This window comes from Lytechinus variegatus, chromosome 3 (genome assembly GCF_018143015.1).
Source record: "Lytechinus variegatus isolate NC3 chromosome 3, Lvar_3.0, whole genome shotgun sequence".
NCBI classification, from domain to species: Eukaryota; Metazoa; Echinodermata; class Echinoidea; order Temnopleuroida; family Toxopneustidae; genus Lytechinus; species Lytechinus variegatus.
Genome location: NC_054742.1, coordinates 1,435,624 through 1,554,641, shown reverse-complemented (window position 1 = coordinate 1,554,641; position 119,018 = coordinate 1,435,624). Strand labels below are relative to the sequence as shown.

At 35.6% G+C, this 119,018-nt stretch overlaps 3 protein-coding genes and 1 long non-coding RNA gene across 9 annotated transcripts; 2 read left to right on the top strand and 2 right to left on the bottom strand.

Annotated features, from left to right (window-relative positions):
* Nucleotides 1-4,652: 4,652 nt before the first annotated feature.
* On the bottom strand, nucleotides 4,653-43,515 carry LOC121409937 (tumor necrosis factor receptor superfamily member 1B-like). The gene is made up of 9 exons (XM_041601730.1): nucleotides 43,349-43,515; nucleotides 31,802-31,875; nucleotides 24,095-24,248; nucleotides 21,738-22,094; nucleotides 11,322-11,432; nucleotides 9,454-9,522; nucleotides 7,483-7,679; nucleotides 6,989-7,232; nucleotides 4,653-4,935 (listed from the first exon to the last, which is right to left on the bottom strand). Exons 2-9 carry the CDS (start codon nucleotides 31,859-31,861, stop codon nucleotides 4,928-4,930), a joined length of 1,200 nt encoding a protein of 399 aa, XP_041457664.1. The 5' UTR covers nucleotides 31,862-31,875; nucleotides 43,349-43,515; the 3' UTR covers nucleotides 4,653-4,927.
* Nucleotides 41,480-42,102, top strand: LOC121409938. Its single transcript, XR_005969249.1, has 2 exons — nucleotides 41,480-41,875; nucleotides 42,032-42,102. It is a non-coding gene; the product is annotated as an uncharacterized LOC121409938 (long non-coding RNA).
* Nucleotides 43,516-47,404: 3,889 nt separating the features above from the next.
* On the top strand, nucleotides 47,405-82,810 carry LOC121409936 (putative helicase MOV-10). Of its 6 annotated transcripts, none has more exons than XM_041601727.1 (21): nucleotides 47,405-47,661; nucleotides 51,950-52,159; nucleotides 52,760-53,087; nucleotides 54,277-54,405; nucleotides 54,954-55,066; nucleotides 58,549-58,649; nucleotides 59,197-59,342; nucleotides 60,367-60,468; nucleotides 60,961-61,120; nucleotides 61,638-61,783; nucleotides 62,543-62,731; nucleotides 63,076-63,238; nucleotides 63,663-63,833; nucleotides 64,802-64,905; nucleotides 65,958-66,163; nucleotides 66,514-66,752; nucleotides 67,308-67,490; nucleotides 67,941-68,120; nucleotides 68,372-68,460; nucleotides 79,688-79,809; nucleotides 80,206-82,810. In XM_041601727.1, the coding sequence occupies exons 2-21, from the start codon at nucleotides 51,985-51,987 to the stop codon at nucleotides 80,280-80,282; spliced, it is 3,123 nt and encodes a 1,040-aa protein (XP_041457661.1). In that variant the 5' UTR covers nucleotides 47,405-47,661; nucleotides 51,950-51,984; the 3' UTR covers nucleotides 80,283-82,810. The 6 variants fall into 6 exon arrangements, with proteins under 6 accessions (XP_041457661.1, XP_041457663.1, XP_041457660.1 ...); XM_041601729.1 differs by lacking the exon at nucleotides 47,405-47,661 and adding an exon at nucleotides 49,389-49,922 and having other exon boundaries at nucleotides 58,564-58,649; XM_041601726.1 differs by lacking the exon at nucleotides 47,405-47,661 and adding an exon at nucleotides 49,391-49,878.
* Nucleotides 82,811-84,538: 1,728 nt separating this feature from the next.
* On the bottom strand, nucleotides 84,539-113,350 carry LOC121409935 (condensin-2 complex subunit G2-like). The gene is made up of 25 exons (XM_041601722.1): nucleotides 113,221-113,350; nucleotides 111,680-111,823; nucleotides 107,514-107,634; nucleotides 107,046-107,115; nucleotides 106,602-106,689; nucleotides 105,773-105,907; nucleotides 105,340-105,434; nucleotides 100,988-101,150; nucleotides 100,641-100,733; nucleotides 99,925-100,050; nucleotides 98,971-99,150; nucleotides 98,379-98,531; nucleotides 97,744-97,966; nucleotides 97,123-97,331; nucleotides 96,325-96,402; nucleotides 95,690-95,760; nucleotides 94,861-95,059; nucleotides 93,895-94,074; nucleotides 93,376-93,495; nucleotides 92,279-92,455; nucleotides 90,044-90,143; nucleotides 89,254-89,429; nucleotides 88,059-88,288; nucleotides 87,525-87,749; nucleotides 84,539-86,417 (listed from the first exon to the last, which is right to left on the bottom strand). The coding sequence occupies exons 1-25, from the start codon at nucleotides 113,308-113,310 to the stop codon at nucleotides 86,351-86,353; spliced, it is 3,513 nt and encodes a 1,170-aa protein (XP_041457656.1). The 5' UTR covers nucleotides 113,311-113,350; the 3' UTR covers nucleotides 84,539-86,350.
* Between the last annotated feature and the right edge of the window lie 5,668 nt (nucleotides 113,351-119,018).

Below are 119,018 nucleotides of genomic sequence, written 5' to 3'. Positions count from 1 at the left end.
GTCATTTCAAAAACTTAACCTCAGGTTAAGATTTGATGTTGACGCCGCCGTCGCCATCAGAAAAGCGGCGCCCATAGTCTCACTCTGCTATGCAGGCGAGACAAAAATCAGCCATTTTCACAACATTCTTCAACCTGCTGTCCAAACGAACAAAGAGCTTCAATTTGCTTAGTGGTAATATTAAATGAAAATATTCTTTTTTTGTCAATGATAAAGTACTACTAGGGTGACATGCAAAAAACTGACAACCAACAAAAATATGCTGTTGATAGGTGAATTAGAGCTTAAAATGTTGCATGTCTTACAGGACATTTCTGCGCCCTGTACAACACACAACATTTTCACCTACAATTTGCCCATTATCAATTTTTTTGTGTTGGTTATTAGTCTTTTACATGACTACCCACTATAGCTTTATCATTGACAAAAAAGAATATTTTATTGCTCAAGCATTCGGCTAGGAAACTAAAAATTGTTGTCGAAATGTCCTGTAAAACACATGTGGAATTGCCCTAGTAATTATCTCTTTATCGTTATCATTCTGTCTCATCAGAGCATGAAAACGTCCATTAGGATTCTTTTCTAGTCACATTTTCCCATTCATATCTCCTCTGAGAATTGTCACAAAAACTCACAGTGGAAAGAAGTCTCTAATTCTCTTTTCCTTTTTTATATAAATGTGTGAAATATATGAATTTTAGTATAAGACACTCATTACAGTCTATAAGAGCAAGAATCTGAAATGCCTATTATACTAAAAAGTGAGTTGCATTATAAAGGTATACAAGCTTTTAGAAAGTATAACACTTCAAAAATGAGATAATAATCAGATTCAAAACGTCAGCTCAGATAACTAATATATATACATACACTAGACTATCATTTTAATATGTCATTTCAAATGCAATTTATATAAAACAAATACATAATTAAACAATTATGAGACATGCATATTTATGACAAATAAACTGGGTCTAAAAGAAACTTCTCAAACTTCACAAGCACACTACACAAATTCCACTCAGTAAAAATGAATAAAAGTTTGACACAGGATAGCTTCGATAATCTTTACTAAGCACATGTCAATAATTGAGGTGAAAGAAGCATAATGGACTTAATTCCATTGGCCTTTCTTTTGCCACTTTGAACTTTGGATTCCGGAACCAATTGATTTGAGGGGCTACAGCTTCTTTGTTATCAAACCAATCTCTTAATTATTGATGTGTGCTTAATAAAGATTACTGAAGCTAGCCTGTGTCAAAATTTTGTTCATTTTGACTGAGTGGAATTTGTGCAGTGTGCTTGTGAAGTTTGATAAGTTTCTTTTGAAACCCAGTTTACATATAAAATATAATTTTCAAAATTTTAATTTGATAAAAAAATTTATTAAGACAAATACTGCACTTTCCTACCTCAGAAATAAGCATCAAAATAATGATAAAATGAACATTTTGACTTCTGAATAGTGGTTTATAGTAAAAGTAAACCTAATGAAAAAATAAAATGATTTAAAAGAAAAAAATATCAGAACAGGGGTCAAACTTTAACAATAAGTTATGACTTTTGTTAATCCTGAATATCAAGTTAGCCAAGAAGGTCATGCTTTAGTGATGAAGGTCAAGGATAACTAGTACATTTGCTACAATACACATTTTTTCAAGAATTTTGCTCAAAATGATGTCTTTCTTTATGAAGAGACAGAGCAATATGCCGTCCACTTGTACTAATATATTTGATTACCTCACTAAGGGGATAAGGCAGTTCAGGAGAATAAACCACACAATCATGGTAATTACAGCAAACAGAGTTATTCACATTTCAATAATCCTTACATGATAAGCTCACTACTGCAAAATGATGACCTTGGTTGCCTGATTAATTTCAGTTTTATATTTCAGAGTAGGAGTCATCAACAAGTGCAACAGTGAAAAACACAAGCCTGGCAGCATCTTGTGTACACATTTCTAACATAATTTTTTCCAAAGTACTGAATAATTCATAACATAATGGTCATAGTTTTACTTCTGCTCTTAAAAAAAAATACATGCTTAAGACCTCAAGTTAAATGCTCTAATTACTGAAGGGATGAAATCTAGTTCATAAATTAACCAATCAGTCTGTAACACAGTAGACCGAGACGGTTTACTCTCTGTGGTTGATATTCCACATATTGGTCAGTGAAAGTAAAAGATCACATAATATTCCCACTTTCGTGAAAGCAAAGATTTGCTGCATGAAAAGTTGCTAAGTTTCAAGGTAAACACCCATTAAGTTTTAAATTCCACATGAAAGCAGACACTTCGTATTTTTCAACAGATGCTTTCTCTGCAGTCTTTTACTTCTCCATACAAACTTCATATCGGTATCCCGGGGTGCTCTGACCTGTCTGTGGATCATGACAATCTTACCCACAAAACCATGAAACTTTGCTTCCTCTAAACATACAATGAATCTTCAAGAGTTTTACATACAAAATTATTCTTGGAAGAAACTCTACTTATCATGCAAAATTATATATGTTCTAACCTATCATAAGCCAATATATGTTTCTCATTTTACCATAGATAATGCTGTATTCACTAAAAAGCTACATTTACATCCTCTCATTGGCAAGTTCTTTTTGTATTTATGGGGTAAACAATTCAAAATATTTATAAACGTTTCTTAAGGTGTTTTCAAGAAGAGGACTGATTGATGGGCTTTAATCTCAAAAGGCCATTTCTCAGAGTACCTGTAGGTATTTGCATACTCTTCTCCTACCTTCTCGAGAAATAACAATGTCGCTCAGAAATGCTTCAGGAGAGCGAACATACTATAGTTCCATAGCAATCTTAATCGCCATCAATGTTCATGTATCTCTGGGTTATTGCAGTGTGTCCCCAAAAACCAAATAAAAATATATCACTTTGGGGGAAAGGCTTATATATATATGGAAAGCCAATAAAGCCAACCTTTAAATGACATCAAAAAGTTGGGAATCTATTCAGGCTTGAGTGAACACTGCCCATTTAAACCAAGGGTATGAAAATTAGGCTGGGCAGGATATAGCCTTCGAATTTCTTTTTCTTTTTTTTTTAACTCCAAATTTGAGGATTTGTGATGAATTCATGATAAATTGTGTTCAATTTGTTGTTTGAGAAACTTTCATGAGTTTTAAAATTAAATGCGTGAGTGATCATGAATTCAATTTTTAGACTTAAGTAGGTGAAGTAGGTTGATGGAATAAAGGTCAACAGAACATTTAGTCACCCTTCTCTCCATCTCCACCCCCTTCCCCCACTTCTCTCCTCCTGAGAGACTAAGTTTGGCTAGGCTGGGCAACAGCATTCCAGCTGTTTTGAGAGGTTAGTCCTTTACTTGCAAAGCTAAGGGTATTATGCTAAATTAATGAGTGAGGTAAGTTTTGGTTTCTTAGGCAAATTTCATGAGTTACTAAATTGAAATTTAATGCATGAGTGAACAGAAATTGTATTTTTAGTGTAGCATTTTAAGTGTATATTGTGGACCTCAGCAGTGTGTTCATGAGAGTCAGAGTAATGTGATGGTACTTGTTACAAGCAAGAAGGCAAGATATGGTAAGACTTGATTAAAAGGGCATTCCTCTTCTTAGTGTCCTTTACAAATTACAAGACATATGCACCCCAACCCCCTCTCCTGCCCCCCCTCTCTGTCTCACTTCCTGGATGGTAGCCTATTCAAAACCTAACTGCCAAGTGACCGGTGGCTGATGGCCAGTTCATTGTTTTATTGAATGATTACCAAGAAATTGACTGATTATGATGATTTATGAAAAAAAATATATTAAAAAAAATGAATGTTTGATCACATTGCACATTGATTTATTGATAAATTGTTGATTAAATGATTGATAGATAAAAGATGATGCCCAAATTTTCAGAATTTATCATTAAATCAACATTCTACTCTGGACTTCATGCATACATTCATAGCAATCAGTCTCTCAACAGAAGGGGAGTGTAGGAGGTGGGGGGGGGGGCTAAATGTTCTGTTGACCCTTATTCCAATAACCTACTTCTCCCACTTAAAGTCCTATCTCATCCCTTATTCTCCTGACTCCCATGAACACATTGCCAAGATTCACATGATAAAGTTAAAATGCTTCCCAAAAAAGTGCAATTTGTGTTCAACTCATGCATTAAAGTTCAATTTGATAATTTATGAAATTTGCTTAAACAACCAAAACTGGTTATGATTGATCATTAATTTATCACAACGCCCTTAACTTTGCAAAATCTAAAGGATTTGCCTCTCAAAAACTGACAGAAATTGGAAGGCTAATTCCTGCCCAGCCTAATTTTCATACCCTATGTTTAAGTGGGTAGTGCTCACCAAGCATCAATAGTTTTCCAACTTTTTGGTGTCATTTGAAAGTTGACTTTATTGGCTTCCAGATATGTAGATGTTTACCCCCAAAGCGATATATTTTTATTTGGCAGTCATTTCACAAGTGCATATTTTTTGGGGCACACTGTATATTGAATAATTCTATATTATCAGTCTAATGGCCAAGGCACAATCCCAGAAATAAGCTCCTTGTTGGATAGAACCACTTATGATCCACTTTGATATGCGATTGTCCATTTCCTTGTATAATGCCCTTAGTCTGGCAGCCACAGCTATCTTTTCATATTCTGCATTAAGTTCCACTTGCTTCATCAGCTGCTTGAAGTATAATCCCCTCTCGATAGAGAAAAATATCTGCTGACTCCTACATGGGAGCAGAAGCACTTCTGAAAATCACAGATCCATACATGATCCTTGAGTCATTAACAGCCACACAACATAGGACTGCAATACTCCTCAAAAATATACAAGAAGTTTCTAAACTTCCAAATTGCAAATCCTTGTAAAGTCTGTGTGACATTCGTTTTCTCTCCATCAACGGATCTGTGAGATCTGCCGTTTCTCATGAGCCTGAAAGCAATAAAAACGAGATGTATCTTATTTCAGATTGTTTTAACCTAAATTTGCATTCACACTTTTCAGTTATTAAGTAACTGCCCAACCCACTGGCCCTGCACATTACCTTCTTCCGCTCAACTTGCTGAGCATCGAGCTACAAATTGGTACAAGTGCAGCATTAGGCTTTTTTGATAGACCGAATGATGACCAAATGTTAGCCTGCGTAATTACTACAATAACCAGACTGCAGAGCCCTATGCTAATGAGCAAATAAACAAGATTTATTCTAACCCTCTCGTGGCTGAATTCACCTCCCTGCAGAATCTTATGAATTGTGAGACTTTCTTTCTCAGAGAATTTAACCACTTCAAGTGAAATCAAATTTAGTTAAATCATTAGAAAGAGTAAATATTACTCTTTTGTAATGGTCATTTATTTTGAATGAAATAATTTAATAGGTGAATTTTAGGCCTGAAAAGATGTCTCAAAACTGAATTTTCTTCCTCTGTTTTCTACTGCAAATTGAGCAAAAATTTTTGGCCCGTATTCTGAAGTCAGGTTTAACTTAAACTCAGGTTTATAGTTGTGGTTTAAGTATGGGAAGCCAAAAGTATCAAAATTTTCATTAAGTTGTATGTTTCTTATGTTTACTGTGCTCTTTCCTGATTCATCGATGGTGAAAACAATCATCTATTTATACTTCCTACACAATTATGAATGATTTGAGAGCCGAATAAGCTGAAGTATGATATCTCTACTGTTTATTTATTTATTTATTTCGTTTTATTTATACAGGGTAGCCCCATCAATAGTCATGTACTGTTTTCCATAATCACTGTTAGTGATTATGTAACAATTGGCTGGCCATACTTAAATCACAACTTTAAACCTGAGTTTAAGTTAAACCCGACTTCAGAATACGGGCTATTATCTTTTAGCCAAAATAATATCTATATCATTGTAAAGCTCATTCTCTGTACTTTCTCACAATGTAACTCTTGATATGTTGCACCTTCAAGATGGGTCAGGATCAAGCAATTACCAAGAAGATACAAGACAAGAATTTTTAAACTTTCAAGTAGCATGATATCCTGAGTTTTGATTGGCTGGATAATGTATCACAACATGCAAAGATAATATGATGAGATTGCAACATGGCAAGTGTGACCTTGGATAGGCCCTTGAGTGGAAGTCTTTTGAATTTTGGTGGGTGTGTGGTCTCTTTGACCAATCAGAGTGCAGTATTCTTGCTTCTAAGCTGCAAAATGTAATTAATAGTTGGATCGTACCCATTTCCAATACCTTTTCTTATACAACTTATATCATATTAAAGCTTAGATCTTCAGTTTATCATGATTTAACAGGGTGTCGCTAAGGTGAGCACATAATACCCCGCCTGTAAGGCGGAAAATGTAGATATTGGTCAAGCAAGAAAAGTGGAAGGTGGCGACATCAAAACACCTTTGACATCAAAATCAATAGAATTTCTAGGATCTATGCTTGTATCATACCTATCAAATTGTATGAGCCTAGGTTAAGTTAAACTAAAGTTATCACATTAACAAGGACTTCAGATGGGTAAGATGAAAACATGTCACTGTGATCTTGAACTTTTGACCTCAAAATCAATAGGCTTCCTGGGATCCATGCTAGCATCATACACACCAAATTGAATGAGCCTAGATTAAGTAAAAAAATAAGCAGTCAGTCAGCAAGCCTCATTCTTAGCATAACATATGTCATGGGAAAATATGATTTACACCACATATGTCAAGGTCAGGAGATGATGTGAATTAATGTAAAATAAAGGGGAAAATCTTTAAAATTGTGTACAAATCAAATGGAGGGTTGTCCACAAAATCAGCCATTTTGAAGCATGTCTGCCAATTTGAGGATCCCCATAGAAAGTACAAGAAGACTTTTTAAACGTCCATAGCTTGCCTATTTCATAATCGATTTTGATGAAACTTGTTTTAAATCCTCTTGTTTTACTCCTTCTAATTAAATTACTTCTCTTCTTAGTTTTGGTTTCCTTTAAACTGCGAAAAGTATTTTACTAACATACCTTCCTCGCATATTGCAGCAATGTCATCTCTTCCCATTCCTCTAAGCACTTGAACCAAGTCTCCTTTTGTCTTCCCCCGGTTGACCCAAACCTCTAAGACTTCTGCTGCTGACACTTCACTTGAAAGTAGAGCGTTCGTCTCATCAGATAAGAATTGACCAGCAAGCATGTGAACATTTCGGTCAGCATGATCAGGTTGGTCTAGTGCTCTGATTAAATGCCTCAACTGGTCTGCTGTAAGCTCCTGTCAAGCCAAATCAATTAAAAAGTCAGCACTCAATCCATCATACAACTCCTAACATAACATAAAGACAACTTCTACATGTATCAAAATTCAAATTTTAAAGAAGAAAAATGTATTGAGCTGAATTACTGAGTGTTTCTACATTGACTTGTATCGATAAACTTTATCTATTGGGTCATGAGGGAGATGTATGCATCTTGTGATAAAATGACAAATTAATTGCACTGAATATTAAAACAATCAACTTTACCAGAGCATCTTCTACAGACTGCTGATGTTCTACTTCCTCGTCTGATCGGTGTCCATTGCAAGGAAGGGCAGCCCCATTAGGAATAACTTGCATATGGATAGATGTACTAGAACTAGCATGCATCGGAACATGTCCATTCATTCTGTTTATCCCATTAGTCCCATTTGTTGAGTATACTGTTGGAAGAGGTGCTTGATCTATATGTTGAATAAATACACAAATTAATTATTCAAAATGGAGAGTTGAGTCTAAGGGTAGTGATCAATCAGCATGAGAAATTCATTTTGTAACATTATTACTATTTTCAATACAATGTAACACAAATCATGAGTTTTCTCTAACTTTGATTTACACCTTGCCATTCCCAAAACCTTTCCTTTCAGCAGCTTCAGACCTATATAACGAAGCTAAGAACAAGATGACAAAATCATGGCACATGCATTCTTACTGACACATCATCCAATTCTTTCTGAAATGAGTTCATTTCAGAACTCTGAATCCCACTCAAGATACAAAATATACATCTACATGTTCAATACAACGGTCCCTATATTCCCCTCTTTTTAAGAAAGAATAACCTACAGTCATTATAAAGGACTACTAAACATGATGAAACCATAAGATATCTATGAATGATTATCCTATCCATCATAAAAACATGATAAGGAATTTTGATTGAGGCAGCATTTGAATCTTTCAATTAATTTGGCAAGAAAATGCAAATACACTTTAAAAGGGCAAGTTCATTCAAACAAAATAATGAATTAGAGTAAATCAAAGGAAAAAGAGCCATTAATCAAAACTAGATGTAAACTAAGAAAGTTATGACACTTAGGCTCAAATTCACAAAGGTGGATTTTAAAAGCACTGGTTAAACCCATGTTTTATGCAGATTTCCTGTATAAATTATGCTTATTTATCAACACTTTAAAAAATGTCCAATGCACGCTTTTGTCACAGTGCACCAAATTGATGCCTGTTGCAGTGGTACTACGCTATTTTATTCGAGTCCACTGTTTTTAATTAATGAGTCCACTCTCCAAACAGAGGACTCATCAATAAAATAGCGTACTGTACTTGACCATGTCAACATGAGGGTTGTGGTGTGCACCTGTAATCCAAGCTGTGGGGAAGTTACAAATTGATGCAGCGGTTTGAGGTTCGAGCCCTGGTCACGTCTTTCGGATGGTGACGTTGGAGGTCGGTCCAGACATAAATAATCATATCTGATTGATACACGTCTGACAAAAACTCAAATACACACACACCATGGCAGCAGACATCAATTTGGCACACAGTGACCAAAACACGCATCAGCATTGGAATTTTTCAATATATGCGGTAAATAAGCATAATTTATACAGGAAATCTGCATAACCATGGGTTAAACAGATGGTTTTAAAAACCACCTTTGTGAATTCAGGCTTTAAAGTTTCACTTATTTTTTTTAACAAACAATAAAATATCACAATACTGGTAAAATGTAAATGAGGGAGCCAAGAATGCCAAGCACTCATCCTTTCTTTTTTATTTATTTTCATTAAATAAAAAATAATTCAATTTCGCAGATTTGACAATTCGGAAGCATATTTACTGAATTGCAATAGGTTACAAAAATGGCAATGTCACATGTGCAATGAGGAATCAAACCTTGCTCCAAACTGTAGTGAGGAAAATATTAAGAAAATCCATATTTCATAAAATGAAATACAAAATAAATAGTGAGTGGGGTAACATCATCGGTTCCTTTATTTGAATACCAAATAGGGCGTACATATAAATGTTTGTGAAAAATTAGCAAAACTTTACAGTTTTATAACCATCTTATTTCACATCCCATTTTGAAAAAGAAATCACTGTTATGTTTGTTTGATTTTTCTCTTTTCATCTAAATCTCTTTTTTTCATCAGGTGGACAAGCCCCCTCAGAGTATTTATCATGAAACGCTTTGAAAATAAGAAGTATACTTACTAGTTTGGCGTATATGCCAGTTACAATTGAGTGAACATGCACCCTCTCTGTCCCGTCTCATACATACAACTGAAAACGAATGTGTAGAATAAAGTCAATTCAAAGATGTTTTTTAACAAATTTCTTTTGTATCATATACATGGATCAAACAAACGAAATTGGAAAATAAGTTGAGTGCTTCTGGCAGTTTCGCCTGCATTACGCGATTCAATATAGCAGCAGTCTGACTTTGAAAACTAATATAAAATAATCATTCACAAAAAACACCATTCATATAATGATACAATACTACATGTTCATTCATTGAACCTAATACTTGATTACTCTTATGTCCAAGTTACAAAAACCCCATACTTGACCAAAGTACATTGACCCTAAATGACCTTTGACTTTGGTCATGTGACCTGAAACTCTGGCATGATATTCAGTAATACTTCATTACTCTTATGACCAAGTTTCATGAACTAAATCTATAAGCCCCACTGCACAGCTACAGAGAAGCAGCACATCACCTCAGCTCTTACTTCTAACGGTTACCCGCACTCTTTCGTTAACCGTGTCAATAAGGAGAAAAGCGCTTCGTCCGAACAGCCTGCACAATTCAAGTCCGCTCTAATAATCCTGTTTTTTTATTGTATCTCGCATCTTCCCAACCGGTGCTTGGAGAAGCATGGCATCCGAGTTATATTCACGTCCGACAGCATCCACAGCAAGCTGGTCCATCCGAAAGACCACCCGATCTCTGACAGACGCAGTGGGGTTGTTTATCAGATCCCATGCAAGACCTGCCACAAAGTCTACATTGGTAAGACTAGTAGACCTGTTGGGGAACGCATGAAGGAACATCGCTGTGATGTTCGGCTTAGGTGCACTGATAGCTCTGCTGTTGCAGAACATGCTTGGGACTTTGATCATCCACCTACATGTAATTGGGATGAGGTCAGCTGCATTGCTAGTGATAAGCATTGGTATACGCGGCGCATTCTGGAAGGCGATTCAGATCCGTTTGCACCTGAGCAATATCAACAGGGGCAGCAGCATTGAGATCCCTGATGAATGGTTACCATAGAGATCCAACTCTATGATGGTTACCTACCATTCGCCGGTATACAGCATTTACACCAGCAAGAACGCTAATTGACTGTCAACATCAGCCAATCACAGAATGCCAAGCACCCGCACGAGCACTGATTGGCCAGCGGCTTCGGCCAATCACAGCACGGCTCACACCTGAGTGGAGCAAAACAATAGCGTGCAGCCAGGCACGCTGCCCCCTCACCGACGCTATATAAGCCGTGTGCAGCAGCATCTTTGCTCATTGAAGTCTAGCAACTTGCAGACGAAACGTTGCTTTCCAACTATGTTTTATACATCGTGAGACAACTGTTTATTTCTTCTACTCAATAGTACTTTTTAAGGTATGATGACATTTAAAGAACTTAACCTTAGGTTAAGATTTTGGTGTTGATCCCCCCACCTTGGTCATGTGACCTGAAACTCAAGCCCGGATGTTCAGTAATACTTGATTAACCTTATGCCTCAGTTTCATGAACTAGGTCTATATACTTATTAAGCTATGATGTAATTTGAGATTGCCAAAATCCCAAAAGTATGGTCTGGGAAGGGAGGAATCTTTGCCCCCCCCTCCTTCAAGAATGCCAATAAAGCCCAGTTTGATTAGAGTTATCCTAGTCCAAGAAGTGGATGGATAATATAGAGCCACTAATTTCAATTAAATATTATCAGGGTGTGCAATACCACTTCAACATTCAATATTTCTTTCAAATTTCAAATTATCAGGGACTATTTTAGTAAAAATGTGTCATTTTCAGTCCAAGCTAGCACTTTTTAATTATGAATTATCTTACCTACGATAATGATGACTCCGACGATACATATAGGTAATACAATGACAGCAATCATTCCTCCCGATAAGGAATTTACACCTGGTTGAGGCTTCGTTGACTCTCCAGTACCAACTGCATAGAAATAAAGAAAAATAAAGGCAATTTAAAAAATCAAACTTTCCTTCTTTTTTTTACATACAACAAATATCTTTCTTCATTTTTATTCCACATTACAAATGGCTCAATCCATGAAAACTCTAGAGCTTTATGCCATTTTCTATCCATTTCTTGGTCAGTCACTCTCAACAAATGTTTTTGTATGCACTTAGGTTAATGAGAAAAGCTGGTAATACAATCCCTATCTGTAGGGGAAGGCAGGGTAAGTTGTGACACTTTTTGCATGTTAGAATTGATATGATTAACTAGAGATGCTCGGCGGGTCGCGCAGCCGAGCACATGTATCCCCGAACCCACCGCATCATCCACCATTGCGATATATAGCTCACACAGAAATTTGACAAAAAATACAATTATCATGGCGACAATGACCCTAGCATGCAGGTCCCCCAAATCCATCTATCATCCAAGTGTGGTTGAAAAGTGACTTATGGTTGCAGAGAAAGAGAGTCTTGCATGTGAACTTCAACGTTGACCTGAAAATGACCTTTGACCTTACCATGTGACCTCCGACTGCAGCATAACTGGTACCCCAAATCCATCTACCATCTAAGTTTGGTTGAAAAGTGACTTACGGTTGTGGAGTTAGGTGTCATAAGAGTCTTGCATGTAAACTTTAATGCTGACCTGAAAATGACCTTTGACCTTACCATGTGACCTCTGACTGCAGCATAACATGCCGGTTCGACAAGTCCATCTATCATCCAAGTTTGGTTGAAAAGTGACTTACGGTTGTGGAGTTAGGTGTCATAAGAGAGTCTTGCATGTAAACTTTAATGCTGACCTGAAAATGACCTTTGACCTTACCATGTGACCTCTGACTGCAGCATAGCATGCAGGTTCCCCAAGTCCATCTATCATCCAAGTTTGGTTGAAAAGTGACTTACGGTTGCGGAGTTAGGTGTCATAAGAGAGTCTTGCATGTAAACTTTAATGTTGACCTGAAAATGACCTTTGACCTTACCATGTGACTTCCACCCACACCAAAATCAATAGGCTTCTTCGCTATACCATACTCAACCTTCATGCCAAATTTGAAGACGATCGGAGAAGAAATGTAGCTGATAGAGCGCTCACAAGGAAATCTCTGCGGCGGCGGACGCGGCGCGAAGAGGCCAAATCCATAGTATCCTCCAAACTCTGTTCGGGGATACAATAATCTTGTAGAAATACATGTAAATACCTTGCCTTAAAATTCAATTCTTCTGAAATATTTTTCACCTATTTATAATTTTCTACCCCCACACTGAAAGTCATTGTCACTTTTGAAAAAAGCGATTTTAAATGGCTCAACTTGCCCCACTTGTGGGGTAAGATGTGTGCCACCTTCTGGGGTAAGTTGAGCCACAAAAACTATGTACAAAATGTATGCAGGAAGACCAGCATGTCAATTTTCTTATTAAGGGGGTGGTCTAGGCTGAAAATATGTATATCTTAATACATAGAGTAGAATTCACTTAGCAATATGCCGAAAATTTCATCAAAATCGGATTACAAATAATAAAGTTATTGAAGTTTAAAGTTTAGCAATATTTTGTAAAAGCAGTCGTCATGAATATTCATTAGGTGGGCTGATGATGTCACATCTCCACTTTCTGTTTTCTTATGTTATTACATAAAATCATATTTTTTTCATTATTTCATACTTGTGTGAATAATATGTCTCCCTTATAATGAGATAAGTGGCAGCAATAAATATCTAATGCACTATTCAGTTATCAATCCATTTTTCTAGTTCTTGGAGGAAAATTTGAATAAACCTCATTTTATATAATAAAATACAAAAGAACAAGTGGAGATGTGTCATCATCAGTCCACCTAATGAATATTCATGACAACTGATTTCACAAAATATTGCTAAACTTTAAAATTCAATAACTTTGTTATTTGTTATCCGATTTTGATGAAATTTTTTGGCATTTTGCTCAGTGAATTCTACTCTATTTGTTAACCTATACATACTTTCAGCCTGGACCACCCCTTTAAAAGTCTTTTCACTAGCTAATTCTCTATAAATACTACCATCCTCTAATAATAATAATAATAATAATAATCCACTTTTATATAGCGCTTAATCCATCGGAACGACGTTTCTAAGCGCTTTACAGATATATTATTACCCCGGTCATCGGATTCAATCAGTCATTCCCGCACACAATGTGTGCACATCCTCCACTCCCTGGGGAGTATTCCAGTCTAAAAGGAAGAGAACAGTCATGTGAATTTGCTCATTTCTGCCTACATATCTATGGCTTTTTAAGGTTTGTTTATATACATCACCATAAGAATTAACATGGCTCAACTTGGCCCATGTTGGCTGGCACAACTTACACCAGTCCGAACTTAATGTGATAATTTCACATCCACACATTTCTTATGCATCCATCATGTAAAAGACTTTGACAAGAATGAAGATTCTTATCTAGGCTAACAATGTTGTTCTTATGTTTTTATTATATATGTAAAGATGTGTGTGTGTAAAAAGCACTTATCTATTTCACACCCTTTTTAACTTTTTTGCTAAAATTTGTATTTTTCCCTCTAAAAAAGTACTTTTTGTTTCAAAGTTGAAAACAATGTGGTGGGGTTAGGGGTTATGTAATGGGTCATCAATACATGACACCACCACAATGTCCAGCTCATTCATTATTGGCCTGGGGGTGGTGGCTCAACTTGCCCCTATGTTCAACTTACCCCACCTTCCCCTATTCCGTATCATGGATGCCCAAAATTAATAAGGCTACCTTTTTACACAATAAGCAATCATGCATAAAGGCAAATACATGTAAAATATTGATTTTTCTATTAAAATCAGTTGAATATTGTGTTTGGAAGATCTTTGGGCAAATCTTGAAAAGAGGATCACCCCACCCAAGCATGCAATTTGGGGGCAGTGTAGGCTGCCATAAGGGCAAAATTGCCTGTTGCATTAATGTATTTTCTACGCTGCCAAGATCTTAAGGGTAATAGAAATTATACAGTAATAATTATTTTGTGCTCTGTAAATTGGCACAGGATCCTGTCTAACTTATTTTCTGTATTGAAGAGGGCAAGATGTACTTTAACCCTAAAAAGACTCGGGGGGGGGGCTGATTCAGCCCCCCCCCTCGACATTTTTTGCGCTAAATCTGCCACGCGAAATTTTTTGACCGCGTCGCTCGCTGACATTTTACTTTCAAGTCTCGTGCAACTTTTGAGACCAAAATTGTGATCCCCGGGTAGGCGGTTCCAAAATTACGCAACATTTCGTAAGTGCATGCAGACCCCAAATTACTCAAAAACGTGAATTTGTGTACATATCAAATGCAAATAGTGTTCTTAGCCAAAATTCATAAATGTATCATTATTTTTCCTTTTACTGCTTAAAATCAATCAATTTGATCTTTTTTATGGTCAAAATAAATTCCCCAACAATTTCCATTGAAAAAACAATAAAAAACAAAAAGTAAAAAAACAAAGAAATACATAGGAAATTTAGAAAACAATAGAATACATAAGAAAATAAATGTGATTTTGAAATATTTTTAATTTCAATTTGATCAGATGCCTATCTAGAGTATGTGAAACAAAAATTAGCATCAGGGGCATTATTTTATTAATTAGAGCAAACTTATGATTTTATGCATAAATTAGCATAATTAATGAGACATGAGATTTTTTGCAGAATTTGATGTTATAGTTTTGTAGATAATGCCATGGGTAACGCGTGTGCCAATTTTTGTCGCGATCGCCGGCCGAGATCATAAGGGGGGGCTGAATCAGCCCCCCCCCCCCAGTCTTCTTAGGCGTCGAAATAGCCCAGTCTATTTAGGGTTAATACTGCCTTTTACAGGGAAAATGTGGCTGTGAATAATACAGAAAACGAAATTGGCAAACAGGAATCAATGTTTCCTTTACAGCCAGTTATACTGACAAACTTAAAAGGATCAAACAATATTAAAAATAATTTTGTAGTTGTGTATCGTTGTATAATGCCTCATTGTTAAAGTTTTAATGGTGCACCTGATACAAGCAGCATATGTCATGATTTACCGGCTACTTCGAAAATTTGGCTAAGTCTGATTTTTCACTTTTATGTGATTGGTGACATCACAAGGAACAACTTTCAACTTGGTGACAAATTTCTAATGGTCATCTTGACCATGTGAGGGGTCAAAATGTGGTCAATAGGGGTCAATTTTTGAAATTGCCCCTATTGTGTCGAGTCATACATCAAATTGTTTGCCTTGTTATACTAAACAATAAAGTGTACACAACCATATACTCTTGACCTTCCGTTAAAAAGTTATGACCGGAAAGGTCAAAAGGTCAACGAACTTTCGGCAATGGCAAATTACACTGAAATTGTTAAGAAAGCTCCTTTCCGTGTTCTTATGCATGTGTGTACTTTTTTTATTTTCGAGTTTGATAAGTCCATCGTCAGAGGTTCTTATCCAGAAGATAGAAAGGGTCAAGACAAGGTCAGGGAAAGGTCAAAAGGTCTACAAACTTTCATTACAAGTCAAAATACACTAAAAGTGGTTAGAATTTTAGAAGTCTTATTTTTCGTGGGTGCCATTGTTTTGAAAAGTCTCTATCTAAGAAGACATTATATATAAAGGGGTCAAGTGTGCTTGTTTAGGAAAAAAACAGATAAACAGAGATAGACGTTGAATACATTCAGTGTGGTATCATGGTATTGCATTAATACTTTGAAACGACTTGACACCATTATGCCCTTAAAATCTTATCATCATCATGGTGTGATAAGTGCAACCAGCTCTTTCCGATTTTTTTTAAATTTATTTATTTAGGAATTCAATTCAAGTTCAATCATTTTCAATTTACTAGTCTTATATGTAAAGAAGTATTTTCTTCATTTGCTTTGTACAGAATATTTTAATTTACTTAAATTATTGTAATGTATTGGGGTATAAATGCTATGTTAACACAAAAAAAACCAAATCGATTGATGAGTGCTCCCAGCTCTTAAGAAAGATGCCTAACATTTCATTTTCATTAACTTGCGAATAAGATAATGAGGTTAGGATTGAGGATGATAAGTTGGGTTCCAATTGCTCCTCAATTAGTTCTAATGTGTGACGGTTATATTATTTCCGGCAAAGAGGTAACATCGATCGTGCAGGCATGCTCATTGTAGTCATGGGTGTCCATTATGCAGATGTGATATCCTGACCATTACTCGATCTCTGAAGCCAAGAAGGGCTACACATTTCTGGTGCATGTGCTGTTCTGAGCTTATAGTCAGGGGCCTTAGCAAAATTTTGGGGACAGGATTTACAAAAGTGCCATTTTTTGCATGTGGGTCCCTGGTATCAAAAGCATTAATTCTAGTTAGGGTGCCCTGAAATCGGTGAAGGGCACCCTATTTTAAAATGCTAATTTATGCAAATTTTATGCAAAAAACTCATAATTCACCATATCTCACTAAAAATAATTTTCAAATGCCCAGTTTGTGTGTATTTGGGTTTTCTTTTGCTAAGCATTTAACTGCAGGTCGATTTTTATAAAATTGGTGAGTATGAATCAATTAAGGTTAATTTATGCAAATTATATGCAAATCACATGTAAAAACACATGTATTACCATATATCGACATATAGAATTGTCAAAATCACATTTTTTTCCACATGTGTCACTGGTACCAAAAGCATTAATTCTTGATAGGATGCCTCGATATCAATGACTGGAATCCTTTTTCATAGGGCTAATTTATGCAAAATTATGCAACATCACACTATTCACCGTGAATTAATGTATATGTATAGTACAGACCTAAACTTTTCTATAGAAGCCTATTTCTTTTCTTTTCTTTTTTTTTCAGCTCCTGAATATGAATCAATTTTCAATGTTAATGCAAATTTATGCAAAATTTATGCAAATATGTGTAAAACTCATCAACTATCCTATTTTGAGGTTTTAAACCGAGGGACAAGCACAACACTATGCATATGAGACACTGTTACACAATTCATTCATTATGGTGACTTTCCATGCGACCAGACGAGAGCATCATGTTTAAAATGCAAATTTATGCAAATTATAAATCCTGTGCATATACCCCTTTCACAATTAAAAAAACCCGAAATCATATGGAAAAGATAAACAGTATTTCATCTTTCTTTTCAAAGCAATTCAAGAGGTCAGATTTCTTTCCCAAGTAGAGTTTTCCCCTGTCAGAAAGAGGAGGGTATATGGATGGTTCTCATGGCAGAAAAAACTGTGCATGTCTGCCCCTCTTAGGAGGGGACAACCAAAAAAAAATTGACAAGCAAAAAAAAAAAAAAAAAAAAGGTCATCAACAACAAATTTAGGGGGGGGGACCGTCCCCCCTCCTCAAATTTAGGGGGGGACACGTCCCCCCTCCCCGCTTCCGCCGCCTATGCCTCTTGACTATTTTTTTTAGAACAAAGACACATAAGTTTTGAGCAAAGAGACCTGATCCTCCTTCTTTTTCTGTCGTCCCTTGATTGAAGGTGACTTGAATAATTTCAGTGATTTTTCTTTATTGGCTTATAAATGAATTGATCTCTATCTCTAAAACTAAGGTAACACCAAGACCAAATTCTCCCAATCAATTTTAGGCCGAATCAGAGTCGAATCTGTCTGGAATGGGTCCCGAATCAGAGCTATCGACTTCCCAAAATAATTGTCCAGATGCCTTCACAAAATTAATTCAACCGAATTCCATCCAAATACATCCCAAATGTGGCTCGAAAAAATGTGTCTTGGCCTCATTCTGGAGTATTTTGGAGGATATTCGGCTGGTTTTAAAATTTTCAAGACAAGCAGAATCTCTCCATGAATGTTTCCGTTGGGGAGGGAGAACAGAATAGTCCCGGATCCTTCCGAAGCGATTCCAGGAGCTCCCCGAATCCGAGATGAATAATCCAGGCCATTTTGGGCAGAATAATATTGATCCGACTTTGTTCAGGAGAATTTGGTTTTGGTGTAACCCTTTGCTTAAAGCTAGGGTTAGAACGGAACCGAATCAGCTGCGATTCCATCCATATACACGTATTCTGGTGGTTTCAGGAATATTCTGTTTTGCCTTCGTAAATGCAAGAAAATTCGGGAACATTCGCTGAAAAAGTTCAGCTCATTTTGAAATGTTCAAAACCAGCCGAATACCCTCCAGACTATTCCCGAATGTGACCACAACAAATTCCATTCGGGCCACATTCGGGATGTATTCCGATGGAATTCGGTTGGACTTTTGGAGGCATTTGGGGGGTATTTTGGGAAGACTCGATTCGTATCAGTCGTAGAGTAATTAAAGCCGACTCTTGCCCCCCCCATATCATACGAATCATTACTCGAATACAAAGAAAAATACAGACGAATGAGATGAATTGGCCAGAAATTAGAAAAATGGCATCCAAAAAGCTGCCGAATCGGTAAATTATAGCCCATTTCGAAAGAATCTGGCACATTTTTCGGAAAATTCTGTGGCGTACTTTGCAAATTCGGGCATAATCGTTCGATTCGGGTCGTTATTCAGGTCGTCATTTGGCGAAAATCAGAGGATTCGGGCTAAATTCGGCTCGATTCTGGCCGCTCTGGCTCGATTATTGCCACTGTTCTGGTTGGCATACGGCTTTATGCTTTATGTTATATATATTAGTCAATGGAATACAGCTTCATACATAAATTACTGTTAATTTACATAATATAACACACTTTTGCATGGAAACGGGATTTTCAATAGCATACAATTGAAGATTTGAACTGAGTGATAGAGGTACTTCAACAGTTTGGCCCCTTTTCCACTGTTAAACCCACTGGAATGGGACTAATTTACACATATAAAATAATTGCTAATTTACATAAATTAGCATATTTCGCATGAAGACGTGATTTTCAATAGCACGTTTGATAGGGAAATTAAATCTATGGATCTGATAGAGATTTTCTTTAAGTTTGGTTTCTTTTTATTCCTTTTTACTAATTTTTACTATTCATGCATAAATCAACTGCTAATTTCCATAAATTAACATATTTTTGCATAAAAACACGATTTCATTTTCATGTTTGATAAGGAAATTTAAAGCTATTGACCTAAAAGAGACTTTCTTTGGTTTGGTATCTCTTTATTTACTTTTATTAATCAATTCCTATTGGCATGGCTTCATGCATAACTTACTTCAAATTTACATAAATTAGCATATTTTTGCATAAAGTTGCAATTTTCAGCACCAGGATCTGTGGGAAAAATTAAAGCTCTTGACCTGATAGAGACTTTCCTAAAGTTTGGTATCTTTAAAAAAAAAAAAAAAAATTGATTCCTAATGGCATAAGGCTTCATGCATAAAATACTGCTGATTTGCATAAATTAGCATATTTTTGCATGAAGATGCAATTTTCAACACCATGTTCTGTGGGAAAAAATGAAGCTATTGACCTAATAGTGACATAGGGAAAGTTTGGTGCTTTTGTAAACTCTGTCCCCAAAACTTCAAATTTATGGCCTAAGGCCCCTGACTATTATCATTGGGGGCCCTTTTGCATTTTGCAACGTGAAATTTAAGGATTTCGTGCATACTTTTGGTCAATTATATTAATTTTTCAGTAAAAACTAAAGTCTTCACAATTTCTGGGGCAGCTGTGAGAACTGGTATTAAGTTTAGTCTCATGTTGTATGCTCTGGGAAAAAAAACACACTTGATAAAATCCGGGGAAAAAATAGAACAAGCCGTAATAATGGCAGCACATAATCAGAAATGTGTAGTCCTTCTTGGCTCCAGAGATCGAGTACTGGTCAGAATATATCACATTTGCATTATAGACACACATGACTGATTACAATGTGCATGCCTGTACGAAGTTGCCTCTTAATTGTCAGAAATATAAGGAGCAATTGGAGCCCTATACCTATCATCATCCTCAATCCTAACCTCATTATCTTATTCGCAAGTTAATCAAAATAAGATATTAGGCATCTTTTTTAGGAGCTGGAAGCACTGATCAATAGATTAGTTTATTCTTTTAACATAGTATTACATATTTATACCCCAATACATTACAATACTATATTGATTAAAATATTGTGTACAAAGCAAATGGATGAAATGTTTCTATCCACATCAAAGACTAGTAAATGGAAAATGAATTTAACTTGAACTGAATTCCTAAATCAAGAAACTTTGAAAGAGCTGGTTGCACTTATAACATCATGAAGATGATACGATTTTAAGGGCATTAGGGTTTGTCAAGTCGTTTCAAAGTATTCCTGCAATACTACTGAATGTATGCAACGTCTATCTCTATTTTGTTCTCAAGTGAGCACATTTGACCCCTTTTTTATCTAATGGATGTCTTCTTAGATAGAGAGTCTTTTCAAAATAAAGAACCAATTACTTCTTAGATTCTAACCGCTCTTAATGAAAGTTTGTTGACCTTTCCCTGACCTTGTCTTGACCATTCATATCTTCTGGATAAGGACCTCTGACGATGGACTTATCAAATCGAAAATAAAAAAAAGTACACACATGCATAAAAATACGAAAAAGGAGCTTTCTTATTAATTTCAGTGTAATTTGCCATTTACCGAAAGTTTGTTGACCTTTCGACCTTTCCGGTCATAACTTTTTAACGGGAGGTCAAGAGTATATATCTATGTACACTTTTTTGTTCAGTATAAAGAAACAAACAATTTGATGTATGACTCGACACGATCAGGGCAATTTCAAAAATTGACCCCTATTGACCACATTTTGACCCCTCACATGGTCAAGATGACCATTAGAAATTTGTCACCAAGTTGTAAGTTGTTCCTTGTGATGTCACCAATCACATAAAAGTGAAAAATCAGACTTAACCAATTTGTCGAAGTAGATGACATATGCTGCCTGACTAGTACATGTAGAGGTTTGAATATTATCCATTGCATTTCAAACCTGTTTTCTTAATTTTGATATCATTTTGCGGTCATGTACATGTATTTCATTTGTTCATTTAATTCTGAATTATATGCTTTTTCATAACATGTATCCATTTTTGTTGTCATAATACCAGATTTCTTTTTTCTATTTGGGCTCTGGTAGAATTTTGTCTCTCAGAACTTTCTCTTCTTTGTCATCTGGGTGGAGAGAAAATGCAGAATGATGTCTAGCCAAAGAACAATGGTGCCTCTCAAGACTGAATCACAAACGATCCCTTTATAGGCCAGTGTAATCTTAAAGACAACAATTACACATCCCGTCTAATGATATTGAGCTATATCACACACAAAAATACATCTGACTGGAGCTGAAAACTTACTTGTCTTTGGGCTGGGGTTGACGGTTGGTGAAGTCCTGTTGACTATTGGGGAAACTGGAGAGACAGAAGATGGTGAGGGGACAGGAGCAGGTGAGGTAACAGGAGGACTTCTCCTAGGTCCACACTCTCGGTTTTCAGTAGGAGTGCATGGACTTGTCTCTTCTTCATCCTCTCCACAATCTGTGCACTTATAGCAGGAATCAAGACCATCATTGTAGTAATACTCCCCCTCTTTACAGATACATACTGTATTAGATTCCGTTGTGCATGGTTTAAACTCTACTTCCTTGTCAATACGGCACTCTAGACATCTCAAGCATTTGCTTTCTTGATCATTTGTATCAGAGTAATTGACTCCTGCAAATAAGAAGGTTTACAAAATAAAATATTACTTTGGTGGCTATCAAACATGATTGAAGACAAAATGTGATAAAGCCACAAATCAGGTATAACACACGTTGTACCGGTAATCAATTCATGATACATGTACCTAAACCTTCTTTCCTCAATATATACATGGGTCTATGGGTCACACATTTCTTTTTCATGTGCTTTGTTCAGTATTTTATGCCAAACAATGTTGAATGTTGATATTGCAATATACATATAAGTGACCAGAAAAATTTACATGAACAACATTTTTTTGTGTGTATGAGAAGGATAGAAAATGTTGCTTCAAAGATTTTGAATAAAAAAGTATACTGAAAATAACAGGAATGCCTCTGGCAGCATCGCCTGCATTATGCAATTCAGTTTAACGGCAGTGCTTACTTTCAAAAGAAGATTAAGTCGATTAAGATGAATAAGTCACCCCCCAAAAAAAATAAAAATAAAAAATAAAACACCATTCTTAATACTAAGTTTGTTCACCTCAAAGTGGTGTGCATAAAAACCTGAGCATCAGTAAAACAAAAACAAAAAACCAAACACTGCTTGCTCTTTAAATTACTTCAGAAGTGACAAATAGTGGTGTTTTTGACAGGGAAATTTGAGGCAAGGGGTAAGGGAAGAATAATACTTTGGACAGTCTGCATGACTAAGAGGCCTGTTACATCTGAAAGTTTCCTACCCGAGACCCGATCGAGTCCACTTGCAACCTTGACTGGATTATCGGTGGATTAGCTTCGCGAACGGACCGAGTCCGAAATGTGGTCTGTTTACATCACAGCGTTGATTCCCTCCCTATCGCTACGGTTTCGAGCGGTATCCGATTGCTGACACCAAAGGGCGCTCTCAATCTAGGCTCTGAATAATTTGCGCGCGCTAATTGAAGTTGTTTACATTTCGTTATTCTGGAAGAATGCTGATGATCCCAGCAGTCGTTGAAGATATGATCGACTTGAAAAGGATACGTTTAAAATGCTTCCTTCTTTCCACTCAAATAAAAAACTTTATCAATCACAATTCACATGTCACATGCCACAAAACATTCGAAGAACGACGGGACTGGGGAGGAGACAGCGCGCGCTATGACGTAATTTAACAGCTGGCGAACGGACCGATATAAGTTTGAAAGCTTGTGTGCGTTTACATCTACAAATCGGTGGACCGGGGCCGGCCCGATACCTACCCGAGACTACCTCTGGATGTGGTCTAGGGTAGGTTCGCTAAAAGGTGGCCCGAGGTAGGTTTGGGATGTTTACATCTGATTTCTTTCCGACCCGAGATAGGCCCCCGGCCGGCCCGAGGAAGGGAATCTCTCAGATGTAACAGGGGTCTTACAAAACACTGGAGAGTGAGAGAGTAGGGGACAGTGCTCATAGAGAAAGGTACATGTACATGTAGAGCTTTGAGGAACTGTACGATTGTGATGTCAAATTTAGAGAGAGAGAGGGGGGGGGGGTTACATCTACATTATCATCATTATTATGTAGAATAGTTGATTCAGTATGTGTAATACCAGTCCACAACCAATACCACAATACCTTGGTGCTGTTTTTGGCTATTAAAGCCATAAAAAAAATCATACATGTACAAGTTTCAACAGCAAGAACATAAAACCATTTTGATTAATTTTCATGTACAAACTCTATTCTGTGAACCATAGCAGGGTATTAAAAACCTTTATTTTCTAGCTTCAATTTTATTCATTTATTCATGTAAAATTAATTAAAATCATGGCAATGAGGGGAAAATCATAAGTGTATCACAGAGAGTAATGGGTTGCTTACTATGAGCTTTAGCTCATGAGATCTTACAATAAAAAATGTATTTTATACCTATTCGCCAAATACTGGCTTGAACAGAATTATCGTTGCTAATTTTTCCCATTATCATCTTTATTTTCTATATAATCAATTGATGCACAAGACATTGGTTTGATCTAATTCCTGTAAGCTTTAAAAGAAATAACTTACCAGATACGCATGGCTCACACTTGGTGTTCCTCGGTGGAGAACTGCTACATAGCAAGGGCTCCCGATTTTCCACTACTACTCCAAAACCAAATGGACAGCTTTGACACTGAATTTCCCGTGTCCCATTCACAAAACAGGTAGGAGGGTTGCAAGTCTATGGCAGAAGAGCATATACATGTACATGTTAAAACAGTAGATGAATACTAGATGTACAAGTAGATAAAATCTAAGATGAAATAAGCAACACAACCAGACTCTTGAGAGTGTACATGTATTGGCAGATCAAAAGGATATTTTACACACTTAACTTACCGCTTATTTGCCTTATATCATTTTCAAAGATTTAAAATTATAATCAGATCCTCACTCCCAAAAATCATGAAATAAGATATAGTCTCATTTACCAAATTGATCTAAAAGTTATTGTGACAATGATTCACAACCTCTGTTAGCCTTGAGTCATGGATTCTGGAACACCAGAATTCATACGGTGCAATCGGATTCCTGTAATGTATTCCCATTCCGGTGATCTGACGTGACAGTAGTACAAATTCATGCTAATAGTTTGATAATGAAATTATTTGAGCTTTCTCACAAAATTTACATTCAAATATAAAACTTGTAATTATGGAATTAGCAGGTTGTGATTATAATTCTTTTTAAATCTAGATTCTTCAGTATCATCTTCAGTGAATGGTGGTCGCAATATATTTGATATTTTTTTGCAGCAATGGACAGGCACAAGCAATCTCCATAATGATCCATCTCTGTACCGAGCGAGTCAAATGGCAACCTTCTGTGCAAAGACATCGTACAGAATAGTGATTTTGGAAAGGAAGGAGAGGAGGTGTAACATGCTAATAATCTGTACTTCCGAATTTATCGATTTTGGTTTGGAAATTAAGTACTGGTATGTTTTTTTATAGAATTTTAATTGTTGGGAACATAAAAAGCCTTGATTTTGTGTTTTACATGTACTTGCTAAAATTCCTGACCACCATGACCTACATGTACATGTATCTGAATGCCATTTTCTGACAGGTAAAAGAGCATTGGGTCTGGAAAGGAAATTTTCTATATTAACATTTTTACATGTACTTTAAAAGCCCCAATTCTAATTAGAACTGTTTTCATATAACACCGCATAATACATTGGAACGTCTCTAAGCACTTTATAGACTATGAGATTACCCCAAAATATTCAGCACCACTGGGTTTGAGTACACAACTGACCTTTGACTTTATGATCCTTAAGGATTAAAACAGATCATCGTCATTGTCACAATATTTTTGAATTTGGCCCAAAACCAAAATTGTTAAGTTGCCCTCATCCAACTGACAATAAAATGCCCCCAAGACAGGGTTGCTATTTTGTTAAAGATCTAAATACATGTATAGGCCTATCCAATGTTTATGTGAAATGTCAGATCTGTGTGGAGAATTCACTCAATATACATTAGTTTACATGTTATCATTTTTAAACATCTTTAATGCACATTAAAGCTTACAATATACAATTGTGAGATAAATTTCAACATCTTTATTAACACAGTAAATTCATGTTTTAAAACAATTGTAAATATAAGAACATTAAAAGCCTGTATTAACGAAGGTAAATGGTCAGTAATCTGTATAATACTGGAGTATCCAAAAAAGGTGTAGTGGTCATTTTTAATGTTTATTCAGATATTAGAATGTAAATTTGGCATTTATCCATTTTCAGCTGTTAGAATTCAAATTTAGTATCTCTCCCCACTATCAATAATTAAAAAAATAATTAAATATTTAAAATAGCAATTTTAGCAGTTTACATGTACTTGCAAAGATATACGAAAGGTACACACATAGATTATGCCAATATCCTAAAAAAAAAATCATTGCACATGTACATGTAATTGTCATTATAGCACAATAGAACCAACCACTTCCTAGTACTAGAACTAAAACAATGTACATATCAACAGACCAGTAATTTCACTCTTCTTCTGAAAAAGAAAACAATAAATCATCACTAACCATACAAAAAAATTAAATTTATGCATTTTACATTATGGGGCAGCTGCTTGATTTGAAGTCATAAATCCAAAGCTTAATTCTAATTAAACTTTATGGTAATCTTCAATGGATTTTCCTCAAATCTTCTACAATAATTTCCTTTTCTTTCTGTCATTTTAACAACAAACTTTTCTTCAGGGTGAACTTCCCCTGTTAATGTAATTTCACATCTTGCAGTCTCATGCCCGGTCTCATGTGTACTGCTACTGTATGGATGTGTACTACTTGTAAATACATGTACATTGGCATACATGTATGTACAAAGTACACATGTACTTTGTGTACTCAAAAATCCAAATGTAACACCAGAGAATTTTGAGATTTCCTGCCTGGTAACACCATCGGGGGGGGGGGGGGGGCACTTACATTGACGAGTGGATACCATGCACGACCAAAGAAACACGTAAAAAGGGGGGTCAAAAATACAAATATAATGAAAAAAGGATATCTATTTCGGGTCAAATTTGCGGGGATGCTAAAACAAAATAAATGTTTTATAAAGGATACTTTTGCCCCAACACTACGTGTTTAGAGTCAGATTTGCGTGAGGTGTGGAAGGTGGGGTCGTACTAAACCAAATTATGTGTAAAGTAAAGGTAAATCCGACTACCGAAGGACCCGTGATATAATATTCCTGTACTTGTTTAGGGGTTCATTTCAGGGAATATTTGCCAAGAGTATCTTAAGGGGTTTCATACGCCAATACTTGTTAAGGGGTGCATTTTTAGAATATGGAAAATACGTGTTTAGGCTGCTTTTCGAGACCCCATGGTCGCGCATGGTGTCCACTCGTCAATGGAAGTGCCCCCCCCCCCCCCCCCCGGAACACCATGCAAATCATATCATGATGTGCAGAATTGCATGTTATTATTAAAATGTTCTAGAGATCTTATACACACCACTTGTCTATCGACAATAAAATTTCAAAAATATGAACATTACATGTTATGTACAATATAACTTTGGTCAATTCATGTATCAATAAAACAATATGCTACCATCAATCTTTGATTCTTCATTATTTAATAAAGATAAATCTATCTTATTTTATATTCTATGCAATCTAATTTCTACTCTTTGCAGTTTGCACCCTGGCAATGTACAAATTCTGTTCTAGAGAAAGGATATAAATGTATGTACATGTACATGTACCTCTATATTCATAGTCACATACATGTAGGCTAATATCATGATCAAATCATAGAGCTATGATCAAATCACTACAATAATGAGTACAAATTATGTCATAAAGTGTTGACGATATGGTTTCAAATGACCTTTCTCTTTTCCAAACTTCCTCTTTGCTCTCATTCACAATGTGTGGGGGGGGGGTGAAATGCATTATCAAAGCATTATGATAACTGAAGTACACTGTATTATGCCGAAATTCACATTAATATAAGAATAGAGACATAACATGTAAAGGTATACATGTAGGCCTAAAGTGTTTGAGGCAATTAATTAGAGTTGGGAAAGCATGACATACATGTAATGTTTGTTCCGAGATCAACAATGTTCTTTTACTTAAATTGTGATATCAAATGCATTGAGATCCTGAATTCATTGTGTAAATTGTTAAAAAATATCCTTTCTTTTGAAAAAAATTGAAAATTATTTCACCTGGTGTATTCAATAATAGAAATCATTTGATAAAAAAGTACTTAAGAAATATATTTCCAGTGACTCATTTTGAATAATCAACAAGTGGAATGCCTCTGGAGGTATACCTTGCAATTCAATTCAGCAGCAGTGTGACTTTGAAAACTACAATGTACATTACAAATAGGCCTACAAGATGAATATTTCTTTTAGAAAGCAAACCAAAAAAAAACATTGATTTTTTTTATAATAAAATCCTAGGTTTATTGACCTAATTTCATTTAATTTATGATATCCAATAATAATGTCATACTGTATAAGTTTCATTTAATGTAGGCCAACAGTACTTACATGTAATTATAATGAACAAATTCAAAATATCAATTATTTTCCAAGTTATATCTGAAATGACCTTTGACCTTGACCCAGTGTCCTTACACTATACTCAACTCATATCTGATATACATGTACCTGATAACCATAATAAGGCATCAATGTTAGACATAATACTGGGTAATAATTCAAACATCTTGAAAAGTAAAAATCCTACAAATATTTTTAGTGACACCCCCCATGACTTTTGCCTAGCAACCAGATACTTTTTCTATGAAAGTTAGTTTTATGGAATAGGGATGTATAATTTCAAAGATATCTTGGAAACTCAAAAATCTTAACCTTGGTTAAGTTTTTTATACATTGACTGCACAACATGGTCACAGTTTATTGATGCTAACATTTGGCCTTGATCATGTGACCTGAATCTCAAGCAAAGTGATCAGTGATAATTGATTTCCCTTTTGTTCAAGTTTTAAGAAATAAGCCCTACATGTATAATTTCTATTAAAGTAATGACATTTCAAAATCTTAGTGTTAGTCAAGATCTAAATACTGTACTGACAACGCAAACGCGTTCACTGCCATTTTATGAAAGCAGCATCTACATGTACATGTATCATGTAGTCAATATGCTATACTATGCAAGCAGACAAAAATTGAAATTTATGGAATTCATAACATTGAGAGGTACATGTAGTTGTTCACATTTGATTTCACAAAATAACATCTTAAAATAGCCTTAAAAACGGACATATAACTAAAGCTTTTCGACATGCACTATTAAATCGGAGTAAAATCGCATGAATGACTAAAAAGTTAGAGCAAAACAATGATAGAACCGTAACCAGACAATGGACGCTAAATGGTGAGCCATGATTGGCTGTCAAGGTTAAAAAATTAGGCTTAATAGTACCAGCTGTAAATTGAAGTGAAGCAACTAAAATAGCGCAAGGGTTCTTACAAACTCCTTCTGGCGGCACAGAATCGGGTCTGTTAGCTAGATATACGCTGCCTCCAGCATGCACAAATGAGTGAAACTTCTTGCTCGGCTGAGCACCTTAAACCAAGATGAACATTTAACAGCATTGTTCAGCGCATGCTTGGTTGCTAAGCAAGTGGTTAGCAATAGCCAAAGTACATGCACTACCACCATCCGTCATAGTACAAGCGCATGGAGGTTGTGAACGCGCACTAATTCAACCATTTCAGATAGAGGCAGGCACATGTTGGCTAATGCAATCTGCTAAAATAACATCTCTCTGTTAAATTGATTTTTGCCAAACCTTCATAAAACATCCATGTTTCTCTTTATTAAACTCAAGTTGACATAAGGGTCAAATAAAATTCAACTGTTGACAATCTGAGGGATGAAAACATCAACGTCAGATGTGGTAACAATTTGGAAAGGATTTCAAGCATAACCCAATAAAATAACACCCAAGAGGACGAGAGGTATATATGTTAATGTACAACATAATTCTGGTATAAAAATGTGCCATTGCTGAGAATAGGGATGCCAGCTGGAATTGATCAAAGGGCATAAAAATCACCTAGAAAATAATATTTTGTACACAAAAATGCTAAAACTATGGCCTGAAAATAAATTGCCAGGGCCTGAATTCAGGCTTTGCCTGAAAACTAGCATCCCTATGATGACATTTCAGCCAGGGGACCATTTTATCAACATTCTTGTCCAACAAGTTGTCAGATCTGACATCTTTCCTTGATTCTGATTTAATAGCTGAGTAGCAGTAATACTATGGCAACTGTCGGATAAAAGCTGTGCGCACCAGAATCGGTAGACTAGCTTAGCCGAGGTAATAAAGGAGCGCCTTGAGCACCTACATGTAGCAAGGTGGATACATGTGCTATACATACAAATCCATTATTATTATCATTATTATAAAATGTCTGACATGTCCTATGAAATTCTCCCCAGATGTCTGGTCTTTCTCCAAGCAATGAATGTACATTCTCCCAGTCACACGTGTCCTTATATGTGTTGGCGATCCTCAGTGTGGTCATTTTTTAACGCTAAGATTTCATGATTTCACGGAGTTAGATATGAACATGCAAATAATCCATCTCTTAATCTACCATGATATGGTGAAAATTAACATCGATTATTACAGACTTTATAATGAAATCATCGTTTGCTGCCACTATTTTCCTTAAGCATTAAGCTAGAACCTACATTACATGTAGGATAGAGTATGAATTGCTGTTGTTCATATTCACTTTTTATGGTATTGGGTCTGCACTAACTACAGTATTAGGTCACAATCTTTATACTGGTAAACATACTGTACAAGGCAATATCATGTATTGTTCTGATATTTTTTTCTTCAGAAACTACTCTCATCTTTCAATCACATGGTCGTGGGTTCAAATCCCAGCCATGGCATATAAAAAATGTTCAAAGCCAGAACTGATGGACTTTGGACAGCAGGGCCAAAGATGACACACAGTCTGAAACACATTTTGCGCTACCGGTAGTTCTGCCTAAAACTCCATGAAAGTCAACAATAGACCCATAGATACTCATTGATAAATTTTATGTACCCAGACACAAAAATACCCAAATCAATAGCCCAATATTTCATTTCTATACTGTCAAAGAAATAATACCCCCTAGAAATATCCCAAGGAACCTGATAAAATTAAAAATTATCCAACAAACACAACTACATGTACCTACAACATGTAACCCATTGGATAATAAACCAAGAATGTTAATCCTGAGCAAAAAGCCTCTAAGGCAAATTAGCCACAAAAATGATTTTCTGAGGACAAGTTTTCCCTCCTCCAACTCCAATTTCATCCCATGTGAATTCTGTTTCCAGCCAAAATTCATAACAAATGTATCATTATTTTCATTTAAACATAATAAAATCAACTGATTTCATGATGTATAAAAACAAATACATTCACTAATGTATCTTAAAAAAAAAAACAGAAAAACAAATACATGTTAATATATATTCATACCAATTCATTTGACATGCAATTAATCAATAAAAGTCCAACAAAGAGCCTCTGAAAAACAAACAAAAACAATGTGTGTTGTCACAACATCTGAAGTTAACCCACATTCTAACTTCATGATATAAGATTCACTTTTTAACTGCATTATGCAAGCCCCCCCCCCCCCAAAAAAAAATAGCATGGTGGCATTAAGGTTAAGATTAAATTTCATAACATATTTAAAATGATAAAAATAATGACATGACATTAAAGAGGGGTTTTACACACTCGGATTTTGCGTCATTTGAATGCTTAATTGCAATGCCGAATTGTAATGACACAAGAATTATCTTCCATTCGCACGGATCAGGAGGATTCAGGACTCCTTCGGCTTTACGTTTCGCATCGATAAAAGGAACTTCGTGTTTTTGGTACCCCGTCAATCACTCGTGCATCGCTAAAATTTGCCAACACAGCTGAAAATAGCTGGTTTTTCAGCGGAAGTGGTCAAGAAGGTAACCGTAAGCTCTGCCCCCAGAATTACGTTTTGGAGGTCAAAGCACTCACACAGCTGTTTCGCTCCGTCATTCTGGGATATCATCACTGGAAAACACCTCGATACCATCATTTGAATTGTGCATTTCAAAGTACGCTATTTTGCATTCACACACTAAAACTGCGTCATTCGAATGACACAAAATGTGAGCGTGTGAATCCCCTTATAGATACTTCTAAATACTATCATTGACTAACCTGTCCAAGAGCAGACAAAGAGAAACATGCCAACAGTAGAAAAGCAAGCATCATGATCATCCTAAAATATGTATCTGTGGAAAGAAAATGAAATGCAAATACTCTTCATATTAATGTTTACAACTGGAAACCATGAGGTTGGAATATTGTTCCATGAACTTTCTTTAGTGCAAGCTGCACAAATCCGATCTCTTGTTACTTAAAATGCACATGCCAACAGGATGTTGTTAATTTCAATTAATTCAAAAGGTTTTAAATCATATTTTCATTGTGCCACATTCAGTTTCCATTCAGCAGACTTCAGCATCTCCCCTTCCCCCCTTAAAATTAGGTTCAGTTTGGGTACAATGGCAAAGCTATTAAAAATGTGTCCTGAATCAACATTCTATACTCATTCGATTATATAATAGGTAAAATTTTAAAAGATATTATTAGAAACTATTACTAAAGGTGATTGATACCCCACAGTATGCCATTACCATGGCAACTGTTTCTAACATATGAAAAAAATATGTCTTGCTTATTTTTACCTCAAGACCAATGTGCAAGCTACATGTAAATATCATGAAAATTTGTAAAAAAAAAAAATGAAAAAAAAAAAACTTTTTAGATTTAGTCATAGGTGGGACATGGACCCCCTAACAAAAAGTGTCATCTAATTAATTGTGCAAATTAGGTCTTGTCCAAGGATGGAATGTCCCATACGTAACATTTTGAGGATGTTTTTTAAAGTTATTTCTCATAATACAATACTTGTATTGTTGCATCTCTGGGAAGTTCTAATTTATAAAGTATGAAAATGTTATACCCCAAAAAGTTTTCAAAAATAGAGTTCACCTTTTAATTAAAAGTTAATTAAAAAGTTGTTACGTATGGGACATTTACACACAATGTCAATGGGGAGATTTGTTTTCTGTTTGTGGTAACTCCGGTAGGAACTCGGCAGGACAGCATCTTTTGCTGGTAAACGCCAAACTGGTACACCAATTACCTTGGAAACATTTTACGTCTAGGTTAATCAGCCATAGTGGCTGACATAATAGACGACAGATATCACTCTTGGGCCTTTTTGTGTACAAAGTGAATGGAGAAAAACAAATTTCAAGAGTGCTCTAAAAAGTGATTATTTACCTTTTCTTTAGTTTTTAAAGACTGATTTGTTATGAATACTGATTAATGAAAGCAATTGAAGCAAAAAAATTGTGAAAATACAAAAATATGAAAAATAAAAAACAATAGAAATACATAAGAAATTCATGAAACCATGAAAAACAAGGGAAAAAAATGTTGAAATGGCTAATTTCCTCTTCAGTCATATCAAATATGTCTCAATAGAACATTTTAAAAGACTGAAACTCTTTTGTTATTTCCATATCTTATATTATTTCAATTTTTTTAATTCTGGGGAAAATTGTGTATGTTCTCTATGGGGACAAAATGTCCCATACGTAACTGTCCCATACGTAACATGTCATTAATTTGTTTAATTAGAGTCTGTAATTAGAGGGATTTCGCTTATGACATGAAACTTGACTTACATATACTAGAGTATTGTGACTTTTATCACAGTAAGTTACAAGTTGTCAAATGAAATACTTTCAGAGAATTCTCAACTTGAAAAAAATGTTTCAAAACTTGTCTTTTTTCTGCGTCCCATACGCAACGGCCCATCTTTTCCCTCTAAAAGGTCAAGGTCAAATGTCACCATTTTTTGCATGATTATTCTTCTCCTAGATGTCTACCATCATAAGGGTATTCAATCTAATCAAAATCATTTAACACTATTTTTCAGGTCATTAAAGCCTCTGAAATGTCCCATACGTAACACGCGGAATTCTTGGACTTGCCCATCTTTAAATCCATGAAATGGCCTTCTTTTTTCCATAATTCCTTGAAATTACTTTGATTTAGTTGAAAACTATCAGAAAATGAAGAATATTCATCTCTTTCCAGACTCTGATTTTAATTTAAACTCGGTAAATATTGCAGTCCCATGTAGCCCCATATGTAGATTTTCATGGCAACACCATGGAAGTCTACATGTGGGACTACAACATTTACCAAGGTAAGTTCAAATCAGAGTCGGGAAAGAGGTGAATACTCTTCCTTTTTCTGATAGTTTTCAACTAAATCAAAGTAATTTCAAGGAATTATGGAAAAAAGAAGGCCATTTCATGGATTTAAAGATGTAAAATGTGAAATTTTAGTAATTTTTTTTTTCATTTTTTTTTCTTTTTAGCAGGAGAGCGTACGATATCTTGTAAATGTATTGACGTGACCCAGGCCTAGTTTCACCAAAGATTAATTAATAGCTAACACAGCTATCGCATATATACAATGTTAAGAAAAATCTACAATTTATCATACATGTATTGTAATGAATTGATTTGAGCTCCTCACAGAGAGCGATTCTGAAGAGCTCATTTGAGCTCCTCAAAAAATTTATTGAGCTCCACGAAATTATAAACGTGAAGGACTGTGGAATTTAATTAATTATTAAGGTGTTATGGCAAACTTATTGTTTGAAAAAATGGAGGAAAGGTTGTGCATGAAAGATAAATATAAAAACTTATTGTGTGTGATTTTTAGCATCTTGCCTTCACTTTAGCAGTAGGGTTTTCTAAAGTGATCTGTGTGCATATGATAAGTAAATGATGCAAGAGTGAAGTACTACAAGCTATAGAAAGTTATTGTGTGTACAACACAGCACAGTGCCAGTCATGGAAAGTTCATTGACCTTTGACCTTATTCAAATTCGACTCATATTCGAACTTGATCTGTGCCTTTAGGAAAAGGACCTCTGGTATGAATTTGGTGATCCCACCTCGAAGATATAGAAAGTTATTATGTGTACAATATAGCACAGTGCCAGTCATGGAAAGTTCTTTGACCTTATTCAAATTCGACTCGTATTCGAACTTGACCTGCACGACTGCACCTTCAAGAGATGGACCTCTTGTATGAATTTGGCAATCCTACCTCGAAGATATAAAAAGTTATTATGTGTACAACACAGCACAGTGCCAGTCATGGAAAGTTCATTGACCTTTGACCTTAATCAAATTCAACTAACATTCGAACTTGACCTGCACCTTCAAAAGATGGACCTCTTGTATGAATTTGGCAATCCTACCTCGAAGATATAGAAAGTTATTGTGTGTATATAGCACACCACAGTGCCAGTCATGGAAAGTTCATTGACCTTTGACCTTATTCAACTTCGACTCATATATGAACTTGACCTGTGCCTTCAAGAGATGGTCCTCTGGTATGAATTTGGTGATACCACCTCGAAGATATAGAAAGTTATTATGTGTACAACATAGCACAGTGCCAGTCACGGAAAGTTGATTGACCTCTGACCTTATTCAAATTATACTCATATTCGAACTTGACCTGTGCCTTTAGGAGATGGACCTCTGGTATGAATTTGGTGATCCCACCTCGAAGCTATAGAAAGTTATTGGGTGTACAACACAATTGTTGAGGACAACGACGCCGGCAATAGTGATACCTGTGTCTTGCTCCGCTACGCAGGCAAGGCGAGACAAAAATCACATTTGAGGTGGAAATTTTGTTTTCTCCTAAAATATCATGAAAAAAACATCTTTCCACACAAATTAAAGCTTCAAAATCATGTATTATTATAATTAGAAGTATATTTTCAAAATCAAGTTTGTAATACTGAGTGTTCGAGACAAATCACCTGATTACTTCCTTTTCCTTTATATTTTTTTTTTTCAAAGAGGAAACAAGTTCCAGAAAGGAAGCAAAAATTCATTTCAAAAGGAAGAATAATTTGTAGTGATGTACTGTACTATTTGTAGAGCTGTCATTATTTCTGAAGGAAAGGAAAATACCATCAAAAGCTAAATGTTTCTATCTACATGTCACATTTTATATTGACTCAATGGTCATTACATTACAACTCACTGCGAGTTCTGGAAAAAGAATATTGCATTTATAGAGAACATTGGCTGCAGCACTGCTTTGATGATTGAAACATCACTGACACTGATTGTTCTTGTGTGCTCTTTTTTCTGACTTAATTTAATAATCACTTGGTTGTGGTGTTGAGACAAATGTACTTCTGTACACATGATGTTTCCTTTTTTTTATTCATAGCTCAAGTGTCTTCTTCTTATGACTCCTGCAACTATTGTAATTCAGGTACAGTGTATCATGTTTTGTTACACCCTACTTGTCCTAAAAACTAGTTTACTGGCAACTAGTTTGATAGAAACTAGATCTCATGTGTAGAAGCAGGCTCAAATAGGTCTTGGAAGCGATCTTAAGTGGTTTTCCAAACGAGATTCGAAAAACAGCTCGCAGTGTAGTTTTTAAGACTGCTTTACCTTGTTAAACTGATTTGAGCTTTCTTTTAGATAGAAATTATCGCACGGAAGTACAAGAGCGTATTGCGGACTGGCCTGGATGAGTGTACATAGTCGAAGTACATCAACATAATATTTTGAAATTCGAATCGAGCTCAGCCCAGAATATACAGGGTCAGAGACCAGACAAGAATTATCGAGAACAGCAAAGATTTCAGTTTGTACCTTGTAAGTTATTCTATAGGGGTCTAGTAATGTTTTAGACCAAAAGCTTTGGTCTCTGTTATTTTTATTGTTCCAATAGACTCTGTTGGCTCCACTCACCAAATACAGAGACTGAAGTTCTTGCTACAGGGGACTCAATGGCCATAGATGTTAATGTATTAAGTTAGGATAAGACAGTGAAGTGAAGTTGCACGACAGCCAAAGTAAGTCACCCTTCTCAGTTTATTTTTCCCCTTTTTGGTGCATTTCAGGCCAAAACGGAATAATAATCTTTTTTTGGTAAAGTTCTTTTTATTTATTTTCATGAAATAAAGACAAAAATCGATGAGCCCCGTTGGGGGAAATTTTCAGTGGAACTCCCTTAATGGTGGCAGCACGCTAGCGAGCCGTCTGTGTACGAGGGGAAATTTAAAAAAAGATTTAAAATGTTATAAACTCCTCGAAACAGACGGTTGCCAGCTGTCTACTATTTTTTAAACCGCATACATTTGTAATTCCGAAGCTTCGTTGTTCCGAAGGTTCGTTATTCCGAAGGTTTGTATTTCCGAAGGTTAGTAAGTCCGAAAACGAAATGAGGTTCGTTAGTCCGAAAACAAAGTGAGGTTCGTAATTCCGAAGGTTCGTTAATCCCGAAAACGAAATGAGGTTCGTAATTCCGAAGGTTCATTAGTCCGAAAACGTAATGATTAACAAACCTTCTTTTGTATTCGGACTAACGAACCTTCGGAACAAAAAACCTTATTTCATTTTCGGATTAACGAACCTTATTTCGTTTTTGGACTAACGAACCTCAGGAACATCGAACCTTATTTCGTTTTTGGATTATCGAACCTTCGGAATAACGACACAAATGTTCGGATTAACGAACCCTTTTACGTTTTCGGATTAACAAACATCGAGGTATAGAGAATTTACATGTTTCAGAATAAAGAACCTTCAGAATTACGAAGTGTAACCTTTTTAAACAGCAATTTTTACTTACTATAACTTTGCAAATTTTAGGATGAGAGGGATTTAAAGTGAGTTTTGAGAGTGAAAAATGTTTGTACCTAAACAAGGCGCTGCACAGGTCGAGTTTGAGTAAGGCTATGTGATAGTGAGCAAAAACATGGCCCAGCTATTGTAGGTACCGCCTTGTATGCCTAGCTAGGTCCTAGGCCTAGCCCAGTGGCCCAGAGGAGTCTTGGTACAAGAAATTCTCTATTAAGATGCTCTCTTGTTACATCTTCCCATCATCTGCACTGAAGAGTACCTACAGTCCTGGAACAAGACATGCTTGGCATTTCAGCAAGTGGGTATCATCCAGGCCAGGAGGGGACTCGACCAACATATAGGTATGTGCAGCGGGCAAGACAAAAAAACGGGGGGGCCTTGGAGCAGGCTTATTGTAAAAAGGAGGGTCCTTAGAAAAGGCTTCAGATCTACAAATGTTTGTGAAAACGTGGGTCCTTGGAAAGGGTCACCTGCATGTGAGTGCGTATGCACCCCTATGCTATGGTGTTTTATGGAACGTGCATGCAGCTAGCTCGGCGGCACGAGCGCTGGGAGCGCTAGCGCAGATCATGCGATGGTCTGACAGCACTCTGCGTCCGCTTTCACCAAAATTGCGGCTCATTGTACTGTAGCAGATCAATGCAGCCAGAACGACGTAACGGAAATATGCGAAGCTTTGGAGCCGATTACTTTCTTCTTTTTTCTCAAAAAGACAAAAATGCTGTGCCTTGGAACGGAAATTTGAGTGCAAAAATGGGGGTCCCCTCAATTCAGCGGCACATACCGGTACCCACTAAGCCCTATATGCATTATGGTACTGTCTGAGTGCCCTCTCTGGGGCACAATTTACATGCCGCCATGCACAGAAAAATCAAGCCATAGAAGTCCTGTGTTGTGGACACCAGAAGTGGGAAATGCAGCACGTGCGACCCACTAGTTAGAAATCCACTGCCAAATGCGGTTCATGCTGCGAGGTTAGTATACTAACCTCAGGTCATTCCATCTGGATTCACCAAGTGGTTGCACCCGACCGTCTCAGAATTTGTTGTAATTTGGTACACATAAAATTCCCCATGGCCCAAGCACAAATAAAAAAAAATTAGTCAAATCGGTCCGTCGGTTCTCGTGCTAGGACCCGCCCTTTTCTCCTTGTTTTGACAAAAATGGGCGCGACCTTCAACTTTCAATGGCCATTGCGTCGAAACGTGTTGACCAATTTTCATGAAACTGGTACCATTTAATAGGAAATTCAGAGAGGAATCCAAAACATGCATCAAATAATGTATTGAAGTAATTTATAAGGTAGTGACCTTTTCTTTGACCTTGAGTTTGACCCCCGGACAAATAATTTTTTAACTTGATATTCGTGTATGTTGATTATTTGTATGATATTGACAAAATATGTTAAAACCAATGATATTTTATTTCTTCACCTTTTAAATCTCTTCCCAAAAAAAACATGAAATTATATTCATGTTAGTAAAGTGTTCACCAGTTACATGATTTCTTCCAATCTCGGTATGCAAACACATTAAAAGAAATTAAGCTCATCAGTTCACAAATGAAACATTAAACATTTATGTTCATGAATATGATATACATTGCTGAACATCAAAATGCCTTAACAGATACCTATTCATGAGCATAAATGTTTAATGTTTTATTTGTGAACTGATGAGCTTAATTTCTTTTCATGTGTTGGCATACTGTGACTTAAGATTGGAAGAAATTATGTAACTGGTGAACACTTTACTAACATGAATATCAGTATGTGGGACTAGAATGAAATTTCATCGTATCAAGCGTCCGTATCGTGGGTGAAGAACAATAGAAAACAAGATGGTGGCGTAAACATAGGGCAAGTCTCTTCCTTCTTTTCATATTTCTGTCATTTTTTTAATGAATTCTTGTCTAAAAATAAAATCCATAGCATAGAAATGTCGGAAATGAAGTTGTATCCCATGTATGGTCAGTTCCCCCATGTCTGCGCGGTCTCCCAAGTCTGCGCACCTGCGCATCTGCGCGATTCTTGTAAAAAAAGATACGCAATGAGCACGAACTTTACACCTACTTAGACAGGTATTCATAAAAAATCCGACTCAAAATGGTGGAAAAATAATGAATTCTGAGCATTTCATGCGACAGCCTCAAATTGTAACCTTTGTCCTCAAAATCCCCGAAACGTGTGCAAAGTGAATGAGTGCGCAGACATGGGGTACCATTTTTTTTTTCAATCTGAAATTGACAGCCCGAGGTTTTTTCCAGAAAAATCATATAGGGCCTATTTCTTTCAAAATTTTATGAGATATTTGGCAAACTAACTCATTATGATGTAAGGAACATTATCAACTGAAAGATTTTGTGAAATAAAAAGAAATTCACTTTAAATCTAAACTCAAATCGTTAGGTGCGCAGACTTGGGGCCCACCATCATACATGATTTAGGGCTAGGCCTAGATTAGCCTGGGGCGTTTTGGGGACTGAAAGTCATATACTGTACGTATGGAGTCACTCCCCACTATTACGCCTGGTACTCCTACCTTTATTTCCCCACATACGGGTACAAAACCAGCAACTCGGGGGCGAAAGTTTCTGGTTTTGTACCCGTATGTGGGGAAATATAGGTAGGAGTACCAGGCGTTAGTGGGGAGTGACTCCATACGTACAGTACCGTAAGGGCACTAGTATTCAACCCGTTTGGAGAGTTTCCTCAAATATATAGAAACATAGAATTTACCTGAATTTCAGACCCATCTTATTTCTAAGAGCAAATGCTGGTTATTCTTTTTCCGTTATTTTTTTCTTCAACCAGTCGACTGTATGCGCGGGCGATCGAATTATACGGTGACGGTTTTTGGCACTAGTAGGCCTATTCAATCCGTTGGCACTAGTATTCAACCTAGCGATGAAAGATGGTCCTGTCTCTCAATCTGCCCTTGTCCCATCCGACTATGGACTAGACCATTTGAGATGAGACCAAACAGGGAATTAATCAAAGCCAGAGACTTACATAGATCTAGATCTAATTTAGCAATATAAACCCTTTTGAGATTTGCTATCTATCCTCACTAGGTTGAATACTACTAGTGCAATTCAGTGCAAAAGGCCATCGGCGCATAATTTAGCGATCGCAACGGGTTCGCGTTTAACACATTTCCTATTCTGCCAACACACAAAATGGGCAAAATTCCTTGAGCCAGTGTATCAACATTTCAAATCCTTTTTTCATAAAATGTTACGATCTTTTTCTATTATATCTAAACTTCTTATTTCTAGTCAATTTACTCACATTTGCATCGCCAAAATGTTGTTTTTAAGGCCGTTTTCGAGAGCACCACCTGTCCGTCGCCACACGATGGAAGTCGCCATTTTGGAAAATATGACTCCAGAACCGGGTTAATAATCTTGCAAGTTACTTTTACTTGTTGACGCCCTCTAGGGGCATCAAGTAACCATGTGTTATGTATCATTAAAATCGACAGACTTTCTTCTACAAGTTAGTGACGATTTCAGTTCAATGTCGGCAATGTTTTTCATTACAAAAAGGAGTTTTTTGGACACTTAAGGTAAATCATGTTTCTATTTTCTTACTTCAAAGCCGTATAAACAGAAAATTTCCCAGGGAACAGTCAAATATCAGATATAAATTAATTCTTTGAAGTGTATTTGTATCAGAAAATCTAATTTTGATATATAAGAATGTGTCACATAGCTACGCAAGAGGCGAATGCAAGCCCATGTTGTGCCGCCTAGAGTGTGATTTTGGTGCCATGGCTGACCGAAAGGAGTGAGCGTGGTGGCCGTGGGTGTGGTACTTGATGCATGTGTGTTATTGTTAAACCCATTGAAATTAGTTGTAGGTGATAAGTTGTGCATTTGATTTCTGCATGAATTATGTGTATTGATGATAAATTAATGATAATTTCAACTTAATATTTCAAGAAAAAAAAAACAGGCGGGAATTAAAGCATGTTTAATTCCAGTCTCATTTTTTTTCATGGTGTACAGGCACAGACCATGCATTGACTGCTGCCTGGTACTGGTATTAAAATGAATAGATACATGACTATATCTATATTCTGTTGTTTTGTGTCATCATATCAATAAGCTGTCTCATCAATTCACATGATGTACACAATAATGGGTCCCTGTTTTATTATGTTTACTAGGAGGGAGATTATTTTGTAAATGTGATTTTAAATGTAGTAGAAATTCAGATGTCAGAGACTTGCTTTTTAACTTTATATATTCCAATATATTTAATGTTAATATATTCTATAATTCTAAGCAGTGGAGTACATTTCTAGCTACTGTTGCAGCTCCAGCTGTCTGATCTCGCATTCTCGGATCTGCAAACAAGTTTGAGACATCATGGTAATTATACAGAATACAGTGTGAACATGGACAAACAGAAAGAAAAAAAAAATTTACTTGCAAAACTTAATTTTCTACTTTTGAATGATATAAATCTTACAGATACCGGGAAGTATAGTGGGACATTCATTTTTATTTTCTGATTAAAGTCTGTTGAGGAATGAGACCCCCAAGAGTTGATTAAATTTTTTTAACAACGCAAAGCGTCCCATGCACTTCTCTTGTCTTATTCTAATTTGTTATCTTTCTTCTTGTATACTATATTTTCACAAATAGAAGCTGTTTGAATAAGAAAATTATGAAGGTAACACAGCCATGCTCTACAAGATCACCTCTTGTGTTGCATTTTAGTCAAATTAACTTAGTAACCTACATGAAAAAAAAGTATGGAAGTTTCTTCGATCTACAAGTACCTGTAGATCTGCCACCCAATGGGTATGGTAGTGGATCGTATTACCGAACACTTTTCATGAATTTGATCATATCAAACACATTATTCCAATAAAATTCACAAAACTTTCACCATTAATACACAAATACCTACAAAATATAAACATGCAGAAATTTTGCCGAAATTGTTTTTCATTTTTACGACATCAGCTTCCAATCAGACCCCTCTTCGCAAGTGAAATATTTTGGTCACTTGAAAAGGTATCGTATTACCGAACGTGTGTTTTCTATGGGAAAAGTTGGGAAAACAACAAATTCACTGATGAGCTATTTTGACCATATTTTATTGTTTTGAAGATATAAAGACTTCGAAATTGTGTTTTTGATAATTTTTCATCATTTTTCTATTTAAGTTCCCTTTGGAAGTTGCAAAGGTTTGAGCGTATTGATTATTTTCTGACGCATATGATGCGCGCGTTCGGTAATACAAGGCCGGTCGGTAATACAATCACTCACTATACTTGTCTTGGGTGGCAGAAAAGTTCCGCGTATAGCGTCCCTTTAAGAGGCCATATCTTCAGATATGGTGCTCCAATTGTAATTTGGTCTTCACCATTGAATTTGTCTTGAAAAAAGTTTTCAAGTGATGTATAATTTTTCTGTATTTAAAAAAAAAAAAGTCATGTAATATAGCTACATAATTTGATCCTACGCGCATACAGTCGACAGATTGATAAAGAAAATACCAACAACAGATTACCCTGGAAATAACAAGGGTATGAAATTTAGATAGTTTCCGTATTTCTAAATATTTTTGGAAATATGTCAAAATCTTTGAATTATGCCGGGTTGAATACTAGTGCCCTTACGCCGGTACGGTATATGACTTTCAGTCCCCAAAACGCCCCAGGCTAGCCTAGATCTTTTAGAGAGAAAGTAGAAATCTCGGGGGCGAAAGTTTCAGGTTTTGGCTCCCTACACGCACATGTATAGAATAGAAGCCCTGGCTTCGTATGATAATGAGAGTAAGCTTACGTTAGCATGGTTAGTAAATGATTTTTACTCTCTAGAAGCCGCCTGGCTACACTGACAAGTGACAGACACTGCTCTGCATAAATTTCCCTCTTCGACTTCATCATCACATCATCATGATCATAATTTTGTGTTTGGTCTTTTGGATAGATCTAGGCCTTATACAAATTTAGTTCCACAAACTTTCCTAACCACGTACCTCGTCTTTTATGAATCCAGAGCAAAAGAACGAATCTCAACACAAACTTCTCGGCCTTCTGATTAGGAGTAATTTAGTCTCCAATTCGCAGATCATTTGGAAAAGTATTTACACCTAGGCTATAATATATATACCGGGCGGTAGTACAGTCCGCTGATCATCGCATCAATTCGTGACGTACCGATATGTAGATGGCGCTCTCACACTTTGAACCAAGGCCCTATATATAGGGCCTTGACTTTGAACAGTTTATATATCTGTGTTTCATCAACATTTCATCCGACAAGTTGTCCGATCTGACATCTTTCTCTGACGTTGATTGGCTGAGAGGTACTGTTACTATGGTAACTGTCGGATAAAATGGGACTATCTACAAAAAACACATCCATACGCACACCCACATCCACCCACACATGCACATTACTGAGTATAAACTTAAAGGCAAAAAAGTTCTAAAATACATATTGAAGGGAAATAATCATGCAACTTCAAAGAAACTATATGTTTTGGATACCCTTTTGAAAATAGTAAAACACTTTTCAATGTTCAAAAGTTTTGAACATGGAAAGAGCATGCTATTTTTATATCAACGGGTAAACTGTTCCACTCTTTAATGCCGGATTATGAGAGAAGGTGACATAAATTATGTTCTCACAAAAGGCTGACGAACAAGATCCCTTTGATGTGTATTTATAATTATGTAGAGGCCTATTTGTGAGTTCTGAAGAAATATTTTTTATTGTACATTCATGAGACATATATTGATTGTAGTTTGAACATGAACAATACACAAACGACACAGTGGTAGCATTTTCAGACGAAGAAATATTGGAGAATTTGGATGTATATGATTAGAATTTGTTAAAGACAGTGGCGTAACTACGGCGGGGGGGGCATGGGGGCACGTGCCCCCCCCCCCCAATCGGCTGGGCACAAAAAACGGGGAAAGGAGAAAAAGAGGGAAAAAGAAAGGGAAACGTAGTGGGGAAAGAAGAAATTATTGTTCATTTTAATGTTATGTTATATGTTATGTTCTCAGTAGTCGATTGCTGGTTTGATTTCTGCTCTTCATGAACTTAAATCAGTCCTTAAAATGTCAATTTTTCTGATCTGAAAAAGAAAAAAACTTTCAGCTCGCGCTTCGCGCTCGCATCATTTGGTTAGTGAAATACGCAGGGTCTTAGTGAATTCCACGGTATTTGATTCGTGAGATACGTATGATAATCATGATTACAATGACTTCAAAAACTGTGTTTAGATGTAATTCTACAAAATCAGCAAGCGCTTGGCACTCGCATTAGATGACTATGGTGAGATATATCTTACTCTTAATTGATTCCTAAAAAACATAGTCCTTGAAATATCCATGTTTGGGGACAATATATGCAAAAGTTTCAGCTCGCGCTCGCATCATTTCGTTAGTGAAATACGTACGCTCTTAGGGAATTCCTACAAACAAGCCTAAGAATGCTCCTCTTCAGGTCTGAATTTCCTAATTTTACAGCTCGCGCTTGCAGTATTTGATAAGTAATATGCGTATGATAATCATGATTACAAGTGCTTCATGACTGTGTTTAGGTGTAATTCTAACAAAATCAGCAAAGGATGGCACTAGCATTACATAACTACGGTGCGATATTCATATTCTTAATGGATTCTGTAATATAGTCCTTAAAATTTCCCTGTTTAGGGTAAATGTATACAAAAATTTTAGTTCGCGCTTTGCGCTCGCATTGTTTGTTTAGCGAGAAAGTTACGTATCATGATTACGAAAATTGCTTATAATGTCCCTTTTTAGCTCTGAATATCTAAAATTTTCACCACGCGCTTCGCGCTCGCATTATTTAATCAGTGAGATATACATATCCGTTTAATGGCACTGCATGTCCTTAAAATATCGCGATTATAAGGTCAGTATACCTGACAACTGAGCGCGCTTCGTGCGCTCCCTAACGTGACTAAAAAATTTTGCTGGTGCCCCCCCCCCATGACGTGACCCACGGTACGCCACTGGTTAAAGACATAGTCTTGATCGCCTGTGGAAGGTTGGAGTAAATCTGTGCACATGGGGACCATCCCGATCTGACCTTCCATCCGGCTTCTTCCGACTCACTCCCCGCTCCGACCAAAACAGTCTATAGGGCCCTGTAGGGTATGGGTTGTGAGAAAATAAATTTCTTTGGAATCTTGATTTTACTTCGGCTATAGGATCCCACGTCTATAGGCTATATAATGCAATTTCCAAATCTACAATTTTGTTCGGCAATTATAAAGCAGTAATTTGAAATGAAAGGCTAGAAATAATCATAGAAAATGATTTGCCCCATGGGCGGAAATTCCAGGGGGACAAGGGAGAATGCAAAATAGTAGGGGGGGGGGCATGCACAATATCAAATGTCCCCCTACTATTTTAGGTATGTTATATATGATATAGGTATGTTTTTTTATGAAAAGGGGTGAAAACCCCTTTGTTTTTGGTCAAATTGTTTTGTGTTAAAATGACCTTAAAATTTACCCTTTTTTTTGCTTTTCCAATCCTTGGTCTACCTACCTTTGGGGACAGATCTCCTCCCATGCTTTGCCTTAGTGATCCCTGGCCATTTTTTTTTTACGTTGGGGTAGATTCTAAATACAATTAGGAGTGAAATATAAAAGGAGAAGGAGATAAAATCAATTATAACATGACAATCGCTCGCGAGGAGCCGTGCGTAGATTTCAACAGCCATAGATAATCGCTCAAAAAGTGACAATCTTTTTGGAAATATATTTTGATCATTCTGTTCATTTTTTATCACCTGATTATTATGGTATTATTTTGCTAAGTTTTAATAAAAATTGATCAGATCTAGCAAAATAAATCAAGGAAAAGGCTTGTAACTGTGTCATTTTCTTTTCAGTTTGTATTTTTACTGTTACGGTCATAACTTTATTCATAGGCGGCGGAAGCGGGGGGGGGGGGGACGGGGGGACAGCCCCCTAAATTTGAGGTGGGGGGCGGTCCCCCTAAATATTTTTGTTGATAACTTTATTTTTTGCTTTTAAATTTTTTTACCTGTGTCCATTACAAAATTTCAAGTGGACCCCCCCTTAAATTTTTTGGCTTTCGCCGCCAATGAACAGAGGAGCTGGAGCTGTAATACATGCAGAATCAACTTATGACCAAGATGAGTTTAGGTTTGCAAACTCGGAGGGGCCAAGAGCCCAGTTAAGAGTGAACGTGTTCTTAGTACAGTACGTAGGTTTAAATAGATTAGCCTATTCCGGGGTCTATCCCCATGTACTTGCAAGCAGTCACGACAACTGACCGGTGATAGGCCTGTCTACAGGCATAGGGATAGATGCCTATATACAGGCCGGGACGGAACCAACGAGTTTGCCATTTTTTGACAGCTGATTTTCATACGTGAGAGGCAGTCCTAACAAATTAGACTGAAGCATTCAATATTGCAACTTCATGCTAATAAACAAGATAAGGTATCATATAAACCAAATTAAATAATGCGAGCGCGAAGCGCGCGATCTCAAATAAATTGATATTTCATGTATTAAAACCTGAAAATTTAACATATTCTATCAGTGCAATTTTTGTAATCACGATCAAGATGCGTTTTTTAAACAAAAATTATATTGGCCTGTAGAATTTATTCAAAGTAAGGCGACACAAAAATAGAGTGACTAACTTTAAAAAGGATTATTGCTTCTTCCATTTTCAAGTTGGGTTAATATTGCCCCATGCAGATATTGCTGTCACTTCCTATGAAGTAATGCCAATATGGAACAATGGCAATCTACCGAATATTGCGCAATGATCAAAATGGGAATTCCCGCATATCTCAAGTATATAGTCTTTGTTTCACACGCATGATCACATGCTAGTGTAGATGATAATCTTTACTTGTACAATAGATTCACATGCATAGGGGTACGGTTCTATAAAAAATATCTGCTCAATAACTATACGGTCTGAATAAATGCTACTAATATGAAATACAATCGATCACCGACTGAATTCCTCTAAAGAAACGTTTTGTTTTATGTGGACCCAAATCGTGTATCTACATCCACTGCTGCATATATTTAGGCATAGGCCTATAGGCTTACGGATTTTTTTTTTTATGTTCCAGAGGTTTTACAGCAACGATAGAGAGAAAACACAAGTTTGGAAGATTGGAAGATAACTTTTATATCTGTTTTTGTTATCAATAAATATATCAACCACATAGGCCTTCTCTCTTATTTGTATTCGGAAACTGAGAAATTTAATGCTGGATGCTTCTTGGCAGGACAAAATAGTCCATGTCTGTACTGAAAAGGTAGGCATGCACATTAATTCCTTTCTAAGTTAATGATCATTGAAATGTTTTAATTTACGCCGCAGAGATCACAGCACAGAAAGATCTTGTCGCATAATGATTAATCATTGGATGGTATACTTCTCTTTTATCTTATTATATTTTTATGATACCATGCAAAAATCACAATCTTAAATAATTATGGTCATTTTTACGTTTATGTACACAGTTTTGTAAAAAAAAAGTTCAGCCCCCGCTTCCGCGACCCCTGCTGAACGCTGTCTCTTGTACAGTACGATGTCTTCTTGTACTCTATTATTTGTCGACCATAATGACAGTGCATCTCTATATACTACTCTCAGGGTGTCATTCTATCCACTGTTTTTTGTTCTACTTTACAATGATTTATTTCATCAGATGTGTTTATCAGGTGCATTGCACCTGCCAGTCTTCTGCAAACCTCAATAGTACTTTGTGATCTATATACTAAGAGAGGAGGAAGAACAAGGCACGGGGAGCACGCAGGAATCACGCGCCCAAAAGTTTACCCACATTTTGGTCCGCATATTATACAGGCTATTTTTTTTTAAATGTCTGTGAGTAGATTTTCCCTGTCTTGTTATCCTCTTGCTAATCTAGTGTGAGCCCTGCTACCTTAGATTTGTTTGCGGCGAGATTCTGATATGAGGACCTAATAGATCATAGATTACGATCATGACCCGTAGGCCTAAACCTAAGTTCGTTACTTCAAGGCAGGGGCGGCAGAACATATTTTCGCCGGGGGGGGGGAGGGGGGCAAAAAAGAGCACTTATATACCAAAAAGGGCATTTTGATGCAAACTGATATGTTCACCATGAGATTGTCATCTGTGTGAAGAAGTTGTGTTTTGTAGTAACTAAGTTGAGCATAGAATTTTATTAAGTGATTTCTGATTGATAAGATAAATATTTAGATTGTAGAGAACGAGCGTTTTTGAAAAAAAAGATCAAATCTGAAGTTGCCTAAACTCGCTTTTTGGTCAATTAAAGACATAATTACTGTTGAAAGGGCATCCTTGCGAGATGTTGCGCTTTTGAAAAAAAAGATCAAATCTGAGGTTCCATAAACTCGCTTTTTGGTCAATTAAAGACATAATTACTGTTGAAAGGGTATCCTTGCGAGATGTTGCGAGCGCGAATCAGGAGCTCAAACTTTTGAAAATTGAATGTAATAAGACATAAAAATAAACATTCTGAGAAGTTTTTGTAATCATGAAAAAATGATGTGAATCCAACAAAAGAATTAACGCGAGCCGGAAGCGCGAGCTGAAATTTTAAATATACTGACCAGAAAAGAAACCGTTTGAAGACTGCATTTATAGTGACTCATGAATAGGAAACGGGCCGGATACGGGCCTCATATCTCATCAATCGAATAATGCGAGCGCGAAGCGCGAGCTGACAATCTGTGATATTCTAACCAGAAAACTGGACGGAGATTTTATTTTACCAGGAACAGAATGACTACTTTGATAAACAATCGGTGCGAGCGCTAAACACGAGCCAACAATGTGTAATATGGCAACCTGTGAACTGGACATTCTACGCATTTTTGTATGAACAGGGTGAGTATCCTATTAAATAATTATTGATGCGAGCGCGAAGTGCGATCCAAAATTTTGTTAGGCCTACTGATTTTTTTTCCTGTGTGTTGAGAGCTATAGCAAAAACGTTGCTTATTTTCAACCAACGCAGGTGAACCGTCACCTGCGGGTGGGGAGGGACGGTCCGAATTTCACAAAGTTCCCTGTGACAAGGAGCATTCTTGTTTAATCTGACAGTTACCAAATAAGAAGGTTTTCTCAGCCAATTAAAATCAAGGAAATTTGACAGATCTGATCATCTCGAGCGCACTTCATCCCGGACTTCATCATTATTTTCTTGGACAAAGTGTTGACGAAGTCTCGGATGCCTATAAAACGTCTGGCATAGTAGACTAACATCAAGGGGAATTCCCCGCCGCCTGGAACGTAACATCCCGAGTGCAAGTGCAGTGGCACGCAGCGCGTAAACACGTGATTTTGGCATATAGTGGTATTATTGTGGATAAGGAGAGGAGATAAGCGAGCTGCTATAGTTACGGTCGATTTGCTGGACGCTTGGACAGGTGTTGAAGTGGCTTCGAGCTTGAACTCAGTCTCAGAAGATCTAGTGTATCTTTCTTGACGTGACAGAGTCGGACATCTTATTTTTGCATTGGTTAGAACTTACTTAGATGTGCTGGTATTACAACGACACGAGTGGTAACTATACGACGAGCTCCTGAGCTCGAACTTCAAAGCCAGGCTCAAGTGATAGTTCGTATACACTCCACTCCACTTCAGACTTATTCTAGTACTACACTGCTATACACTGCAGTAGCGGGAGCGTACAAATCATCACCTTTTTGGCTTTAAGTTACACAGTTGGTTACATGATTTTTAAGAGACCAGGGGGGTGTTTCACAAAGATTTAAGTGTGACTTTATAGTTGTGTATGGTCCCGGGGGGCCACTTACATTGACGAGTGGATTCCATGCGCGACCCCCAAAAACACGTAAAAAGGATGTCTTTTTCACGATAGGGCACGTTTACGAACGTAACGTGATAAGGGTGTCAAAAACACAAAAATAATGAAAAAAGGGTATCTATTTCGCTAGGAAAATTACGCGTTTAGGCTGGAATTTGCGATGATGATATAACAAAATTAAAATGTTTTATAAAGGATGTCCTTTTTGCCTCAACACTTCGTGTTTAGAGTCCGATTTGCGCGAGGTGTAGAAGATGGGGTCGTACTAAACCAAATAGGTAAAGCCGACGACCGAAGGACCCGTACAAATAAAACATTCCTGTACTTGTTTAGGGGTTCATTTCAGGGAATATTTGCCAAGAGTATCGTGTTGTTTCCAACACTTGTTAGGGTAGGGTTTCACATGCACGCCAATACTTGTTAAGGGGTGCATTTTTCAGAATATGGAAATTATGTGTTTAGGGTGCTTTTCGAGACCCCATGGTCGTGCATGGCATCCACTCGTGAATCGGAAGTGGCCCCCCCCCCCCGGTGTATGGTATAGAAGCTAAATGGACATAGGCCCCTAGTATTTTGTTATCACATGAATGTTTTCTTTGTGTCTTTGTGAATTAGATCCAGTGTTTTCAAAGTCAGCACTGCTGGTGCTGATTTATCAAATCGCGTAATGCAGGCAAGGTTGCCAGAGGGTGTTCCTCTTGTTACGTTTTTGTACACGTTTTTAGAAAAAAGTGCATTGAGTTGTGTGATTGAAATTTATCTGAACAAAGTCAAATAATACTGAGATCTGTTGTATTACATTGTGTATCGCAGAATGAGGTGAAAGTTTCTCCTACTACACTCATATTTCATAACTTTTGGAAATTGCATCTTCTTGATCTTGCATAGTTGTGACATGTAAGCAGAAAAAATGAATATTTTGGGGATAGCTTTCCTTCTATCCGTGACAAATTAAACCTGTGTATTATGTCTGGTACTGCCAGTAATATTTTGATGATTGTTCTTTAGTAACTTAATTGGGGATCCCCCTCTCATGCTTGTTTTGCCTAGATAGGTATTTTGATCTAGCTGGGTGATGTACCATAATAGCAAGCATATTTCTTTATTTCACAGATTTTATAATGAAATAAAGCATTATTTGTGTCTTGTAATCAAGCCTATAACTATATCTGCTTGCATCCTGAAGTTCCCCCAAGTCTTCGCAGTTTCCCTTGTCTGCTCACATGCTCATCTGCGCGATTCTAGTAAAAGAAGATATGCAACGAACACAGACTTTACACATGCAATACAGACAGGTATTCATAAAAAAATCTGACTCAAAATAGTGGAATAATAATTAATCTAGTGCATTTCATGTGACAGCCTCAAAATGCAGCCTTTCTCATCAAAATCCCTGAATCAAGTGCAAAGTGAATGAGTGTGCAGACATGGGGTACCATTTTTTTTTCAATCTGAAAATTACTTCCCCGAGGTTTTTTTTCAAGAAAATCCTATATTTTCTTTCATTTTTCAATGAGAAATTTGGTACACTTACTCATAATAATTTAAGGTACATTATTAACTGAAAGATTTTGTGAAATGATAAGAAATTCATGTTAAATCTTAACTCAAATTGTTAGGTGCACAGACTTTGGGCCCACCATCATAATTGCTTCTTTACATGTGGCTTAATATTTAACAGGGCTCTGATGAGGGTAGAGAGAGTAATTTTTGATTTTGCACCAAATTGAGTCCAGTTAGGAGCCTACTATCCCTCTTCAAGTTTCCAGATAATATCCAATTGCTGATCAATCCAAGATGCCTAGCTCCAAGCCAAGGAGAAAATATCCAGCCAAAGATGTGCTTGACATTGGAGAGAAGTTCTTCCAATACCTCGGGAGTAGAGGTCATCAAGGGGTCACAGAGAAAGAAGCTTTACGTGACCTTTACTATGATGAATTTAAGCCTTCTCTCCAAGGACAAGGTGTTAAAGGTAACAATCAGGAGCCAAATCACATTTTTTATTTCTCTAGTTTGATCTGCTTCAGAGGATACATTTTATTTATGTATTTTGTCATGCTTTTATATCTCTTTATCGGTCCACTTTTTTAGGTCTAGACTTGTGATGTTTTTGGGCATAACCATTGAAATCAGATCAGTGTGTGTATTGCACTATGAGAAGTGATGTAATTTTTTCATTCTCATGCAGTAACGGATTGTTCTGTTTGCAGGAAAATATTTGATATTTTTTCAGGCGAGCTCTTTTCCAAACAAAAGACAAATATATGCCGTGAACCCTATGAAAATTTTGAGGGGCTCTTTCCTCGTTACCATCCATGTATTACTTGGCTGTTGGGTTGTCTGTTTTTACTTGATTGTGAATAATTATGCTTGCATGTTGGAAACCACCAAGTGTCTAATTTTCATCTTCTCAAAACTTCATTTTGTTAATGCTTTTGTCTTGTATCATAGTGCAATCAAGTGATCACCAGCTTTGAACATAGGCCTAGTTAAAAATTTTACATTATCATTTTCATTTGATTTATGTTTGTTCTGAATCAACATCCATCTGTTCATATTCTGATTCTTCCAGTATGTGGATTTTCAACGCTGATCAATTTCTTGAAACGCAACAAGAGGATACGAGTGAAAGATGGTCATGTGGTTTCTCAGAGGGCCTATGACTCTGTGACGATTGACCAGTACACGACCATTAGGAAATCTGAGGAGGTTCTAAATGAAGAAGGATCACCAGCAAGCGGGGTTGGAGATGGAGGGAGGCGGTCTGGCCAGCGCAAACGTTACCCTTGCCTTTGTGAGGTTTGCGGAGTGAAAGTCAACTCTGAGGTCACATACAGGGATCATATTCGAGGGAACCGCCACAGAGTTAATATGCTGAAAAAGGACTTAAATTCGAAAAGGTTTGTATTGTAATAATTCATTCCTGGGGTATTCAATGCTGGAAATAATGGTCTTTCATTCAGAAGACCTTATTTTTGTCAGCAGAAAGTTAATCTTTCTAAAGCTTAAAAATAACTATGTTGCCAAGAAATAACAAACAATAATGGTAAAATTTTATTTAATTTTATTATTGCTCCTCAGCAGTGTCCCATCTCAACTGAGTTGATAGTGCCATTATGACTACATGTATCTTGCCACACAGTTTAATAAAAATGTTACTTCAACCATAAACCATGACTAACTCTAGGCTACAGAAGTTTTTCCAAAATGTATTGATTTCAGTTATAAATCATCAAATTCTTAAAATTCTGAATGTTTTTAATTCCATTTTTTTTTAACTGAGGGTTACCCACTCAAAATTCTATATTAAGTTTTTGATAGTATAATTGTTACCAGTATTCATTTTCAATGTATAATTCCTTATCAGGTAAAATTGGTCTTCGACAAACATATTTTAAAAAATAGTTTCTTCTCTTGGTTGGAATGGCATTAAAATTCAGGATATTATTTTCCTTCATGCATATTTCTGATATTAGAAGAGTCTTTATTTTGAAAAATTAATAGAAACCTAAAACAGAGAGAGAGAGAGAGAGCCCTTGTAGCACCATTAATTCTACGTTTTATTCCTAATTTGATAGAATGTAACCTACACAGACAAGGATATATAGGCCTACAATTGAACAATTTATCAAGCAATGAAAACCCATGTAACACACTATCTTCAAGTTCAAGACAAGTCTGTGAACAACATCTACTGCTATATTATCAATATAGCAGTATGACAATATTTAGTTTCTTATATTATGATTATATTGGTTTACATCTGCATTTAGTCACCATTGTACTCACAGCATTCCTGTGAAATAGTTGAGAATTTTACCACTTTCATTCTATAGACTAATCCCTTTGATTTGAAGCTTATGGATGAAATACTTGATTTCTTCCCTTTTTGCAATATGATGCCTTTTAAGATCAGATACATTCTTTATTTTATTTTTTCATTTCAATGGAAAGAATGGTTCATGGTACTTTTGGCCTGTAATTCCAGAGATTTTCAAGCCTTTTGAACATGAAGTTATTGATTGATTGAAAGAATCAATGATGAATAAATCAGTCCCATTTCTTTTGGATCTATCATTTCTCTATCAGGGGTGGCCTTATTGAAACCAAGAATGGTGTATCCCTTGAAACAGACTATGATGATGACAATGGGAATGTAACAACTCAGATGCAAAGAGGAACAACTAAAGAGGTGCGCTTCATCATCAAGTCAGTCGGGTAAGCAATTCAATGGCAATCCAACCTTGGTTGATTTTCAAGGAGAAAAATCTGAAACAGAATTAAGAAATTTCGAATTAAATTGATAAGAAATAAGGGAGTTATACCTTTTGAACCATGAGATCACTGTATGTTTTGAAACGTGAGAGATCACTAAAGAGACCATGTAAACTGCAAATTGGCAATTTGGAACAGGGAGAGTGAATTGGGGAAAGTTATAGAGACAACTCTTTTATTTGTTTTATAAGGAATACGTGGGGTAGGGTCTTCTGACCAAGCACCTTTTTGCTTGGGGTGGTGATTGAAATATGATACATGTGATATTGTTAAATGTTGTAAAGGTCATACATTGGAAGTAAAGGAAGGATTTGTGTCTTTCTTTTAACACAGTGACATTAACTATCCTCATGCCTTCTATTGTACAAAAAGTGTGTTCCTTACATTTTCTCATGTTAATTTGTATATTCCTGTCATGTGTACTTTATGTTGTTATAGATGGATGGTCAATATTGTACATTTAAATTGCAAGACTTTTTTAAAATTCACAGTGATAGGGAGATTGCCTTCATATCCATCGCTCTTCTGCGACCTCGTAAAGAGTTCAGTGTCAAGGATGAACATAAGGTCTTTGATGGGGTCAATTTACTGAGAATGCCCAAGGGTAAGTGGTTGAAGTGAAGTAACCAATTTACTCCTGCATTTCAATACAGTCACCAGGACATCTGTTAACTCTGGTTGACATGTCACCTGAACAGAAGAAATAATGACTCTGCAATTGCACTCATCATTTTTGCGCTCAAATTTACTCTGCCTTCTAAAGAAACAAATTTGTTCAATTGCGCTAATTATCATTTTATTTGGCATATCAAATACACAGAGTATACAAACAAATCAAAGAGATCATCACTATTTGACATGATAGAGAAAGTAAGACCTGGATGAGAGTTCGAGAGGCTGCCTGGGTATGGAAATGCTAACGTAATAACCATAACCCACAGGTCTTCCTCCCCAAACCTTCCCAACTCCATCCAGGTCAGACATTTAAAATAGAAATAAAATATATAAGATATTTAGAGCAAAATTAATACTGTGAAAAAAATGGTCAATCATGAGACTTGGTCACCTCAAGCCAATCTCCACAATACTTCCCTCAATCACATCATTAAAATGATAATGTTGTGTTGTGGTTGGATCGATATCGCTCTTTTATTTTCAACCAGACTTAAAGGACAAGTCCACCCCAACAAAAACTTGATTTGAATAAAAAGAGAAAAATTCAACAAGCATAACACTGAAAATTTCATCAAAATCGGATGTAAAATAAGAAAGTTATGGCATTTTAAAGTTTCGTTTCATTTCACAAAACAGTTATATGCACATCTCAGTCGGTATGCAAATGAGGAACTGATGACATCACTCACTCACTATTTCTTTTGTATTTTATTATATGAAATATGAAATATTTTCATTTTCTCATCATTGTCATGTGAAATGAAGTTTCATTCCTCCCTGAACACGTGGAATTCCATTATTTTAACATTTTGTGCTTCAGGCAAGGAGGTCCTAATTGTCACATTCGTAAAAATTGAAATATTGTATAATTCAAACAATAAAAAACAAAAATAGTGAGTGACATCATCGACTCTCTCATTTGGATGTAACTGGCTCGTTCATATACGGTAACTATTTTGTTAAAAAATAAGCGAAACTTTGAAATGCCATAACTTTCTTATTTTACATCCGATTTTGATGAAATTTTCAGCATTGTGCTTGTCTGATTTTTCTCTATTGATTCAAATCAACATTTTTCTGAGGTGGACTTGACCTTTAAGAAGGGGCAAATCAATGTAAGATGTACAGTTCATATATATTTATTGAAGATGATAACTTGATGATGATAAATACATGAGTAAGTCTGATGGTGACTATACTCTGAAGATGAAGATAATATAAATTCTGCAGTATAAAATATAAACTCTTCTGTAGCTGTCTGTATGCTGGAACAATCTCTAAAGTAATCTTTAATAATCTGATTTTGGTTCAGAAGTGAACCCCTTTTTATATTGGTCTGGTCCAGACTCTTTACAGCCAAACAGGTGTTGGTCAACCTTGGACGCTTGACCAAAACAATCTGTACGTCATAACTTTACTCTGAATTGGGGGAGTTGACCTTTTAGGGAGAACATGAAATGTCGTGAATAAGAAACCCATAAAATGTGTGTGCGTCAGAAGTTTAGCTGGAAGAAGAATGAGTAATACTTTTATGAAAGTTGGAGTTTGTAAACACATGATTTCCTGTCATACTTCCTGTAGAAGTATTGATTAAGTATTGATTATGTATTGATATATTATTGAATATGTGAGATATGTCTTATCAACACATAACAAAAATCATCAAGCATTAAAGCAATCATGAATACAGAAATATATATAAACTGTTACTATCATAATTAATTGGATCAGTTATTGAGATTGATATAAGCCGGATTAGATTTAGTGTGTAAATTATGTATAAAATTGCTATTCAGTTTAAATTAGTCGATGAGAAAAATAATAAATCAAGAGAAATAGAAGGAATTGTCATTACAAATCAGATAAAGCAGACATTTAATTATTTAAAAATCAAAGAATTTCATAACGAAGGAGGTTTAGAACTTTCGAGATGTTCGAGGGCCTACATTCCCGCATTGGAAATCTATGTAAATATTGCAGTTTGATACAAACGTTTATTTCTGGCCCTCATGTTTTTTAATGTAATTGTGTGTTCACTTTGGCATTGTCGTAACGTTACATTGTCCTCACATGATACCATGTTATACAGGTTTTTTATTACAAATGACATCATTAGATACTTCCTTTTGGATTCAAGAGTAAACCAAGAAAGGGTTTGTAAGCGTTGTGGATAAGGCATTTATTGTTGCATTTGTTTCAAGATCACTCGCATTGCCCTTCGCTGAACTTGTTCAAGGGCTTTAGTATGTTTCCTTGTGAAAACATACCATGACAGAACCCCATATTCCAGGATTGGCAACACAAGTGATTTGTATCACCGTTTACATTTGCAATTCACCATCATTTTTGTCTCGCCCACCAGAGATGAAGGCGAGACTTAGGGATCCAAATGTCGTCCGGCGTCCGTTGTCCGTCCGTCTATCCTCCGTCCGTCGTCTGTCCGTCACAAACCTGTAATGACACATAACTCCACAACCGTAAGTCGCTTTTCAACCAAACTTGGATGGTGGATGGACTTGGGGGACCTGCATGTTATGCTGCAGTTTGAGGTCACATGGTAAGGTCAAAGGTCATTTTCAGGTCAACGTTAAAGTTTACATGCAAGACTCTCTTATGACACCTAACTCCACAACTGTAAGTCGCTTTTCAACCAAACTTGGATGGTAGATGGACGTGGGGGACCTGCATGTTATGCTGCAGTCTGAGGTCATATGGTAAGGTCAAAGGTCATTTTCAGGTCAACGTTAAAGTTTACATGCAAGACTCTCTTATGACACCTAACTCCGCAACCGTATGTCGCTTTTCAACCAAACTTGGATGGTAGATGGACTTGGGGGACCTGCATGTTATGCTGCAGTCGGAGGTCACATGGTAAGGTCAAAGGTCATTTTCAGGTCAACGTTAAAGTTTACATGCAAGACTCTCTTATGACACCTAACTCCGCAACCGTAAGTTACTTTTCAACAAAACTTGGATGGTAGATGTACTTAGGCGACCTGCATGTTATGCTGCAGTCGGAGGTCACATGGTAAGGTCAAAGGTCATATTCAGGTGGGCGAGACACAAAATTGCTTATGCCTTGTATATTTTACAGGACAAGGACTTAATTAAACTTTTTGTTTATATCAATTTTTCTTTTGAATGCCAGAATGTTTGAATAAGTGTATGATCTAGAATGATGCTTGTACATTATTTGTGATTGAATATTAGTTCCATTAACTCATTTTTTTGTGTGAATCCAATTAATATGAGTTAAATTGTAAAAAAAACTTAATTTGTACTTAACAGATTTTTTTAAATTATTTTGTTTTTTGTGAAGAAAAACTTATTGGTTTTCACGTGTACTAGTAGTAGATGACATATGGTTAGATATTATGGGATGATGATCATTTTTTTTCTTCTCAATCTCAGGATGTGAATACACAGTGCAGCTATTATGCTGCAATGCCGACAATCTGGGAAGACTTGCTAGTCCAATTGTCTTTGCATTTCGTCTTGAAGATACAAGAGAGGTAACAAAACAGATTTATTACGAATGATATATTTCTTTTCTATCTTCCTTGACTTTCAATGAATGCTTGTAATAGTTTTCTTGTGAAGGTTATTCTCTGCACTTTACAGCTCATAGAATAAATTTGCCCCCTGGCCTTTTTTCAAGAAATCAGAGAAAGCTTAGGTTATTTTTTACCTGAATGTTTCCTGTTTTGGGGGTAAAATTTTTGTCTGAATTACCAGGTCAGTAATTTCTTATATAAAGTAATAAAGTTAGGACTTTTTTTTTTATTTGTGATGTATCAAATAAAAATTGGTATTTACTTTGTAGTGCAGTTAACTGGAGCTATTATTTGGAATACCTCTTCAGATGAACCTTAAGAGAAAGAATAAATAATGATGAACTCATTTGCATATCAAAATGTGAAAATGAAATTTCAAAGCATACAGTCAATTATATTTTGCAATCTTTTTTAAATCAATGTTATATGCAATTAAACAAGTATTTAATTCTCACTTTATATCAGTGAAGTAAGGAAAAATTCTTATTGTTTCCCCCCCCCCCAGATTTTCCAGGTCTTGCGGTTTGTTTCTGTCACTGTTGTGAGCGATGTGATAGATGATCTACCGCCATCCAAACCATACACCAATCCCCCAAAGTTTACTGCCAGGGAGAAGAGAGGAGAGATTGTAGAAGGAATTCAACTCTCATTGTACGTAGTGAAAGATTCATTTGTTATACTTCCCTTCCATTTCATTTCATCAGTCCTTGTAGAGCTTTGACATATAATCTTGCTTTTTTAAAGACAGTGATGATACAGAATCATGAATTGTTTAAACCATTTCTGACCTTGTTTTTTGCTAAGAGTCCTTGAAGAAAAATATTTAAGTTAGGAGTAAATGTAAATACTTTTCTCCTTATTTTTTTGGAACTCTTAAAGGGGAAGTTCACCCTGAAGAAAACTTTATTGTAAAAATAGCAGAAAAATTAGTAAAAATGTTAATGAAGGTTTGAGGGAAATCCGTTAAAAAGTAAGAAAGTTATTAGAGTTCAAAGTTTTGGATTTGTGACGTTATAAACGAGCAGCTGCCCCATGTGTTATGCAATATAAAATGCATGAATTTCTAATTTTGTATGGTTCCTAATGATTTAATTTTGTTTTCTATTCATGATCGTGTGTGAAATGATTTGTCTATTGATATACAAAAGGTACAGTGAAAACCATTTTAAATTTTCTGAGAAAATGATATTTCTTTGATTTTTTACCATTCGCTATGTATGAATGCTGCTCGCATATGACGTCACAAATCAAATAATTGAAATTCTTATAAATTTTTAATTATTTGATGAATTTTTTTCAAACCTTCGGCAATATTTTTTATTATTTTTTCTGCTATTTTTACAATGAACTTTTTGTCAGGGTGAACTTCCCCTTTAAGTAACCACCCCCTCCCTCCCAAAAATATGAACAAAAAATAATTTATTTATCTTGATTTTTTGATAATGGTATTCATCAAGCAGAATGTCTACCTAGAATGAATTATTTATGTCAGTTGGTAGAAGTTTACTTTATATTACATGTTCCTGTCATTTTTATGAAAATCAATGAGTATTCTGTTCCGTAAAATAATATAATATCAGAGAAATTGAAAGCAGGGTGGAAACCAAACATCATTAACACAGTGTTTAGAAAATAATCTTTGTTCAAATAGCAAGCATTTCTTCTTGTTTTGCAGCTCTTCAAACAATCCATTGAAGGGTATTCCTCTAGGGTTTTTTGATGTGCCTCGGGAACTTCAAAACACTGTGAACAACAGACGTAACTTACCCCAACTCAGGTGAATTGTGTTGTGCATTCTATACCAATATTCAAAGTAAAATGCATGGATGAATTTGAAATCATATATTCAGGAAATATTTTTGAGGATTCATTTTTGAGGTCTTCAGGAAGACAGCTCTCATAGATATATTATTTCCACCTGAAAACTAGTACCCCCGAGCATGCTTCCCTAATATGCTTTTATAAATGGCAAAATGGCAATTTAACCCCACCAAAACGGGGATACCCCACTTTCTTTTCTCACAGCATTTGTGCAAAGTGGGCTAACATTTCGAAATAAAGCAGGGTTGTCCATTCTTTATTATGGAACCCTTTTGCAATTGTGTATCTTATGACCTTTTTTACATGTAAAATGCATATATAGCATTATCAACTGCTCAACAGATGGAAAAATCTGTTACATCTTGACTGTATTTTTATATCTTAAGTTTCATCAATATCTTTTGGAACCCAGTTTACATTTTATTTACTTTACAAATTCTGCTCACAGGGATAGACTAAAGCAGCCTTTAACGGTAGACAACCATCGGGAAAAGTTCCATGAACTACTGTATGTAGAAGAATTGCAGATGCAAGTTGATATCAGAAGATATGATAGGATAAATCAGACACTGGATAAGGATAAACAACCCAACATGCTCAGACTTCATGTAAGTTATTTCTTGATTAATATTCAATGAGAAAGGGAAGACTGTTGTGTACTGAATGATTTTTTATAATTTGGTCTTTCTGAAAATCACAAATTAACTCTGTGTATTCCTATTGTTTTTGTAATGAGTAATTATTTTTGGTTTAATTGATCACCAAACATCAATGGCAACCTGCCTCAAATTTCAAATAAATTTCAATTTTCATTTTTATTATCCACTTTTATTGTCTCATATTCTAAAATCACATGCATTGTAGTTATATAAATTTTACATATGTAAACTGCATCATACATATTTTCAAAGATTATGAGAAAGAAATTCTCCAGAATAATGTTATCAATTACAGCTGAGACCGGCAAAAGCTATAGTAAAGAGGGTTGCTCGGAGATAATAAAAAGGTGAATAACAGCTCTTTGATATTAATTGTAAACATGTATTTTGCACTAAATACCATGTAGTTACATTATAATCAAATAAACCTATGTCAGTCATATATGTTGATATATTATTGATTTAGGTACCTGGTCTTGCTGAGAATCGTCCATCAGTTCTTAGAGGAGATCATTTATTTGCTCGGTTCAGTGACAAGTCTGACAAGAAAAGCTACAAGGGATACGTCCACAGGGTAGAACAAGAGAACCTGGTCTTGGGATTTCATGCCGAGTAAGACAAATTCTCTCAATTGGCAATATTTATACCAATTTGCTACATATCTCTACATGTGAAATTCCTTGTTAACCATTGATCCATTAGTATTGATAATGAATCATATGATTTCATAATTGAATACAAATTAGAATACACCATATTCTGGCAGAAGAGGCTGTGGTTTGTGTATGACCTTGTAATAATACATATACAGTTTCAATTCATATTTTTTTAATACAATGGTTATAATGTATGATAATATTTGTGTTCAGTGACTTGTTGGGAGGAAAAGGTATGTTAATGTAATCATATATTGATTGTGAAAGATTAATTCTAGTATTGGAAACCATTAGAAAAGTGATTCGTACATAATGCATTATTTTTATTCAAACTTTATACTTATTAATACTTAATTCATATGAAATTTATTCATAGATCACAAAAAAATGCTTCTATGTCATTTCTTCATCAATTTCAATTCAATATCCTCAATTTATGTCACCAATATAATTCAATACAGTGTCAATTGGGCTGAAATTAAAATTGTGTTCAATTTTGTTGCGAGATGCCGGATGAGCTCCACAGCATTGATTTGCTAGTTAGAATTTATCTTCATCCATGCTCTGAGGCCATATTATGACATCATCATTGAGCAGCCAATAAAGATAAAGACTTTGAAAGAGGTTACTATCAATGGTATTTATGGAACATGGTTATGTCATGCGTTCATGTTTTGCTCTCTCTCTGAATGTACTTTACCACCCTTTACTTTAGCTTTAGGAACAAGTACATCCAAGGTATGAAGGTTGACATTGAGTTCACCTTCAGTCGATTCCCAATTCGCAATCAACATCAAGCTGTAGAGTCAGCAACAGTAGAGGGCAGGCTTAGTGATGCATTATTTCCGGGTACAGGGAGCAAAGTTGGAACCAAAGGACAGTTTTCAAAGATTCCAGAACTTCAGTAAGTGAATTGATTCTTTGTTTAGGGAATTGACATGTGTTTTTAGTATGTTTATGTTGGATTTTTGGTGTTTTGTTTTTCTATAATTGTGGTTGGTTCAGGTTTGAGATATAGATTTGATATAAAAAGAGATGTTTGTTCCATGCATCAGAATTGAAATGATCACTTAAAGTTTTGAAATTCTACTGAAAATGCAGGATCCTTTTGGGTTACTGCATGGTAATTTCTCGTTAAATACCTATTTTAGGTGGTTTCCCTGGCTGCCAGCTCTAAGCTGCGATATTGGAGTTTCCTTCTTTATAGTCATATCCAGTTGTGCAATCAATACCTTAAATATTTTGCAGGGCTTTCAAAAGGACCCTCTTTGACCAGAAGTTATCTAAGAACATGGAACAGGTCCAGGCTGTTCATCAGATTGTGACAGGAACCGCTAGACCTGCCCCGTACCTGGTCTTTGGACCTCCGGGTACAGGGAAGACTGTCACCATTGTAGAAGCTGCCAAGCAGGTAAGTCTGAAGGAACTCCTTTCCTTCTACTTCCCTCAAGACTTTCTCCTTCCCTGAAGACTTCTCCTTCTGTGAAGACTTCTTCCCTGTGGACTTCATCTTCCCTAAGACTTCTATTTCCTTGAAGACTATTCCTTCTGTGAAGACTTCTTCCTTAGAGACTCCACCTATCCCAAAGACTTCTATTTCCCTGATGACTTTTCCTTCTGTGAAGACATCTTCCCTGAAGACTTCTCCTTCCATGAAGACTTCATGACTCTGGGATGGTGAATCTGAGAGTCACCTTCATTCTGTTGAGTGATGTGCAATTTAATTTTTTTTTTCAAGTTGTTTTAGGATCCTAAATGTAGTGTAATCCCCCACAGAGAAGATGGATTAGTATAATTGATGTTTGATTACTGGTAAACTTCATGATATTTCTCAGGTCTACCACTTGTTACCAGAGAGCAGAATCCTGGTTAGTGCACCCTCTAACAGTGCAGCTGATTTAGTGGCTGTTCGTCTGCTCAATAAAGGAACACCTATTGCTAAGACTCATCTTATGAGACTATATGCCCCAAGCAGACCGCTCATCTCTATCGATCCTGTTCTTAAGGTGAGTCATATAAGGGGAAATTTTTAAATGACAGATTGGTCTACCATCACTTCATAACTAATCATTATGTGGTCTCATCCCACACGGTCTAACACTAGTTCACCTACAACCAGTACGTCTCCTAACCATTCAATCTCATTTCCACTAAGCCTATTTACTATTTTGTGTAAATTATTGTCTAATATCCACTTGGTCAAGTACAACATAGTCTATATTGACATGTGAAATGTTTGTGAATTTTATTTTGATGAAGGAACAAAGGATAAGTAGAGAAAGTTGAAATTAGACCAAATGGGCATTAATGCTAAATAACAATTAGACTTCAGGTATTAGACAAAGTGTTATGTAGACCAAATGACAATTAGACAAAATTTATGTATGCATATGGAAGTGAAAATATTAGATTTTTTATGAGTTGAAAGGTGACAGGTCATTACAAACACTGAAATATATTATTTTTGTGATATTTGAACAACTATTTGAGGGATCAACTCCAAACTTGGCTCATGTTTGCATATAGAATTGATAATGATCTGATTAGATTTGTGGGCCATGAGGTCATATGTCTTAGGGTGCAGAGGCCATATATCTCAAAACACCTGAAAATATAACCAGCAGGAATATAAAAAATAAGGAGCATATGTTGAGTAGGAAGTGAACAATATATTACTGTCTATAACTAATGTTGATTCTGTATGTCACCTACCACATTTTATCTTGGTAATTGTACAGGCAGAGTTTACAGATGTGAGAAAATTGTGACAAGAAATGGTTCTAAAACTTTATCTTTCCTGTTTCTATTCATCAAAACTACATTTACTGAAACCACCATCAATTAACATAGATTCTTTTGTAGCTTATAAGGGTAATATATATATATGTATTTTAGTTTTAGGTTGAATTGCCCTTTGTTCATTTTGATTTTTTTTTGTAATTGTATGATCATTAAATGTTTTGTATTTTCATAGGAGAAGAAATGTTGTAACCTAGGAGCTTATGATCTGTATGTACCCACTAAAGATGAGATCATGACAAAGAGAATTGTAGTAACAACTCTTGTCACTGCAGGAAGGTTAGTGGGAATCTAACTTACATATATTGTATCTGCTATTATTGTCCTGTACATATATTTTGTTTAAAGACAGGGGTCCCTATATTTGTAGGAGCTAGTAAGTCTGTGACTGCCGTGACATAGAATAGTTTACCCCAGCAAAAACACAAATAGAATAAAACATTTTTGGTGCCCCCCAAATCATTTCTATTCCAATTGCTAACAAGTAACTTCTATGTAAAAGCTAGTGAGATTTTAGAAAATAATGACTAGAATTTCACTTTTTTTTAGTTTTAGATTAAAAATGATTAGTAGTTTTAGTTCTTTAATTTTTTTTTTTTACTCCATTCTAATAAAATGTACATCCATTAATTAATTTTTTGGTTGGTTTTACAAACTCTTTAACCTCTGTTACAGGTCTGCTGTAGCAAAACTGATATTTCCCAAAGTGATGCTCAATCGCTTATATTGATTATTTCTTTTATTGGGGGGCAATTAAGTTGAAATAAGCAAAAAATAAAATCCTTTTCAGAAGACTGATAATTTTTTTTCCCAGAGAGAGATATCCTTGGTAGATGGTGTTTTAATTTTCATGGAGTGTACTAAGGCAGAAATTGTCTTCTTTAGCATGTTTTCTTTCGCAGTAAGAGGATACATAAAAACAAACTAGATGTTTCTGCTACTGAATCAAAGTTTCACAAGAAATCTTTCTTCTGGGGAAATAAGGCAACACATCACATATGATAGGCTTTTGTTATTCATTTAAACAAATTTACTGAATACTTCATCTCTCGTACTCATTAAGAAATAATGCCGTTAAACCTTCAATGTGTATGTGCCTCTGTCTCAGGGAACACTTTTATTGAATCAAGATTTCATACTGGATCTTATTTCTTATGCATGTTACTTTAGTGACATTTATGCACATATATAACTTATTAGAGTAGCAGTGCACACGTCCTGTGTTTATACCTCTGTGAATGCTTGGTTTCTAATTCGAAATATATTTTCATATAATATGTTTTTACAGAAATTAAACTAATGTTTATTAAACTCTCCCATTTCTTTTTCAGAATTGCACTGGCCCAGTTTCCTGATGATTTCTTCACCCATGTATTCGTTGATGAGGCTGGTCATGCCACCGAACCAGAAGCTCTGATTGCTTTGGCTGGAGTGATGAACCTTGATAACCCTAAAGGAGGTCAGGTCATCTTAGCTGGTGACCCTCGACAGCTTGGACCTGTGCTGAGGTCACCACTAGCCATTGAGAATGGTCTTGGTAAGTTGGTCTAGAATTTTTCTTCGCTTAATCATTAATATATTACTGGGCTATTTTGAGCATCTCTCTAGTGGGTAATCCAGTGTTTCGAATAAGTGATAAAAATCAACAAGTTTGTTACCTGCAAATAAACTTCAAAACTGTCAAGAACAAGAAACATGTGAATGAAATATGAACATGTCCATGGACAGTTCTGTGGGAAATGAGATGTAGGCTTAAGGCCGACTTTTCAAATGATATTAAGACATTTACTGATGAATAAATAAATTCCAAGTTGTACCATATCTGCATTAAAGAATAAAGAAACCTTGTCTTTTCTTTATATTTTCATTTTCCTATTGACTGAGCAGCACTGTCATATCTGGAGAGACTAATGACCCAGTGTCCAGCCTACAGCCGGAAGGATGATGCAGGAGCAGCGAATGCACACTATGATCAGCGAATCTTGACCAAACTACTCCAGAACTACCGCTCTCATCCGGACATTCTCAAACTCCCCAATCAGATGTTCTATGACGAAGAGCTCAAGGTATTTGCAGATGAGCTGGTCAGAGAATCATTCTGCAGGTGGGATGAGCTGCCTAAACAGGTGAGAGGAGTGAGGTTTATATTTGAGCTTGGGATATTGAGTATTTAGTTAGGCCACTGTTAGGTAATTTATATTACTTGAAAAGTAGCCCATGGTTATTATCGACCAGTAGAATATTAATGTAGAAATTTTGAAATTGCCTAGAGATATTATGCCAGTGCTTTTTCCTTTTAAAAGACAAACATTGTTCCCCCCCCCTGAACTTGTGAAAGTTTACTGTTACTGGAAATGTTCACAAAATTTACCAAATGTATGCAAAAAATCCTTCAATTTCACTTTACAGAATGCAAAAGCACCCCAGTGATTTAAGCTTGGTCTCTTCGCTCCTTCACTTTTGAGTGTTTTCAAAAACTACTTCTGTTTTCAAAAACAATTGACGCATTCTCCCACACCCTTGCTAGAAATTTCTGCATATGGCCACGACTTAATATTCATGTCTCTTTTTTAAGGAATAAAAAATATTAGAAAAACTTTTCTAATCTCTGTACCATTGTTTTTGCTATGATCCTTCAAGAATTTCCATGTTGAAGAATTTTGATTAACTTTTCACGTCAGGGATTCCCAATCATCTTCCACGGTGTTGAAGGTCAAGATGAGAGGGAGGAGCAGAGTCCATCATTCTTCAACAAGTCTGAAGTTGAGATTGTAGTAGACTATGTCAAGAAGGTGATGGAAAAGAGAGGAGGGCAGAAGATCAAACAGGAAGACATTGGTGTGATTTCTCCTTACAGGAAACAGGTAAGAGAATTAAGATGTTTAGATCATAGTGATTGAGATTGTAGTAGATTAAGTGAAGACGGGGATTGAGAAGGGATGGGGGCACAAGATAACAAGAGGGCATTGGTGTTATCTCAATGTACAGGAAAAGGAAAAAAATATTGATCTTTGCTACGAATTGTTTATTGTGTGTGTCTACGTTTTCAGCAGGAGCCATACTCATTTAGTTTAACATAATGTGTCCTGTTTATGGAGGATGATGTGAAATAATGTATTATATTAATGTATCGGGCTGCTTCTGTTTCAATTTGACATTTTTTCTGAAAATTGGAATGTTAAAATGTAAAGAGTTGTCAGAGAATTTGCACCTGTTGGAAGACTGAACAACTTCCAGTGACCAAATCTGTATTACAAATTTAGAATTATGGAACAATGAATAATATAAGTTGTATTTCATTTCACCCTGTTCAGGTAGAAAAGCTGCGTCAGGTTCTAAAGAAGCGCCGCTTTGGTGACATCAAGGTTGGATCAGTAGAGGAGTTTCAAGGGCAGGAGAGGATGGTCATCATCATCTCAACTGTCCGTAGCACCAAGGCAGAGTACATTGAAATGGATATTGACTTCAAACTAGGATTTTTGAAGAACCCTAAGGTACAAAGCTATAGTGTTTTCAAATCTATGAGTAATTAATTCCTTCCCAAGTATTTAAACTAATTTCCAAGTTTTTTGAAGGGGGGGGGGGGGGTGGTGAGACATTTTTTTCTATCTCCTCTTATGTTTATTATTCACTTTTCAAATTAACTTTTTTTTTTAATTCTAAGAACTGTCTCTTTTATTGAGTTGTTTTCTTTATTTTTAATTAATGTTTTAACTTTTATTTCACATATGTATCTTGGTTTCAGAGATTCAATGTGGCAGTGACCAGAGCCAAAGCCCTTCTTGTTATTGTGGGAAACCCCTTCATGCTCAGTAAAGACGAACACTGGAACCAGTAAGTACACCTAGATTCCCATGGCAATGATGTTCAAGTAAAACAAAATGAACAAAAGCCCCATCTTTCCTGTCATGCAGCTCAACAAGTTGGACCAAAAAAATTAAATTCCTTTTAGGCACAAGAGATTTAATATCACGTTCGTTCGTGCGCGTTCGGAATGCTCTATTGTCTTGCTAGAATGCGTTCGTAGCGCCCTATGCATACACCCGAACGCAAGGATTACTATAAACAAAGGAGTCAATAGAAGAGCACTTAAGTACTGCGTTCAGAACGGGATCGAACCGGATGCGTTCAGAACTCTGGTAATCCTCTATAAAGCGTGCTATAAAGCAGAGCTAAAGCCTGGTCTGTAGGATTTTACCCAAGCGACGAAGGTGGCGAAAATTGCAATATGCCGCGCCGTTGTATGAAAGGCCTTTGATGAGCGCCGATGTGCGAGTGTCTTGCATGGGGTATGACGGCAATTTCATCCGCGCACTTGCGGTGTGCGTCGTGCCCATGAATTTAGAAATAGATTGCGAACCTAATTAAAGGGATTTTGTGAGGGTGTAGAATTATGGAGTACTGCTCTCAAAAGGTTAAACATTATTATACAGGTTGCGACATATTAAAGCGCTTGCCCGATTGCCCGGGGCATGCAAATAAAAGTTAGAGTCGGGCAAGTGTTTTGAAACAAAGACAAAACTAAATGCCCGAATCGGGCAAGCAAAATTCTCATATAGAAATTATATTTTAGAAAGATTCGCCATCAAAATTATAGAAAAGAAAAAGAGAAAAAAATCATATCATTAATTTCCTCTTTTAAAAGTCATGATTCGAATTGCAAAATTTGCGTCATTTTCTGCAATTAACACACAGCTCAGACAGCACACACACGAGAGAAGCAGTCTAGCTATAGCTAGCGCCTAGTCCACGCAGCCCATTGTTTCTACGATTCTGCACGAACGCAGTTTGATCTGGAATAAATCTCCCAAAGAACTGTCAAAATTCACCGTGATTTCTTACCAATGAAAACTTTTGTAATATCCACATTTCCTTAAAAAAATTGGGTAGCCTTGTCATTTGTAAGAGGTAATTAAAAGGAGAAATTTTCAATTCTTTTATGCTTCAAAAAGATCGGGTTTCGAATGATCGTTTGTATCACACACAGTTCCACATGTCATGTTGCGTAAACGTGGTTTCTTTCCTATTTTTTTTTGCCAAGGAAAATGTTTTTTTTTCTTTTTATGACTGGATATGAGTTTGGGTTTTCTTCCTCACTGTTTTCTTTCTTTCTGCCTATCTTTCCTTTTCTTTGCAACCTTTTCTTCTTTTGAATCTCTCTTAATTCCTTCAAATTTCCTTCCTTCTTTCATTCATTTTTTCTGTTGATAGCTATCTTGTATATGTTATTCTTTTCTTTCTATCTTTTCTCTTCCTTCTATCCAACCTTTGTTACCTCTTTCTTCAATCCTTCCTTCTTTCCCCCTCATTTCATTCTTTCTTACTGTCTTCCTTCCGTCCATCCATTTTTTACCTTTTCTTAATTAGATTCTTATTTTTTTCTTTCTGCCTTCCTCCCTTCATTCCTTCCTTCGTTTCTTTCTGTCTTTCGTTTCTGTCTTTCCCTTTCTCTTCCTTCCTTCCCTCCCTCCTTTTCTTTCTCCCTTAATTTCTTTCCTTTTAACTTTTTTCTCCCTTCATTCGTTCCTTTCTTTCCTTCTCTCCTTTCATTCTCTTAATTCCCTTGAGGTTTTATTTCTCTCAATTTTTTTCGTTCTTTCTTTATTCTACCCTTCCTTCTTTCCCTTCTCTCATTTTCTTTTCATCTTTCTTTTCCCCGCGGCCATTCTCTCCCTCTTTTTCTCATAACTTCTGACGAGGTTTGAGGCGGCGGGAACCAAATCTACCTTCCAACAACGGACGAATATCGACTTTTTTTATCCGACCCAATTTAGCCTTCAATACGGTTTCAAATTCTTGAATATTGCCCTCAAAACGTAGAAACATACTTCGAGCTCCGACCCGCAAAGAAAACCTTTATCTATATAGGGTCTATGCAACAAACGAGTATCGCTTGTTTTTTTCCGACCATTACGGTACATGAATTATGGAATATTACTTGAGAAATGTCCTTGATTGTTTAAAACATAATACTTCGAAAGTGTGCCGAGTCAGAAAGAATCTGGATATTATTTACCTTGCGTAATTAATACATGTTATATCTTTCAACGACTTCCGAGTATTGCCTTTGTATCCGACCCGTCATAAGATTACCTCATGAAATGATGGAATATTGACCTCTAAAAGGTCCTAGATTGTTAAAAACATATACTTCGTTTAGGGTTTATCCGCACAGAATCATATGATAGCTACCTTGTGTAAATATTATCTTTATTTTCGAAAAACATACGGGACGGTATCACTTTTGTCTGACATAAAATAACCTCATGAAATTATTGACCTCTAAAATGTCTTTTGTTAAAAGCATACTTTGAAATAGTTCCGAGTCGCAATATTACCTGAAAATACTATTATATCACCTTAAAAAAGTCCTACATTGTTCAAAACGTAATACTTCAGAAGAATTTCGAGTCTGGAAAAAATTGCATTGATTCCTTACGTTATTATCTATACGAGTATCGTTTTTTATCTTATCCGTCATGACATCACTCCATGATTTGAACCTCAAAAAGGTTCTAGATTGTTAAGCATATACTTCGGAAGATGTTATCCATATATCTTCCAAATACGGACGAGTAGTGCATCGTGTGCTATGGTAGCATAGGCCTTCTCACGCGTGAAATATCCACCCGGCCCCCTTCCCCCATCGACACAATGTGGATTATAAGTTCTTCAGTACTAAACAATCCCGTCCCCACTCATCTTCTTCTCCCTTCAAAAGCAATAATACCGGGGGGGGGGGGGGGTAGGATGTCTGATGGAATTAATTCAAACCCGGGTTCATAATGCGGGCCATTCCATAAAATTTAGCCTGGAGTACATTTTGAGTGTATGCTAAGAAGTGTAGCTATATGAACATGTATATAAATATATTTATTTATATATAATTATATATATTTATATGCATAACCAAGAGGTATCATCATTCTTCTCATTTAGGTCTCCATGAATATCTAACGGGTAATTTGATGATGTCATCCCCTCACGCTTTTATTTATTATTTTAATATTGTATAGAAGAATTATTCAAATCTTATTTTTAAAGAATTATGAATTTTTTATCGTAACTAGTTATTTGCATCATTTATTGATGCAATATATTTCATTCTAAGGGAAAACTAAAAAGGATTATGGGGACATGATGTCATCGGCCCCTTGAAGAACCTTTTTGTTTATAATATAGTGCAATTTCCAGTTTAAATAATTTATTTCATGAGCATTTTTATAGCATTTCGGCCATTGAACTTTACTCTGTTTAGACATATTCAAATAAATTTGGCCCAGATGGAATACCCCTTGAAATTAAGCTAAGAAGTTGATTTATATACGAATATAAATGAATATCTATATGTGTATAAAATAAATAAAGTTACACAGATAACGTGTGGTTCATCAGTAATTTATTGATTTGAGTAGCAAATCAATAAATTACTGATGAACCACACGTTATCTGTGTAACTTTATTTATTTTATTTCATACTCTGCCTCATCACAGACATCAAGCACTCTTAATTACAAGGATAGCATTCACCAAGTATATATATGTGTATATATATATATATATATATATATATGTATAATATATACATATAACCAAGAGGTATCATCATTACTTCTCATTTATGCCATAATATATGGTTCCCTAATACATTAAAAAAATCTGGTAACAGAGTGCAAAATTGCCGTAACTTTCAAACACAATAACCCGGATCTTGAACTAGGGCATTTTTAATCATGGCAAACAATAGCTGAGCGCAAAGCGATAATTCCTTTGAAAGGTATTGTTACATGCCGCGAGTCATTAGTGGTGTTACGCCATTGGTCAATGCGAAGCCATATCGATCAGCTTTCGAGCCGGCTAATTGCTTATGACTTCTATATAAACAGCACCAAAGAACAGAAACTTTCATAACGCATTTCGACTTCGTCATCGCTTCATCATCGCTTCGTAAGATATTATACTGCTATCACGTCATCGCTGCTTATAATCTACTACATCATGTCGATTGTCATCGAGTGGCTCGTTGCGAAATGGAGGGGGATAAGGGAGCCCGTCGTACGGAGCCGAGTGAGGAAAGGAGGAGAACTAGCGGAGGGAATGGAGGTGTCTGTTACCTACAAGAGGTGTCACCACAAGGCCCGGATAATATCCATCAGTAAGTATAGGCATATACTTATATCACTTTTCGCCCTTTATAGGATTTAAACTTTCTTGAAATTTAAGTACAATTCATTATTTTATTTTTTTTGCAATACATTTCTCATGAGCATGATTAGCCAACTAATTTTCTGTTCTTTCTGCTTTGTTTCATTTTTACAGAGAGACTTCGGCGAGAACGACCTAACGGTAGAGGAACCACAAAGGGGACGAGGACTACCAGGGTCGCATCCAAGCCCATACCACTACCAGTACCAAGAGCTGCGACGCCTCCAACTGCCACTCCTCCAATTGCCACTCCTCCAGCTGCCCAAACACCAGCTGCCCCAACACTAGCTGCCCCGACACCAGCTTCCCCGACACCAGCTGCCCCGACACCAGCTGCCCCGACACCAGCTGCCCCGACACCAGCTGCCCCGACACCTGCTTCCCCGACACCAGCTGCCACGACACCAACGCCTCCGGTAGCCCCATCACCAGCAGCTTCACCACCAACTCCGAGGGCACCAACCCCCTTCAGCGACTTCGAAGATTCTCCTTCAGCGGAGGAATCGTCTTCAGCGCCGGACCACGTACCAACGCCCCCGGACACGATTCTACCACCAACTTGGCCACCCATTCACCCACCAGCTCTGCCAGCCCACCCGAGCACACTCCCTCCAGTGTACCAGCAGCATCGGCCGTTCGTCCACCAGCCACGGCCTGTCCACGCCCCCAGGCCTTCTGTACAACCGCGACACCGGACGTCCTTCAGATGTTCAACTACCTACAGGCCCAGAATCAACGTCTGGAGAGGGAACTAGCAAGGATGAGGCGAAACTTCGATGAGGCTAATGGGACTGCAGATGTTGTAAAGCCACCGGCGAAGTATGTCGCCCTTGTGGACGGAATTCATGTGTTGATTGGTTCTTCAAGCGATTCTTGTAGGATTGATAGGACTGTGTACGAAAGATGCTATGCCGCCTGCTCTGGACCTAAGGACTTAATTGTTAAGCTCTTGGATAAAGTGTTTGCTCCAGAGGAACTTGCAAGGAGCAACTTCTACAGAGGAGAGGTGTTTAATGGTCGACTTGCTACGAAGGAGGCATTGTGTTGTAAGCCTGCGTTTCGTGCGTTGATCGCCCAAGCTGAGATACAGTTTCCCGGCACCACTAAGAGCTCCAGATTTCAGCGGGAAGTAAGGATTGCGACCAACAACAGATGTCGACGTATTGCACATAGACTGAGCACGGGGCGATAAATTGGAACTCTTAACTAGCTATGTGGACATTTATATTGGAATTTTCAAATGACAATATTTTGCCTGAATGCATGTGCAATACTATTTCTAAGTGTATTCATTTGCCTTATTTGATTCAGTTTGGAATGTTGCAATAAGTTGTAAATTTACCTTTCGATAGAATATGGATCTTTTTTGGTTTAACTTAATTTTAATTGAAATCCACAATTATCTTCATTATTTAATTTAGTTTTGAATGTTGCAGTTGAAAGTTTTAAAGTTACCCTTCGATGAAATATTTGTAATTATCTTAATTTGCCTTATTTAATTCAGTTTTGAATGTTGCAATGGAAATGAATTAAATTTGCCCCTCAATGAAATATGGATCTATTCTGGTTTGACTTATTTTTAAATTTAAATTTACCCTTCGATGAAATATTTGTAATTATCATAATTTGTTTAATTTATTTTTCAATTTAAATTTACCATTCAATTCAATAACCGTATACAGGTCTATTTTGGTTTAATTTTTTAGTTATTCAAAATCTTTTTATGAATTTTGTTTCGTTGGGCAATACTTTATCAATTAGTACTTCCCAAATTCTTTGTCGTCATTTTTTTCAATGACTCAATGTTATTGTTTATGGTTGTATGAGCATGTAGGTTTATTTTGGTTTGTAATAGGAATTTCTTCATTTGCCATAATTATTTCATCAATTTTCACTTCTGCTTGTTGTAAAAATAAGTTTGTATTTGTTGTAAATGTAAATGTATTTTGCCATGGAATGTATTCTTGGAATAAATAGTAGTTTGATATTAACATGGACGGTTAATTTGTATAACAGCATTTTTTTTCCTTAGATTTTTCTTTGAGGGGTTTTAGAGAGAGCTGAGTGAGGGGGGGGGGGGGGGGGTGATTTGGAAATATAAAAGGGGATGGAAGTTACATAATCAAGAGTTACAACAAAAGATGAAGAGTGGTCTAGAAAAATATGAAGTGATAATTTAGCACTTAAATTGTTTGTATAATGACTGCAATACAATCAGTAGTTGTAATACAATTACTATACAAGCATTTTCAGTGGTAAAATAGCACTAAATTTTTAACAATGTGAAGTGAAAATATGCAGCACCAATTTTCTTGATATTTACTATTTTTATTGCTGCTGAATAGCGAAAAAATCACAAATTTGGCGAGCGATTTGCTCTCATTTAATTTGGGATCTCTCTCGCAACTTCAAAAACAATTGCAAAGTCGGATATCGCCGTAACTGCAAGAAAGAGAAAAAATCTGATTTGGTTTTCTATAGGAATTTTTAAGATACCATCATAAATTAGCAAGAAAATAAAGTTTGCAAACTCGGGGAAGATAACGGATTTCTTCATTTTTAGTGCATTTTCGGGGACCCAGCTTCTTGAATCTAAACTAATCCGTCGCGTGCTTTGGAAATATGGCGCAGAAAAATCAAATTTAGTGAGGTAAATTTGTATTTCGGCGGGTTTTTGGGTGAGTGATAGCACCTATACTTCGATGTTTGTTACGGTGATTGACTTTGCTTGTTGTGACTCTGTTGGGTAATGCTGGTAATGCATGACTTGTGTGCTGGGATGATTGACTGTGCGGCGCAACATGTGCATTTTGAAATCAATTGAGTTTTCAAACGTCAGCAGGCAGTGCATTGAATATTCAAAAGATAATTTCAAGTGGGTTATTCTTTATGAAGATTGACAATCATTAATGGGATTCCAAGAAGTGCCAATTCTGTTCAAATTAGATTTTTTTATTATTCTTCCTTGAGCAATACGTTCTTCAAAAAATATAAAATGCATGCAGTTTGGACATCCCTTTATACCTGGGAAATGTTTAGAAATGACCACCCAACGATCTGTTCTGAATAATAGATTGTGAATGTATAACTGAGGAAATACCAGAATATGGTCGTAAAAATTAAAAAGCACACAGTTTAGACATCCCTTCATACTCGGGAAATGTGCGTCAAGCGTTCTAGTTTTAATGTCAAATATGTTAACTTTTGATTTAACTTAATAAGTACAATAGTACGATCGTCATAAAAAAGAATGATGTTTGGGCATCCCATTAAACTCAGGACATGCTCAGAAATATGAAACAAACGATCAATTCAAAATGTCAGGTTGAGAAACTTAATTTTTGTCAAATAAATACAAGAATATTTTCGTCAAATATATAATGTGCTTGCAGTTTGGACATCCCTTCATACCCGGGAAATGTTTAGAAATGACCACCCAACGATCTGTTCTGAATAATAGATTGTGAATTTATAATTGAGGAAATACCAGAATATGGTCGTATAAATTAAAAACCGCAAAGTTTAGAATCCCTTCATACTCGGGAAATGTTAAGAAATGTGCGTCAAACGTTCTAGTTTTAATATCAAATATGTTTCCTTTTAATTTAAATTAATAAATACCAAAGTACGAACGTCATAAAAAAAAAGGCTGTTCCCCTTTATACTCGGGACATGTTCAGAAATGTGCATCAAACGATCGATTCAAAATGTCTGGTTGATTAACTTTTAATTCAATCAAATAAATACAAAAATACGTTCATCATTTTTTTTAAATGCAGTTTGGACATCATTTTATACTCGGGAAATGAAATGTGCGTCAAACGTTCTATTCAAAAGGTAATGTGGATTAACTTTTAACTGAAAAATACCAAAATATGTTCGGAAACTTAAAAAAAAGCTCTTAAGTGTAGACAGCCCATCTTACTCGGGAAATGTTTTAAAATGATCGCACATTCTTTTGAATGTATTAACCGAAACATACCAGAATACGTTCGGAAACATACATACAAAAAACTGAAATAAAGACAGCCCTTCGTACTCGGGGAAATTACAGAAATTCAAATTGTGAATGTAACTGAAAAATGCCGGAATACGTTCGTAAAAATAAAACAAAATGAAAAGTTTAAACATCCATTCGCACTCGGGAAATGCTATGAAACGATCGCCCAACGATTTGATTGAGTTTGAATGTTACTCCAGAAATTTGAATGGTTTGTAAGAATAAAGAAGAAAAAAAAACACTTAGTTTCGGACCCGGGTCTCGGAACTGGGTCTCGGAACTGTCTTGAAAATTAATGATCGCCCGACGATCTGTCCTGAGTTTTTAACTGCGAATGTAACCGAAGAAATGCCAGAATACGATCGAAAAAATAAAGAAACCGCTAAGTTTAGACCGGAGGAATGTTTTGAAATGATCGCCCAACGATTTGTACCTAGTTTTAAATTATGAATGTTACTAAAAAAAAATCCAGAATACCACTCGTAAAAATTAAAAACTCAGAGTTTCAACATCCCTTCATACTCGGGAAATTTTATTGAAATGATAGGCCAACGATCTATTCTGAATGTCAAATTGATTAACTTTCAATATAAACCGAATAACACGTATATGTTCGTCTAATTTCAAAAAGCGCGAAGTTTGGTCAATCAGTCATACTCGACAATATTGCCCAGCGTGTGCGCCCAGTGTTGTGATAATCTGAACGTTCGCATGTATTCATTCATTGATAATCCGACCGTTCGCTTTGCCGTTCAGTGGCACACTCCTTTTGTGCGAGAAGACAATGAAAATCAATAGACTCCTCCGCTCACTACTTCAGTAAGATTCTGAACTTGAATGAACGTGAACGAACGGGGTCTATTGTCCACCCTTCTTAATCCCCGTTCGGAGCCCGTTCGCACGCAAGGAGGATTAAATCTCTTGTGCCTTAATAAAATCAGGTCATGTCTGCCTAAATCTACTTCACACCAATCGCATCTTCTAGTTTTGTTTGATAACTTTGAGAGTCATAGGGAAATTACAAATACATGACATGAAAGCCGTGAAAAATCATACACATACATGTATATACTGTGCCCTTTTTAATTCCATCAGAATCTTTATTTCATGTTAATGAAGTTTTATTGTCTCGCCTGCGAAGCAGAGTGAGACTATAGGCACCGCTTTTCCGACGGCGACGGCGTCAACATCAAATCTTAACCTGAGGTTAAGTTTTTTTTGGCCGAATCAGGGGTATCTGTTGAATTACCATCATAACTTTGAAAGTTTATTGGTCTAGTTCATTAAACTTGGACATTAGAGTAATCAAGTATCACTGAACATCCTTTGTGCGTTTCAGGTCACATGACCAAGTTCAAAGGTCAATGAACTTTCTCCGAATTGGGTGCATCTGTTGAATTACCATCATAACTTTGAAAGTTTATGGATCTGATTCATGAAACTTGTACATAAGAGTAATCAAGTATCACTGAACATCCTGTGCGAGTTTCAGGTCACATGATCAAGGTCAAAGGTCATGTAAGGTCAATGAACTTTGGCCATGTTGGGGTTTTTTGTTGAATAACCATCATATCTCTGTAAGTTTATTGGTCTAGTTCATAAAAAGTGGACATAAGAGTAACCATGTATCACTGAACATCTTGTGCGAGTTAGAGTTGTATTCAAAGTCAGCACTGCTGCTATATTGAACCGCGTGTTGCAGGTGAGACGGCCAGAGGCATTCCACTTGTTATTACAAATACAAATCTCTTACGAATTTAAAATTGCAGACAATCGTAAAATCTCCCTTTTCACAACTGTTAATCATATTCTTTTTCAGTTCCTATTTATCAATTTCTATTCTATTTATTGCAATTCAAACCTTAAAAATTGTAAATTTGTTCTAGTTTTTATATTTCATTTTCTTATTCTATGAAGTTTGGAGATTAGGAGTATCAAATATAAATCTGGTACTACTCAATGGCTGCTGGGCCCACGGTCAATTTGACAAAATGAATTTTCAGAGGATCCTTTTTCTGATTTCTATCTGAACAATAAAATATAGATCATTATTATTGAATTAAACTAAGTGAAAATTAGATAAAAATTTTCCTAAACTGTAATAAGTTTCATACTTTTTTACATTGAGGTTTTTCTATAATTCTTCAAATTGTGATTGAACTTTGATTTAACCTTTATTTGAGGGTTCTCAACAAAAAAAGAAGAAAATGTATGACAATTCTGAGTCATGAGACTGAAAGAATATGAAAGGGGTATAACTGACATGGGGCCTGTCTTACAAAGAGTTGTGATTGATCTGATCAATCTCAACTATGGAAAGCCAGCAACGTCAACATCTAAAATGCCTGATTGTTAAAAAAAAATTCTAGATATGAATGTATATCCTTAAATTTATTGATTTCTCAAGAATTTGGTGTGTTCTCTTTTGTTTACAAAGGACATTTTGCAAATTTCCTGTAGAAAAAATTATGACACTGATGGATTTCCATAGTGTTACAATTGATTGGATCAATCATAACTCTTTGTAAGACGGAACTCAGATGATTAAAAGAATGGGCACCAAATATGACTGAAAACAAAAAATATGAAAGGTGCATGACTGACCATAAGACCTGGAATTTTTTTTCATTTGGTATTACCTTAGAGTAATATATTTTTTGGTGTATATTTTTCTTATATCACTTCACAAAGTGATCAAAGCTATGATAATTTGAGAATACTAGAACTTATCATGTGAAGTAAAAACAGACAAACCATTTCAGGAAGATCATATGAATAGGGGGTTGGATGTAAATATTTTGTTGACACTCATGAAATTGCCAAGTTATATAGTGTACACATTGTTTTTTTTTGTAGAATGTTGAAGTTCTGCATTGAGAATGGAGGCTACAGAGGATGTACTTACAATTCTGAGGAGAATGATGTAGACACCATCATTGAACTCTTGAAGAAGGTTCATCTCGGAAGTGTTCCTACAGGTATTAATGAATGTTACTTGATTGAATGTTTAGAGAGAAAAGATGATGGAGGCAAAGAGACAGACTCAGAGAGACATGGAGAGAGAAAAACAGAAAGAGACTCAAAGTCCATTTATACCGAAAACATTTAGTGCCTCTCATTGAATTGTTTTAATTGTATTGCTTTTACAATGTACAATACATTCTATATTTTCTTAATACTGCCCCCTGATTTTTTTCCAGGAATATTGATCTTTTTGCTACTGGATTAAAAAAAGAAATTGCATGGCTATATTTATTTTTGTAGTGTTCGCCAGATTACTCTATTTTTTTTCTTCTCATGGTTAGTTAAATATGATCACTATTTTAAAAAGGATTTACAGAGGAGAAAAACAATATTTTTTCTTTTCATTGCAGTAGAGGAAGTGGAAGAGGAGCTTGGATTCAGTCATGTCGCTCAGCAGAATGACCCTGAATGGAGAGGTGAAGACTAGGTCAAGAGGTCATCTCCATAGCAACAAGGCAAAGAATTATTCTTATCCATGCGTTATGGTTGAATAAGGAGAGATGATATAGCGAACCAACAGGATGAGTAACAAACCAGTCTCTGGCATCCATTATCAGATCATTGATGATTTCTATTTGGGCCAGGCCGGAGGAATAAGCTCAGATAGGAAATTGATGACATTGATGTGTAAAAACTTTGATATAACATTAATTAATATCATTGTAAATAATGCTGATGGTGAGCATAGTTGAAGGGAATTAAATAAAGTGTTGCACAATCGGGCAGCTGTGTTTTAGCAAACCAATAGACTGGGGATAACTACGTAGACGTTGGGGAGTGTCTATGCATTCTATGTATGTATGGAAGACCGATAGATTCTAATAAACAGGTAAAAGTCACTATTTCAGTGCAATATTTTCTGGAAATAGGTCATGATCCTGGACCAAATGTGCCAAAACGATATGGGAAAAAAGTAATAACTTCTTGAGAAAATATTTCTGATTATCTTTCACTCGTCATGTTGCAAGATTCACCAACCCTAAACTGTAGATGGCATAGTTCCTGATTAAGCTCAACAAGATTTTTTCACATTACTCACAGATTTACCTCTTCAGCAGTAATAAATTCTTTAAGATGAGACAGGACTAGTAAAACTGCAATTTATACTGATGGGCAGTTGTTGAAATAAGAAAATAGGATAAGGCAGCATGCCCATGGTATCAACAAATAATAAAGATGGCCAGAGCATTCTGGTTTTTAAACAGATCAATGTATTCTATACATGTATAGTATCAATGGACCATCTTTTTTAATCCTGCAGATAAGATATTTTTAATATGACAATATCATAATGGAATTTTATTAATAAATGAAGCAACCATGTAGTTATAGTTACTGGGTCATTTAAATTTGTATGAATATTTCAATAAGGTACAGCTTTGCTGGGAATTGTTTTTATGAATACTGTATATAGAAAATCAAGCATTCAATTCATTTCATTCCATATGCAGGTTGTTATGTGCCATTAATCAATAAATACATTAGTAGTAGGATATAGATCATTTTAGAGTCAATATCATAATTCAAATTCAATTAAACCACTTGGTAGGATATTTTTATGAATGTTTTTATTCACAACTCTTGCCAGTTGACTAGGTGTGCAGTTTGATATACTTCCTAAATAGTTACATAATCATCTTGCGGTGAAAACTTTTTCATGATTTTAACTTTTTTACAATTTTACTCTGCATATTAATGAATAAGTTATTCACATTCCATGTCCTTTTTATACTCTATGATGATACAATGTGTCATATACAAACCATATGCTCTTTAATTCTGCCCTTTTTGTCTTGCTGATATTCTGAAGAGATTGATTGTAATACGTATAGAATAATGAAAGAAATTATTGAAGAGGTTTGGTGAAAATCCACCAAAGAACAAAGTTATTTATGTGTAACGTTGGAAATGGTTGGAACTGAGTTTTTAATAAGTCATCCAACACAATGTATGATACACATCACCATGAACCATTAGAAAATGAAAATTATTGAATTCATGGTGCAGTTTCTTGCATGTGATATAACAAAACCATAACTTTGGAAGTTCAGAACTCTGTGTTGGACAATGAATGTATATTCCTTTGGATTTTATAATCTTCAATGATATGTTTTCCCCATATCTGTGCTTATATCAAAACATACTTTTCTGTGTATGTGAAATTAGAGAGATTTGAGTCAGATTTGTATTTAACCTGTTAAGAATAATGGCCATCATGGTTAAGATGTATGTATGAAGGCAGAACATTTTTTCAGATTTCAAGTAATTAATTTTAAATCTGTATCATTCTTATTTTTTTAATACTTATTTCATCAATTCAGTCTGGCTTTAAATATCATTGTGCTCTTTATGATATTGTTAATATGTTGGACAATAATAAGTGCTTTTAGTTCGAAATCAAGATCAATGTTTTAACAATGTTTTAGCGAAATAACTTTAGATTTCATAGGAGGTATTTTTTATACCATCTTAAGAGGGTTTTTAGGGTTTTGATTTTAAAATATTTTAATTTTAGGGTCAGAGTTTGTACAGAAATATATTATTTAAAGAAATTCAATGATTAAATCTCTAAAACAAAGCCACAAGTCTTGTGTTTGAGCATGGGATGGAATGTCTCCCCACACACCAACTTTTACATTTCTGCCATGAAAGTTGAGAAAATAGGTGGAAGGGCACATTGTACAATATTGACTGAAGTCAGTTTCACAATTGTTAATATTAATGTTACAGGGCTCAGCTCATATCACTCATGGTGTTTACCAAACAGCTGTTATTCCTAAGGGAAATACCCCGATTGGACTGTTATGTAGTAATTGTTTTGTACCCATTCATACACATACTGAGCCTTATCATTTTCAGATGTTAATATTTTCAAATAACTACAGTATATAAATGAATTCATAGTTTTCATGCATAGTGCATACTATATAGAAATAAAAAACTTTTAAAATACAATTTGTGATTGTGCATTAATTTATATATCGTCACACAGTGATATAAAGCATAATTATGTGCCTCAAAACGAAATACTTTTGAAGATGGATGGTGCTATGTACACGCATACCCTAATATATTTTATGTGATTGCCACTGCATGTATGTTTGATATCTATATTCAATCCATTGTTTTTATTAATAACTTGGAACAAATAATTTTATACATGTATAATTGAAACATGTCTATAGATATTAGCTCTAGCAAATTTTCACTTACCTAGGTGGTGTTTCATAGGGTTTGCACCATATTATGCCCCTGGCAACACATCTTTCTGATTGATAAAACATTTGATTAGTATGCTTCATTGCACTTGATTATGTAATCAAGCTTAATATTTGAATCTATGATCAAACACAAATCTTTCTAATTGATAATACAGTTGATTAGAATGCTTTATTGCACTTAAAGGAAACCAAAACCCAAGCAATCTTATTTGAAAGAGTAAAATTAGAGGAACAATTTAAAAAAAGTTTAATCAAAATCGGTTATGAAATAAGCAAGCTATGGACGTTTAAAAAGTCTTGTTGTACTTTCCATGGAGATCCTCAAATTGGCAAACGTGCTTCAAAATGGCTGATTTTGTGGACAACTCTCCATTTGTTTTGTACACAAATTTTCAGATTTTCCCCTTTATTTTACATATTTCACATCTACTGACCTTGACATATGTGCTGTGAATTATATTTTCCCATGACATATTTTGTGCTCAGAAGGGGGCAAGATGCATTTTGAAAGATGAGAAAAATAAAAAAATTTGTATACAAAACAAATGGAGAGTTGTCCACAAATTTAGCCATTTTGAAGCACGTTTGCCAATTTGAAGATCTCGATGGAAAGTACAAGACTTTTCAAACTCCCATAACTTGCTTATTTCATAACCGATTTTGATGAAACTTTTTCTAAATTGTTCCTTTCATTTTACTCTTTCCAACAAGATTGCTTCTCTTCTTGGGTTTTGGTTTCCTTAAATGATGTAATCAAGCTGAAGATTCAAACCTACAATCATACACTAAGCTTTACGTTATAGGGCCCAGAGGACAGGACATTACTTAAAGGTCCTATGACACCAATTCCATCTTATTCTAGATACATATCTATCATTAGGTAGTTTGACTTGAAAGATAAGAATTTGCCATCGGTTCCTGTGTACAACGAACCGGTGTTGAGTTATTCCATGGAAATGAACTTCAACGGGAACGCCCACTAAAATTTTCGGCAGGTTTTCTCAGCTGTGCACCCGTACCCCTAGTTGTTGTACACATTCCACCTGCAACCACAATGTACTTCACGCTCCAAACGTCAACAACACTCAGCAGTTTCCTTTCCTGACGTCATAATTGTCACATGATATACGAAACCCAAATCGGGCTGAATTTTTGTGGGCGGGGCGAATTTGGCTCAATTTTCAATATAAAACTGCCTTTGAACCTGAGATGGGACATTTTTTAGGTAAAATTTTGATGGAATCGTAATAGTAACCACTAAGCTAATGTATAAATCAGCATCTTTGCTGTATTTCATGGCACCTTTAATATATTATCTAATCTTCTTGAGGTATGGGGTCTTGTCTCCCCAGTGATAATCACTTTAAAATGTATATTCCCCTTATACTGATTAGATTAAACTTGAAAGAAGCTCATCAAAGTAGAAGAAAGAACAAATAAAAATCCATATGATACAAATAAATATAGGTGTTGATACATGTAGATATACATTTTATTTCCTCAAAGCACAACAAATAAACAGAATGATATTTGAAGTGAAGAATGGAGAAAAATGGGGTCAGATTAAAAAAATAAAGGGGGGGGGGGGTGACCATTTTATAGAATTGCCCATCACAATATTTTCAATGACATCAAAATGAAGTGTATTATTGAAACTACTGGCATATTTACTGAGAAATAAAAGTGGCAACTAGAATCATATAGCATTTTGTGAGGGTAATTTTTTTATCAATGAATGTAATAGTTTCATATATGCAGTTCTTATTTTCTGTATGTACAAACGGGAAATAACTTTTGCTCTATTACGTAAAAGATACATTAGCATATAAGTACACAAAAAAACTGTACAAAACAAAAGTTATCTATTGTAAATATTTGATCATATCTCACAGGACCCAAATCTGATAAACTAAAATATCAGATAAAATGTATTTACCAAAATTAAAATATATTTTCTTCTCAATACTTTCACTAATAAAAAAAGTGGTAAATGATGAAAATAAATGTTCATTCCTATACAAATTAATACATGAATAATGTCTATGGTTTTATGCCCATTTGACACTTGCATGCATAGTGGTGCATGCGTTGCCTCGCATTAATGCGTGCTAGTGCGGGATGTCATGGCACTGCTTGCCTGTATCAGTGCATGCACTGTCCCGACATGTTAACGTGTTTCCGCATTGCTTGCACATAATTCATGCACTGTCCTGATGTGCTTTCAGCAAATATTCTTGACACCCTATTGTGTGAAGTATCTATCACAAATTTAAATATGTTTGTTGATCATGACCACTTACTCTGGGCGCATAATTATGGGTGTATCATTTGTGAACTATGTGTTAAGTATGCTTAGCCTATGCGCATAGTCTGAGCGATCCTGTCGTCAACCATTTGTGAACTGCGTGCCTACTATTTTTTTGCACCACAAAATTTCTATTTCGATGCCAGGCAGTGGCACACACTGGCACAGCATTGTTGCACATACAATGCGCAAATTTGTAATGTGTAATTCTGGCTGTGCAATACGCACTCACACGCTGGCAATTCGTTCCAAGGACCCCCGTTTTCACAAACATTTGTAGTTCCGAAGCCCGTTCCGAGGACCCTCATTTTTACAATAAGCCCGCTCCAAGGCCCCCGTTTTTTGTCTTGCCCGTGGCACACCCTCACCACTTTTTTGGTTGAGTGCCCCCCCCCCCTCCCCCGGCGCTTACCTCCCTCATCTATCTGCAAGCTGGCAGGCATAGTCCCCGCATTGGCATGCATGAGTGCACGCCTGTGCACAAACTACGTGGGTACCACACTGCGTGCTAGTGTCAACTGGGCTTTATAAATATAAAGGGAAATATTGACATATTTAAATTTTCTATAGCTGTGATTTTCAACCACGCAAGGAAGGTTCTGTTTTTTTGAAAGCTGAGAAATAATGGTGACATTTCAAATTCCTTCATGTTACATGAGAAGACGATTAAAAGTAGAAATGTTCACTGCAAAAGGAATGCTCATGAAATCATAGAAAATGGCTGAGTGTAATCCATCATGTTTCCATAGTTGACATATGTTACCCTCTGCAGAGTTCAGCTTCAGCAAACACCTAAATGTTAAGTTTATTGCAATCAATATGCATCATACTCCTTCCATACTGCCATCCAATTTTCAGCACCGGCATTACGGATGAACTTGTTTGATTGTGATAGTCATGACTTCTGTTGGATTTCAAAATTCAAATTCCAATGCACTACACCAGACTGCGTAAAGTGACTTGTATCTCCTAGGCAACCCCTCCAATAGCCTCTGATATCTGCTTCTCAAGGGACTGCATCTGGCCAAACATAAACCTGAATCAAGAAAGCATAATTAATGAATTCAACATTTTTATCATCTTGAAATCATGTAAAGATGAAAGAAAAAGTCTGTTGTGGCAAGCTGTACTCATACCCTACCTAATTCTGTACCATTAACAATAAGTTGAGACATTAAGGCTAAAAATCTATGACAGCTGTCAGCATAGAATTGCACAGGAAAGGGCAAGTGGGTTCAGAATATCTTGATAGCATAGACATTACCATCAGAGGCAAAGATCAGATTTTTTCCACGTGGTGAGCATTTGAAAAGCCTTTACTAGTCGGTGTGTACATGACAAGGTGATTACTAGTATGACCAAGTAAAGGTAAGCCAATGCTAATGAATGTATCAATTTCTGGAATGTGTTTCACAAATGCCTTAAAAGCTTATCATAGATCTAATCGCTTTGTTTTCATTTCTGGAAGATATATTAATTTGTCAGAATCTAATAAAGAATTTCAGACGTTTGGTGTAGAATTTTTAAATTGCACAGCCTTTTCATTTTTAGAAATCAGGGCCCCATTTCTTAAAAAGTTGCTAAAATAACAAATCTTCTTGGAATGTCAACTACCACGACAGTGAAAATTCTGCTTCCTGACTGGCTCTTCCAAGGAAATTTGACATTCCAGCAAGAGATGTTATCAGAGTAACTGTTTATGAATGGGGCCCAGACCTCCTTGGCAAGAATGCTCCTTAATGGCAGAATATTGTAAAAGGTGAGATAGTTTGTGGTTTGCCGAATTTGCATTGTGAGTTGACAATCAAATCTAATATTTGACCCTTCACGATCATTTATGAAAAAAAAAAACGAAAATCCATAATTTATTGTTCAAAATAGACATGAAATACTTCGAAAATGTGCTTTTCCCAACTGATCGTGGGCCCAGCAGCCGCTGTGCAGCGCCAGATCGACGAGGCTCTATCCCTTTAATCGTTGAACGCCAACAGGGTAGCAGCAACTCCCATCTTTTAAAGGTCTTTTGGTCTGACCCCCGACCTCCCGGTTGTGAGACGGACGCTCTACCAACTGAGCCAACACACCGGTATAATACCGAGACCAATGTTTTGAAAATTTTATGAAAATAAGAATAACACCGCACCTGTTAGGATCGTTGGGTCCATCATCATCTTCATCTTGGTCTTTGGAAGGTTGGAGTTTATCCATTTGTAGTCTTAAGGCTGTCAAACATTCCTTGATACCACAGGAACCTCCTCTTTTCTTATCCTGACTCAATGGATGTAGGATGTGAAAGGCTGCTAGAAGCGTTGGGTAGGTCTGCAAGGCACCCACTGATACACATTGCTCAAGTTCATAAACAAATGACCTGCAAGGAAATAGTCGCATCCATACTGGAGTTATAGTAGAGAGCAATAATTTTGAGTGAAAGTCTGAATTCAAAGTGAATAAAAGTAAAAAAAAATAAGCAGACCGTAATAAGTGTGGAGATAATTTAAGCAAGCCAAATGTTTTCAATGAAACCTTGTTCAAAATCAATAAAAAAGATGATTGCCAACACGGATTAAAAAAACACATGGGCGAGAAATGTTTTATGCAAGACTCTCTTTTAGACTGCACATCTTGACAGTGTAATGAATTCAAAAAACTTTTATTCTATGGGTAGTAACCTACTAACCTGAGCAGATCCTTGTTACTGGACACTATGCCAACCAAGAAACTTGAAACAGGTGGCAAATCTGCTGACTGAACAGCATCCAATGTCCCTTCAGACTGAGCTACAGTGTTTGTCATCTCACCAACACAAGCAGCCATACTGGAGGCTAGGACATCATCATGGAAACGAACATTGCACTTGCTGCTGTTACGGAGGATGTCTGAAACGGCCGGCTTGATGCTGGATAATGCCTGTGGGTAGGAAGAGAGAGAGAGATCTTCACATTTTTTTGAAAGACAAGATAATACACATTTAAAATCTATTACTCGGCATTCAGGGGTGTGAGTGGTCACAAATAAAAAAGTCTGAAAAAAGCTGACGAGTGTTGAAAAAGTCTGAAATAGAAAGAGCTCCCACACTATTTACACAGATGACATCCCAAAAATAAGCTGAAAATCAAGCTGAAAACCAAAAACAAAAAAAATCTGAAATCAGATAAAAATCTGAATTCTCACACCCCTGGGCATTGCAAGACCAAAATTACATCTCACACCCTACTTGAAATGTTCAAAATAATGATTCTGGATGGATATAAATATAATGCCTCTCGCAAACAACCAATGTTAGGCGGAGATATAATTATGAAAAGGAATATTGAATACTGAAGACTTCATGACATTGTTTGCCAATTGCGGGTCACCCAATCTGTGAGATTTAGCAAGTTGAAAAAAGGAGTTGCTATAAGTGATGGCTGCATGCTAATTCATTCACAATATGATGAGCAATAGCCTATGAAGAGAGATGATAATGGTTATCTTCATCATATGTATGAGGTGATTGAAAAGCAATCACACCTTATCATAGAGGCAGAATTGTCTGAAAGACTAAACTCACTTGCGTTTATTCCTCAAAGTAGCAAAAGTTGTTTCCTCACCCTATCATAGTTTAGGAAATGGATGTAACCTAATTAAAAGATTTAAATTCAAAATCACCAATTTGTTTTTATAAATATTTCATGTTTTTCATTATGCTCCCAATTTAAGTTAAACTGCTTTTACTCTGGAACCATACAACATGTGCTAAAATTTGCATAAATTTATTTAGTTTTATTTAGTACACTTATATATCTTATTGTATTAACAGTGTGATTGCAGGCATTAATGATAAAGAAAAATTGTTAAAGCTTCTCCTGAAACATTAATGGCTGTCTACAAACCTGTTGCATTTGAGAGGTATCCTTTTCTTTCTGACTGGCTGTTATCCCTATAGCTTTGATGAACTTGGTAAAGAGATCAGCTACCAGGTCTTGTTGTTTGTCATCCATGGCCAAACCTCCTCGTCCAAGGTGACACATGATCTTGGCCACAAGCGACACAAAGTCCATATTATCTTCTGTGAAATGGATATTTGATAATGATATCAGGCCGTTACTGGTAGAATGTTACATACTAAATACAGAAACAGATGATGCCTAATTTACACCACCTGCTATATTTAATTGGATAGTTATCATTGCAAAACTACACAGATCACATTTGATATCACCTGCGAGTAGTTTACTTCACATGGCATGTATTATAAATCGGTTCATGATAAATAAAAATATTACTTCTCACAGTTGCGAATTAAATATTGTGTGTAATAATTTATCGAAAGTACAGGTAAAATCAAAATTGATTTTCTGAAAAAAAAATGCATTTTTATTGAATTTATAGCACATGACATCAGCGGAGCTGCTAATTTGTGACATCACAAAAAGCCTAACTCTAATATAAAAAAAAATCCATCATGATGGATTTTTGCAAAATATTCATGCATATGTCTCTTATTTTTCTTTTATTAAACCAACTTTAGGTCAGACTGAACCTCTCTTTTTTTCAAGAATTCGATTGATAAGCAATTTTCTCTCTTTCTTCTGCTGTGTTTTCAATGCTTAATTTCCAATTAATTCTGTACAAAAAAAACGTTGCTGAGTTTTGTTTCCCTCTGTCAGAGTGAGCATTTACCTGTTTTGAGAACAAGATGACAGAAATCAGCTAGATGAGAGTAGAAAACATCTGATCCCAATCCAAGAGTTACCACATCACAAGCAAACTTCAATACAACCTATAAAAAGAAAACATAAGCTTGGTAATGTGGAATACATATTGTTAGTGTATATAAATCAAAAGCAATTCAAGTCAAATCTTAATAGACTATTAAACGAATGACTCTAAGTAAATTACCATTTCTTAATTTGACACAAAGTAGGACTGTTGATTTCGGGTAATTGTGTGCCCAGAATACAAAATATTAAGCTCTCTGAAAGACTTAATGCTGTAAATGCTGCTTGACACAAGTCAGAAAAGGTTTTGGAATCAGCAAACTTTGAATATTCATCACCAAGTCATTTCTTATCCATGGGAAACTGACAATATTTTGGATAAAACGAATTACCTTAGTCAAGGCTCGACATTAGCGGTGGCCTGGGGCCACCAAAAATTCATCTCGGGCAACCATTATTGAAAAAATGTTACGTTTTGGTGGCCCGAATCGGGCAACCAATAATTGTCATAGTAGCGCAATTTTTCTCCCGATTTTGCATGCATTTATCAAATTTCTACAGTTCAAATTGCAATCCATTCCGTCATGCGCCTTTTTTGTTAATCTACACACAAATACACACACACAAAGATTGCATAGTCATGACAGTATGTAGGCCTACCGCTGGCATACAGTAACTATTGTTCAGCCGGCCACGCCGGCTGAGCTTTGCATGCATGAAACCACTGCAGCTAGCTGTGCGATAGCAGACTATTCAGACTCAGGGAGCTGCGATACAAAAGTTACTGCCAAGAAATCTTCCCCATAACTTTGAAAATCTATGTCAAAGTCACATTTTACACCAATGAAATGCCCTTCTACAGTCCATATTACTGAAACCTGATTATTTAAAAGCATTAAAAGGAGGAATTATGACCTCTCTTTTGACTCAAAAAGACCGATTTCCAAATGCATTAATACACATAAAACACAGAGGTGAGTACATCACAGTCCCACATGTGCATTTGTATGTATGTTGATATTTGGTTTATTTCGAAGCTGTGTCTCTTCTAGCCAAAAATAGACAGCTTCTTTCTTTCTTGTTTATAAATGACTTCTTAAACCACTCTTAAGGAAGTAAATACTTTGGAAAGGCATTACATTGATATGAAATGTGAATTTTTTCCATCATTTTGTCAAATATAAGGAAGGAATTTTCTCATTTTTTTTCCAGATAACTTTTGCCGTTTTCTTATTTTCCCCCTTTTTTTTACAGTGATTAAACCATTTATACCCCTTCCCATTGAATATGCCTGATTAAAGAACATGTTTCTACTGAATAATATCAATAATAAAAAAATTCCCCATGTTTTTATAATTTTGTCCTATTCATTTTTCTTACATTTTCTTTTGTTTTTTTCTCATTTTTGTTCCTGTTCTTTGTTTTACTTTCATCATTTTTTCTTTTGTTTTATTTCACTTAGATCTATTCATTTTTAAAATTTTTGTTTTCTTTTTTCAATACATTGTATACTATTCTAAAAATTATTTTTGTTTATTTCCCCCTTTTACACATTGTTCTAATTCTGCAGCATATTTTTCTGTGATTTTCTCCTGCTATAATATGCTGGAAAAGAGAAAATAAACTGGATTTGGGGCCTGCATAATCTAGGTTTTACGATCAAAAAGGAGGAAAGGAAAAATCATTGTTTTGTAATCTATCTGAGTTTGCTACATGCACTATTTATTTACTTTACCATTATGAGTGTGTGTCTATACGGAGATTAAAAGTCCACACAACCTGGGAACAATACAATTCTTTTATTCTCTTTCAATCATTTTTCATATTTACAATGATGGAACAATTTAAATATAACCACAAAATAAGCAAAGTAAAATAACAGCAAGCACGATTTACATACAAGATAAAGAATAGTGGTACGTGGTAGTGACTGCAAAATATTTCAGTTTGTTTTATTCATTTTTAATTAATGTTTTTCTTTATATTTTTCGGGCCACCAAACTTTACTAATGGGCCACCAAAAAAAATTATTTGAAGGTTTTGGTGGCCCGAATGGGCCACCAAAAAAAGTTAATGTGGAGCCTTGCCTTAGTTTAGTTTAAAACAAGATTTATTTTGTAATGTCCTAAGAAAATTTTGACAATACAACAGAATGTTTCATTTCCAAAATTGTCCATTTGATTCAGTCTTCCCTTACCATGAGGCAATCTTTGGCTAGTTTTCTGATCCCATCATCAGCCTTCGCACTGGATTCCTCCCCTGAGCTCTGGGGTAAGACAGAGAGCAGCTCCCTGTCACACCAAGCTAGTAGCTCATCAAACTCAGAACTAACATGACTCAATTCACTGGCTGAGGGACTACTGGGCTCAGAGCTCTGAAAAAGAAAGAACACAACAGTTTTTAACCTAATTTGACTGATTCAAATTAATTGCTACATAATTCAATAGTTTTATGTCATGAAGAATAAACAAATTATCATGAAAAATAAACAACACAAATTCACGTTAAATAGAATCATTTGTCATAACTAAAATAAAATCATTTGTCATAGCATACAAATTCTAGATGCCTTTTAAATCTTCTTTCCCAACTTGAAGCACAAGATCTTTCACATTTCTTTCAACTTGATGTACTACAATGAAACAAATGACAATTTAAATGAAACAAGTGCTCAGCGTCAATTGGCACAAAAAGTGTATTTCAATATTTTCTTTGACAGATATTAAAATTTACAAAGTAATTTCAAACTTTGTAAGTTACGAATGACTGGTGACTTATTCTTGGGTGCAAAAATCAGATTCTCAATTTTTATTCCCATCATTCTAAATTGAAATATGATCTTCATAAATCACATGGAATAATTAATTTGTTGGGTGATAAAGACAAGCAATAAGATATTACTTTTGTCTCCAACAATACCACTAGGGTAACACACGCTGTGTGTAGTAAGAGCTCAGCTGCTGTGAAAAAATCACAGGCAGACCGAGCAGGATTCAAACCCATGACCTCTGGATTACTTGACCAGTGTCATAACCACTAGACCACTGGAGTGCCCTTAGTGATCTGGGTTCAAGCTATCTCATAGATTGAATATCAAATCAAATGGAATAATTAATCTGTGGTATAATCGGAGACAAAATGAATGATCTTAGTACTTTAAAATTCTAGTTGATAACAGTCACCTCATTGAAAAGTTTAATGTTTGTCAAAATATGATTTGTGGTGTAGGAAATTCACTTCCACTATGTTAAAACTGGGGAAAATAGCACAAGAACAGCTTCATAAGACACCGACCTGGAGAGATTGTAGATGAATGATGACCCTGCAGTATCCATGTACAATGCTAGTAAGCATATCATCGGACATCATGTCACTGAGCGGTCCTGGATTCATCAGACGTTTCTCAATCAATGGCTGTCAAATCAAAGCACAAGAATGGTAAATGCTGTAATTTTGCATTCCCTCAGCATCTTCTGACTGAAGCAGTTGTGCATTAAGTACCACATGCAACTGGAAATTTCAGTCATACTTTGTGAAACACACTCAGGTGTCTGCTACATTGAAGAGTGATCTTCAAAAATGATGTTTGACTCAATGCTCCAGTGAGTCACATATACAACCAAAACGCATAGATCAAACTTCTTAAAAACAGCCAGCCCGATCATTTCAGCTGCTTTTTGTAATATGAACAGGAGGGCATCTGATGAGCAGTATATCCCTTATTGTTCATATATATTATCAAAAGAATTTGATAAAATTTGATAACTGAAACCATCATTTTTATGACATCAGTACAATCTCTTGAATACTTACCAGGACCCCTTTGAGAATGGCAGCCATTTCTCTGAGTGGTTTTGCTGATGTATCCAGCAGTAGAGTACGGCATGAGTAGTTAGTAAGCAACCAGTCTAGGTAAGCCATCGCCAATCTTGGTTGAGGTTTAACAACAGGTTCATTAAAAGTTACTCTCTTTTTCTTCAGCTTACTGGACATCTGAAATGAAGGACATGAACTTTGTTTTACTCACAGATTTATCTCATGTAAGCATATAAAATTTCAATCAATGCTAAATATCAATAAGCAATTCCATAGATAATATACTGTATGTCCTATCCCTATCTTTCTTGAAATCCTCCCTTAAATGATTTGTCTGTTTTTTAGTTTTTATGAAAATTTAAAATGCTATTAAATTGATCAGTTTGTAAAGTGGGGTAAGAATAGGGGTGTCCGATGTAAAAAAAGGTTATTTCATCGAATTCCCCTACTATATCATAATCACAATATTGATGTAACAACATAAAGCCTAAATGTAGGTCAGCTGACATGAAAACAATCCACCCATATTCTAATTCACACAAAATAGACATTTGCTTTGTTTGCAAAAAGCTGAAACAAGGCAGAATTATGATAAAAGAGAAGGAAAATAAACAGAAATAATTCTTAATTTAATTCCACATGTATGGTTTCACATATTAAAAAAAATCATACACTTTTAATATTCAATATTCAAATATAATATTAAAAAAAATTAACTGTCATTGCCAATGTACAGAATGAAATGTTTTGAAGCCACAACAACATATATTGTTTCTGCCCTAGGTGAGTTGTGCTTATACATTTTTAGTACTTGCAGGTCTTTTGTAAGTTATATTCAATAACTTTTATCAAAAATTCTATGTTCTTCATGCTGGTAAATTTAATTCATTTATTATCTACTATCATTCATCTTATTATAATGTTATCAACACTTATACAACATGACATCATCTTCATAGTTACCTGGTCTCCAGACTCCTCCTCCTCTTCTTCAGATTCTTTTTCATTATCAGTTTGATTGATGGCTAGTTCCAGCCAATCAGAGAGAAGCCTGATGACATCATTGCCCTTCCCCCAGGATATCAGGCATTGAATGAGGGGACTGTATGCTTCAGGGGAAGCAGTCGGATCCATGCTCTTCAACTTAGACAAACAACTATGACTGTAGTATAGGCAATCAAAAACATATAAAATGTGATTATCTTAAAACTGACATTCTAGGGGTTTTGTTGTTCAAATATTCTACCAATAGTGAACCATGCTTATTACCTACTTTAAAAGTCTTTTGTACAGAAAAGTTGTACACAATCTATTACCCTTTTATATGACATTGCATTTTCCCTACTCCATCAAATTTCATTCAGGGAAATCACTGTGAAACGTAACTGGGCTTCCCTCTTGATATTGACCTTTCTCATTTAATTGGTATCTATCTTTGCTAAAGGGAAAAGTGAACTTTAGCAAAATATGTCACTTCCTTATAATTACCATGTATTAATACAAGAACCTGTTCATAAAACCACCTGCTAATAAAGACCCCCTTTCTTGACTCCCTTGGGCGGTTGTTGTATACTGGTTTCCCTTCACTTATGTTGACAGTTAGTTCTCATGATAACTTGTTTGCAGTTTATTTTGGCTATTTCACCAGCAGTATATTTCCCATGAGACAATTTTTCAATGGCTACTTAGAATAAATGAAAAACAACACACAAACCTATTGCTATACATGAATTTCACACCGCTATGGTCACTGTTATGGGCTTTGGTACTAGCTTACAGGTTAATCACATACCTAAATGCTGGAATCGATGATGCAGGAAGAAAGGAGACAAGTATAAGGACCGCGGAGAGAGATCTTCCATCCTATGAAACAAAAATAAAGAGTAGTAAAAACCTTGTACATGGCATAATCCAGTAAATTTGACATACACCAGCTAACTTATATTCTGAGGTTTTCACATCATTTAAAAAAAAAAATCTGAGGCTATCGTAGAAAGTATTAAGATGTAAATAAGTTCATGACTAAAATATTGATGAAATTATGTCTAGAAGGCATCCCATTCTACCCCTTATTTACATATATTTACCTTACAGACCTGTGTTTACTTTTTGTTAACTGGGTTACTTTTATCGCCAATATACACATCTGGATTCCCGGAAAATGAGAAAACCAATTTCTCTCTCCATCAAACACAGTCGAAGCAAAAATAATTGATGGTAATGGTGATGGAACATATGATCACTTCTTACAATATCTATCTGGTAAACTAAAAATCCCCAAGCGATAGCAACTTGTTTACAACCTTAAAATCTTAATATTTCATGTATGTGTCTCTCTCGTGTTTTCTTTTAAAGAACTGTAAGTTTGGTTCGATGCTCCTCATAAACATTTTATTTGATTTCTGGAAAATATCAATAAAGGCCTACCTTGAAAGTGGCCAAAAATCTTGGTAGATCTTTGCCAAATCGGTGAACAAGCTTCTGCATGACTGACTGATTTACAGGCTATAAAGGAAAGACAGTAGAAAATAATTCATACATTGCTTGTATCTACCTGATAGAAGAGTTTCTTTTATAAAGACCACTGAATAAGAAATGGAAAATTGAACCGAGGCTTAGAAATGTGATCCAAAATGCAATAGGAGCCCTGGAATATTTTCAGGGTTCTTACAAATCTATGAAGGGCACTAAAATAATGAAATATATTGAATTTGAGTAGTTGGGCTAAAGTAACCCCATGAGTGGTATTTTCTCTCTTCCTTTTTAATTTTTTTTTTTTTTTTTTATAAATTAAACATTAGCAAACAAGACAAACCAAGACTGCAAGTACACCTAACTCTATGAGCTTTCATTCAAGATGGTATACTTGATTTTACAGCATATGAAAATAAATAAAAATAAACCTCTGAATTAAATGCACTCAATTAATACTCATACATTTAACTTAATGCTATTGCAATTGATTATGAAATATAAATTCCAATTCAAACAATGAAAACTAATTGTTAGTTACTGCTGCAAGAAGCAGATTCAATAATCAATGCAAATTTGCAATCAATTACAAGACTTATGTTTAATTCTAGGGCATAAAAATGACTTGCAATTAAATCAACCACAGATCACTTTTTGGTTCAGTGCAACAGAAAGTATAAAATGATATGTGATAAATGAAATTAATCAATCGGCTGCAAATGGCAATTGATTGTAAGATTATCTAGGTCTTACTTTCGCTAGTTGTTGGGCAATGCCAGTCCAAAGAATAACAATAATCTCCAACATCCCATCAATAACATCTGTATCTTTGAGTGAGAGTCCCTCCCTCTCTTCCTCCTCCTCTGTTGAGTTGTCTCCCCCTGCTGACATCATGGAGTTATGATGTTCTTCTTGGTTGATGCAGCCTCGCAAACAGCGGGACAGGAGTAACATGAAATCGGCTACAAAATGCAAACGAAAAGAAAATATGGAAAAGTAAACCCAGAATTATGAGCTCTGTTAAGTAACTGAGGCACGAAAGTTTATCAGAGTATATAGGTAATGAATATGTTGTATTATCTAATAATTTCTAAACTGTAAATTATTCAATTGAATTATGAAATTGATTTTATCTTGTGGCTCTATGTTTGACACCCAGGCACAAGATTCGATGTTTACATTTTACACATTTTCCCCCATTTCTGAACAAAATTTGCACCAAAAAATGTCACTTGCATTAAAAAATTCATGATGTTGCATGAATATATTATTATGTAGTCATTTTCATTCAAGCAGACAATTGAATTAATATCCAAATTGCCAACTCTGCCACTACTGATCAATGAATTTCAACAATGTGACACAAGTACAAACCTGCAGTGTCAACAGACATGTGCTTATGGGCATACTGGTAGAAGACCCTTGCTGCACCAGGATTCATACAGATAAGAGCCATTACTCTTTCAATCTGAACGCTGGCATCACGGTCTGTTGGTTGGAATGACTTGAAGAGGAGGTTGACAATCCTACGAGATACAGGAGGTGAATCCACCTCTAGTCTAGCCAGTAAGTCTTCCACTGGGACGATACTCCACACCTAGAAGAATCAAAAGTATACAAATACAGGTAACTTGCCTTAGATCAACTTCTGGGACCAAATAACTTTTTCCTGGACAAATTACATATTTGAGATATGAAGTTGTTGGTACGTCCACTATATATGCTAAATGGTTCCTCAACTGCACGCAGTCAGAAATGATGCTTTCGGAAGTGCCAGATCAAGATTATATTGCACACTTTGCTTCTGACATTTTCAAATAATGGCCTCTGTGGCCTATTACCTTGTGACCCCCAAAACTAATCAGATCATCAGTCCTATACGTATACTTGGATCAAGTTTGAAATGGGCAGAGGGATTAAATTAAGACTAACAACCCGCAGGTCTGCAAAAAAATTTGTTAAATAAAGTTTGTTTGTTAATTCTTAGATTGCACCAAAGAATGACTCACCTTGATTGTCTTGAGACCTTTGACCTTTATCAAGAGATCAACAAAAGCCACGATAACCTTCTCGGAGGTGTCATGAATGAAGTTTTTCAGAGATGGGAGCAAGTTCTTTAGCAGAGGATGGCTCAAAGGATTGTCAATCACAAACATCAAACCCTGAAAATAATTGAAATGAAAATTATGAAGAAAAAAAAACATAAAAAATTATAATAATGTATTCAGTACTTTAGGGAATACCTTAACATTAATAAGAAAGCTCAACCATCAATCAATTTGCATTGAATATGTGCTCATGAGAGCTTTAGACTTAGTCAATAAATAAAGATTAATACCACTAAATAAAATTGTGAATTACACAAATTAGCCATAACTATCTAAAGCTAAATTCAATCACAACATTAAGTTGATTCAAATTTAAAATAAAACAAATTATGGTATTTGAGCATTTCACTTTACATGCTTCATAGTGGTGATATGCAAATGTAATACACCCACAATTTCTTTTGTAATTTAAATTAAGATCATATTAATGTCAGAAATTATAAGTTCTTGGGACTGTATTTAATCTTCTGCTTATCATTTCTGATTATCATACCTTGAATACAGACACCCTGACATCACTGGAGCTTGTATCAAAGGCCATGTCTTGGATAAGTTTAGTTAGGAATGCAGTCAAGACATGGGCCGGAATCAGTTCCCAGTACATTCCTAAGATCCTGCAGACTCCCTGGACACCAGTCACTCTTAGCACTGGACATTGGTCAGTTAGGAAACCCTTAATAATCAAAGGAATAAAGACATATGAATATACTAACAGATGTTGCAAATATTATAGATTATACCGGCTGTGCTGGTGCTCTTAGTAAGGTATGTTATACGGCAAACATAATTTTGTCTTGTCTACTGCTTTCAGATAATCTTGATTATACACAAGGCAAAAATATAATTTACATGTACCTCTCACATCATCAGCAGCGACTTTGCTCTACTTTTGACAGCAGACCTGTTAATGGGCAACTTTAGAATTATGACACAACATCAGTGACATGCATGTTTGGCATGATGCTGTTGCGCCATAGGGCAAAATGGCTAATCTTGTCTTCTGTGCATAACATTTTTTTTGCTAAATAAGCAGGTCTCAACACTTGTATCAGAAATCTAAAGATTAAGCCATTGACATGTGGTACCTCTTGAAACGAATTCTCTTTTTCTTCTTCGTCATATGAAAGTTTGTAATGCTCTTTAATCATCATGGTGTAAGCAATCCATGAAGTGAAATAAGAATGGAGAATAAAAGGGGTTGGACATACAGAGTGGTTGATGGAACTTTGATTAGGTTTGCATTGTCAATAATTATGATACAGTAGAGTAATGGCGCAGTAATATTTCCCCAACATAGGCCGTACGGTGAGTCAAAAACAGCCGTTATAACATTTTTTTACCAGTTACATATGGGTGGTTTGAAAAAAAAAATGAATAAACTGTCTGTTTTTCAACTAGCCGTATGGCCGCCGTAGGGGAAATGTGACTGCAGCATAAGGTATCTTACTTGTAAGATGTCAATCTGTTTCTGAAGAAGTGCATCAGTCTCTTCTTTATTAGCTTCAGGATCTTGGAGAGGGAAGGCATCAATGAGAAGGGCAGCTGCATTAGCTCTCACAGATGAATTAGCAACCTAAAATGACATATCAATACTAATAATTTCATACAATGTAAAGATTCCTTCTTCACCGCGTAATTAAATGACCCTGTAGGGGTTATAGGACAACTTCTCCATGAGGAAAAGTTGTCCTATTTCTTTACTATGTGTCCTCCAGGACCTGGGGTGTTTCAAAGTTACGCACAAGTTTATGCAACAATGGTGACTTGCTTGTTCTTGTGCTAAATGACATATCCTAATTTTTCCAGTTATAACGTGGTGGAAGTTAATTCCCATTCTGTGAATTCCATGTTTTGACAATTTTTTTTATAAAATAGAATTTCATTATAGATGCTTGTCATCACAAATTGCGTTCTAGAAAGATCAGACTTCAACTTAATCTAATGGAAAAACAAATTTATGGTATCGGATTTGATACCAAAACCAGTCACTACGTATTTGTGAAACCGTGTGTTACAAATAGCTTTATAAAGCACAAAAAACTCATTTGAGGCAAAGACACAACATATTACATTATTCTGCAATTTCACATCATTCTGATTGGTGTTAACTTCAGAATATTTGCATAAAAATGGGTGAGCTTTTTACAGCTGGTGTTTACCTACCTTGAAAGCTCTCCATAGAATTGGTTCATACAGAGTTAGTAGCATGCTGTCCACTCCTTGTTGTCTCTTCTGCTTGGTGAAGTAGCTTAAAAGCTGAATAAAACATCAACAGTAAAGAAATCATTTGATTATTCTATCCATTTGCTATGATTGTGTCATGCACTGAAGGTTACCATCCTAATTTGATGGGTTCTTGTAATCTAGCTTTACATTAAGCCACAAACTCGGCTAATCCTGAGCATTGGGTGATATCAAGCTCTTATATTGAACATGCATATTTTAAAATGGTACCAAACTTGAAATGATTATTAATTGATGTAAGTGCATAGACTTGGATCAAAGTGTACCTGTCTGAGTGTAAGTGACAGGTTTCGAGTCCCTACGCGTCTTGCGTGTACAGCAGAGTGCATCAGGTCTTGAATACAGCTGGTCTCTAGTTTTGCTGTCAGAGGGGGCGTAGATTTCCGCCAAGCCTTAAAGTACACCTCTCCATAGTAATTGATCGTATTCCTAAAAGTAGCACAGAAAACATACATTTTTATCTTCTTTATGAAAAAAATAATATGACTGAATGATTCGTGCTAATCAGTGGTACTTGGGTATCGTTACGTTTAACCCTATATAGCCCGGGCTATTTTGAAATTGCATAGCCGGGGGGGGGGGCCGTTTATCGACCGATTGCGACCAAATTTGGTGTGTCGGTGTCTCATTATGTATTTTACAAGAATGCGTTGTCAAATTTGTGATATTTATTATCATTTTTTATTTATCCCGGACTAGATGGGTATACAGTCGAGTTTTTTAAACATTTCTGGATAGATATAAATTTTTTCTTGCTTAGATACTTCAATTTTGCCTTTAAGTCAGGAAGCATGTCACAAAGTCAGAAACTTGGTGTGATATCTCTTATTCCCAAAAATAAAAAAGAAAGACTTTATCTTCGAAATTGGAGACCAATATCTTTATTGAATGTTACATACAAAATAGCTTCGGCATGTATCGCAAATAGACTCAAAAAGGTGCTTCCTCTTTTAATACATGAGAACCAAAAAGGTTTCATGGAAGGCCGGTTTATTGGTGAAAATATTCGACTGCTTTATGATTTGCTTTTATATACAGATGTGAACGATATCCCAGGTTTATTGCTTTTAATCGATTTCGAAAAGGCTTTCGATTCCATTTCTCACAGCTTCATTATAAAAGTTTTAAAATACTTTAATTTTGGCCCATCGATTATACATTGGTTTAATGTCTTCTATGAAAATATTCAGTCTTGTATTGTGGTAAATGGTCACCTCACTCAGAGATTTAGAATCGAAAGAGGTTGTCGCCAGGGGGACCCATTATCTCCCTATATTTTCCTCTTGTGTGCAGAGATTCTTGGAATTTTATTTAGAAATACAAGGTGTATTAATGGAATAAGGATATCTGGACAAAATTTGAAATTGATTCAGTATGCGGATGATACTTTACTCACGTTAAACGGTACTGCTTCGGAATTGAATATCGCATTAAATATTTTAGATGAATACGCTGCGATATCTGGATTAAAAATAAATATTCATAAGACACGAGCAATTTGGATAGGGCTAAACAAAAACACAAGAGATAAGATACTTATTGATCGTAATTTAACATGGGTATTTGATGAATTCTTTAGATATCTAGGTGTTGATTTTTGTACGGATTTGCAGAAGATGGTACAGTATAATTACAACGAAAAAATTATAGAAATAAAGAGTCAAATGACTTCATGGTTAAAAAGATATCTAACTGTTTTAGGAAGAGTAACTGTGGTCAAATCCTTGTTGGTTTCTAAGCTTAATTACCTCATTATGTCTCTTCCGAATCCAAGTGACGAAGTTTTAAAAGATTTAAATTCATTATTTTACCAATTCATATGGGAGGAAAAACCGGACAAAGTTTGTAGGATTCAAATGTCCCAAACATACATAAGCGGCGGGGTTAAAATGATAGACATATATTCACACTGCCAATCATTAAAGATTTCTTGGATAAGGAGAATTTTAAATGGATCAATTGATAATTTCATTCTATGCTTTCTTATGTCATCCTTGCCAAGACAACAAGATGTTCTTTTGTATATGACGTATATGGGTAGTCACTACTTTCGAGAATTATCAAAACAGACCTATAACACTTTCTGGAGTGAAATGTTTTTTGCTTATAGTAATTTTTTAACTATCTATTATAATAGTCATGTCAATGTATCTTCACATCCTCTATGGAATAATAAAATCAGAATAGGCAATTTTCCAATATATATGAAGAAATGGAATGAAAGGGGTATTCGTTTCATTAATGATATTTTGGATGAAGGAGGGCATTTTTTATCTTTCAAAGATTTTCAGGATCTTTATGATGTCAAATCAAATTTCCTTTTTTATCATTCACTATGTGTTGCTATCAAGGAAACCTACAAAAGATCTACATTCAATAGAATCCCCCAACCATTAATTCCAGATGTGCTAGCATTTATTACTAAACTTAAAAAAGGATGCTCGCATATTTATTCCATTTTATTGAAACGACGAAAAACAGAAAACAAAAGCTTTCTTAAATGGAAGTGCATATTTGATCTGAACGATAAAAGGTGGGAATCTTATTGCTCATTGGGTTTTCAGTGTACCATTGATGTAACATTGCGTTGGTTTCAATATAAGGTTGTGCAACGTATATTATTTACAAATGATTTGCTTTTCAAATTGAAATTAGTTTCAGTAAACAAATGCACTTTCTGTCGAAAAGAAATTGAAACGGTTTTGCATCTATACTCGGAGTGCAGGCATGTTAATCACATTTGGAAAGAGTTAGAGGACTGGATTAGGACCAAAACCAATGAGACTCTATACTTTTCAGATGAAAATAAAATATTCGGATTTATTGGAAAAAACAATTGTGCACTCAATTGTATTTTTATTATAGTAAGAAAGACTGTGTATGATTGTAAAATAAACAAAACAATTCCTCTTTTCAGTATCATCAAATCCTCAATAATCAATTATTACCAAAATGAAAAATACATTGCCCAACTTAATTTCAACCAACACAGATTTGACAAAAGATGGTTTCGATTGAAAAATCTCTTTATTGTTTGACTTACACATGTAAAATTATTTTGTCAGTTCATTGTTTATATCAGTGATTGTATTATTCATTGTACTCTGTATATATTGATTTTTCATTGCCAATAAAATCCCTGTGGAGGGAAAAAAGATTGAAAAAAAAAAAAAAAAATTTTTTATTTATCTAATTAATTATGCAAATATTCAAAGTTTTTGAAGGAATTTTCATTTTTTTGTAGTTTTCCCCCCATTTTTTGAGAAAATGCAATGGAATCAAGCATGTTAGTAGCCAGTCATGTAATCTAAAAGACAGCTCACTCAACTGTATTGAAATTGTATAATTATTAGATTATAATAGTAATTAATTATGCGCATATGCTAATTTTTCTTGATAATATTCTTGTTTCCTTCCGTGTTTCCAAATTCTTATGTATTTCTTTGTTTTTAATTCATTATGTATTTCTTTGTTTTGAAATCTCTATTTTTTATTGTTTTTTAAATCTAGAATAGTTGGTGATAGCCCAAAAGAAAGTTATGTGAGGAAAAACAGAAAAAAAAACATTCATCTGACAACACTTCTTGTAAAACCCATACATTGTACACACAAAAGTCGATGGAAATTGCCATTTTCGGTGACAATGGTCACGAATATGTGCTTTATCTCCGCAAGTGTGTTCCAGATTTTCGCAAACAGGGTCTCAAAATGTGCGGGAGATGTGAAAGAAAAAAGTCATGAAATTTCAGCGTATTATTTTTTTGCATTTAGAAATTATCGCGAAAAATGTCAAGGGGGGGGGGGGGCTATATAGGGTTAACAGATGAATTACCTTTGTTGAAATTAGGAAAATTTGCTTCTGGCAGAATGAGAGGTTTACTCTATCCCTTCCCAGTGTCTATCAACAGTATGTGATCTTTTTAGATGAAATAGAAGACATTAACTACCTAAAAAGGCAACCTTCCAAACAACAGAGGTTCACCTGAAAGCACCAAGCAGACAGATGGCATGGGTGGCCCACAATGTTTTTTCATACTGATCAACACTTTCATGACCATATTTTGACATGACTTTAGGAAACACCTTTTTCTCTGTTTTGATAAGAATTACACCTTAAAATGTAGATGATGTAGTTGCTAAGGCAGCATAATGATCAATCAACATACTATTAATGGACTGTCCCATTCTCAAACATAATACGGCATGCAACTAGGCTTTTAGGGGGGAACTTGCCCTGTCAAGCGAGCAAATTAAGAAATAGTTGAACACATTATACACTTTGCGTTTTTATAGATACAATGCAAGTGATTTATTTTCTTTTATTTAGATGTTTAAAGTGATAGTGATAATTGCTGGAAAAAAATGAATTCGATAAAGCATTTTCAGCCCTGAGCAATCGGTCTTTGTCAAACTTGGTTTTGTTTTAGTGATTGAATTTGAGAATTGCCGAATTCAGGCAAGCCTTTTTTTTTTGGTCTTTGCTTACTAACACCAAAAACAATTAAATTTACAAGTAAAAGAAGCTTTCTCGGTGTAAACATTAATGCTTTTGTCAAACATCAATTTTGGTGATGAAGCAATATATTACTGGTAACAAAAGGAAAAATGAAGAGCTTACTTTGGACATGATGGTAGCTGATTCTTAATGGCTGAATGAAGACGCTCTGTGAGATCACAGTCTAAACACAAGAGAAAGCTCAAGAACTTACGCCCCTAAATAAAAGAGACACACAACATATATTATATTTTTCATAAGGAATTATAACCATGCATTAAAAACATATATTTTAGTCTATGAGGTAACCTATGAGAGCAGAGCAGAGGTATAGCTAAGTCTTTAAATGACTATAGATCAAAATTTATTCTTGATCAAGGAGACATAATAGGTAATATATTTTTGGACTATATTTAGCAGTACAATTACTCATCATGCAATAGAGGGAGGTAAGAAGCCTCAAGTACGATAACAAATGCATGGGATGGCCTTTGACAATTTACTGAATAATATCTATGAAGGTATGAACAATAAAAGTAATATGTTTCAAACTTACATCATCATTCTTCAGGAAGATAGAATTAATGAAGCACTGCTCCAGTAGTTCTTTGAGTGAAGTACTACTCTCATCAGCTAGGTTGAGCTGAGAGAAGGATTTTCTCATGGAATATAGAAGTCTCACATCCGATACCTGTACATACAAGCACATTGCTTAGAATAACTTCACCCACCAAAATATGTATGAATAACTCATTTCACTCTTTTTCTTGTGTAATATATTCCAATATTTGCTTAATTCATAAAAATTATGAATGATGACGTGACAGTGCTAAAACTTTGCTAATTTTCAAGGATCATGTAAAAAGAGAAAATTGAAAAAAATGTAAACATAAAATGCAAACAAATAATACAAAGTATTTCTCTTTTTTAGTATTGCATAAAGTAGTAACAAAGTGCTATTACAGCATAAAGTGGATTCTAAACAAGACATTTTTGTTCAGACAAGTATCAGCAAAAAAAAAAGTGGGGACTTTTATTTTTGACAACCATAGCATGATTTGGAAGACAATTTGCCTATCAGAAACAATTCAGGACCAACTGAATTTGGGTGTTTCACTTTTGTACTCTGGATCAGTACTTTCACTCCCATCCAAATAAAAGTTCAAAAAGTTTTAAAATATGTAATACAAGTTTCATAACACACCAACATCTGTATTTAAGAATTATATGTTATTAAAATGAAAGGAAATTTTAAAATGGGTATCATTTTCTGAATGTAAAAGCTCTATACTTTGACTTCTCAGAGAAGTGTAGAACTTCTTGAAAATACTGGAATGTCACTGAAATGTTGAGGGGTAGAGGGAGGGATAGGGTGTCTAGCTTACCATGCCACTGGGCTGAAGTGTTTTCACCAGTAGATACATAATGGTGTTTGGAACAAGAAGTTCTCGCCCAGGTAAATCATCATTCCACCTATAATCAATTACCGGTAGAACAAATTAATTTGACATGTAAACCATGTTTGTGGGGAAAATACTTTAATTTCAATTAATATATCCTCACAGAATATTCTTATTTTGAAAGACTAGTGCTCATTACTAAATAATATTCATAAGTCATACAAAAAAAATTCTATATCAATGAATGTCTCCAGTTCTAATACTCAATAACATATGTGACAGTATTCAACTGATTGTATCATCTCTTATCATTAATCTAAGTGTCAATTGTACAAAGATACAAGGTAAATCATTAGCTTGCACTACATGTAAGATAATTTTTTTGTTGGTAAGGGACTGCTTACTCATGTTTCTAACTAATAAACATACCATGAGTGACATAATTTTGCAATGTTATGCTGCAGCTTGCTTGCTGAATCTGGAAGGTCGAGAAGTACACCTGATTGAGAAGAAAGAAGAGAATGCAGGATTCAAATCATAATATTTGAAGGTTATCGATTCTAGAATAAATAAGATGGGGGCAGGGGACAAGATAGATAAAAAAAACTCCTCAATATGGAGAAACTGAGAAAAACAGATTAAGAAGAGCCCAGATAACACAACTATATGAGCTTTGGGCTTGGGGAATACAATATCTTATACAGAGAATAACTATTTCTTTTTTATCAATTGTAGACTTATGAAATATTTATGGGAAAATGTGAATGTAATAAGAATTAATACTAACATTAACCAATTACAGTTACCAAAAAACCAAAAATATTCTGATTGTGAACTTGGTTACAGTGTTTTTTTTTAAAACATAAATACTTAGATATTCATCTAGCGTAAACTCACCATGTAGAACTGTCATAGTTTCAAGCATCTTGTCCACAATAACAGGTTTCTCTGTACTCAGGCAACATGTTCCTACTGTCACGATTCCTTGTAGACACTTAAGGACATCATCCAGTGTTGACTAAAAAGATGTGTGAAGAACACACACACATCAAATGATTATATGCCAATTTGGGGTTATTGTTCAAAAATACAAAAGTTAGGATTGGTTGCATTAATTTGCAATAACAACAAAAATAAAACAACCAAGCACTAACACTGCTCTAAAAAGTCTTTTATCTGGGTAATTTGTACAGAATTACAGTGGAGTTGCAACACTCATTGGTAGGTGGTATCAAATCCAGAGTTTACAAACATCAAATATAAAAAAAATATTTAATGATCTCACAACTATCTATACACAACAAAAAAAGTAAGTCCCCCCTTAAACAAACATCAATAATTTCCGAACCAATGTGAGTTTTTAATATATTTTTGCATAAGCGTGTAGGTAATTTTATAAGCTACCCTCTGAGTAATTGTTATGGACGTATTTTACGTCATGCTTCAATGAGCACCGTCAGAAGGCAAAAATGTCACTTTTCAAAAGTCACAAGCCAAATATCATGACTTTGATTCCATTTTATTGGAATTCCACCTTCTCATCATGAAAAATAGTCAGAAGGCTTGTAAAGGGTACTTTCTAAAAGACGATACAACTTTTTTGGCTAAATTTCACGGTTGAATAAACACAAGTTCAAATTTGCTATAATTGGATTTTTGACACATTTCTATCAATAACAAGTGGAATGCCTCTGGCCGTCTCACCTGCATCACGCGGTTCAATATAGCAGCAGTGCTGACTTTGAATACTACTCTAACTCACACAAGATGTTCAGTGATACATGGTTACTCTTATGTCCACTTTTTATGAACGAGACCAATAAACTTACAGAGATATGATGGTTATTCAACAAAAAACCCCAACATAGCCAAAGTTCATTGACCTTACATGACCTTTGACCTTGATCATGTGACCTGAAACTCGCACAGGATGTTCAGTGATACTTGATTACTCTTATGTACAAGTTTCATGAATCAGATCCATAAACTTTTAAAGTTATGATGGTAATTCAACAGATACACCCAATTCGGCCAAAGTTCATTGACCTTTGACCTTGGTCATGTGACCTGAAACGTGCACAGGATGTTCAGTGATATTTGATTACTCATATGTCCAAGTTTAATGAACTAGACTAATAAACTTTCAAAGTTATGATGGTAATTCAACAGATACCCCCGATTCGGCCAAAGTTCATTGACCCTAAATGACCTTTGACCTTAATCATGAGACCTGAAATTTGCACAAAATATTCAGTGATGCTTGATTACTATTATGTCCAAGTTTCATGAATCAGATCCATAAACTTTCAAAGTTATGATGGGAATTCAACAGATATCCCCAATTCAGCCAAAGTTCATTGACCCTAAATGACCTTTGACCTTGGTCATGTGACGTGAAACTCAAGCAGGATGTTCAGTGATACTTGATTAACCTTATGTCCAAGTTTCATGAACTAGGTCTATATATTTTCTAAGTTATGATGACATTCAAAAACTTAACCTCAGGTTAAGATTTCGATGTTGATTCCTCCAACATGGTCTAAGTTCATTGACCCTAAATGACCTTTGACCTTGGTCATGTGACATGAAACTCTAATAGGATGTTCAGTAATACTTGATTAACCTTATGGCCAAGTTTCATGAACTAGGTCCATATACTTTCTAAGTTATGATGTCATTTCAAAAACTTAACCTCAGGTTAAGATTTGATGTTGACGCCGCCGCCGCCGTCGCCGCCGCCGTCGGAAAAGCGGCGCCTATAGTCTCACTCTGCTTCGCAGGTGAGACAAAAATGATAGAATATGGAGACAGTTATTTTTGGGAGGAGTATCTTCAACAATATTCATCGTTTCACGGTTCAATGAACATTTATTGAAAACAAAAAATATGATTTTCAAATATCATAGGCAAGTATTGTTTTATTTTGGTAACTGAAAATGATTTTTTCTCAACTTTTTCGTTATGTTCATGACCAATTAACATGTTTTAATGATTCAAAGGCGTTTAAATAAACATCCACGCTTGAATGAACATGTCGAATGTGATTAGCTCTTTTTTACGTTATTGGAAAAAATGAAATTTGTAACTATGGATATCTGTCACAAACATCCTTGCATAGTTCATTTGATTTGAATTTTATGAAAATCCCGATGTTTAATGCATCAGTGAGCACACAATATTCGAAAATTATGCAAATGAGAAGAAAGTTCAAGGCCTTGGCCCCACTCTGAGCCGTATCGAATTGTTATTTTGGTGTGCGCGCCTTTTGGATAGTGTTACTCTGAAGCCATGTGCGAAGTTTCATGAAATAACTGTTGGCAGAAGTAACAAAAACCGTCCATGAAACAAACCCCTTATTTCATATTTGTTAAAATTTTGACTTCACTCTCTCATAGACTTGTGTACATTATGGGTGCATATGTTTAAGAATAAGTAACCCCTTATTCAATATGGTGGAACTTTTTTTCAAGGCTGTTTTTAGCAATGTCATTTGGCAGTAATGTTTATCAACCTATGGGCAGAATTCTGTGCAAAAAATGAAATTGATTTGTTTATTTATGGATGAGTGAGCACGAATCAAAGTGAGAAAATTGGTATTTTCAATGTCACAGACTCATTTTAAAGGGTAATATTTAAAGTGAATATTGGGGGCAAATTCGGAATAAAATGTGACTTTAATTGCTGTTGTTTTTATCATCCATCATTTCTATCACCACACACTTAACAAACTTTAAACATTTTCATGGTTGAGCGAGCACATTCAAAACCTTAGGAATGAATACTCTTTATACTGCATAAATGTATTCTTTCCCGAACAATTTCTCATGATCAGTTTAATTTATGGATAAATCAGTGGTGAATCCAGAATTTTAACATGGGGGAGGGGCCTATAATCAGGGGAGCCACCAAGATTTTCAAATTTTAAGATGATCTAACAAGTTGTAGAGGATACTACCATAAACCCCTCGATACGTCACAATACAGGGGCCGCAGAACGGTTTTCAAAGTGGGGGGGGGGGGGCAGACCATGCAAAAAAATTATAATCGCATGGTCATTTTTACATTTTTGTACATGCTTTTGGAAAAAAAGTGGGGGGCTGAAGCTCCCCCCCCGCGGCCCCTGCAATACATTGTGCTCACTCAACCATGAACATACGATATCAAAATTGTGTGTGGAGTGGCTAAATGATGGATAGTAAAACAGCATAACACCATAAAATTCACCTAAAAACAACTTTTGCCCTACCTTGTATTTGCACAATCTGAGAAACGACTCTTGTGACTTTCAAAAATGGTCATCTTTAATTACTCATGCATGACTCCATCGATCAATCTAATTTTTCCCCAGGAGTTGCCTAGTGAGTGTAGAAAACTACCTACGAAATATCATATCTCAAACAATTCCGTTCAAAAGTTACAGCAATTTGATTTAGGGGGGACTTACTTTTTTTTGTGTATAGATGATGATAAATCACTCATTTATATAGAATAATGATTTTACTGGATTGCAACATAAGGTCCTTGGAAAAATTCTGTAATTTAAACTGATTCAGGATTCTTTTTAATATAACACTTAAACACAACACTGGACATTAGGATACATCATTGTATGTATCATTGTGTTTAGGATTGTATTTATAATACATGCACTGAGGAAACTTGTTGGCAATTTCATAATATTAGTACCAATTTATAAAATGAAAATGAAAGCTTGACTAGTGTATGGTAAACATGAAACCTCACATTTGGGGTATAGTCAAAATTCATGGTTTATTCATATAGCTTTGGATGCAGGGATCCAAACTCAAACAGCATACTACAGGAGATTCCATACAATGCTTTAAAAATGTTAAAATTACTTATTACAAAAACCTCAAATTGTCAATACCAAATGCAATGAAGTATTGCTTACAATTCTAAGTTCTACCAACACTTGTTCTCTATACTTAAAACGCGAAAAAAATAATCTGATCAAATAAGGCTTTAAATATCTCATTGCCCAGATTAGAATTTAGATACTCATCACTAGACGTTAATTCATTTTGAGTATCTGACATGAATACCTGCTCAACAGGGTCAGCAGATGGATTGAGTTTAGCCATCGTCCTTGCACAGAGCTCAAAGAGTCCATCCCAAAGCTTCTCCTGTTGCTTCCGAGAGACACTCAACAGCAAATCACTGATGTTAAAGTCATCAGATTTGGATTTCTAGAAATAACACAGATTATGTGCATTTTTACCGATTAGACTGTATTTGGAATATTTACAGCAATCCTGAAAGTAATAAATCTGCACTTTGGGAAAGATTTAGCACAACTTTTATCTTGTTTTATGTGCAATAGACTTCAGTCTTCTTGTAAAAATGGAATTAAATTCTAATTTCTAAAAGTCTAATTCATAAGTTATATCATTTTAAAATATCTTAAAAATAACTCACAATCATTTCTACCTCAAGTCCTACTTTGACTTTCATAAATTGTCCAAGGCCTACCCTCATCATTACTGCTTTAAAAAATACAATCTCTTAGAATGCTCTAATAAACAAAATATGTATACACTTAGCTTCAAATATGACAATAGAAAGTAGAAGAACTTATGTGGTAATAATTTTTGCAGGATTGCAACACAACATTGCCTATATTTACTTGTGAAAAAAAGACGGATTTGTAACAAAACCGAAATTACACTGATGACATAATGTTGATTTTATGTAATTTTTATGTACCGGTACTGTAATTCTACAATAGGTTAACTCTAACAAGATGGGGGGCTGATTTAGCCCCCATCAACAAATCCGCTGTGCAAATTTTTTTGACCGTGTTGCTTGCTGACTTTTTACTTCAAGTCTCACGCAACATTTGAGATCGAATTGTGACCCCTGGCCCTGGTTAGGCCGTTCCAAACTTACACAACATTTCGTAAGTGCATGCAGACCCAAAATTGCTAAAAAGAACCTCAATTTGTGTACAAATCCAATGCAAATAGCGTTTTTAGTCAAAATTCCTTAATGTATCATTATTTTTCCTTTTACTGATTAAAATCAATTAATTTCAGACAATTTCCATTAAAAGAACAATAAAAAACAAAAAGTAAAAAAAGTTTGAATTAAAAAAAAGTACATTTGATAAGATTCCTATTGTTTGTTAAACAAAAGTTAGCATTTTAGTAGCATTATTTAGTAAATGAGAGCAAACGTTTGATTTTATGCATAAATCGGCATAATTGATTAGCTATGAGATTTTTCACAAAACTTGATCTTATAGTGTTGTTGATTAGGCCATGGATAACGCACGTGACAATTTTGGTAATGATCGCGCAATCTACGGCCGAGATCATAAGGCGTCAAAATAGCCCAGTCCATTTACAGTCAAATCAACATGTCACATGAAACACCATATTCTTTTCAGATTCTTTAATCATCAGGATAATTTTATCTGACATTGATGGCCCCCAGAAAAGTTATGTGGCTTACAAGAGAGCTACAGACCATACAAAGCATCTAACCAAATTTATGTAAAGTAAGGACAGTTGTTAATTGTTTTAGCACATTATATTAGAGCAAGTTCACACAACCTAACCTTTGGGATAAAAAAAATGCCACTCACATGTTTTTCCATGAACTCCAAAAAGGACTGACATTCTTCTGCTTGGCAAGCTGCCAAAAACAGCTCCTTCTCTGCACTGCATGTCACCATGGTCCTGGATTTTTTTTTTTGAGAAACCTGAAGAATTAATGGAACATTTTCGTTTTCACATTCAGCCAATATATGACAAAGAATTGACTAAATTAATTGTTTGAAATGTGCACAGATACAGACATATTTTGCCAGTCTATGGCAATGTTGCATCCAGCATCCTGTCTGCATTTCCTTCATTGAAGACTAACTACAAACTAACTAAACCCCTCAAAAAAGTTTGGAAACCTGAGTTTGGCCAATAATTTCTCCCAGTTTTACACAATGGATATTTGATATCATTCAAAAGATCCTTTCATATTCTTTAAAATTATACCATGCTTGTTATGATCATGCCATCACAAAAAGAGCACGATTCATAAGTGTTGGATGAGGTCTGAATTGAAAAGCTGCAAAACGGGCAGAAATAGTCATGAAGGGTCAATAAAGACACGATTCTTTTCTCTGTGTCAATAGAGATGAAAATCCGTTCAAATCAAGCCCCCGCTACTTTACTTTTGATGCTTTGTTGTGGTTTATGTAGTGATGTTGCTGTCAGATAACATGGTTTGAAATACCCATGCATGTGTGTTTGCTTGTGCAGAGGTGTGTTTGATTCCATGTTAAGGTGCATGAAAAGAAAAGAAACCGCCTTAGAAACTCACTCATCACCACAGAAATAAAAGAACAGTGACTTTCGATATTGTGTAATTTTGCAACTTTTGAATTTTGACCTTGCCCCACATTTCAAGGCAGTGCACCTCCATGTGAACCATAATCACATCATGTAGGGTAACCCAGGGCACTCACACAACATGCGAGGTTAGTAATACTAACCTCGCACAACGCATGTGATTTCATAGTGGACTTTGACGTTTTCATTGATCACACAAATGTGAGGGAATAAAACACGCCAAACCTTTCAATATTTCTCCAATCTCCACTATGACTCTTGCAATTGTACATTCGTATTTTAACTTCAGTTTAAAAAGGAATTATCTATAAAATTGTTTTTATCGCTTACCTTCAAATATCAACCGTTCAATCCTTTCTTAGTTATCCTTAATACTGCGGTGGAAATTACGCAAACAATCGGAATTCAATTTTGCCTATCGAACATTCTCGATTCAAGTCGTCGGCGCATAATAGGAAATTGTACCAAAAATCAACAGGTTGCATCTCATGTATATACTTATAGGTAAAGTATGCCATCTTTTGACAAGATGATGATAAAAGTGGATTGAACGAGCAAGAAAATAATGCTGATTGCCTAGAATGCAACTAGCAATACAAGCTGCAGAACCGTAAACAAACCATAGAGATATATAAACAAACCGGCTTGTGAATAGTATAGTATCGCGCGCCCTCTTTAGGCAAAAATTGATATCCACGCTGATCCAGAGGCATCTACGTGAAGATCACAAAAAAATGCCTTTATTTTATTAAAAAAACAGCAAAGAGAAGTCAACAAACGATCCATATGGTTTGGTAAGTGTCATAGCACAATTAGAATTCGTAGCTATGATGATGTAAAGTCATAGTTATTTGAGCTAAAAAGGTGTGAAAGATTCGCGTGTACCACTACCAGGTGCATATGAATCCTTCACACACGAGATGATTTGAAACCATGGGTGAACTCAGGGAGCAGCGGGCGGGAGCTCACTGGGTTTACATGTTGGGTATAAATTATCATTTTAAAGAAAATTAAATGATCGTAGAATTATATGAAACAATATTTGCCAACTAGAGAAATCCAGTGAAGGGCCAAGCCTTGACCAAAATCTTCGGTCTCTGTTTCGTTGGTTGTTCAGCTGAACTCCGTTGGCTTCACTCACCAAATACAGAGACCGAAGTTCTAGCGCGATCTGTACAGGGGACTCAATGGCCATATGTCTATGTACTTAAGATCGGATAAAACGGGGAAGTGAATTTGCGCTACAGCCGAGGTAAGTCACTGTTTGTGTTCATTTTAACTTCATTTTTCTCAGTTTTTGGCAATTAATGCCAGGAAACTAGAAATAGGGTGTCTGGAGAAAAAAATTATTTTTCTTATTTCAAGAAAATATCACATTTTCTTTGTGAATTTGAAGAGAAATGACCTTCAGACTTACAGAAATGTAACATTTTTGAAAAAAATCCAATTATTGGCTGCAAAAAAGAATGAAATTAGGTCAATTTTCAGCATTTTTCTGCCATAGACTGTGTAGTTAAGAAATGGACACACACAAATCCAAATTTTTAGCTTCCGAGAGCTGTTTTAAATTTAGTATTAATGCCAAAAACTTGTCCATAAAGAGTCAAATAGGATTTTTTATGCTCTTTCTGATGGTATGATTTTTATAAAGATTTGGAAACCAGATCACAATGAAAAATTGCGACAAAGTGAAAAAATTGTGCAAAACAGAAATTTCATTTTCCCATAGAAAACGCATGGGGAAATGGCAATCTCAACACACACAAAAATAAGGGTTTGCAATTTATCTCTAGGGCCTAAATCCTTATTTAGAATGATCATATAAACTTGTCCTTACTGTCAAAAGAAGCCCCTGAATTTTCTCTTTCCATACATGCCAAACACAAGTTAATAATCAATTCAGATCACATTTTTCTAGTAGCCTGAACATCCCGAAAAATATGTGCCATATTTTCCCCTAAATCAGCCTGTTTTATGCTGACACTTTTCAGTGTGGCTTCAGACACCCTACTAGAAAGAATAGAAATTTGCATTTTGGTCGCATTAATTTTCAAAATTTTTATTCATTAAAGACAAAAATTGAAGAGCCCCATCGGGGGGATTTTGCATTGCAAGTCCCCTAATGGTGGCTGCATGATACTTGATAGCGAGCCGTCTGTGTACGAGAAATTTAAAAAAAAAATGTTAAAAAAACTCCTTGAAACAGACGGCTGCCAGTGCCAGCTGTCAAGGCCAAGCCCAAACACGGTTCAGTGTACGAGGTTAGTATAGGCTATAGCATTATAACCTTATACTGATGTGAGCCCCCCCCCCCTACCAAGAATGCATTTGACTTTGATTGAAGTTGAAGTTTTACAACACGGATGTTGCGCACTGGCACTTGTTGTTTTAAACACAAAATACACAACACGGCATCTAACGGATGGGACCACAATTAACAACTTAGGCCTAGTCTTAGAGAGAAGAAACGCAACTCTCGATCGAACTCACTCTCAGTCACTCAGACTCTGGATTACGATATCATTTTTATCCAAGGAAAGCATCGAAGAAAACAGAAAACATACTTTAAACAAACAAATCCGTTAAAAAGTAATTTTATCTTCTCTTTTTAAAGGAAAATTGAAGCTTACCTCAAAGTCAGAGAAGCGAATTACAAACAGTTCGAAAAACCGCGCGCTCTTCCGAAATTGTCCGGAAACTACCGATTTCGGAATATGAATTAGTCTACTAATCCAGACCATAATCAGATCACTACAGATGTACCGGTATCCAGTTTTTGTTGTGTGTTGGTTGTGTGTCCGGACAATCGATTTTAAACAGACATTTGGGAAAGTTAATGGGAAAAATTCCATCAATTTTTAGTACGAACAGTTAATGGGGAATGAAACCTTTGGAACAAATAGGCTTGTGTATATAGATACAGAAAATTCATAGAATAAGAATAAAGAAAGTTTGAGAAAAATCGGACAAATAATCACTAATGCTATGGAGATCCTCCCATTGCGACAAGGATGTGTGATGTCACTGATGAACAACTTTCCCTTTGGTGGACTATAAAATACCCTCAAAATGTCTCTTTTTGCTTTTTCTTTTGATGATACAAACTCTTTATCCATGATGTATTCTTAAAAAATATGTATTACTTGCCCTCATGTAGAAAGAACACATGATCTAAGGACAGATGTGATAAAAGAGGCAATTCAAGCGAAATATATACTAAAGTAATGGGGAGAGTTGTTCACAAGTGACATCACACATCTTTGTCGCATTGCCAATTTGCTATCTCCATAGCATTAGTGATCGCAATATTCAAATGCTCATAACTTTCTCATTATTTGTCCGATTTTTCTCAAACTTTCGTTGATCTGTTTCTTTGATTTTTCTGTTTTCACACAAGCTATCTTGTTTCAATGGTTTCATTCTCCTTTAAGCAATATTATTACAGAACAAAAGTGAAGAAGATTGAAATTTATTAAATTTTTTTTGTGTGTGTGGCCATGGACCTACTAGTACTCTGACATGGTGTGACCAAAGTAAAGGAGAAGGCTTCAAAATTTTGAAGTGTCCGGTCATCCCATACACCGGCACTTGGACATGTTTGACTATATTATCTAACTTCGTTAAAGATCTCTAGATCGATGAGCCTACTTGATGTCCCCAAAATACTGCATTGGTAATAACAGGTTATCAATTGTATGAATTGGAAGGGGAAAACAACATCCCGGGCAGTCGAGAAAGGGGAGAGTTAAGAGCTGGAGAAATTAGTGAGGATTAAAGTCACACACACAGATCATGAATCTGAACTATACAATGGGTAATATTCTGATAAATAAACTCATTAATTTTATGCATTTTATTAAATAACAATATATTTCAATATATTCCAAAATGATATGATTGGTTTGAATCCCAATGCAATACAATTTAAAGCCTAGAGTAGGATTTGAATCCATGATTCGCTGATTAGGAGATGAGAGGTAGAACCACTACACCATACACAGCATGAGACTACATACAGCTCTAAGGATGTACATTGTACAAGCATACCACTAAATCTTTCAATTTAAAATGTTATGCTTTTGCAACTTTGTTTTCATTGAAATCAACTTGGCCTTTGATTCTCTAATAACACTACCACATAAACTCTTTTCCTAAATGACAATTGTCTTTAAAGACATATAAACTTTCATGACTTTATTCACTGAAGGTGAGACTGTTCCTCTTTTACACACTTGGTTTAAAAATCCAAGGACCTCTTTCTCTTGATCCATGCCTAGATGGATGTAAACAAGAATGAACACAACAAAATCAATATGTAAAATGATTAGATTGATAGTATACTTTATTCAAAATAGGCATGACCTTTGAGGTTGCATATATTAACAAAACATCATCTTATCAAATATAATGCATATTTTACTGCTTAAATACCCTAAAAGCTGGGTGTTTTTAAAATAATTTTGTTTTACCTATGTGGCAGCCAGGGGATAAAAAAGGATGGATCACCCCTCCCTCCCTCCCCCATGACCTTCACTGCCAATTGCATGTTGGTTTTACATGAACATCTTCCCTGCAGGAATCTTAATATCTTAAAAATTGCTTATATAAATCCTTCTTATTTATTGTTCTATTATGCAATTAATAATTGATGAATGGAGTCATACTTATGCTGTAGATCATTAAAGGACAAGTCCACCCCAACAAAAACTTGATTTGAATAAAAAGAGAAAATTTCAACAAGCATAACACTGAAAATTTCATTAAAATTGGATGTAAAATAAGAAAGTTATGACATTTTAAATTTTCGCTTCATTTCACAAAACAGTTATATGCACATCTCGGTCGGTATGCAAATGAGGGAAGTGATGACATCACTCACTCACTATTTCTTTTGTATTTTATTATATGAAAGATGAAATAATTTGATTTTCTCGTCATTGTCATGTAAAATTCAGTTTCATTCCTCCCTGAACATGAGGAATTCCATTATTTTAACATTTTGTGCTTCAGGCAAGGAGGTCCTAATCATCAAATT

Bases quoted from the DNA above. Each gene is read 5' to 3' on its own strand.
- LOC121409937 (XM_041601730.1), bottom strand. From the start codon at position 31,861: ATGATCATGATGCTTGCTTTTCTACTGTTGGCATGTTTCTCTTTGTCT. The intron at 24,249-31,801 runs GTTAGTCAATGA...CTTCTGCCATAG, and splicing joins CTTTGTCTGCTCTTGGACAG to ACTTGCAACCCTCCTACCTG. The intron at 11,433-21,737 runs GTAAGTTTTCAG...ATTTCTATGCAG, and splicing joins CAACCCCAGCCCAAAGACAA to TTGGTACTGGAGAGTCAACG.
- LOC121409936 (XM_041601727.1), top strand. From the start codon at position 51,985: ATGCCTAGCTCCAAGCCAAGGAGAAAATATCCAGCCAAAGATGTGCTT. The intron at 64,906-65,957 runs GTTAGTGGGAAT...TTTCTTTTTCAG, and splicing joins ACTCTTGTCACTGCAGGAAG to AATTGCACTGGCCCAGTTTC. The intron at 68,461-79,687 runs GTAAGTACACCT...TTTTTTTTGTAG, and splicing joins AAAGACGAACACTGGAACCA to AATGTTGAAGTTCTGCATTG.
- LOC121409935 (XM_041601722.1), bottom strand. From the start codon at position 113,310: ATGGTGACATGCAGTGCAGAGAAGGAGCTGTTTTTGGCAGCTTGCCAA. The intron at 99,151-99,924 runs GTAAGATACCTT...TTGATTATTAAG, and splicing joins AACAGATTGACATCTTACAA to GGTTTCCTAACTGACCAATG. The intron at 95,761-96,324 runs GTAGGCCTTTAT...TTTGTTTCATAG, and splicing joins GATTTTTGGCCACTTTCAAG to GATGGAAGATCTCTCTCCGC.